Genomic DNA, 139,244 nt, shown 5'->3' on the forward strand with positions numbered 1-139,244 from the left:
AACATGCTAAGAATTCAAAACCGCAAAATATGTGCCAACTAATTATTATAAATGAAGATAACAAAGCAGTTCATTTAGCATGTTTATTTTAAACATGATAGTAATAAATAACAGCGGACACATTTTGAGGACTCCTGTGGGGAATGACAGCAAACTTGACCGCGAAGGGCCTGTTGTGGTGCCTATATGGAGCAGGGGGGGGGGGGGTCACAGGCCCTGCTCCAGGGCCCCCACATGCGCTGACACTGGACTTGAATTGGTGACCTTCAATCCATGAGTAGAGAGGCTTAACTCACACAGCCACATGCTCAGGTGTATGGAACACAAGCTGAATAAGGTGCTAATTAACACAAAAACACTGTTTACAGTTTTATAACAGTTCAGAGTTTTGGCAGCGTCCAAGTTCAGAGGGGGCAGCGTGCAGCTCGGTGGGTTAAACCTCTGTTCTTCTAACCCAAAAACTGCCAGTTCAAGCCTAGTCCAGCACATCAGGCACTGCACTGGGCAAGGCCTTAGTACGCTAAACCCAAACTTTAAAGTCTTTCCACATATGAAAGATAAATATTAAGAAAACACAATAGGTTAGGATGACTTCTGTTGTTAGGAGTTTTTTTAGATATGAAACATAAATTATCTGAACGAAAAATAATTACTCAGCATAACAATAGGTGGTTTTCTGAGTTGCCCTCAAAACTCAAAAATCTAGTGCAGTTGTCTTAACTTTTTCTTTTTTACAGTGTACTGCTTTGGATGGTGTTACTAAACTGCATCTGACACAACCTAAGCAGCTCAGTTCTGAACTTTATTTTGAAGGACCCAAAACCCACAACAGCGGAATTCAAACGAAATCCATAAAAGCAGGAAAGATATATGTTTTTGAATAAAGTGTTTTAGAAGGTGACATCAGTTTTTGAGTTATGTATCCGTTAAACTGGTAGGTCATCGGGAAAGTGGAAAAGTTTTAAGTTATGTGTAGGCTAATAGGAATGCGTTCACTTATTATAGGCCCTATGTCCACCTATGAACGGAGACAAAGTGAGACGGTGGGAGCGCGTGTGCGAGCACGGGGATGCACGCGCGTGTGAGCGGACTCCTACTTGCGGCATCCACGTGCTTTGAGTAGTTTGTTATGGTCGACGCAGTTTGATGAGTAAAAAACGTTGTAATATCCAACCCTATTTTGGGATGCTGCTTACTTACTATAGTTTTATCCCCTCAAAGGAGGGACGAAGGGGGCGGACGCAAGGCCGAAATTGTAATATATATCGTCATTATAATATATATTAGGGGTGGCACACGCCCCCTCCCCAAAACAAAAAATTAAAAAAAATTCAGGTTTGTTCACAATGTCCCTAATTACAGTCTTGGTCCCCCCCCCAATGCTGACTCCATGGCTACGTTCGTGTGCCGACGTCTCCCCCCTCCCGGCATCTGCTATGCTGACAGTGGCGATACTGTTTTCGGACGATTTTAACTCTAGCGTCCATGTTGTGGTAAACGAGTCCCTCTGTGTCTCAGACCTACAGCCTGCATTAAATGGGGTAAAACCTCAACAGGCCCGTATGAAACGAAGTCGATATTGATAATACTGATAACCCGCGTTACCTATAACATTTCTTTTAATGACTCCGTCACACAGACGGAAACACTAGAGAATATCATAGAGCTGACCTATATTACAATCAGCAAATCCGCCCACTGAGTTATCTATTAATGGCAGAGACGATATTTGTTATCATGCAATAATGCTTGCATGCCACTTATCAGTGGAAAAACGCAAAAACGCCCTCGAAACATCCACAATAAGTTTCTCAAACAAACCAATTAAAGAAATTCAAAATCATTAAATCCTTAAAGATAATTTCTTGTAGAAAGGAGGATTCGAAAAATAAATAATTAAATGAAAAGCAGATACGGTATAGATTTTGTAAAGGATTGGTTATCTAATTTTAAATATAGTTAAATTTTATCTTCAAATTTTGGTCTCACCTTTAATAGCGACCAACGTTTTTTTATTTCGTCTTTTTCACGTATTTGCCGCAACATAAAACGTCAATCTCAAACAATTCATTTTTCTAGACGTGGTAAAAAAATAATAATACCAGAACCATACATTTAATTGTAGGCCCATATTTGCGTCAGGCAGATGCTACAATATAGGTCTACAGCTGATTTGCTCTGGTGCTCACGGTGTGCTGAAGCATTTTAGATCACTTCTTAATATATTAATTAGAATTTAATCACTCTTCTGTTAATTAGTCAAATTACCACATTGATGGCAGTCAAAAGTGAGATTCCGGAAAAAAATACCCGTTTTCGTTATTTCGCTTTTTTTAAATACATAGTCGAATACATATTCACTATTGACTCAATATAGCAGCTGTGTCACAAGTGACCCATATATGAATAAAACAAACTCCCGATTATTCAGCGACCCTGCCCGGGATCATAATTTTAAACTGACGAATATGACGAAAATGTTGTTTTTAAGATCCCACCAAATAATCGAAGTGCATTCATGACCATCTATTTAAGACAACTACATAAAATCGGTATCATTTTCACTAAGAACTTCTTGGTATGTGTCTCGTAAAAAAAGTATTCTTTGTCTAATCACAAAAAAAGACTTTCAAATCTTGGGAGAATTTCTTGTGATTTGTATAGTAAAAAGAAATACTTAATGTTTATGTGATCTTTGCTTTAAATATGTGATGCATGAATCCGTCTAAAATCAAGACATCGATTTTTCAAAATAGGACAGAAAGAACTGGTAACAGATGGGCGCCTAATTCCTGTCGCGCTACTGGAAGAAATATTGCCTGTAATTCCCCTTTGGCGTTTTTATATGTATTTATTTATTTAAAGGGCTAGTTTTCAGAATACCATGATAATGTATCTTAGAATTTGGAAAGGGTCCACCTCCCGAGTGGGAGGAGCCACACATCATTTTGTACATAAAAGCATGCCGGACTATCCCAGATCATTGGCATTTACCTCGTAATCCAAACAACAAGCAACATGAGTCTCACAGCTAAGGATAAGGCTACCGTCCAGGCCTTCTGGAGTAAGGTATCTGGCAAGGCAGATGATGTCGGCAATGAGGCTCTTTCCAGGTAATTTGAGTTCTCCGTTCGACTTCATTGATTCGTGATTATTTTGTGAATATTCATGATTATATGTTATGAGTGTCGAAAGTGAGTTAACAAATATAATATGTTCTCTTTCTCAGAATGCTGGTGGTGTACCCTCAGACTAAGACTTACTTCTCCCACTGGAAAGACCTGAGCCCCGGCTCTGCTCCGGTGAAGAAGCACGGGAAAACCATCTTAGCAGGTGTCAGCGAAGCTGTTGGCAAAATCGATGACCTGACCAACGGCCTTATCAACCTGAGTGAGCTGCATGCTTTCCAGCTGCGTGTTGATCCTGCTAATTTCAAGGCAAGTTTTTAACAAGTTTAAACATCTCCCTGGTCTTTCAAATATCGCTTGCATTAAACTTTATTTAAAAAATGGTATATATATGGGACCTTGTGCTAGCGTAAATTTTTGCTGGTCTTGCATCTAATTGTGTTTTATTATTATTATTATTATTATTATTATTATTATTGTAAAAGGGATTTTTCCTATTTAAACAGCTGCGTATTTTAGTTCAGCCATTCAGATGAGTATTATAACGGCTCTGAGAAGTTCAAAGAGTAACCTTAAAGTTTCAAACGCACAATCTGCATAAGGGAGTGCCGTTTGAAACACTACGCGTTATACGAATATAGAGGAAACCGTCTGCATACAAAAGACCTGCTGAATGTTGACATCTCTGCGTTCGTTCGTTTCAACAGATTCTGTCCCACAACCTGCTGGTGGTGATGGCCATGCTCTTCCCCAATGACTTCACCCCCGAGGTCCACGTGGCCATGGACAAGTTCCTCACGAGGCTGGCTCTGGCTCTGTCTGAGAAATACCGATAAGCGCTGGGCCGATACCGGCGTTTTTACTCTCGTGTGAAACAATGTAACACGTCAGAAATAATAAAATATACAATCAAACGCAAGTTTTGTGTCTTTATCTTGTATCCATATGTTTTAGAATAATATTTTAATTTCGAAGTATTCGAATATAAGCCAAATGGGTGAGATGACTTATCTCCTATTGAGGGGAAAGTTGTTTATAATATTATTACTGGCTTTTATTTTGTAAGTTTATCATCACAAATGGGTGCCCATCTTCACACATCAGAAAAGCTGTCCACTGATCCATTCAGGTGAAAAATGATGATGCATGACTTTCTGTATGCTGTAATGTAATCATGAAAACATGGGAATATTAAGCAGGGTAAAAGGGAATACATTATTAGGCGAGTTGTGAAGGCATTCCTCTCTATTCCAGGAAAGACTCTTTGAGTTTTCATTATGGAAGAACCATTTTTGGTACCGAGATTCTTTTCAAAGCTTCCAATGCATTTCTGGTTCTCTCTTCGTCATACCTACGAACGGTTGTCTTCAGTGAAAGGAATGGGTCCTGTAGTTGGTTCTCTGGGGGTGGCTGCATCTATTTGCTGTAAATTCCAGATCTGTGTTAGGGGGGTGTCGGAGGAGCATATATACTGTGGCAGATTCAAGGGGCCCAGCTTTATAGGGGCTATGCCCCTGTACCTTATATGGTGGTGTGCATGGGCGCTGCAGCTCTTCACCATCTCTCTGTGAGTTTCTGTCTGTCTGTATCTCTGTGTCTGTCTCACTCTCTCTCTCTCTTCCCCCCTCACCTCTTCTCTGGATGTGCAATACTCCTCTCTGTGTAATAATTAATAATTATAACCAAGTGCAATATTTGCTCTCTGGGCACTATTGCACATTATTATTCACAGTGTAATACTTGCATCGTCAGTAATACTTCTCTGCCTAGCAATACTGCATTTGTGGCTTGGCAATTCCGCACTGTTACCTTATTAACTGTATTACCATATCTTACTAAACTTTTTCTCGTTCCTAGGTTCATGGTCCTGATTTGTTGGAGATACACAGCTGGTTCACTGGGCTGCTGGTGTCTTGTGCATGAATTTTTGTCCGATTGAACAGTTGAATCTGGATAAAATTGTCATTCTGCATCCTTACTATTCTGTTTTTAAGATAAGATAAGATAATCTTTATTGTCATTGTCACTTGACAACGAAATTGCGAAAGTGCAGGCGACTCAATGTGAAGCATGAGTAATAAAAGAATATATTACAAAATATATAAATTGCACTAGATATATGAATTGCACTTGTGAATATGAAAAATTAACAGTTCTGTTTAGAGTTTAAGTTTAAGGCCATGATTGCTTTTGGATGAAAACTGTTCTTTAGGCGGTTTGTCCTGGTTTTCATGGCTCTGTATCTCCTTCCTGATGGCAAAAGCTGACAGAGACAGTGACCGGGATGTGATGAGTCAAGTGAAATGTCCATGGCTTTTTTGGCCAAAGTCCAAAATAGGACAAATTCCAAAGCAATGTCCACAAAGCTCAAATGGTAGATTTAAAAAATATTAAAGACTCTAAGGTAACTATGAAGTCTGCAGAGGTCTATACAGTAGATAAAAAGGGATTAGCTGATGACGTTAAGTTACCGCAATTCCCTCTGGCAACCTGTCTGCCATGGTCTCCAAGGAAAGCCAAGTTCTGCTTGTACACAATTTCAAATGCATGGATGGAGCTGGACAGAGAAAGCATATGGTGTTACTATTTACTTGTTTATAGCCAAAGACAGTGACCCTGTTGCTGATGTTAGCAGATCACTCAAACACTCATCAGGACTCTGCAATGGTCATTTCTTTGGTGTCCATCACCTTGAGCATGACTTCATGGCCAGAGATGCAGCATATTTGTAAGCAAAAAAAAAACTGCTCAGAAACTGAATTAAACTGCTAAGAAACAGCACATCCAAATGACAGGCACAGCTCAGATTTTGATCAGTGCAGTGTCTGTAGTTAATCAATAGTAATAATAATAATCTCTCATGGCTGTCAAAAGTGGTGTGTCCACAAAAGCATAACTTATCGATAACGGGGCGGGGGCTGGCTGGCGCCCGCAGTTTGCATGACACCCCCTCAGAAAATGCCCTTCTCCGCAATTGGTCATATAATCTTTGCCTGAAGCCACTACTGGGATTTAGCGGACATTATATATACTGTTTTTGAGGTGGGTACGGCATAACGTCATCAAATCCCGCCCATCTGAACTTGGACGGAAGTCGTCTCTCTGGCAGCTGCGTGCTTGTGATGTCGGACCCTGTATGTCGTTTTGGACAAAATCGTATGATAAATAAATGTTTGTAAACGTAAAATGACATGTTGAATTATGTGTCCTCATCTGTCATAATATTTTACATTATCTGATTGTATTGTTTTGTTAAACTGTAAGGTATAATGTACCAAAATGACATGCCCCTATATATTTGATTTTACGACCACGATCTTCGTGTGTGAGTTTATTACCTACAGTGCTTTTTCTTCTTTAAGTAACGTTTTCGTTTGAGTAAGCGAAAGAGTGAGTCTTGTATATATGCATAAAAAATATATATGCAAAAAAAATCAACCATGTTGTCGGTGCTGTGAGTAAAAGCAAGACGAGGAAGCAGAGAATAAAAATCATCTTTTCTGAAGTAATCCTCTGCGTAATATTTCCATAATATGGAGAACAGAGCTGAGATTTCAATTTGAAGGTTCACGTAGCAAAGAAATAATACATTCTTCCCGTCGTGATGCCTGAACGAAATCATAAGGCTTAAATGTGGCTGTAATTGAACTTACATAATTCATTTTTGTATCATTTCTGAGACTTGATGGAGCGAGTGTAATGTAAACGTAAACGTGAGCTCTTCAAACATAGAGTCAGATCCGAAGCCCAGGAAGGACGCGGGTCGTTCCTGAATTAATAGCGCCACCTGGCGGTAGTAATGTTATTTTGATGTTTTTCTGTTTGGCGGTGGTTTTGATGATGCGCCAATCAAAGCGTTGCTTGGATTTTATTGTCTGCATATAAGGAAAAGATACAAGGATGAACACCTGTTCATTTCATTTCAAAGCATTAACATTCTCATTCGTCGTTTTTCTTCACATATATTGACTGAAGTGACTGGGACCTTTGCAAATGAACTTTTTTTTCCCTAATCCTGCTCGTTGCGACTGTGCGATCTGTCATGGTTTTTTACCATGTTGGCAGAGATCTTACTATAATTGTGATTGTATTAGATATTACTACACGGACGTTCCCCTGTCTCGTGCCTTTGCTGCCAGGGATAGGCTCTAGCCCCAGCCCCTCCCGCCCTGACCAAGACGTGATCTGTGTCATGGGGAGGGGGCGGGGGGTTATTCTCGAGCCAATTGTCACTACGTTTAAGTCCCTAATGAAAACTGTTTTAATCCCTACCGATTTCACATAATTGATGTTACTGGCGCATTGTCAGTTTCGATATATGTTCTTAAATGTTTAACTTATATCTAGTTTTACTTCATGCACTTTTTCATATCTCCTTTCTCTAAAGCATGTAGAATGACTTGTCTATGTAGATGACGGGTGCTGGGAAGTATTTTCGCTGTCATTTCACTAAATGTACAGTCGTGAAAAAATTAGGACACCCATTAAATATTTAGTACTTTACTAAGAAATATCAACATATCAACTCATATACATCTACAAGCTTCTTTCTGAAGGCCTCAGAGAGCTCTTTGGACCTCACCGTGGTGATACCACTCACTTCAACAATCAAGAGCAAATCAAACTAAATGTCTGTGGTTTAGATAAGACAGACTCCACCAAAAAGCTCTGTAATGATGTTCTAATCATTTTCACCTGATGTGGTGACCAGGATCTAATTCTAGGCGTTTTAAATAGTAATGGATATGAGGGTGTCCAATATGCTGATATTTCTCAATAAAGAACTAAATATGGAATGAGGTGTCCAATTTTTTCACATGACTGTATATTGCAAATTCTTATTATTTATGTTTCTGATTTTCTGTCCCTAAATTTGATACTTGGGGTGAAAAAATGCATGTGCATCTAAGGGTGTAAATTATGGGGAGATGGAGGTTGTAACCGCCCCCCGCCCTATAATCAAAGCCAACCAATACAACCCCCTGGATCCCCTTAAATGCGTGAAGACTTCAACCCCCTCCCCCCCCCACCTTGGGAGGGGGCGTTGTGCTTTATCAGGCGCTGTCGTTCAATCCTTCGATAAGGAAGACTGCAACAAAATGATTTTGTTCTTATTTGCACGTTTAACTTAAACTCGGTCATGAGGAACTCAGCTTAAATGTATATTTTAAAATGTTGCATATTTTGTTACAGTAATGTACATTGTTACGATTACAGCTTAAAGTGTACTGTACTGTTACCTTATTACATGGCGGTGTCATGCACATAAATACCGCTGCACGCTAAAGCCCCTAGTGGTACATGACAGTCATTGCAACGTGGTTTACTCTACGTGACAGTGGCTATTCCAATGGCAGATGACGATGTTACAGAACTCTTCTCCGTTGGCGGTACATGACAGTCATTACAACCTGGTTACCCATACGTAACAATGGATAAACCACGGATATTGTGCTGCTCCGTTACCGCTAAAGGCCATGTATAAATTTAGTCATTGAATTTCTCTCATTGGAGAAAATATGTGAGAAACCATATTTGTGACACTTTATTTATCGCTATGAATTAATTAATAATTAATTAATTAGAATTAATTAATAAGTGCCACGACAGATCTGCCTTGTCGTGGTTCGCGATTTTCTGTTCTATATTTTTCTTAAAGTATTCTATTTCATTATGTAGTGAACAGTGATATGTGTGTTGACCGCTACGTTTTTATTAATTAGGCCAATTATTACGTTTTGTAATAGGGTGAATTACGATGTCCTGGGACACTTTCCGCTCTTTTGACTTCAGAAATTTATGGCAACATCGAACCAACACACTCTCAGAAAAACGGGGTAAAAAGTTGTACCTTTGCTTGTCACTGGGGCTGTACGCCTGCATGTAATTGGACCTTTTGAGAATGGGCCATTAAATCTGAGGCCATTAAATCTGAGGGGGACGTGTCACATTTCATAATTATTTGTTTGGACCCCCCCCCCCCCCCCCCCACACACACACACACACAATTAACATAAAATATTAGTTTTATGCCAGTGTGTCCCCCCCACATTCAAAATGCTTCTGACGCCCCTGCTTTTGAGATACAGAAATGGACTCTGAGGAACATCCCAAAGATACAGACAGCACTAATGTACCATTGGTGGTACAGAAATGTCCCTCAAATATCCAGTTATCACTTCCCGAGATATCATGCCACCACTTATAGTGACTGCTGTATTTAGCACTGAATCAGCCCTTTTAAAAGTTTTTAATGACATATTCTTAGCTACTGACTCTGGCGACTGTGTTGTTCTTACATTTGCGTTTGATACAGTGGATCATGCCATTTTACTGTCTCGTTTGGAGCAGTGGGTGGGCCTCAGAGGCACAGCACTGGACTGGTTCAGTCCTGTTTGGCAGAGCAAACCTTTTGTGTCAGTCTCGGTGACCATGTGTCCCACTCCGCTCCTCTACTGTTTGGGGTCCCACAGGGCTCAGTTCTAGGCCCCATCCGTTTCTCATTGTATCTACTCCCTCTTGGTTCTATACTGAGAAAACAAGGCATTGCATTTCATTTTTATGCTGATGACTGTCAGATCTATGTCCCTCTAAAGAAAAAAGGCACATACTCTGTGCAGCCATTACTTCAGTGTCTCGATGACATTAAAGCCTGGATGGCTCTTAACTTCTTAAAATTTAATGATAAGAAGACTGAGGTGATGGTTTTTGGTAACCTTACTGGGACCCCCAAGTCCCCAACCTGGGGGTTAACGTGCGCTGAGCTCAAGTTTGACAGTCAGATTAAGGCAGTCGTAAAATCAAGCTTCTTCCAGCTGAGGCAGCTGGCTAAAATAAAGCCAGTTCTTTCTCTCTGGATTACTGTAATGCACTTTATATAGGGGTCAGTGCTTCATCCATCGTTCACCTCCTGATGGTGCAAAATGCTGCTGCTCGTCTTTTAACTGGCACTCGGAAGTTTGAGCACATCTCCCCTATTTTAGCTTCACTGCACTGGCTGCCCATTTCTTTTAGGATTGATTTTAAAATTCTTTTGTTTGCTTTTAAAGCCCTCCATGGCCTTGTCCCATCCTACCTCTAAGAGATACTGCCTTATACACCCACCCGCTCTCTCAGGTCAGCCGATCAGCTGCTCCTGAATGTACCCAGGACTAAGCGTAAACTTACAGGAGACTGTGCTTTTGCTGGAGCAGCTCCCAGACTGTGGAACGATCTGCCTTTAGAGATCAGACAGGCCTCTTCTCTGTCTGTTTTTAAATCACTTCTGAAAGCCCATCTCTGTACCCTGACCTTTGAGGCCTTATGAGGCGTTTGCTTTAGCTCTTTTATTTTTGATTGTTATAGTTAGTTATATGTTCTTTTATATTGTTTTAATATATATCTGTTATTTATTATGTGTTTTATTTTGTTCTTATTTTTTATGTTGCTGTTTTGTTTTATCTATTTTTCTTAATTTATTTGCTGTACAGCACTTTGGTCCTGTACAGGTTGTTTAAAGTGCTTTATAAATAAAGCTGGATTGGATTGGATTGGATTTAGAGATTTTGCACAAGCTACAGGGTGTATTTGAAAGAATTTAATGAATAAAAATATATTGGAATAAAATTGGTCTGAAATATAGTCCAATACAGGACAGTAATTCGTGAACGTGAACCAGACAACAGCTAAATGTTGACATTCTAGTTGACATTAAACTGAAAAAAGAAACTAACTAAGACCTCATTAACCTGTTGATGCTCTTTCCCCGAAGTTCACCTCTTTTATTGATATCGCAGCTATTAAGTCATGTGACCTCATTCATATTACACCACAGATATTATGTATCAGTGTTAGAATAGTCTTACATTGACTTAATCAGGAAATATATATGTAAAAGGCCATGTGTCCCAGATTACCCTAATTCACTACTGCGTGGTAACATTGAAAAATATTGTACAAAGCTAATTTGATTCATATAGCGTTTCTAAACGCTGTCTAGTGCAATTGCTGCCTTTTTTTACAAGCAGTGTTCAGTTTTTTGTAGTTTGTTGTGGTTTTAAAATATTTTATTAATATTTATATGACTGTTAAACTGCAATCTGTACTGTCATGTAACTGGAAGTACGATAAAATATATAATAGCATGTGGAATTACACAGACACAAAGACAATACTGCCATTGATTCTCAGAGAGTTTTATTGATTCTTATTCATGCGCTTTGCGGTGCTGGACTGACATCCAGTGAAATTTAGCGGTATCTCTCAGAAAGACCCAGAGCCACATTGGCCAAGAACTTGTCAACTGACACGTGGACCTCAGGAGTGAAGTCAGCCGGGAAGTACAAGGCGAAGCATACGATGAGGTTGTGGGACAGGATCTGGAAGAAAGTACACACAGCAAAATGTATGAGACTGCCCATGTTTGCGGACGGTCACGTTCTCATCCCCAAAACATAATTTGTCTTTCCCTTACCCTGAAGTTGGCCGGATCAATTCGCAGTTTGAAAGCGTGCAGCTCGCTGAGGCTGCTCAGGGCACCTTGCAGGTCGTCTATTTTACCGACGGCATCGGTGACGGCTCCCATGATGGTCTTTCCATGGTTCTTCACCTGAGCGGATCCGGGGCTCAGATCAGACCAGTGGGCGAAGTAAGTCTTCGTCTGGGGGTACACGGTAAGCATTCTGGTTGGGGGGAAGACAAAACAAGAAATGCGAGTTATTTTTAGTAACAGCAGACCCTTCTCCTATTGCGATTGCCCCCGTTTGCTTTGCAGTGGCTGTTTTAAAAAAATAATCATTCTTAATTTAGATTATTTCCTGCATGCCTCAGCGGAACATATTATAATATGTTAATATTAGGTGTATATATTAGTGAACACGTGACCTAGCCGTCGACTAAGACGGTTACCAAAAATAATACCAAATAATAAAACGTTGTTAAGCCTGCATGAGAATCTTTGTAAAATGCAGACGCAATTAAGCTCACCTGCCCAGTGCCTCGGCACCGATTTCATCGGCCTTTCCGCCGGCTTTGCTCCAGAAAGCCTTAACTGTGGCCTTGTCCTTGGCTGAGAGACTCATTGTCCTGTCTTCTTTTCCAAATGCGCTCGGATAGAATTAGAAGAATTAAAAATTTTGGTGGTCTGACAGACCGAGCCCCTTCCTTTATACTGACCGAAAACAGGCACACCCAGATGCTGGGTCCAAATCACGCCCCTAATTTGCATATCAGTAGAACGAGGCGGTACTTCATCTATTCGTTAATTTGCTTATCTTAAATCTAATGAAATTTTTCAACTTTCAGAAATAATTTATTGAAGTACTACTGCCTTAAATGTTAATAGTTTCGGTAGAACAATGTTTTGAAAGCCTGCCAAAAAAAAGGGTCTAATCGTTTTAAAATGTTATATCATTTATAATGTAATAGTATTTAGTATTTATTATAATGTAATAGTATTTATAATATAATAGTACAAATAAAGATAAAACAATATCAATATTTCTCTGTATTCCATGGACTGCAAAATCAAACGTGACAAAGATAACAAAAAGTATTGTAAAAATGTGTAACAATGTAGGGTATAGGACCTGGTATATGTGTACCCCGCAACATTTAATTTCAATTCATTCATCCCCGTCATAAATATACCTTTGTATTTAAATTATTATTTTATGTGCCCCCCCCCCCCCCCTCACACACACACACGACAATATTAAATCTCCTGCGCCGTTGCTAGCAATAATAACTGCCAAATTTAATTATGTATAGCCTAGATATGTATTGTAATGTATGCTTAAAGTTTTGAATTAGTAAGAATTACCATCCTTGTTGTTGTACTTAAACTGTGTTGTTTGGAGTTCATATGTTTGTAACAATTTGCTTTTAAAAACATGTTATTAAACTTTTGTATCATGTTGCTTCACCACGTGTGTCCACGCCTGAAACAAAGCATAGAAATATCGAAATTCGGCAACTTTCAGAATTACGCAAGTCCAGTTCAGTGGAATGGGTAAAACATGAAATAATTACGAAAATCAAATGCATAAACTCTAAACATGAAATACTCACGAAAAAAAGTCGCAGATAAAAACAAGACTCAAAATTCAAGCAATTCCTTGTCATATGTGAAATTATTAATTTCATCGTGAGATGCTGCAAAAAAGAAAAACAATTTAACAGCAGGCAAGCATATGAGGAATACATAAAGATATAAGATAGTGATGTTACAGTGCAGAAAGCATAGATTTGTGTACCGATGAAAAAATGTATGCATACATAAATAAACATTAAAATATATAAATGCACATTATAAGTGTCAAAACTCAGTGTGCGGAGTGAGTGTGAATTAAATTAGAGAATATTTATTTTTGCTACAATGTAATGTTCGGTGCTTAGATTGTCCAAAAAACAAGAAACAAGAAAAAAAATAACATCTGCATCTTTTGTGACCAGAAGACATTTGTTAATTTAAAACAAAAGTAAAATCAAAATTGTTAAGCAGCCCCTACAAGGACTGCTTATATAAAGCGGTTAAAATTATTTTTGAAAATATTCACGAATATTTTATTTTTTACTGTATTAATAAAATAGGCGAATTAAATGTGATTAGAGCTGCAAAAATATACGAGAGAATGTATATAAATAAAAATGCATGGCGTAGAAATTAAAGGGAGTTGCAAAGGGAAATTAAAAATGCTTATCAATTTCTGACAACATTAACAAACAGTGGCCAACTGACATTACTGTTAATCATTAAAAAGCCAGAAATTGTAGAACATACAGAGGGTGGAACCTGTCTGAATTTATAGATAAAGCGTTTTCATTAAGCATAATAATTTTAATTGGCTTGTACCCAAACAAATTTTTTTGAAAGAGTTATGTTTTTCTTAGTAACCAGCGTACTATAAGCCTATTTGTAAATGTTCCTATTTTATTGTCGTAACCTCAACTGCACTTAAATTATGAACTTTATGAAATGCTGTTTTTATATTTGTTAATAAATGTATGATTTTATTTACTTTAAAATAACATATTTTCAAATTCATATATTTAGGTGTTTCACAAATGGTCTATCAATTGGCACGGCGCCGATCTCGTGACAGGTGATCAAACGTGCTGCCTCATGTAATTCATCCAATCGTTTCGTTGGATTTTCCGTAGGGCGGAGTAACCAGAATAAATATAAAGTGCATCTCCGAGCCCAGTTAATAAGACATCCTTTGGAGAGCTTTTTTATAACAATTTCAAGAAATCTAAAAAATTCAAGATGGTCCACTGGACTGAAGCTGAGCGTGCTGCCATCAGCAGCCTGTGGGGAAAATTGAGCGTCGACGAAATCGGACCCCAGGCCTTATCCAGGTACTGTATTCAGTAAACAACGCGATTGATCTTAAATATACGTTCTCAAATAGTTGTGGCTCCAATTACTCCATGTGACTGACTTCCGTAATTGTACATGCGTGCTTACTGCGATTCACTGTCATTCAGGCTCCTGATCGTGTATCCCTGGACTCAGCGGTACTTCAGTACCTTCGGTAACCTGTCCAGTCCCGCTGCCATCTTGGGCAATGCCAAAGTAGCCGGGCACGGAAAGGTCGTAATGGGTGCATTGGACAAGGCTATTAAGAACATGGATAACATCAAGGCTGTCTACAGTGATCTGAGTGTGATGCACTCCGAAAAACTTCATGTCGACCCCGATAACTTCAGGGTAAGTGCGACGCAAGCTTGTGTATGCTTGACCAGTTTATCTTGCTATTAATAACAACGCGCAAGCATTTAAAACAGCCACTGCATTTTTTTTTACTACATTTTAAAACGTGTATCTTTTTCTTCCCTCAGCTTCTGGCCGATTGCATCACTGTGTGTGTGGCTGCCAAGTTCGGACCCTCCGTGTTCAACGCTGATGCACAGGAGGCGTTCCAGAAGTTCCTCGCGGTGGTCGTCTCCGCCCTCGGCAGGCAGTACCACTAAAAGCGCAACTGCTCACCTCACCGAAACTGCAGAATAAAGCCGGCCACATGTTCTGATGGATCACTGTGTGACTGGATTTGAAAAATAAAAATTACATCAAAAGCAACTTTCGTCACGATTTAATACTTGGTGTATATGTACAGTGGTGATGGTGTAGATAGGCTACATGTCTTTATGTGATTATACATGAACACTGTCTAACGCCCGGATATAGTAGGCCTAATATAGTTCTTGTACCCGGAATTAAAATAACCGGCACAATTCTAAAATATAATTACGAAAATTAAAAATTTATAAGTCATTAAGAGCGCTATTTTATTGCAAATGTACACTAAACTAACTAAAAATAACAAAGCATCGCATTTGCAAATATATTTAAATATAGGCTACCAATATCCATCGAATTGAATTTGGGACTGTGGTTTTAGGTCAAAGTGAACGGATCTCAATAGTTATAGGGGAGAGGCAAGACATTAAGTACAGTACTGTAATATATATACAGCAAATAATAATGAAACTATAAATTCACTATACTTTATACGGAAAAGAGATGGCACTTAAATTTCACGAAAAAAAAAGCATGACAAACTGCGAAATTAAAAGATGCGCGCGGTAGCAAACGGGAGCTGAGAATTAAGAGGGCGCCTGAAGCTGCGGCGAAATATTTATTTGTTCATACTGCATTACAAGTTAAATATATCTGGATAGTGGGTCTTTATACTCCTGGGAGTAGGCCTATACTACCCATTCTCCGGCACCTCTGTGAGTGTGCATGTATTCAGTTCCTGAGCGCGCCTAGGAAGAGGCGTACTTTAGTCTTTCCGCTTGATCCGTTATTGTTTACGTCGCGATCCCGTGCATGACGGATATTCGACTTAAAATAAGAGTACAATGTATGTGTATGTGACAGAGATAGTAGGCTATAAAATAATTAAAGTGAGCGTAAGAAATGTGTTATAATTCTGTGTTTTTCTAGAGCAACATTCAGCTACTCCGAAAATTCTATATATAGGCTGATCTGCCAGTGCCTCGATCCCGACCTGCCGTACACAGAAAAAAGTGTGTTGGAAATACATGAGAAAAAATATGTACATCCGTTGGACATATTATAATCATGTTTACTTAAAAATATTTCATTACGTTAAATACACCAAATTCTTTTTTCGTTAAACAAACATGACTTTTAACCATAATGTAAAGATTGTCTTTAATGTAGATTTAAGTAGGCCTACCCCATGTTAAACCAACATGACTTTTTATATTAATGTGAAGCTTATTACATGCTCAGTATATTCGATTAGTACTTAAAGCAACATGATTATTTTATTTAAACTACATTTGGCGTTGTTCTATTAAATCTATAGTCAAAAAAATAATTTGTCAGATTTAATTAATTTTATTGACACCTATTTCCATCTAATTTAATTAAGGAGTTCTAACATAAAAAAATGTCTACGTTTTACATACATTTATTACGTAAGTTTAATACATATTTATTAATTAAACTGAACAATAAATATTTTAATTAGGTTAGCTTAATATATATGTTTAAATTTAGTTTATAATGCTTAAATTCTACAAGAGCAAAAGATATGGCTAATGACCCCAACTTCTACTTAAAAATGAAATACATTTACAACACGACATTTTTACTGTTCGTTTATTTATTTGAGCCATCAATTACTTTGTGAATAAGAAATACCTGTTATTGCAGGTTGAACAAGTTTTTTCCATGTCAGTGACAAAACAGCAGTGTCAAGTACAAACGGAACCATGCATGCTAATGTCTGAGCTACAAGTAAATGACAAATACTAACAGTCTCAACATTTACACAACCCAAAAACTTACCCAACTGTACATTTTATAAAACAGTAAAATTCAGTTATAGAAAATCACAGTTCCAAAAACAAAAAATAAAAACTTTGCAGAAGTGAATTTGAAATGAAACGGAGCCTGCAAATGTGCACCATGTATAATCAACACAAAGTTGAACATGAACGATCCTCAAAAACATGAACTTACAAAAAGAAGTGCAAGTTACAATTATTACTGTTTAGTAAGGAATGGCAAAACTGCAAATTCCAAGATAACTTAGTCAAACACTAAGGCTGAAGCCACAAAAAAATCTACATACAATTGTATTCAGGATATGAATTATTGAAAAGGTGCACAAGTGCACAATCTATTCCTGAACTAATTTGTTTTTCAGGGCCAACACTTTAGGAGACAGCCTTTGTCCACTCAGATTCATGACAGCCTTCTGTATGAATTCAAAGGTGCATTTTAGTTTGTCTGGAAAGCTGAGGTTAAGGGCCTAAGTCCAAAGAACATGGCACAGCATAGAGCCACATTTTCCACCCCTTCAATTACAATGCCTACATGTGCAGGTTCATCAGTAGCTTCGGCCCCCTCCCTCCTGACTGTGTACACTGCCATCAATGTCTGCCCCATGTTCTTCTCAGCCTCTTCCAAGTCCTGGCAAAAAGTACACAAACAAATTAATTTAAGATTTAAAAACAGACCCTAAATGTTATTAAAATGCTGCAGTTGTTGACAGTGAACAGGCCTACATTCTGAATACTAAAATCAAGTAAATGAAGAATTTGCAAAAGAAGAAAAGGCATCTAAAATGTTATGGATTAATTCATAATTCCATTACACTCACTTCATTTGTTTTTGATACACAGCAAAAAGTACTTTAAGACAATATTCTACATTGTGTCCAATTTATTTTATCTAAATATCTAACACCTCAAAGCATACGTGAACATTTATGCACAATATAATGTATACACAAATTAGTCACACATAGAAATTCGGTAAAATTATTAAACTTACGATGTATTCTTTTACAAGCTCTTGGTGGTCTTCGCTGAAGTACACGCACAAGGCCTTGAGGATACATTCCCTTTGAACATCTATTGAGTTGTTCTGTAAATCAAGACAATATTGCTTTTTATATACTGTATATTAAAACATGTGAACTACTACTCTCTTGAGTCAACCAAAAAGAAAAAAATAATACAACTAGGAATTTGTGTAAACCACTTTCTATGATCCTATAAAAATAATTTCAGTTGAAGAATCAACAAGGTGTAATCGCTACTAACCTGAGATAAGCCCTCCATTACCCTTTTAATTTTTCTTCCACAAACTCCTCCCTTGCTCCCAAAAATTGTCATCAATTTGTCTGTTGCTTTGTCAAGACCTGCAAAGAAACTTGACTGCAGTGGGACAGTCGTAATCCAGAGGAACTCTGCATTTATCTGTAGAATAAACACAATAAGGTAAAAGAAAATCAGACATTACTGCCTTAAAGGTAGAGATGCACCAATACCAGTTTTTTTGAGATCAAGTACAACTACAGAGGACTGCAAGTACGCACTGATAACAAGTAACAATAGTAAATAAATCTGTGGTTCTGAGTCCCTACAATCATCCTAACTCCAGCCTTCCAATTGTAATTGTATCCCTGTCTCCACATGCCAAATTAACACAACTACATCATAGCTACCACTGTAGCAGTTTATTTATTGTTAGTTACTGTAGGGTTGCGCTGCTTTATTTGGTTGATCGTCCAGTCTGTGAAGAAGGCATTCAAGTAAGAATTGCATTGTAGTTTGACTAATTTCCTGGCGCGTACAATTTATATTACGTCAGAGTTCAGGGTTCGACTTCTGATATTCAGATCGAGTTCTAGGTCAAACTGGTTTGTTCGACTTTCAAGAAATTCGAGTTCTAGTGAGTTCGAGAACCGAGGTACCACTGTATATGGATTTTGAGAGGGCGCTGCGGGATACATGGGGTTTCTTCTACAGTACTTTCTTCCTTTCCTCTGTTCAAGAATAATACCTAACAGCTTTCAAACATGCGGTACCATGTATATTGTGAAAATCAATTTCTTAATACTGGAGAGCATCAACTACTGGACTTGCGCTGTATAATTTTTCACACTATAATATGCACACATATAACTGGTATTCACGTGCATTAACCTATCCCTGCCGTAGAATGCATGCCTGTCTCTAAATGACCGATTGGTCGCTGATCTGAAACGAGTTGAGCTACTTTGTCGAGTAAGGCTACCGTAGTGCTAATCAATAGCCCCAAAAAACTCGTAAAACTCTAACCTTAACCCCCAAAAAACCTCTAAAACCCTAACCCACAAACCCCCCCCCCCTAAAACCCTAACCCTAACCCCCAAAACACCCCTAAAACCCTAACCCCTAAAAAACCCCTGACCTCCAAAAAACCCTTAAAAGCTCAACTCGTCAGAACACAGGCATGCATTCTAAGGCAGGGATGCGTTTTTCGGCAGGGATGCCTTTTTCGGCATAACACCTGCTTTGTGAAAACAATGCGTCTAAAGTGACTATCTCTAATTTCGACCAGCATTTGGTGAGATTTAATTACTTTTGTTCGGCATAGGGCCCCCCAGATCCACATTAATTCGTCCAGCTAGAGCCCGTCGAATTTTCTTGTCCAACACAAATGAAACAGCGTGGACCGTTAATCTGCTGCCGACGTGCCAGTGGGCGGAATTTCCAGACTAAACATAACTATTTTCTTTATACTTAACATGACTGAGACTTACATCCCTCAAGATTAACAAAGTTCTACGTGATTGATATATGTTCTGAGGAGTATAAATAAATGCGTGTCATATGCTAATATGAAAATTCTCCCCTCTTTTAAGTGTACACTGTCAGAAAAAAACAGTACAGCCCTGGTACAGTTTTATTCCCCTGGGTACAAACAACATTAATGTACTCATAATGGTACAACAGTGTTCCTTAGAGGACATTTCTGTAAGGAAGCCATGGCAATGGGAATATATGACTAGTAAAAATGAATTATAGAGCGCTATAATATGGATTCTTACTTGTAAAAAGTTATTACTATTAAAGATTATTCATTTTACTAGTAAGAACTGCATTGTAGATATATTGAATTCATATTCTTACCAGTAAAGATTACATTTAGGATTACGTACTAAGACAATTTTGCCAGCCATAGACTTAGATGTAAATGAATCTGCAGCTTCGACTCTTATCAACCTCATGAACTAAAGTTTTGATATACTGTGGTACCTTTAGAGAGGTGTGTGCAAGAGCGTAAGAAATATGAGGGAAGGCATCCACCCCAATATCGGCAGAACCCCCCATTTTTCCATATTAATAACTAAATACACTCATCTTACTCATCTTTAACACGTATTGTCATTTCTTAGTGAAATTGATTTTAAAAAGATTAAATATTGTATGAATAATATATACCGAAATATCATTGTTTATTTTCACACTTGAGTATACCATAACGAAAATGAAACGCTTTAAATTAAAACAAGGACAAAACATGTTTGAATAATTTCATTTATTGAAAGAAGCTTGCGGCATGTCAGCACTGGGAAGGCCTGGATGCAGAATTTATCTGTATTTAGCCGAGAGGGCTGCAGCCACTGCGCCCAGGAACTTGTCCATCGTGACGTGAACTTCCGGCGTGAAGTCAGCCGGGAAAAACACAGCGAGGGATACAAGAAGATTGTGGGCCAGGATCTGCAAAAGGAACGGTGTTGACTGGGTTACATATAAGAAAAGTGTCAGCATAAACGACCCGATGGCATGAGTTACGTAGTACGTAATGCAGACGGTTTGAATATACGGAGCTCCTAAGCATACATCTATTGTTAGTTCATCTATTGCATACCTCATGCTATTGGGGAAACATGCGTCATCAGTTTAATTATTCTGACTTACCCTGAAGTTACCAGGATCGACTCGCATTTTGAAAGCATGCAAGTCACTAAGTGCGCTTAGTCCACCGACAAGGTCGTCTATTTTGCTGACAGCGTCACCTACAGCTTTCATGATAGTCTTCCCGTGGTTTTTAACAGGGGCGGATCCGGGGCTCATGTCGGGCCAGTGAGCAAAGTATGTCCTGGTCTGGGGGTAGACGTAAAGCATTCTGGCAGGGGGAAAAAAAACATTAGAAAAAAATTATGTTAGGTCACTCATTATTTCTACACACCTGAAACATAAAAAACAACACGAGTAACGTTCACAACGCAAGTTTTAACAGTGATCACATTGCCTAGGTTTTGAAAATTTACTATTAGCCCATTAATCTGAGAAATCCCACCTGCCCAAGGCATCAGCACCGATTTCATCAGCTTTGGGGGCGATCTTGGCCCATACTTTCTTCACAAGGGCCTTGTCCGAGTCGGTCAGAGACATTGTTTTTCTTTGTTCGTCTTTTCAGCCGATAGATAACCTTAATTATGACTGAGCTGGAAAACCAGAAATAACGGTGTCGTCTTATATTGAGAAAGGAGAGCAGACACACCCAGATCGCAGAAAACCCCACCTACATTTTTACCCACCTTGGACGTAATCCAATTTCGGAATCAATTACCCGTTCTTATGTCTTTAAATAGACAAATTGTATATTGATATTATACATTTTACGAATTGCAGAATTCGTAAATCGGTTACCTTCATTCTGGATCTAACTTGCCTTTTATCACTGGATTTTTTTTCTAATTTCCTGAATTAAAAAGTTATTTCAGTTAAATATTGAATGATATTTAATTGAAAATTATATTTAAATTTGCTAAGCTTTTCCAGTTCGCAGCTGTAAAATGCACTTTAAAAGGGATTACGCATTAGAAGCTCAAATATTACGACTGATTACCCATTATATTATATACAACTATTGGGATTGTTAAACCTTGAATGAAGCAAGCATACAGTGAGAATTGTACATAAATAGTTATTTAAAACGGCCGTGATTCATGACCAAATGGTTATAATATCTATACAATTCGCTTATACCAAATAAAACGCTGATCGTGTGTGGAATGTCACTTTTCGTGTTGGTAATGTTTCACACCCGCCGATCCTGACCACTACAAGACGACTGAGTGGGTGGATGGAAGAATGGATGGATTTATTTGTAGCCAAAGCTTATGTGTAATGTATACTTTAAACCTATCTGGACGGAGGCATATTCTCTTGTTGACCGAGTACAAAATTTGATACGTCTTTTGGAAAGAAAAACAGGTCGGACTTGGTTATCAAATAAAATTACTGCGAATTAGGGACATTAAATGGGGTGGAACGTATCTGAACATACCGATAAAAAAATAGAGTGTTTTTGGACATAGATAACGCGCATTAAATGTTGGCATGTTGCGAAGTATTCACTGGTTAAAATTTTAGCAGTTAATAACAACAAACACTTTACTCTCAGAAACGTATTTTCAAGACACGTTCTACTAACCGACCATATTACACAAAACCCTTAATTTGCGCACTTCTACGTAATACAATGATGTGTAAGAAACGCACGTCGTCCTTTGAAGTAAATAACGAGTTAAGAAGCTAATAATATGTAGGTTATTGTTCGATAATTCTAAAAAATACCGCCCTTCCAGTTGCAGTTACAATATTTCCATTGGTCATAAGGTTGAAACTTATAATTTACTAAAAATGAAATTATACCAATTTCCTGTGATCTTAAACACTGCGAAGTTTCAAGTCGTGCTACAAATCCTTAAACTTACATTTGAAACTAAACTTAGGCTTAAATTATATAAATTGCTAAACTATATCTTGCATATATACTGCAGTAACAAGTAGTACAATCAGGAACATAACTAGGTTAATTTTCATATGCAATTAATTTTATTCTCTTTTGTTTTTAATCGTACGATTATTGCATACAGAATTTAGCTGTAATATTGTGTTATACTTTTCAGTTGTAATCATCTTTGTCAACTGTGCATTAAATAATAGCCAATCACAGGGGACGCGCTCGACTGGGTGGAGAAGCAAGCACGAATAAAAGGCGCTAACGACGTTTAGGCGTAACCCGGAGAATCACTGGTTTGGGGAAAGTTTTTCTTGTTTTGCAAAGACCAAAGGAAACACAACACAGCCATCATGGTTAAATGGACAGATGCTGAGCGTGCTACAATGAAGAAGGTCTGGGAAAAAGTCAATATAAATGAAGTCGGACCCCAGGCCTTGGCAAGGTATACATACACACACACACACACACACAGAAAGAGAGAGAGAGAGAGTTTACATTTACCCTATAATTTTGATAAGAAATTTCTGAAATGGAAAAAACATCTGTGTTGTAATATCTGTGATACAGACTGCTGATCGTCTATCCGTGGACTCAGCGGTATTTCGGGTCCTTCGGAGACCTGTCCAGCCCGGCTGCCATTGTAGGAAATCCCAAAGTGGCCGCCCACGGCAAGATTGTGCTGAAGTCCCTGGATAAAGCCGTGAAAAACTTGGATGGCATCAAGAACCATTATGTTGAACTGAGCGAGATTCACAGCGAGAAATTGCATGTGGATCCTGACAACTTCAGGGTAGGTCTCACTGCAGTTATAATACTGCAGCATGTGTGGAAGCTATTGCTCTAAAAAAACAGCAATACAGGATTTCTTACAAAAAGGAAAAAGGCCTAATATCACCCCTTCACATTCGCTAAGATTAAGGGCGGATGATCCTCGCAAATTTGGAAATTCTTGAATAAAAGTAATATTTTAAATATTGCATGCTGTTACACTAAAATATTAAGTAGCCTAACACTAATATTTATATATTATATGATTTCATGTGATCTAAATAATTTTCAGCATTGTTTATATATTTTGGCTTATATATTTTGGTCTTTGAGTTTCTACAATCTTTCAGCGAGCACCAAAATATTCCCGATCGCTGTCCACAGCCAATTCGCGAATAACCAAAACCGCGAATGTCAAACTCATTCTGGATGGGCGACTGCAGTAGGCGCCCTGTCTGCATAAATAAATTAATACATCGTTAACTGCATATAAGTCAATTATAGTATGGCCTGGAAAAAAAATATTGTAAGATTTCGATGCTCATATTCTGTCTTTTGTCCCGTTTAGCTCCTGGGTGACTGCGTCTCCATTGTCCTCGCGCTCAAGTTTGGCTCCGCTTTCAACTGTGAGGTCCAGAACACCTTCCAGAAGTTTCTTGCGGTGGTTATCTATGCCTTGTCAAGACAATACTATTGAATTCGATAATGTGTTTTATTTCTGAGACAAATTAATTAAAAATTCACAGGTAAAGCACTTGTAGCCGTTTGGTGTCTGTTTTTAAACTCCGTAGTGAATTTAGAGATCAGTGATGACACACCACAGCACTCAACAACTGCCTTTAACCCAAATGTGACATCGCGACATAGCAGGGGGCAGCTAATTCAGCACCGGGGAAGCAGTGCTTGGGGTGGTACCTTGCCGGTTGGGGAGTCAAACGAGCAACTATTCAATTACAAGTGTGCTTCCCTAACCATTAGACCACCACTGTGTGGAAGCTAACTTTGTGAAAGCCTGCTGCCCATGCAGCTGGTAAGTGGGGCGTGTTTTGTCTGAGTATAGAGGCTGCAGGTAGCGCATTTGGGGCAGACATTGAGGTAATGCACGAGACACTGAAACGTCTCAAATGCAGAAGTCACGTCCAGAGACTCATTAACATGTTCTGAGGTCCCTGGGCTATTTGAGCTGTCAATTTCTATAATGATGTAGCTGTTGGCCTGGGGGGAATGTGGGGGGGGGGGGGGGATGGGGTTTGCAACAAGACTTAAAAAAAATGTTTTTAAAATAATACTGGGGGCATCCGATCATATTGTTTTGGGCCTGTAACAAAAACACTGATCAAAAAGAGACGCAGCATTTTATTTTTTTCAATAGGGGAGGGGCAGCAACTCTAGGGTTGAAATTTAAATTGACAAGGTTAATCGAGGACCCTTTTTAGCAGAGGCCCTTGGGCTTCAGTCTGGGTAAACCTGTGCATCAAAAACCCCTGAAATGAGTGAATTGAAGGAATTAGACCTATTCAGCTTATGTGGAATTAACAGCGGAAGTATAGATCAGTTCTTGTGGGTGTTTTGAAAGTACATGAATAATCCTGAAAATTCATTTTCAGAAAATATCCGTCTTATAATGTGTCTTTCTGACTATTGCAAACCTAGGTTATATGAGAAGCTAAGTGTTTAATAAGCTTATCTAAAATATAACATTTGAGGACCTAAAAACAGTCATTTGTATCAATGTATGTCCCACTGATATAATTTATTTATTGAGGAGGTTAGTGTCAGTATATTCTACCGAGGCTCTAAATGTTAATTTATATTTGTGTATATTAGATTTGCACATGGACCATACGTGCCTCTACCAGTATTGCGCGGAGTACCGTGGGGGGGTGGGGGATTCGGGGCTACTTTGGTTCCTACTAAAGTTGAAATGACACCTATATATCCTTGATATTAATATATTAATTAAATGATGGCACTATTGCGTTAGCATTGTTGGAAAGGGGTGCATTTATCGATAACGAACGATAGAGCAACGAACAAGATAAACTACGTACGCAAAGAACGAGGACTTTGTCGGCTGATTCTCGACCTACGCGTGAGAAAAGCGCAGTGTCGATAACAGGAAGATCGATCCCACGAACTGCAACGGTGAAATATACGTTATGTTATTGTCATATAGTATAGATGTGCAAGAAAAAAAAACACGCACACACACCCACACACAAATTAAGAACTTTAAAATATAAGCGCCTCAAAAATTAAGCAGAAAAAATTAAGACTAAAATAAATTAACATATTTATCGAAAATATATAAATGGATTCAAAATGTGATGTTGCTTCCTTGTAGAAAGAACAATGGCAATTAGCTCTAGTAAAATGACTTCCTTAAGCAACTCTTCTCAAAAGAAGTCTTTAAACAAGTTATTGAGATGGCCAAAAATAGAGTTTAATAAAATAATTACTGCAATGCTGCACAGCAAACTGCACATAATAAGAGCAGCACAGCAGCATTCAGGGGGAAACCTCAGAGCTCCCAAGGACGTGTCTAGGCACCAGAATCACATCCTCCACATGCCCAAAGCCCCCAGTACAGCAGTGGGTGTCTTTGGTGTGTGATGTCATACGTCTCCTCAGCCACCCTTTGGGGATTCAACACTGGAATCAGTAGGTATTTGCTAAGAAGATACCTGTTGTCTCCCAAACACCAGCCACCAGCAAAAGCAACATCCTTTGCCATCTGACACTCCAAAGCTGGACCAGATATAAGCATCATGTGTCCTCCCAGGACACTTGGCAACAATGTCTGTAAAATGACCTTAATGGTTGCATATTAAGTACTGGCTTGCGTGGCTTACTGGGCTAAGTGACTGTGCTTGTGATCAGAAGATCATGGGTTCAAGCCCAGGTGTGGACAGCCTGTAGGTTTATAGGAAAAGGTGTGGTTAAGGGTTGTGTATTATTATTTGGGGGCAGCTGCTGGCTCAGTGGGCTAAGCCGTGTGCCTGTAATCACAAGGTCACCGGTTCAAGCCCAGCCTCAGCACGTCTGCAGGTCCTTGAGCAAGACCCTCAATCCCCAGCTCCTTGGGCGCCACTACGGGTAGCTGCCCTTCGCAGACAGCTTGCTCTACAAAGAGCAAGGTGAGGGAAGCATAAAAAGTGTGGACAATTTGTGTCAATAAAGTATCAATTATTATTATTATTTCATATCACCCGGACATTTAGGCCTAGTGCCATGAACAGGGTTGAGGGTCCATCCACTGCACCTACAGTGCCAGATAAGCCTGCAATGGCATTCAAACAAATTTTAATGTCATTTAAGACATCCAATCCTGCTGGACATTGTATGCAGTCGTGTGCATAGTGCAATAAAAATATAACCAATGCATGCAGAGATTCGGATACAGCAGCCTTGCTGAGGTCATGTGCATCACTGACAGACTGCAGGAATCCACTGGTGGCATAGAAGCAGAGCTGCCAGACACTGCGCTGTGTGACCAAAGGCAAAATCATGGCTTGTTCCTCTTTTCAATTCATCCTGCACCAGACCAAGGTCGCTTATTATTTCACCCAGGCCAGACTGTTTTTCTCTATTAAATGTATATTACAGAGATGACCCAAAGGCTTCATGTCCACCCACAAAACAACATCTAAACAGGCAACTTCCTGGATGGCACTGTTAGGTACCAGAGTTGTTCACAATTTATTGATAGTGCCCCATTACATGCATTAATTGTAATTTGAATTGAATGACAAATTCATTCAGCTCGCCCCCCCCGCCCCGAAATGGGCACGAGCTCCTCTTGTGGTTGTTTTTGTTTCCTCTGATTAGGCTATAAAACGTCTTGCGTGATTCTTTTGTTGTTGTTATTGCTCCTATATGAAATGTTGCTGAGGGTATTAGCAATAGCAGAATGTTTTTCGCAGTAACCATGTTACTGACCACGTAACTGCGCACTTATATGTATGCGCGTGTATGTGACTTGGGAAGTCGTGGTGCACAGAGGAAAATGGGGCTCTCCCGAAAGCCACTGTGTAATTAGAACACTGACTGTGTCTCTGCGACAAGGTCAAAAACTGGCTATGCCATAAATTTGGTATTATTCCAATGTATAAATACTTAGCTATATCGTTAAAACCTGCTTAATAATTTAACTTTTTTGTTGAAAACACACGCATACAACACCCGCACACCTCGCCTACACAGATGAACATGCATGAACACACGCTTACACGCACCCCTCCAAGCACACACAACAATTTTGTATGTTTGTATAGCTGTTTTATTTTCTTTATTCTTTATTTTTGTTTGTGTTTATGTATTTATCCATTTTTGCGTCTCTTTCAGATGCTGTTGATCTTTTGCCTTATTTTTCTCAGATGCAGCAATTGGCGGCCTGTTATGTGCTACCTACTTTACTCCTATCTTCGCGTATCTCTCTCACTTTCTCTTCCTTTTCTTTTTTCTCTTTTTTCCTCCATCTGTCCATCCTCTTCGGTCAGCTCAGCCACTGCAATATTTTACCTGTGCTAATAAATAAATAAATACATATAATAAAAAGAAATTGATCAACATGAGGGGGCTATGCAGAGTTTATAGAGCTTCTCATGAGATAGCAAACATGTTTGGCACAGCAGTGCATTCAGACCATGATTCTGCTTGCTAAAGCTGTCGGACAGGACAAAAAATTATGTGTTTTAATTAAAACGTATGCATTATGTAATTCACTATAAAGCAACGGTTTCTACTATTTCAATATAAATAAGACCGAGTTTCAGAGTATAGAATAATAGCTAATTATCGGAGTATATTTTTCCTATATAAAATTAAAATACAGCGAGACCGTGTTGAGTGTAAAAATGTTTCTATTGAAATTATAGTAGCCTATATACATTGGATTGACATTAATGTACTAGGCCTACATCAATTAATGCAGAAACTTCTATCAGCGGGTTACTCAATAAATCAAAGAAGTACAGTAAAGGTATAGGCCCATTCTAACCATTAAGGTTATCCACTAAGGACCGACAGTCACCAAAGGGCCGTTTCTTCTATAAGAGGAACCTTTCTGCTGCTACCGCGGAATCTACGGACATTAAAAGCGAAACGCACATAAATTCGTACCGCCGTGGAGTCCGGTAACTAGTAAACAGACCAAAGTAAACTTTTACAGAAGTAATAAAGCGCGATCACGCTAAAGAGGGGTCATTTGCGCCTGGACACATAACGGGGCGAGTGGCGCCGAGCGGACGCGGACCCTGTTAGCCGGACAAAATACTTTAATTTCAGAAGAAATGCGGGCGCTGGAGATAAACACGGGATAGGCTGCAGCATGTCCAAGGATCCCGAGGCCGCTCCCCACAAAAGCGACGGAAGAACGAGCCCCATCAGCGTTATACTGGTGAGCTCGGGAAGCCGGGGCAATAAGCTGCTGTTCCGGTACCCGTTTCAGAGGGTCCCCGAGGACGCGGCATCGCTGGCCGGTAAGTGGTGCTCCTCCCAGCGCTCATCTTGTGTAACTAGGACAACTCATAAATAAAATTACTTCCAGGCAATATGACTCTTTATGACTGACGCTTTATTATGGGTTTTCACCCAAAGCGAAGCAGCGGAGCCCGTATGCGCTGAACCCCAGCGGGGACGCGTCCGAGGACCCAGATGGAGATTCGCGGTAAGGAGACGCTCCGCTTTTTAATATTAGAGCATCATCCCAAAAGTGAGTCGTGTTTCAGTGTAATGTAATCGGAATCCTTTAAACACCCAACGATTTTATGTGGGGAGTGTTCGGGTGTGAACTTGATCTAATTATAGATGGATAGATAGATGCTTTATTAATGTAGAAGGAAACTGCGGGTTTACAGTAGCATAAAATACACATTTAAGCAGTTAAAAGACATTTAGATATTAAGGCCCTGTTTGCACTTGGCTTTGGGCTAGGGATGCACCGATACCACGTTCAAGTGATCATACTCGTACTCGTCAAAATCGTCCGATACCAAGAACTGACCACTTAATTGTAGCATTACAGTAAAACTCAAAGCCGCGGCATTTTTCCTGCCTGATTAGGTTTTGGCATCTAGCAAGAGGTTTATCAACCGGAAGCTGGTATTTTGGACATATTTTAAGATAAGGATAAAATACGACGACATAAGTAAAGCAGACTGCAAGCTCTGTGTTGTGGAAGAGGAAGAAGGGACATCACGTCAAGTCATTTAATATAAGATGTAACTAAGGCCAATACATGTACACCTGGGTGTGCGCTCTCCGCTCCTACTAAAAACAAAACAAACGCTACCAAGCTTATCAATCACAGTTTTTGCGGTCTGCGTCACCTCAACGTTACGTTTCTGGGGAGGTGCACGTCAGGCTATGGCGTAGGTCCACGGCTACGTCGTACTTACGGCGTCGATTCCACGCAGAATTATAAACCAGCCTTTACAGCCACACATGATATCACATGCATGTATACAAGGTTTCCGTTAAGCCTGATGTTGCTTTACATGTAAAAGAATGATCAGTCTCTTCCACGCAGTGAGGCAATAGGCAGCATCTTATTAAACACTGGTATCTAGGGTGACCAGATAATCCATGTCAGGGAGGACACTCTGAGCTAGGACAGGAATTGTAAATTACCATTTCAATTAATAGGACCTGGATTTCACTTTAGCACTGATGTTCTTGCTGTGTGCTGATTGGTCAGTCTCCTATAATTGTGCATGTGTCACTAATGCTAATGTGAAACAGCTTGAGTCTTTAAGTCAAGGAAACAAACCAGTCAAAGCACAAGAAGAGCTGAACTCTTTAGCCGAGCACAGGAGCCTTTTAATTTGAAAGTAGTTTGTAAAACCCGAAGTAGCTCAAAGTGTCCTCCCTGACATGGATTATCTGGTCACCCTACTGGTATCGGATAGGTACTCGGTATCGGCCGATACCCAAAGCGCAGGTATCAGTATTGGTATCGGGACAGAAATAGTGGGATCGGTGCATCCCTAGTTTTTGGCAATCGGATCACAAGTAGACAGCAGAGACACATCTCTGTTTACACCTGAGTCTTTCATGCATCTTCAGGGTGTCCAGCTGACCACTTGTGTTCAGATTATTGCCCCGATGCAGTTATTGTAACGTCCTTTGCGTAGATGCATTAGTGTTCACACCTCAAAATATGAGGTCAGATGCATCCCAAACCACCTCGGCAAGTGGTTTGAGCGCTTGGGTCACAGTGTGTTTTGCTTGTCGTTTACACTGTTTAATGCTGTCCCCTTGCGATCCAGTCGCCCAAGATGCATTTTAAAACCGAGTGTTAGCAGGGCCTAATAGACAGTATCAATAAATAATAAATGACAATAAACAGTAATAGTGAAAGGAATATCAGAGAAAGTATTGCTCAGAATACCATAGTAATGACTGTGGTAAATAGTATTGCACAGTGAGTTGAACAAATGAATGTTCTGTGAATTTGCCCAAAGAGCCACCAGTTTACCCAGTCACCCACCACAGACTCCCATGAGTCAGGACTGGCTCCTAGACGATGGTGCAAAAATCGCGTATATTGTGATGCTTTATACGCACTGTCAGAATAATAGCCTTTACTGGGGTGAGTAAAGGTGGATGAACAGTGGTGCCCTCCACTGGTACAAACTGTCCCTGTACCAGAAGGTCCCTTGGTATCTTATTATGAACGGGATGAAGGGTCCTTTGTTTAAAATTTCTGCGTTATTGAACCTGCATTATTGAACCTATTTGAATTTGGGTACCGGCTCGTATTGCTAATTATTTAGCCGCGTTTTCGAGTCGTTCCATATTCAGTCAGTGCTGTTAGTTTCCGAGAGAAGCTAATGTATGATGGGGGATGGGGTGCTGTGGGGGGTACTGTGACTGCTGTGGGGGGTACTGTGACTGCTGTGGGGGGTACTGTGACTGCTGTGGGGGCATCCTCGGGGCTCACGTACTCTGGGGTTTATTTGTGCTTTTTAACGAGACTTGGCTTTGCTTAGGGATTGGCAGTGCGAACCTGTAATGTTACTATTATTCATCATACCACTTTTACAGATCTTTATTTTTTATTTTTTTTGGGGGGGGGGTGGCCTTTTCCCTTTTGTTTGTGGATTGGATAAGCGATCCTTCTTGTCACTCCACCTTAACACGTAATGCCCCTCCAGCTCCTTACCAGTGTGGACCTTCTGTGGGTCCTTCAGGACCGGCTTGGGAAACATCCTAACGCACCCAAACACGTGTACCTTAATTCCTTATAGGGTGACCACAGTGTGCAGAAGAGGATTATATGGCATGCGACTGAAGCCTGTCACAGGCATGCATGGTCACCCCGAATTTTGTATGTATGTATGAATGCAAATGTCTAAAATCGTCCTACTGGACATTAAACGGACTTCAACCCGCTGCCTCCGTAGTACAAAGTCCGGGTCATTTCTGATTCACCCCCATGTGTGAATGGAGCAGGAGATTTTCCGGAGAATTCACCGTGGGCATGCAGGCGTATTCATGACACTTCTGTCATATGACCAGAAGAATACAAATAGGCAGAAAATTCTGCCAGTAAGGGCCAACACTGAAATCATCCGACAGATTCAAGGAATGGCAAGAGACTCAGCTGTGTATGATCAGATTACACACCGGCTACATAACTGCAGGAGACTCTCAACTAAGTCACACATGAACAGCAGCCTCCTTTGATGTGCCGTTAACAAAACACTGCGATTTCTGCAGTGTACTTTATCTATCATGTCCTGCCTCCTGCATGCCACCCCTCTTTTAAACCAACCAGAGTATTTGTAGTAGGTGTGAACACGTCTGACACGATCAGCCTCCGGATATTTGCCACATGTGTGAAAGGGCAACTCTGGAAAACGTCTGGGCCTGATCCTCTGGACAGTGTGCGGAGTTCAGGTGTGAAAACGGCTTGAGATTCGACTTGTTTGCACATGGACGTAAAACGGTTTCATTCCCACATTTTGCAGTGCGGCTCTTTCTCATGTGAAACGCATCTTCCTACCGGTCGCCTGTTTTAAGCTTTTGTCCTTCTCCAGTGTTTTGATGATGTAATTGAGTTGCACGATGTGTAACTCGGATCCAAGCTGGTCATGCTGGACACGTCTCTTTGGTACAGTGTGATACTGCGTGAAGCCAAAAGGGTACGACTGTACGACTTCATCATCATCATCATCATCATCATCATCATCCTCACCCCTTAAGCTTATCAGTCTGATCTGGGCCGTTTCACAACAGTACATGACATCATCATGGAAACAGGTCTGCGCAGGTCCACTGCTTGTACAGCTTCAGACTGAGGTTCCGATCAAGTCGTAACGGACCCGTCCCACTCAGAGAGCCCTCCAGGATCTCAGGGTCTGATTGTTCACCTTTGCAGGTGCTGCTACACTTAGAGCTGGTGCTTGTTCAGGTGGCTGGAGTCAGGCTCGGGGGTTACGGTCAGGCTTGGGGGTTACGGTCAGGCTTGGGGGTTACGGTCAGGTTTAGCGCTTACTGTCAGGCTCGGGGTCTGAGTGGACCCCCCCTCCCCTTAATGTCTGTGCTCAGGTCACTGTTGCAGTTGTGATGCAGTTCATACTTTTCTGTTACGTTCCTCTGTTTCTGTGGCTCAATTTGCATTTCAGGAAACAAACCCCCCAAAGTGAGGAGTACTTGGTAGCAGGGTAAGACCAGCCCGCGCTGCCGCTTCCTGCAGACGTGCCTCGCTACATGTCAGTGTGTATGCATGCGACTCTGCGTGACGCTCTGTGAGTGTGTCTGTCTGTGTTTCCTCACAAGCCCCGGTTGATCAGCACCTTGTGGGATTCTTGGATTTCAGTCACAGATTTTAAGATCCATGTTGGTGTCTCTGATGGACTGCACTTGAATTCAGATCCACTCACTGATATCTTTTTAATTAAAGAGCTTGGTAATTATGGATCACATGCACAAGCTGACTAGTCCGTCCTTCTGCACATCGTCCTTCTCTCCCTCCCCCCCCCCCTCCTCCTCTTCTCCCATCCTTTCTCTCATCCATTCTTTTTTTTTTTCTTCTCCCAAAAACCAAAGTTTCTCTGACATCATCCTGGCCACCATCCTGGCCACTAAGTCTGACATGTGTGGCAAGAAGTTCGAGCTGAAGATTGACAATGTGCGCTTTGTGGGACACCCGACCCTGCTGCAGCCCCCCCACACTATCCAGGTGAGAGAGAGAGAGAGAGAGAGAGTCCATGCAGGTGGGGGATGGGAGAGACACACACCTTACAGATGAGGCTCACCGGCTTTGACATACGAGCAGTGTTTATATCTCTGTGACCCCTGCAGCTTCAGGCACTGGCTCATGACCCTGCAGTGTCACGGCAAACAGCCTCTACTGCCAGAGGATTGGCCTCTTGTGCCATCTAGTGGTCAAACGTGCATCACATCATCAATACAGCTGGTGCATTATCTGTTGCCTGGTCACCTGACCACTAGGAGAAGTCACACTGAGCACAATGCCCCCCTCCCCCCGTGTTTCTGCAGGTCTCCAAGACGGACCCCTCCCCCAAGAGAGAGATGCCCACGATGATCCTGTTCAGCGTGGTGTTTGCACTCAGGGTAGGTGGAGGGGGGGTATGGGCGCTCGGTGTGCGGCGGCCATGGCCAATGGCAGCGTCACGTCTGCAGCGTCCTGGGTTCATTCCCATGATGCTTTGCGAGATCCTCGTCCCATCACCGGCTTGTCACGTTAGGGATCAACATTCACACCACATCCCAAGTTTGCCATGGGCAGATATGAAAAATGTGGAGTTTGCCAAACACATTAAAGCTTTATTCTTGGGGCCGAGTCGGATGTCGAGCGTAAACGTGCTTCTGAGGTGACTTGGCAGCTGGTTGGGGCAGCTGGTTCTCAGAAAGGGAGGAGGCTCGGGGGAGGGGACGATAAAGTCCCTGAAGTCGCTATCTACCCCCCTCCCCCGCGGCGTGACTCAGCCACCGAGATGTGCTGACTCAATTCCCCCAACCGTGACTCGGCACGGCCGAGTGGGAGGCAGAATGCAGAGTCATGCTGAGGGTGGGGTGCCAGACACACCCGGGGGCCGTTTTTATCTCTTTGGACACTTGTGTTTATTTGGAAATCGAATGCAAAATATTTCTATGATTCTGTTAAATTATCTGGTTACAGAACCTTTACTTTGTAATGAGTGCTTGTACATGTGGTCAGTGTCCTTTTTAAAACATCACATCATTTTTAAATACATCTTTTGAAAATAAAATATTATTATTCACATAGCTTACATAGATTTTAATATCAAACTAAACAGCTTCTCCACCCAGAATTCATTAAGCAATGGGGGTCGGCAGCTTGCTAGAATGAAACTACAGTTAATTATTAGAACGTCATTATCATTCCCCATTTTCAGTTGACTTTAAAGGAAATGCACCCGTTTGTCACGTTTGCAGTTTAGTTAGTTTGCTTAAGATGTTTCATATTTTTTCAAAAGATGCTACATTTCCTGACCTGGATGTTTTAATGCTGAATGTTTGTAATGGCAGCAGTTTTTCTGCGTTGTAATTTGCTGTCAGAAGTTGGGCAATTTCCACAGCGACATTTCAGTGGACAGGAGCTCATCGGAAAGTACCTATCTGACTGTTACTATGCTTTGTACATTAGCATTAAGCGTGAGACGCTGCCTTCAGTCTTTTCCTGCTCAAATAGTTCCCTTAAGTCCTTTTAAACTGATCAGTTGCAAATGTTGCACCAATGCAGGCATCAATAGCGGTATATTAACTGTGTATGTAATGCACATTCATAGTTGCATGTTTACCTCCCATTGAAAGTTTCATTTTATTCATGCTTGTGAGTTATAAAACCATGTTTGCATATAACACTATTATCATTATATGTCATTGCAGAGTTTGTCACCCTCTGTGGCAATGGGGAGGAGAATGGGGTGGGGGGGGGGGGCATGACTGAAAGGGGAGGATTGTGGCTCAGCGGGCTGTCTGTGGCGCCCCCTGCAGGCCAACACGGACCCGTCGGTCATCGGCTGCATGCACACGCTGTCACGGCGCATCGCGGTGGCCCTACAGCACGAGGAGCGCCGGTGCCAATACCTGACGAGGGAAGCCAAGCTGATGCTGGCCATGCAGGACGAGGTCACCACCCTGACTGAGAGTGAGTGGGGGGGGGGGTCACTAGCCTGAGTAAGCTGGGGGGGGGGGGTCACCACCCTGACTGAGAGTGAGTGGGGGGGAATATACCACAGCTTTAATGCATTTGAGTGTGGACCCTGAGGTTTGGGGTCCCCCTGTTGGCCCCAAGCAGTCACTACACAAAATGTCAAACAAACATGCTCCTTATTTATGTTCTGCTGACCTGCAAGCTGCAATCTTAAGATGCTACTCACTTCCTATTTATTTTGAGATAAACATTTAGACTTTTTGAGTGGGCCTCCAAAAACAACAAAGACAGGGAGGTGCTGCCGCGTGGGGCTCCGCGCGCAGGGAGGTGCTGCCGCGTGGGGCTCCGCGCGCAGGGAGGTGCTGCCGCGTGGGGCTCCGCGCGCAGGGAGGTGCTGCCGCGTGGGGCTCCGCGCGCAGGGAGGTGCTGCCGCGTGGGGCTCACACTGCACTTCACATCACGCCTCCCCCCGTCTTTCAGCGGCTGACGGCGGCCCCCAGTCGCCTTTCCGGCAGATTCTCCCCAAGTGCAAGCTGGCTCAGGACCTGAAGGAGGCGTACGACAGGTGGGTGGCACAGAGCAGCCTGACCCACAGCGTGCTCCGGTCCTCGGTCCGGTGCCCCCTTGTGTTCAGCATGCAGCTTATGATTTCTCTCTCAGCCTCTGCACGACCGGCGTGGTGCGACTCCACATTAACAACTGGCTGGAGGTCAGCTTCTGCCTCCCCCACAAGATCCACCGGGTGGGGGGCAGCCACATTCCCCCCGAGGCCCTGGAGCGCAGCCTGAAGGCCATCCGGTGAGTTCTCTGACCCAGCAGGCACCTGCCTGTGATTCATGTCCTTACAAGCATAACTGCCATTTGAAATATATTGCATATCTTAGAGAGAACCTGCACTGTAATATTTCCAGACTATATGATTTATATACCACTCACTAAGAAAAATTATTGTGACTTTATTGTGAAATCCATTTGATTTTAGTTAACAGGATTGACACAATTAAAATGAATGTTGTTTCTAGACTTGCATCTGTTCGTCGCCGCCAACAGAAGTGCCATTAAAACAATTTGCAGAATGGAGGTGAAAGAGACCTAGAATAAGATTCTCAGCTTTACAGACCCCTAAGGAGGGGTGGTGAGGTCCAGCTGCCTCTTAAACGTTATTCTAACGCTGCTCAGCTGAGTCTCCTGGTCTGCTGATCATGGGGTTGGAATCAAGATGGAAGGAGCCAGAGTTGTAATTGATGAAGATCTGCAGTCAGTTTTGGGGAGCCAACGGTCCACAGAGGAGGTGTTTAATATACAAAATCCAAGGATTAATTTTATCCTTAGAACTTGGTTTTAGGGTATAAGACACTACCAGTTCGATAAAGAGATTTGAGTTTAAGATGGTCATCATATGATCCACAGTTTGCACCAGCAATATTAGACTTTAGATACAGAGATTGGATTTCAAAAGGAATAAGTGCTGTGTGTACAGCTTTAAACGGAGGAGAAATTGAAAGTTTTCAGGACCTGATAAGTATAATTTGGACAAATTGGATTTTTTTTGGAATTTTGCCATTATTTTCCACAAGAAATTCAGCGGAGTAGTTCTATGGAACGTGCACCTCTTATCCAGGCATTTATTGAAGCGTACAAATCAGAAGGCAATAAAAATTATTACAAAGTTGGCATCAAGGTATTTTATTATTGAAGAAACGTTCAACATTAAAAGAGATGGGACATTGAATTGGGGATACAAATATCTGAGGAAGTATGGGAGAATGGATGGAAAAACCGAATTAGCTCTACCAGTTCAGGGGTTGGGGGAGAATTTTGCTGGAAGAGTTGTGTGTATTTCTGTGTTACACCTAAACAATAGGAGAGAATGGGCAAAACTTTGTGTCCTTGCTGGAGGCAGTGTGGGTCAGTAATTGCAGACCATGCGCATATTATTTGGTCCAGTTAATCAGTCATGGAATGAAGTTTGTAACTTGCTTTGTAACATAATGGGCTGTAAGATTGTACCTCTGTGACCAACCTAAAGAATTATATAAATACTTGTTAAAGGTTCTGCAAGCTGCAAGTAAGAAAGCAATCGCGAGGAGATGACTTACTGAACAAGCACACGTAGTGTTCGAGTGGGTCAGTATTGTTAAAGAGATATTTAATATGAAAAGCAAAACTTTTGTAGACTACAACAAGAAAAAGTACAGAAACTTTAGTGGAAATAGACCAATTATTTGGCCCAGGAAAACATGGAGCTTGTTTCTGAAAAAGTTATATGACACATGATTCCTGTTCAAAATAAAAAGTTTTTTTTATTTAAAAAAACAATAAAAAGAATGTCTGTACAAACCCAGGGATTAAGGCAGTGGGTGTGTGGGCACCCCCTGCAGGCCATACCATGCGCTGCTCCTGTTGGACAGTGAGAAGTCCCTGCTGGCCCAGCTGCCCCTGGACTGCTCTCCTGCGCTAGTGCGGCTCATCAAGACCTGCTCAGCCGTGAAGAACCTGCAGCAGCTGGCGCAGGATGCAGACCTGGCCCTCCTGCAGGCGAGTATCGTATCTGTAGCATTGGGTTAGTTGGTGAAACTGGGGCCTTATCTCACCATGCAGATAGCTGCTCTGACTGTTTTGTGGTCCATGCTGCCCTCTAGTGGCTGTATCACCACATAGCATCACTTCGTTTTTGATTGGTTGCCTCTTTTGTGAGAATGATCACTTATAATTGTGGATGCAAAACTTTCTCTGCTTTTTTCACAGATCTTTCAGATTTCTGCACATTTGGTTTACTGGGGTAAGGCCATCATCATCTACCCTCTGTGTGAGAACAACGTCTACATGCTGTCTCCACACGCCAACATCTGCCTGTGAGTGTGTCTGTGTGGGGGGGGGTGAGTGGGGCTGTAGGGCCCCCGCCTGTGAAATGGACACAGCAGCTTTAGCTGTCGGGTGGGCCAAGGCTTTGGTGGGGGGTCCCACTGGCCAGCGAGGGTGCTGGTTCTGGGCTGGTTCTGCTTCCTTCAGCTGGAGAAACCAGCCTCTATAGACCCATCTGGTGAAGCATCGTCAGCCTCAGGAAGCCGCTGAGATCCAAGGCTGGCTTCTGCAGATGGGGTTTCACCAATGGGGCATGTCTGTGTGGACTTAAGTCGGTGTGCTTTTGTGGGCTCGGGGTCCGATTCATGCCGTGAACGAAGTGACCCATTTAGAGTTCTCGGGCTCAGATAAGTATATCTTATCTGATATGGGTATAAACCCAAGGAGTAAGGCAGTAGTTGGTGTGTGAGCACCCCCTGCAGGCCATACCAAGCATTGCTCCTGCCAAGCTCTTTCCTGCACCTGCTTCCGCCCCCAGGTACTCCCCCCTGGCTGAGCAGTTCTCCCAGCAGTTCCCGGGCCACGACCTCCCCTCCACGCTGGCCAAGTTCTCCTTGCCTGTCTCGCTGTCAGAGTTTCGGAACCCCCTGGACGCCCCCATGCAGGAGGTCGGTACTTTGCTCCCATTGGCTGCAGAGGGTTACAGTTAGCAGCAGATGGCCTAACGCTAACCCCTGACCCTGCCGCAGGCCCAGCTGATCCAGACGGTGGTCTGGCTCCTGCAGAGGCGCCTCCTCATCCAGCTGCACACCTACGTCTGTCTGCTGGTGCCGCCGAGCGAGGAGGACCCCGGGTCCTGGGATGAGGAGCCGCTGCTGGCGACTCGCGTCGGGGGGCGGAGCCTCAGCACGCCCAGCGCCTTGAGCTTCGGCTCCCCCAGTAAGTGCTGGAGGGCCGGGGGCTGACGGCGCTAATGTTGAGAGACATAATGAGGAGATGGAAGGTGAAAGATCAGGGTGCCTCCCTCCCCCCCCCGCAGCTAGCAGCGACGACATGACCCTGACCAGCCCCAGCATGGACAACTCAAGTGCCGAGCTGCTTCCCGGCAGCGACTCGCCGCTGAACCGGCGCGTGACGGAGACGCTGCTCGCCAGCCTGACGGAGCATGAGCGCCAGGCCATCCTCAGCGTGCCGGCCGCCCAGAACCCAGAGGACCTGCGCATGTTCGCCAGGTATGCCACCGGGACCACGGACACCCGCCACCCCCCATCTCCATGGTGTTCAGCTACTCTTCTGTAGAAGCTTCTCAAGGCCAGATCTGTGGTTTCTGCAGCCTCTCAGTTCTTGGTATGAGCTAAAATTTGACTTGCGGTGTATGACATAGGGCCTCGTTATAAATGAATGTAGCTCAGCCAGCTAAATCCAAACTTGAGTTTGAGGGCAGGGCTAGTCGTGTGGACCACTGGCTGTTGGACGTAGCTTTTGACTGTTTCATCAGCCAACTAGCTCTAGATGATTAGCTTGGCTTGCGTCTCTGTCTCCGCACCACTGGACCTCATCAGTAAGTCTGTCATTCTGATGTTGGCCAGCTCTTTGTTAGGAGATTTACAGCAGCTGTTGCATTCGATGATAAATCATGGCAAAGGGAGGGAAAGAATTGGATGAAGTGATTGATTGGCGCGCAGCCGCGAGACATGTTTCTCCGCACTGTGAGCCGCGGGGCGTGAGGGCAGAGGGTGTGGACAGCAGACGCCTGGTCCACGATCACATCCTCCCTCCTTTTTCGCCTCAGCTGCTGTGTTGTGTCCGTCTCTCTCAGGCTGCTCCACTACTTCCGGGGCCACCACCACTTGGAGGAGATCATGTACAACGAGAACATGCGCCGCTCCCAGCTCAAAACACTCTTCGACAAGTTCCGAAGCGTCCTGGTGGTCACCAACCACGAGGACCCGGTTGTCTCCCTCTTTCAGTCACCCCTTGACTAGGAGCCGCTGGCTGGTCCGGACTCTCCAACTCTGCAGACTGCACCCGCGGGTCTGATTGGACACCCGAGGGGTTTCCTCTGACGCTGGGAGAACGAGGCGCCTTTGCAGTGGGTTCGGCTGGTTCGTTCTCGCTATGGGAGCCCAGAAGCCTCAAAATGAAGGCAGTACCGCCAAAAACTCATGCTGCTAAACTGATCTAATCTACAGACGTTTGGGAAGAAAATTCACACGTTGAACTGACGGGTTTCGCTTGAGATGGTTTCAGATCTGACTACAGACAACCCAAACTCGAGGCCCTGAGAAGTTGCGTTTGTGCATTTACCGCGGTCACTCTAATTTCAGTGTGAGGACGTCTGTGTTCTGTATGACCTTCTACACTTAGATCCCGTCAGAGCCCATCCCACAGAGACAGCAATAATTTCAGTTTTGAAGAACCAACATCAGAAACATCATGGTTTTATTTATGCTACCAATACCACAGGGGGGGGGGGGATCTCACCAGAGAAATTCAGCTTAAGATCCATTGATGGGGGCTTAACAAAAGGGGTTTCTCTTGAGCTTTGCTGGTCCTTCACCATTTGACCCATTATGTCAGGTGATCATCTGGCTGATACTGACCACTGCACATCTCCAAGGTTATACCAAATATTTTGGCGTGCAAGAGCCAGACCCAGATTCAGGCTGATTATCGTCACACCCCCAAGGTGAAGGAGGGTCTGGCTGACCTTCAGCAGCTGGATCTTCTTTCACCTCAGAGTGTTCCTCAGCCTCTGGGCTGTGAGGAGAACACGGTGGCCAGCACTTAAATAAAGTGAAAGCTTGTTCCTTATGGATAGACACCCAACCCTGACAGGTCGTTAAGTAAAGCGATAATAAGTAAATGTCAAATAAATTACATCATGGCTGATTCTAGTCTCTTTTTTTTCCCATGTTTGAGGCATCACATGACATATTTATGGTATCTAAACACTATGACTCAGACGTGGCAGGCGTGTACCACTGTTCCCCAGTGTGATGGATCACTGCTGATAGAAATACATGCCTCAGAAATTGACAATGGACCCTTTCAGTCTGTGCCCAGACCCCCCTCTAGGCTGGGAAGACAGATGAGGACACTGCGGAATTCCACATCCCAAATGTCTGCGAGGGGAAACCAAGCCGAGAGAACCTCAAGCTGGTGACACTTATTTCAGGGCAGGAGCAGCATCGAGGGGGTCAGATCAGGCCCGGTGCTCAGGGTGCCGGTGGCTGGAGATGTTCTTCCTACAAGCACGGCTGGTCTGTGATCGTGACCATCTGAGTGTCTGTGTAGAATGTTGTGGGAGACACCGGTGCTAATGATGGTTAGCACCCCCTCATAGTGCTGTCACGATGTGATTTAACAGGAGAAGATCCTCCCCCAGCCAGTTACTGCCCCCCCCCTCTATCCCCAAAGAATGTGTATGGAATTTCCCCTCATCAGGGAAGTATGCAGATGGGGGGGAATGTTCCTCCCTGCCACTCCTAGGCCTCCAGCCCAGGCTGGTCCGCCTGCCTCTCCGCCTCACGGTCCACCACGCTCACACATGGGTGCCCCCGCAGGTAGAAGCGCAGTGGTTTGCGAGCCCACTCCCCGTAGGACTCCACGCCTATACGAGCAGCCACTACCAGCTGACCCGGCCATGCGGGCCTCTCCTGTGGGTCCCTCTCCAGCCAGACGTGGGTGTCGGTGGCCAGGTCATGCCGGTCGAAGCTGCGCGGCACATCCAGCGCCTGGCACAGCTTGGAGGGCCCATTGCAGAGCTCCTTGTCCCGCAGGGGCCGAGCGGCCGCCCGCCGCCGGACCGACCGCAGCTCCCGCATGGCCTCCTGGCCCTCTAGGGGCTCCAGGGAACGGAGCAGCACTGCAGCGCCCTCTCCTGGATAGAAAGGGAATGGCGTGAGGTCAGACAGATACCACCTGACATTGCAGGCCCAATTTGAAGTGAGCAAAAAGAGCCTAACCTGTAGGTCAAGCAAGGTGCGAATATTATCCCTCAGGAAAACGCTTGTGGGCAGTGTGCTAATCTGCTAAGGCTGGGGGAGGAGGGAGTTCTCACCCTGGCTAGACACGTTCATGCACAAGTAGATCCCATAGATCTGGTACACGTAGATGGTCCCCGGCTTCATGAACATGGCCGTGTTCCTCTCTGTTCGTCTGCCGCCAGCCGAGTGCGACGCCTTGTCCTCGCCGCCCAGGTAGGCCTCAGTCTCCACTACCCTCCCCCGCAGCTCTGTCCCATCGGCACGGCGACGCACCAAAACCTGACAGACACAGTACAAGCTGGCTGTAGTTTGGTAGGTGTCCAGCAGAGGGAACTAGTGGGTATTAAGGATTACATTTGGGTTTTAATTGAGTAAAAGGATTGTGCTAACAGAACAGTGTCTGTACATATTAAATACAGATTAAAAGCTACTAGGAAATTCTTGTAGGCTGTGACAAACGCAGCTACAAAGGTCACTCATATTAGGCTGAATGCCAGTCAGCAGTATGTGTATCAGCTATAAAACAGGTCTGACATTCAGCACTTTCATATGTGAGATTTTTTTTCAATCGACATGAGGCGACGGAGTCGGTGTCTGTGAATGGCAGGTGTGTTGGTCACAGGAACTGCAAGATTGTTTAATGTGTCGAGGGGAGCCGTCTCGATGATCACAGCGGCATCTGGGACAAACTGCATGAGGACGGGGACACTTAGCGGGACAGCTGCTGAAATCCGGCAAAATACAGCCTCAAAAATGAGCATAGACCTGAATCAGCTGCTCTCTGACCCAGCCTCAGCAAAACGCTGTATGTCATGGGCTTCACATGACTGGAATTTATCGTAGGCAGTTTTGGGAAACCAAGATGAAAGCACAAAAATGCATTTTACGTTTTGGTGAAAGACAAAGGATGCCTTCGAGCCACAATGTTGGGGATCCGTAATGCCCTCGCAGGGGAGACACTGGGCCCAGTGACTGTTCTGCATGGTTGTATAAGGACCAAGGATCCTGAGATCCTGTTTTACAGGTCTACGGGGCCAATGCTGTTCCCTCACAATACTCCCATATTCCAAGATAATAATCTCCTCATTCACATTGATAAAGAAATTCAAGAGTGCTTTCATGGACACCAGGATGAAATCAAACATCATCCAACCTTTATGGGAAGTTCTGGAGACCAGAGTGTGAAGAAAAGTTCTACCTCCATCTCTGAAAGAACTGAAGGCTTCTTGAAGAATTGTCCACTCTAAAAGCAGGTCAGGACTTGTATAACAGCCCTAATCCTTATGATGCCCCATCGTATCAATATATATTTAGGTTTTCCATTTTGGCCACACCCTGCATGTGGTTATACAGATCAGTGGTTAAAAATGAAGGGGGATGAATTTTTTACATCTAGGGACTGTACAGGGGGTAGGACACTGACAGCCAAGGTGATGTGTCTGTCCAGAGAAATAATAATTTCAGCCGGCATCATACTGCACTGATCTTCAAAGTCTTAAAACCGTATATATCTAGCTCTCTAACACAACTGCATGTCTGCTAATCTGTCATCGAGGCAGTTTCTGAATGCTGCTAATCAAAGTAATATTTTCTCGGAAAATGATGTTTCATGTAGAAGCGTGAAATGACGTATGTGTCCTCACCTTACCGAGGAAGGCTTTGGCCAAGGCGACGCACGGCTGGTTGAAAAAATCCTCTCCCAGCCTTAGGTCAAGCTTGGGCGCATCTGAGAAGTAGGGGCTCAGTACTGTCTGTAAGGGGGCGCTGTCAGCCGGAGCCGGAGCCAGGGGCGCAGGCAGCATCGGCACGGGCGCTGCACCGCCGCCAGAATGCTTCCTCTTCCGTGCAGACATCTATGTGCATATGAAAGACACGACAGGAGGCAGAATGCAAGGGAATTACACCACATCTGCCGGCTTCGTAATTAACATCTATCAGGACAATTACGCCATCAAATAAAGTAAAACGTTATCATATATTAAGGTTTTATGGCGACTGCAGTGACAAATGACAGCATTAAGTATCGCTGCAGTAGGAAAAATCAATAATTGATGTAAATAATAAACCGCAGAAGGAAAGTCCACTAATTATGCTATTTATCGGCATTAAAAGCGCATATGCTTCGCTTCCGGGTTTCATCCCGCAAAGGATTCTGGGATCTCGTGACTGTGCGCGCTTAAAGGGACAGCTTAACAACAGAGAAACCAGTGGCCTGTATGACGAAGCGGGGTTACTGGCTTATCGGGGTAATTTGTTGACTTTAAGGTACCACTGTTTAAATGGACTTCATATTCATTCACTTACATTTTGCCCAGACTACCTTAAATCGACAAGTTACCCCCATAAGCCAGTAACCCCACTTCGTAGTATACAGTACAGGCCACAGGCTTTTCTGTTCATAACAATAATAATAATGAACAGCGAGTAAATACAAGTAGGAAGAGTTTAAGTACGTCACAGTGACATACCATAGGCATTTTTTCACTTTTGAATGAGAAAACTAAGCGAACAGATTATTACTTCCACGCTAACCATTATTTCCTCTTATCCTGCGCACTAACGATGTTAAAAGTCTCACCCCTTTCCTTTGCGGGTTTGACCTTACGTAGTGCAGATAGATTTTGAGGAAATAATGTTTTGCTGAAGTTTACCAGAGTTCTGTTTTTCATAATAAGACCCTTCAAATCTGCAAACAATGACCCAAACGTCGTTCCAAGTTCATATCTTGCTTAACACACAAAAACCACTCCCTGATCTAAAATGTGCTCTCTGGGGTCACAGACAAGGGATCCATTGCCACTGGCCTGGTGAGGGCCAGCATTCTGAGTCAGTGAGAGGCGTTACCGCAGCCGTTAATGAGAAACATGCCGATGGGATATGAATTAGAGGATGGGGTGGAGGAGGGGGTCTGCCAAGAGCCTTCAGTACTTAACAGCGACCACCTTTCTGTAACCTTTAGGGAGGCTCCTATCGCCACGGCGCCCCACCTCGCATGCCAGCGTTGCCCACCATGCCAACACAGCCCTTGGTATCTGTGGGTGATGCCAATCCATGATCCCAGGTCCGGAGTGCGGTGAGGTCCTTCTGCCACACCAAACAGGGGGTCACCCACCAGCCATCCTTTCGAATCAGCGTCACGTGGCGTTCATGTCGGCCTCCCCTAGAAGCTGAACCTAGAAGCTATGATTTTACATGTTTAAACACTGCTGTGGATGAGCAGTGAGGGTTTATCTAAACTGAAAACACCAAAACCAGGAAGGTGAGGGTGGCTATCATTCTGTTCACCTCATTAAGCAGCTATGTAAGTGGTTGGATGTCATTTTGCGTCAATGTATGACTCACCAATCGCCTGTCTTTCAATACCCATTAATTAGGCGTGTTTTTGTACTTTCACTGCCCTTTGTTCTTCGAGAATCTCACTAAGCCCATTGACTCTGACACAAAATCCCTGGAGCTCGGCACAGACTTTTATTAGTCCATGTCAGTTGAAACTGAGAGGATTATCTATAACCAAATGCTGACAAAACAGAGACTGATTTAAAAAGGGCAGCGATACTGGGAAACCCAGGAATGACGAAGGCTCTCACTTCTCATGAACTGCCCCCCCCAACGCCACCCACTGAGGACACCATCTTTTATTTTATTTCAATAAAGGCGTTTGTTTTTAATAAAGGCGTTCATCCTAAAATAAATAAACGTATCTGCCAATGGCATGGCCTGGAATCATCAGCTTATCCAATGCTTTGCCACCCCCCATAAACAAGTTTTACCCTCGCCTTGTGCTGGGCCCTATATTGAATTTTTATAGGTCAGGCTGGGGAGCACCCATCGCACCCGGTTGGCGACCCCCCAGGCTGACACTCGGTCCAGTCCCACCCTCTAGAAATGCCCACTTATCATCCGCAGCCAGGTGTTAGGTGGGGGGTGGGCGTCCCCTTAGCCAGATCACCCACGAGGAATCATGCCACATGACAGTAGTGCCATAACTGATGCCCCCTCACAATGCAGGTAAGGTGCATCAATCGGGAACAGAGATAGGGACTCGAGTTTGCGACTCGGACTAGAGTCGCACAGTCGCTCTGAAATTGACTTCCGACTCGACTTGACTCCGACTCGTCGGTACCGACTCATGAACAATAAGAGCCTTTAAGGCTCTGTTGAAATTTCTACACATGCGAAGCATTGAGTGTACAACACTCCCTAAACCGTAAACAAATTATGATGTGCGGCTGTGCGGAGCAAAGGAACTGGAGGCGGAGAAGCGTGACGCCAGGCGGTATCAACAAGCGAAACGTTTTTTTGTTTTGCCACTGGTTCAAATTGTAGACCTGATATAACAAACCGTGGGATATTCCGATTGTTATTCCGAGAGTTATGTTACATTAGATTGTTCTGCTTAGAAATAGACCTTGTTTAACCTGTGTCGTAAATTATATATAGTGTGTTATTACACTGAAACAGATCGGCATAGATTGCCAGAAATCTGATAATTTAGCAGGCACGTCCCTAAAACGTAATTTAGTAGGTATATAGTATTAGGTGACTGCTCTCCCGTGCCAGGAGCAGCCAGACTGCGCGCATTACTTAATCTTATTAACATGGAGTTCGCGGTGTTACTTAATTGCCTAATCATTTATTTACTTGCACACACACGAGCTGAGAGACAAATCAATTTTATCCATTAATTGGAGTTTTTGCTTTAGAATGATGTGTAAAAACCAAAATTGCGTTTTTGTGTGTGGTCCAGGTATATATTACGTTATGGGGAACAAATGTCCCCACAATGTGATAAAAACCTGTCATTTTGATGTTGTGGGGTCCATTTTTTTCGGTCCCCACAAGGGCAAAATACAATCATAAAAATCTGTGACTGCGATCAAATTTTTTTTTAATGTCAAATGTTTTTTTTTTGTTTATTTTTGGTTAAGGTTAAGGCTGGGATTAGGGTTATGCCCATAGAAATGAATGGACAGTCCCCACAAAGATATGAATACAGGTCTGTGTGTGTGTGTGTGTGTGTTAAAATGAGAGTCTTTACAGTCATTAAACACACTTTCAGGCTTCTGTTTTTAGAGGAATTTGCCAAATAATTTTTAGAATCAGATTTTAGTTTTTTGTTCACCTCCTATTTTAAGAGCAATGTTATAAACTGATTTAAAAAATGCTGTTAGCTGCATATAATGTTTTTTTTCTTCTTTTTTTGGGGGGGGGGGTCCTTTTTTCTCTTCTATGTCTGACTCATTAATGCTAAAAATGTTTACTTGTTGATTTTGATGTCATTAAAAATTCAATAAAAAATGCTGTTGGTTTTACACACACACACACACACACACACACACACACACACACACACGTACATATGTACATATACATGTGTATATATATATATATATATATATATATACATATATAAACATACACACACACACACACACTTGTTGCAGGGACACTACACACACATATATATATATATATATATATATATATATATATATATATATATATATATATGTGTATGTCTGTATGTGTGTGTTTGTAAATATATATATATACATATATATATGTGTAGTGTCCCTGCAACAGGCCTTCCAAATGTAGGGTATCATTATTCTGCCTAAAAATATCAATATGTGGCTTTTGGTCCATATCGCCTAGCCCTACGTATCACCCACCCCGCCGCTCTGGTGCAGACACTGTTGCCGCGGTGACCGTGCGGCGATCGATCGTGTGTTCTGATGTTGTGGAGAGAGGCTATCAGCTCGTATTTCCTCCTGCTTTCATGATCTATGTTATCGAGTCTCTATATAGCAGGAGGAGGGACACACCCCTGTCAAACTCCCCATTTCGTGGGGGAGGGGGTCCTTTGCATTTACACTGCAGCTGCGTAAGATGAATATCACGAGTTGGAACTTTGTTATTATTCTTATGAAATGAACTTTAATGGGCTAGACATAATTAAATGGTTTGCTGATAATCTGATCTTGTGCTATCAGGTACATTTCTGTGGTTGACGGAAACTTGATTATTATCCCCGAAATAATGGCCTGGTCCCACTGTGGTGCCGGCTATCAACAGGCAGACCTTGCTGGACTGATGCTGCTCATCCTAGGCATCATGTTTATATCAGTGCACCCTGAACGCAGGATGAAAAGTAACGTGGCAGTAGCTACAGTCTGTACTATGCCAGCGTGTCTTTACGCTCAGCAGAAAACAAATGTCCATTCCAGTAAGAAGAGAGGCCAGGCCTTCCTGGAACCACGAGCTATGAAAGCGTGTCAGTGCTCTTTGTCACTGTGACCGGTGTGTTTGTTCACAAATTCCTGCCCCCGCGAGCAGCTGCTCTCCTCCCCGACAAGAAGGCGGCTGCTTTCTCTTCAGAGAGAGTGCTGGCTCCTTGCTTGAAGGTCCGGCTATGAGCACAAAATTCACAATGATTTGCTATTGAGAAATACATGAAGAGTCTTTTACCAGGGGAGCTGAGTGGGCTGACAGCATATCAGAGAGCACAGCTGTCCTTGTATTCTTGTACCTTGACATTTCGTGTGTGTGACACATGACAGCGCTTACGATGGCCCATACGCATGGCTTGTATCCCGGTTTCTAACTGAACCTGCCCAGCCTGCTTATTACTGTACTCTGTGTTTATCTGAGATTGTGTTCTGTGGCCTGTACTACGAAGCAGGATTACTGGCTTATTGAGGTAACTTGTCGGATTTAAGGTACCACAGTTTAAATGGACTTCATATTTGTTCGCTTTTTGCCCAGACTACCTTAAATCTGACAAGTTACCCAGATAAGCCAGTAACCCCGCTTTGTAGTACAGGCCCCTCGCGATGTTGTTGTTTTCAGTCCCAGATATGTTTTTTGAAAGATCCTCCCTTCCTGTCTAATCACCATGGAAATATCGGCTTTTCAAAGTGTGTTTTGGGAAATGGTGGGCAGATTTGTGGGCGTTTCCATTTTTCACCAAAATCTTTCCCCAGGACCGTTGCTGTGTTCACACCAAGGAGAGGTGTGATCCAGCACACTCTCCATGCAGAGTGTTTGTGAAAGTGGGGCTAAATACTCCCTACACTTAACTCACTGCTTCCTGATTGCTCTAAGAATTAGTTTAACATAAATTATTCTTTACTCTTTAGTCTTATTACCTCAAATATTACCTTATTACCTTGGATTCTATCTTATAAATACCATTAATTGTCTACCAAGCAGCCTGTTCATGATTTTTGTAGCAATAATTCACAAAATAGAAAATAAGCAGCTAAGCAAACGTTAGTAATGACCGCACGCTATATCGGTGTGAAGCAGATTTCCTGAAATGTAAAATACCAACATCATTTGAGCACAGGCCTGTAAACTGATTCATTTCTAAACTGCCTCCAACAAATGGAAGGAACATTTTGTAACTTTCAGAAGAGACGCCACTGACTTTAGTTTAAGGAATTCGAGTTTTCCTAATATACGTTTCAAGGTTGTATGTTTGGTTTTGACATTGGTAGGGACCAAATCAGCCCCCAAACACATGGTACGCCTACAACATTGGTAGGGACATGTCCCTACTGTCGATACCCAAATCTATGCTCAATTCTGTACACATTGAAAACTATTTTTACATTTAGTATCCATTATTGTCCACAAGGTGGCAGCAACCTGAGACGGTACCAATGTGAACAAACATCCTGTTTGTTGCTTATGAAATTAGGTTAATAGTTTAAAATAAATTTGGTGTAAATGTTTTGACAGTTGCGCTTAAACTATGGGCACTGTGAAAATAAGGCCTTTATGCTGTAAAAACTCATACACCATGATATTAAAAAACATGATTTAGTTGACAAGCAGCCTTGTAAGATAATTATCTATCTGTCCATTCATCTTCAAATAGCTTATTCTGGTCAGGGTTCCCGGGCAGCACAGGGCACAAGCCTGTGGAACACCCTGGGCCTGATGCCAGTCCATGGCTGAGGGAGGTAATTATCTAGTATTTTCAAATTATGTAGTTAGTCATGGTTTTCCCAGAATGCTCTGAATGCTAGTAGATGTGAGAACACTATTCAGAGTGAATAAATTAGAAAAACGTATTATATTTAAAGTAGTGTCTCATTTATATGGGTAGTATTATCATACAGTCACAGGAGTGCATTAAATTACTTTTTTTGTTTAATTACAGACATTCATCACTTAATGATGAGTTCCACTCCTACAACTAAGTCGCTAATTGGCTATTGTCGATAAGCAAGGAGCCGAAATTTCAAGCATACTGTACTGGAAGTGGGTTTATGTCAGCCATCTTTAGATATTGTTTTAATGTCACCTTTGCACCATTTATAACATCTTAATATGTTTATAAATTAGTGTATCGTATACTGCAATAAACAGAATAGAAGAAATCAGCTGTAATATTACTTAGGTTTGCGCACTGCACAGTGTACAATACCCGACTGATCTGAGAGGTGGTTGTAAGTCCGGAAGCATGTTAAACAGGTAAGTCGTTAAGTGAGAGGCGTCTGTAATTAATTTTCTAAAGTTTTTTTTCGGTACGGTGGGAGCTACAGTATCCTATGTATCAATATTACATTTTCTTTTTTATTTTACATAATTCATTGTGCAACTCACACTAAGTTCTGTGGTAGGAGCTCTCAACCCCAAGTACGATAGTCTGCAGAACACCGGGAGTTTTAAACCATATTTTTATTTTTTTTTTTTACAGCCCTCCATGTTCTGTTTGCATCTGAAAAAAGATGGAAACGGTAAAACTCAACAAATCACCAATCTATCTGCCGCCACCCCCCACCGATTTGTTTTGCCAATCAGTGAAAGTGTTGTACATCGTAAACCAGTCTGCCAGCATGAAAAGGTTGGGATCCACCTGTCTTTGGAATGTAACTGTGACCACGTACTGAACAAGCAACGCCATGGATGGCTTGTAGGTGCATAGTCTTTTTCAGCAGAACTTAGTAATCAAATCACAATGTCACATTCATTACATTTTATTTTGTCTAACGTGGGTGATGTGTAGACTGACTTAACCGTGAACACAAGTCGTCATCGTCAAAACTTAAAAATCTCAGATATGAGCCGAGACAATTTGACCCACGCCACATTCCCTGAAGTCCAACGTCTGAAGACGAGACCAGAAGGTCAGGATCCGAATATTTCCAGGTGTAATTCCATGCCTGAGGCTGTTGTTTTTCTCTTCTTCCCGTTATCGACCTCGTCAGTTACTGGCAGCGTTCCGGGGAACGTTGCTGGAAAAGCTTAGTGTTGGGCAGGTGGGGGGGCTGCGGTAGACACAGATGTGTCGAGGGATTCGATAGTGAAAACATCAGTGTCCCGATCCTCTCTTTTATTTATAATGATACTTAAAACAACTGCTTCATTAGAGCATATTTCACAACCCGACTTGCTCTCGCTCCTTCAGATTACCCAAACTGCCCTTGGTTATGCATAACTATCTCCGCTGGGGAGCCACTCAGCGCTCATGATTGTAAAATCTGTAACGCGGGAAGATTTTAACAATGATCCTACAGGGCATAGAATGACATAATTTTGAAAAATGATCGCTGTGATTCTTTTTGACGTTAGCAGATGCATTTTTGAGGCACTTGTGGGATTGTTTTATTACTCAGATTGCTTAATGTTATAATTAAGTGCATAAAACAAACAGCTTCCACATGTTCTGTCGGCGTTGCCGATAACTCCCCCGCTTGGCCGCTGGCCCACGTGACAGATGTCTTCGCCTCTTACATCCCTGCACTGCAGACTGGGAGATTCAGGGAAATTCTTAGCCTCAGAAGATCGTTCTGCTGTGAAGTATGGAAGCTGGACCTTTTTCTAGGCTCAGTTAAGTGTTAACGGCTCTCAGCCAGCGTTTAACCTGCTCTGTGTCTCTGCTGACAGCATATCACTCTCATCACACTGATCATCTGTGTTTTCAGCTACGCGTCTCAGACTCTGAGGCACCACGCTTCATGGTGACATCTGGCTGGTGGCAGACTATGCGCGGTTAACAATGAGGATCAGGTGAGGTGGAGAAATCAGTCAGCCGGGATGTTGCCTCCATTCACCTTGCTGTCACACTCTCTGCTTGCTCGGGGCTTTGGTGAGGAGAGTCACTACAGTACCCAAACATCCCCTGACCTGCTACGTGAAGCTCCATGAGAAGGTTTTGAGGGACATCTGTGGAGGAGATGGTCGACACTCTGCTTTGCTGGGCCCTGAGGTGTAATATGAGGCTGACACAGAGCTCTTCTGGCATACGGACTCCATTACTGCAAAGACGCAGGACACAGGAGGTCCATCAAGGCAATTATTAAAACAAACATGGGATGGTCACTTACTGGGTGTTTACGCTGGCATTTGGAAGGACATTCTGCTTTAACTGGTCACTGGTAATCACATGTACTTACTTCCTCCTTGTTTCAGCATAGTTATTGTGAATTTCCTGCGTTAAACTGTATAGGTGTGTTGATTTGAATGGGGGTGGGCCAGGACAATGCTGGGCTGTAAGAAACGTGGAGGTCTGTCGTACTTTCACTCTCTCTCAGGCCAGTCCATCCTCGGCCTGCTTAGCACGTTAAGATGTGGTGGGTGGTTCAGCTAGTGGGTGTTTACCTCCCTCTGTGTGAGTTTATTGCACTTTTTCACACTACTGGCTGTGTTCCTCGGTCCAGCTTTTTCTTTGTTTTTCTGTCTGTGTGATTTTAACTTTCACAAAAACAAAGAAACTCATTGTTACCAGGTTACAGGAACAAGATCACCTTCTCCCTGGAAGGCATAGATAAAGACCGTCCTGCTCTCTGCTCCCCTGCCAGGCTTTCCTAGAATGCACTGGGCCTGCGATGGCGAGGGCCCTGGAGGCCTGCCACAGAAGACAGCGGGAATGCTCCTCTCATGTGTAACGATGACATTAATAGGTGCGCACAGGGGCCCATTGCTGGGGAAACTGACACCTTGCAGTATTATGGGATGGCCAGCTCTCTCTTGCCTCTGGTGTTTGCGGGGCTGGTGTTTGTGATGTCATGCTGGTTGTCCTGCACCTTTTGTTAGCTGCCTGTGACATCACGCCATTCAACATGGTAACGATTCTCAGGGCAGCTACCAATGGGCGTTGTCCTCTGAGCTGTGGAGGATTTGCTAACTAAGGGGTGCAGCAGTGCTAGTCAACATGGGGCCGCTGACTTAGCAAGCCAATTTCACTTAATCTCGGATGGGGGGGTTTGGGGGGGGAGTGCCAGCGGAGAATCTTGCCAAGGGCGCTACAAGGGCTTCAAACATTACTGGGTATTAGGCATTGGTATACAGTCCCTGGTCCTTTATCCATGTTTCTGGTTCCTTGGCCCTTGGTGCTGGTTTCTGGTCCTTGGTTATTGGTTCCTTTGATTCCTTCTACAGATTTCTATTTAGATTTTATTTAGACTTATTTAATTTTATATTCTTCTTGTGTCTCTGTGTCTTTGTGTGTTGTGGCAGTCATCACATAGGCAATTTCCTCCGGTATCAATAAAGTATTCTGATGGTTCTGGTTCCTTGGCCTGTGGTGCTGGTTCCTGTTCCTTGGTTCCTTTGTTTCATGGTTATTTCCTTGGTACTTGGTCCTGTAAGTTGTTCCTGAGTGGAAGCGCCTTGTTCAGGTATCAGGCTATAGCCAGGAAAGGCAGCGATCAAATGAATGGGCAGAACAGCCTGGACATTGAGCCTGAGTCTCCACAGGGTCCACGTGACATCCTGCCCGCTGGGGCCCCCTAGCTGCTAGGAGGTGTGACGCACTTACGGCTCATGGTGACACGGAAGAGGCCCGTATGAGGAACTGCAGCCATGCTCCTGTGTCACATGTGACCTGCAGACAGAACATCATGAGGCACAAACGTCATGCATCCCGAAGGTCTGCGCCGGCGTTCGGCACACTGCCTGCCATCTGGTCGACCTCCCACACGTAACCGCAGGCCGGCTAGGACTGGGACAAATACACGAGACCGGCTGTATTTGGGTGGGGGTGAGGATCACATTTTGCAGCGGTAAAATTCCTGCTAAGCGGTTAAACAGAATGCGAATATATTTGGGATATTGGACGTACAGGTTTGTAGTTTAGGGTGGAAATGTGTGTGGCTGTGAAAAGGGATCTTAGAAGGTATTTATCGGAATGTCCCTCTTCTGTTATGGGCTGCCATTCACCCCCCACCCCCACGCTCACACAGAAGCTTGGCTGTCACTTGTAAGGCTGCTTTGAAGTGTGATCCTGGTCCTGTGGGTGGCCGGCTGGAATGCCAGTCTCAGGGCTGTCCCGGCATGGCCTGGGACGTGGGCCGTCCGGTGAGAGGGTAACCATGGCGACGCTGGCGCCGCACGCACAGACGGGAGGTGGGAGGGGCCCCCGGGGCTTTCCTGTGACGGCCGCGAAGCAGAGGTGCGAACAGCATGACAAGGAATGAAAGATGGAGAAAGAGTAAATAGACGTGCAGAAAGGAACAGCCTGCCCCCCCCCCAGCTGCGTCAGGCTAATTTGAACCTGATACGGCTGTCAGCTGACTTTCATGTTCCTAATCGTAGGGGACATGGCTACTGTCTGCTTTGGTTCCACCCACCAGCATGTACCACAGCCGCCCCCTCCCAGCGATCCGGGACAGCTGCTCGTCTCCAAGGGGGCCCGGCTGATAGCCTCGAAGGGAGTGTGTAGGTGATTATCGTGTAGCTGCTGCACGCGGCGCCCCCACAGCGGTCATGCGTCTGGCCTGGAGTTTCACCCGAATTCTCCAAAATGATTTCCTTGCCCCGGATCCCATGAATGAACGTGACAGCAGGAATGTATCAGAGCAGAAACCCGATTCTGAAATGCGGCTCGACCAGTTAATCCGATTCACTTCGGTGAATCGGAGGTGGAATGTTTTGGATGTCCCTTGATCTATATCGATACCAGGTGCGGTGAAGGTGACTGGGTGTGTGTTTGTGTGTGTGGTGGGCAGACGACAGACAACACAGGGCCGTGATCGTAGCATCATCTCGTGAGTAATCACCAGGAAAAAAAACAAAACATTTCCTGGCCTGAGAGAGATGAGCGTCATTTATTAATGAGGTCAGAGAGGATGAAAGGGGACTCAGACAGCGTACACAGCTGTCACCGGCCTGGTGACAGTCCCTGTATCTGGTCTTTGGGGGGGAGCTTTAATAATTAATACTTCTTTATGGAATATTAATGAAAAGCCCCTGCGAATCTGCCCCACATATCATGCTGATGTGTGAAATATTAGACCTGTAAATGGTGAATCATTCCAACCACAGCACGTCTTGGAATTATAGACTACACACAAGATCAAATGGGGGAGAGGAAGCGGGTGGTGGTGGGGGGGTGTCCAGCCACACATGGCCAGGCAGGATGGCCCCCCTCAACAAGTCACTTTAACCCCCCCCCCCCCAGTGTAGTGACTGTTTGTGGCCAACAGGGGGCTCCCAAACTTTGGCGAGCCAACACAAATTTGGTGTCTGGACGGTAGCAAACATCGCCGCTGCTCCTGCACACGGCCGGCCAGATCTATTTATAATAAAGCAAATGTGCCAGAAAACCTAGAAGCAGAGGTCAACCCAAAACACCGCTTATGAGATGCTCCTGTTCGCCTGATCGCTGCCTTGGGCCCCACAGCCTCTGGGAGAGACTTATGCTTTCAGCCATTATCGCTGGCCATTAATCTGCTGGTGCCAGACACTCTGTGTGCGCCGCTCAGTAAACAGGGAGAGAATTCAGGGCCCACTGTCTCCAACCGGGGCACCAACCGTCTGGATCTCTCCACCTTCTGGCTGGGCTGCAGGTGTCATCGTTTCTGTGTTCTGACAAGCGGCATGACTAAGACCCCTCGGCCATTCGTCACGGCCTCTTTCATATCTCACGACCAAAAAAGTCCCATGAAACCCCCTCAAAAGCCGGTCTTGTCAGGGGCGTGTGAGTGATGTCAGCTCAGGAATAACCGAAACCTGGCCCGCCGTCTCCGCTGAAACTCTTTGATGCTGCAGGACACACCAAATGATCGGCTGGGGGCCCCTGGGTCGGGACTGAACTGTGATTACCGCATTCCTCAGAAACAAATCACCCAATGGTTTCATACCCCTGGAGAAACAACTTTTTTTTTTCTTTCTTTCCTTTCTGTTATTGTTTGAAAAGGAAGCCTGTACAGTATCAGCAGTGTGAAATTACTGCGTGTCAGCACTGAAGTCGTGCAAGCCCATGTTAGCGTGGTCAGGAAGCATCGCCCAAGGCCACGGTAATTAGGGACATTTAAAGCTGTTATTGAGGGAAGAGGAAGTGTGTACATATGCTGTGCGTAGCATTCACGGGTTTGTGTGCCTCTGCATATATATTTGTGTTGCTGGTTCAGCCATTAGGTTTTGTGCCGTTAATTCAGGACGTCAACTTTAATGACTTCTGTAAAGCGTCCAGATGTACAAATTTACGAGGTTACTTAAACCGCAAACTCTGTTAAGCTACTGTTAATGAACTACACAGGAGGTTTGAGGCATATCCGCAATATGGGTGATTGCTAAAAATAACAACGGAAAATCAGCAAATAAATTAGGACACAAGGGAGATTTTGGGTTTGACCTCCAGTGGGTTTGAACTACTGTGGCTTAACCGCGTGGTTTGAGAAATACATAAAATAGTAGGCTACGAGGTTTAAGAAATCTGGCACAAAATGTAGCCTATGATACGCATAATGTGCGCCGAATAAAGGCCATTAATCTCGATCTTAACTGTTCGTCAGTGGAAGCTCCTTTTTCAGGGATCAGGCTGAAATGACAAAGGGCGCCAATGCCAGGAAAGCCAGCGAGCAAATGAATGGGCAGAATAGTTGTTCCGCAGGTTTCCCCGTCGGTCATGGATATCTCAGATCAAGAGTCCGTCTTTATCATAATTAGTCATATTGTAAAGAGGGTAGACTTTTTCAGTAATAAAGAGCCGCGAGTTGCTTTCATGATCTGCAGGAAACAGCCATTAGGCAAAGCATGGTGTGATAATACAAACGCCAGCAAGATCACACGGGTAAAACGATCGACTTTTCAGCGGAAGTCTGAATCCTGCTGGACATTAACTCTGGTCAGCTGTGAGCCGGAGGGACCAGGCCGACCGCCTCAATGACTGTCCCTCGTCAGGCTGAACGTGTCACAGCGGCAGAGCCGCCTGAAGGGAAGCGGGTTACTGCCCTTGGTAGAGCCCCTGTGTTTGTGAAACTCCTCTGTTATTTTAGCATCGCATCGCCATGTTCACTTATTTATTATAAATACACCCTCTTATCGTCATATTGTGCTGTTCAACAACCGTGCCACATAAAATTGCAAGTTTAAGGGCATTCCATAACGAAAAACGATGTTTTATTTCAAAATACTTAAAAATAAAGTTACATATGTAGTATATACGTGGGAATATAAAAAAATATCCCAAGTTTTATAGAGAATTAACCAAATTTAAGGCTACTGTTGGCCTACCGTGATTTTATCTTAAAGTGAGCGTTTAAGTGTAATCTAAGGAACAATTCAGCAATAAACCCTGCGTTTGTTTGTGACTGATATTTCTGCGTAGTCTTAAGTAGTTTTTGTAGGCTTTGGTCTCTAATTTACTGCCTCGTCAAATGGAGTTCAGGTACGGAGAATTATAGTCCTACCTGACACGGGGTGCCATGAGTATATATGTGTAGTAAACGTAACTCTTCCCATGCACAGCATCCGAAAGCGACGCATTTTATTATTAGTGCTTGGTTAAAAAGTATGCTTATCGCATGCCATGTCTCACTGATAGTAAGTAGGCCAAATTCACTCTCTTTCGCTGCCTCAGTTTTCTTATAGCGACTGGATTAATCATTTTTAAACCGCGTGCCACATCCATGACTCAGGACCTCGAGTGCAACCACTCGGTTTTGCCCCGCCCCCCGCCCTCTTCAAAATTTGCCCCCCCCTGCGGTGGGCGGGGCCCCGCTCCGCGCTCCCGAGCAGGCTGAGCGAGCGCTCGCCTGGCACCGGCCGGACTCGTGTGCGGGAATGTGCCGGACGCGCTGCGAAAAGCGGGACTCGACCAGCGCTCGCCTGGACAGCAATACCCCGGCGGCTCCAAACTAGGGCTCTGGCTCGGAGAGTGCGGGACGTGGATAATACACACACCCTGTCTTATTATTATTTTTTGTTTTTGCGCTTTCTAAGGAAGTGATACAAACAGCAAGATCTCAGGATATTACACACGGCGTGTGTTTACAGCCGACAGTGTAATAGCGAAAAATTTGTAACTGCGGTAAGTTTGTATGGCGTTTTATTTCGATTGATATGATCGGTGTTTTTTAAAAAAATAATAATAATATGAAGTATAAAGGATGAGCGCTGTGAACTTTGCACACTGTGCGGTGTTTTTATGATTCATCGGCTGTTCACACGGGGATTCCGCTTTTCATCTCAATATGATCTTAATTAAGCGGCGGATCGACAATTCATCTAGCTAATAATGGAAGCGTAGATTTCATGTATATATGGTTATGTGGCGTGATAAAGTGGTCATTATCAACCCTTTTTGTTAGATTTGTACACTGAAAAAAGAAGGGGGTGGCTTGGTGTCTTGTGTTTAATTCTAAAATCTTTCTTTTGGCTTGTCTGCAATGCTGACATATTGATTTGGCAGAGGAATCAGTGTCCAACGTTCACACGGAGCTTGTGTGAAATGCCCACTCCTGGGAACTGTGCTGGGTTACGCTTCTAGGTAGCGGTAGTTGGTGAAGCCGTTATGAGCAACATCGTGTCGGGAATGGCTGACCATGTGTATTGCCGGTGCTGCTTCTTCCCATTTATGTTTTTATGGTTTGTTAGGGACCACTCGTAGATGACGTATTGCTTCTTGGTGATGTCATTTGGGGAAGGATCCCGACTGTACATGTGCGCCGTACAGTGCGGTTAAGTTTCTGTGATGAAAAACGAAATCTGTGATGCGACGTCGGGCTGCACTTGCGCAGCGGTACATGTACATTAAATCTATATTAAGACCTTCGTCGTGCTCAGGACTGAAACCACATATTGCAGTATGTTGACTTTCTATCTCAGGACAAAATTTTACTGCCCCTTTAACTCTACGATCATCTGTCAGGTTGCTTCCCAGTTACTTGTGTTTAGCTCTGTGGTTAAGGAAACTTGGAGAAACGACAGGTAGTGAAGTCCGTTACAGACTATTTAATGCTCTTGCGCAGCTGTGCAAAGTCAAAAAAAAGCCGGACGATCGGTGGCGGAGCAGACGGTCTGCGAGCCTAAAGCGATATCTGCCCGTACAGGCTTCACTTTTCACTGCCGGGAGCCACCGCAGGGACGCGAGCAGCCGCGGTTCGCCAGTAACAGCGATCTTTGTGCAGTTTGGTGCAGACTGCTCCTCTCCATTGTTTAGCTGGTTTGTGCGCGTGGGCAGGAAGATCTTTCTTCAAGATGAATGAATGGAAGTTCGGATGGGGCTGTTATTGCAATCTCATGAAATGCAATACACTTTTTAACGCCGTGGGCAAGACAAGACCAACAGACCACTCCGTACAGGTGACACAAGCAATTAAAATGACGTACATAAATAAAGCTGAGCAGGTTGTGTGGCCTTTTTCAGGCTGTTATTTTGATCTGGCTGTTAAAGTGCCTGGTAGCCCAATTTAGACCCCATGAGTTGGCTACTGCAGCAGGTACAGTGTGCACGTGGTGGCTTGTTGGCAGGCTCTAGTTCTTGAAAACCACCCCTGGCTCATGGTGATGTAACGGCTTGCTTAAAGCGAGCCCTGGCCGTGTGACCTCAGCTGCCCATTTCAGCCGATGCCGTCAGCGCTGGCATGGGCCCGGGGACTCGGCAGTCTGGCGGAGTGGGTCTGTCTTAGGGCCCTGTGCTCTGTGAAAGGGAAGGCGTGAATGCTTTGTAAGTAGGGGCGGTGCACAGGACACAGTCCAGGAAAACTTGTAGCACGGGGGGGACGGGGGGGATGTGGCCTAATAGCATGAGAAACACCCCCACAGAGATACCCTATAGGTTAGACACACGCCCCCAGAGTTATACACCTTATTGGCAAGTGACACGCCTCTACAGGTACCACATCCTATTGGTAAGAAATACGCCCCCCGCCCCCCCCACAGGGACACACCCTATTAGTAAGAGATATGCCCCCCGCCCCCCCACAGGGACACACCCTATTGGTAAGAGATACGCCCCCCGCCCCCCCACAGGGACACACCCTATTGGTAAGAGATACGCCCCCCGCCCCCCCACAGGGACACACCCTATTGGTAAGAGATACGCCCCCCGCCCCCCCACAGGCACCACACCCTATTGGTAACAGACATGCCCCCACAGGGACACACCCTATTGGTAAGAGATACACCCCTAGCCCCCCCCACAGGCACCACACCCTATTGGTAAGAGACACGCCCCCACAGGCACCACACCCTATTGGTAAGAGACACGCCCCCACAGGGACACACCGGATCGCCGCAGAGTGATCCTAACCTTGCTTCATTTTATGGAAAAACGAAAATACTCCGTGGGCTATTTCCTGGAACAGTCTGATGCCTTCTGTGGATCTGGTTTTCCATTTGTCCCTGACGGGATTTTTTTTCCAATTCAGTCCTGGAAGGATGGGGGTGGGGCAGACACTGGGCCTGCCTGCTATCACACGGATTCCCTGCAGTGGCTGGACTCACAGCATAAACACACGTTTTTTTCTTAGCTGAGTTACACTCCGTTAAGCTGGCTGTACTTAACGGCTGTTAACAAAGGCTTTTCTTTTCCTGCCGCCTGGCCAGTGAGAAGCTAAATGCTAAGCAGATGCGCTCAGGTTATTTCCTAGCTGTGGTGAGCTGGCCTGCGGCGCCCTTTGCAGACGAGCCTGCAGGTATTTCCACGAAGTCCAAACCTGTCTGACAGCATTGCTGATAATGTCGCTTCTGTCTCTGCTGTGGCGCTCAGACACTTTTGGTAGGAGCAGATCAGGTATTCTGACATGTGATTGGTTGTTATTGGTGGGCTGGTGTGGTGGGGGCGGAGCTGTCTTGCCTGAAGCTGTGATCCGTTCCGGTCCCTGTTTCCCGTCTGCGTGCTGGACGCCCCGTCGCTCATGCCACGTCACGGGTCCGAGAGGAAGGCGGCCCGTCTTGCAGCAAGGATGTAGGGTGTTTTTCTCTGTTTCCCAGTATTGTCTCCACAAAGGGAATGATTAAATGCCTTCCTGGGGAAAGTCCTCCTGGGGTGGGGGTGGGGGTGGGGGGGGGGGATGCTTAAAGCAGCCATCTCAGTATACAGGGCCATGTGCTACTGTCAGGGGATCATTTTTCTGAGGCCCCATTTAAAAGTAACTTTTGCCCCCCCTCTCCAAGTGTATAAAAATTGAAATGTATAGTTGCCAAGTAGAGTGAGGAGATTGTAGCCGGCTGGTTAGCAGAACAGGCTGCCTCAGCGTCTCCTAAATAAAGAACCTGTGTATTTAGTGTTTATTGTAGCGACAGTTTGTGGCCAACAGGGGGACCCCAAACCTCAGGGGCCCAACACAAATGAATGACTTGAATGGTGGTAAACACCACTGCTGGGTACAGCCTCAGCATTCACATCCTCACCTCCTTCGCCCCCCCCCACCCCGGTCTCTGGGGCCTGCTGTCTGATTGCAGTTACCCCCCCCCCCCCCCCCATCCCTTCCATGTGCTGACCCCCCCCCCATGAGGGCAGGCCTAGACATGCCTTCATAAGTGTATCAGACATGACATAATCCAGCTAGTCTATTTTGGGTCGCACACATGCACACCTCCTATCGTTCTTCCCGTGTGTCCCTATTGTGTGTCTGCATGGACTTCTGGGAAAGCCTGCAGAGTGACGGGACATCCAGTAGGCTGAATAAGTGGCTCTGTACAGTGGGGAAGGGGACAGCTGCTGATCTGTGCCTGAAGATGGGAATTTCTTGGCAGTTCGGGGCGTCCTGCTATTCCTTGTGATCGTTCGGGGTGAAGGCTGAGCTCTCGGGTGTCTGGAAGTCCTCACATTAGCAGGAAGGCCATTGTCACTGTCTCAGGACATGTGGCTTCCCGTGGAGGTCAGCCACATGCAGTTGGGTCTATGGCTACTTACCTAGCATCCACGCCTTGGACTGTGCGCAACTGAGCACGTAACAGGCTACTGGGGGCTACTGTTGCGTTGTTGTTGCATAGTCCAGTTTAAACACTCGGCATTCTGGGAGTGGCATTCCAGCCCCAGTTGCTTGCTTCCTCTTTGTGGTTCCAGACAATGTAGCATTAGCTTTAGCATTAGCGTTAGCCTTCCTCAGCCAGGCTGCTCCAGCACCCCCGGGCTCCCAGAGGACACGCGCTCTCACGGGCCGAGCCGCGGGACAGGGTGGGTGATATAATACCCAGGGCTGGCCGAGGGGATCGGGTCACCACCTTAAATAGGGCAGCCAGCCATTCTCATGCTATCTTTGGCCCAGCAGCCGCCCTGGGGACTCGTGGGTCACGGGGGGGGGCCTGTTACAGTGTGTCGTGCCTTGCAGACGTGCTCGTGGTCAGACTTCGGCCGGGGCTCGAATCCCCAGACACTTACGACCCTTTCATCCAGGACAATGTTTTGATGCTGCAAGACTCCTCCAGGGAATGTTCATGGTTTGTGATTTTAACCACTGTGACCCCTGCTGTCCAGAATTAGCTGTGTGTTTATTTGTGGATATTTTCCACCTGGACAGAGCCCTTCAGTCTTTCGTCTGTGGGGTAACCCAGAATCTGTGTTTAAATTTGCGTGTTTATTTACACCTTGTACAGTGTTTGCAGAGTCTCAGCTCGCGGGGTTTGTGTGCTTCAGCGGCTTCCAGCTCCAGCAGCACGGGGAAATATGAACTTAATACAACAGGCAAACCGTAAATAAATTAGATGGCACATCAGAACCTTCTCTCTCATTCTCTGCAGACTTATTCTGGCCTTAGCACAGCGTGTGTGTTAAGGCGACGACCAGAAGGGGGTGCTTTTGAGCTCATAAGCATTTTGGCTCCTTTTTGGTGTGACACCCCAGGGGTTGAGGTCGGCCTTCTCCTGGCCACAGATTCCACTTTCTCTTGTCGGAGGGTCAGGCTGGGAGTTCGGTGCAAGTCCTGCTAACAGGTGTTGTCGACTGTTTTTGGTCACCATGCAGTTTGCTGGCTTCTGAAGATGAATAACAGGATGCAGTCAGATTATCTCCAAACCCTTTTTAAAGACTAAAAATTTCACGTTCTCATAACTGACAATCATAAGTGATTTTATTTTCGTAGGGATCCTTCAATTTAATTATTAATGGATTTTGTGTTATAGGCGGTGAAGAAATGGTGTATAATTAAAAAAGCATTGTGGATGAACGAGGCAAACTGACAACTTTTGGTGGAATTAGCACGTTAACTCTCCTAAAATAGCTGTTAGTATGACATTTCTAGGCAAGATACGACCAGAGGTATGTGATCATCTGGCAAGATTCACCAGAATACCCAAATATTGACAGGTTTCGTGAACTGTAAGCCCAGAGACTAGCACGGGCAGACTGAGGTCTAAGCAGAAACATTTACATTTGGAACAGCCGGCAGGGTGCTTTTTTCCCAGCATGCTGTTGGGCGGGGCTGCTTCTCAAACTGAATGTGTGTATTGTGAGTTTATTAATAGAGCTGCAGATGGGGGGGGTCCTGTGGACTCAGACATTGAGGCATGTGGTTTGGAGATCTGGTGGCTCAGTCGGCAGCATTGTGGTTTCAGTGGGGGTGCCATTAAAGGAACCGGGTTAGGATTTCGGCAGGGGCAGCCGGTCAAAGGAACTAAGTTTGGGTTTCACTGGGGGGTGTCGGTCAAAGGAACCGGGTTTGGATTTCAGTGGGGGGTGTCGGTCAAAGGAACCGGGTTTGGATTTCAGTGGGGGGTGTCGGTCAATGGAACCGGGTTTGGGTGTCAGCAGGGGGTGTTGGTCAAAAGAACCGGGTTTGGGTTTCTGTGGGGGGTGTCGGTCAAAGGAACTGGGTTTGGGTTTCTGTGGGGGGTGTCGGTCAAAGGAACCGGGTTTGGGTTTCAGTGGGGGGTGTCGGTCAAAGGAACCGGGTTTGGGTTTCAGTGGAGGTTGTTGGTCAAAGGAACCAGGTTTGGATTTCAGTGGAGGTTGTTGGTCAAAGGAACCGGGTTTGGGTTTCTGTGGGGGGTGTCGGTCAAAGGAACTGGGTTTGGGTTTCAGTGGGGGGTGTCGGTCAATGGAACCGAGTTTGGGTGTCAGCAGGGGGTGTTGGTCAAAAGAACCGGGTTTGGGTTTCTGTGGGGGGTGTCGGTCAAAGGAACTGGGTTTGGGTTTCTGTGGGGGATGTCGGTCAAAGGAACCGGGTTTGGGTTTCTGTGGGGGGTGTCGGTCAAAAGAACCAGGTTTGGGTTTTTGTAGGGGATGTCGGTCAAAAGAACCAGGTTTGGGTTTCTGTGGGGGGTGTCGGTCAAAAGAACCGGGTTTGGGTTTCTGTGGGGGGTGTTGGTCAAAACAACCGGGTTTGGATTTCAGCGGAGGTTGTCAGTCAAAGGAACCGGGTTTGGGTTTCAGCGGAGGTTGTCAGTCAAAGGAACCGGGTTTGGGTTTTCAGCGGGGGTTACTAAGGCCCTATAATTTTCAGGATGCAGAAAACGTGGATAGAATTAGGGAATCGAGGCATGAAAACAGTATTTACTCATAAACACAGAATTGTGTGGAATTTGCAGATATTGCATTTACATTTTAAACCTATGAATTTCTCCACATTTTGCAATTGTCCCTGTAAAATACCCTCGCAGTAGGCATAGCCAGAGACTTTTTAACAGCAAGGACTCCGCTGTAGCCAGATCTGGCCAAATGAGTGCAGGGATGTTGCCTAGTAACCATAAGACTCTATTGCAGGAACTCAGGGCACTTCCCAGGTAGCTCAGACGTTGACAGGAACGGCCCCCTAATCAGCCTTTTTGCCTTTTGTGTCTCCATTGTGGTGCAGGAACCAGCGATGCACAGTTTCATTCACGGGAAACCAGAACTCACCCGATGCTTTTATTCAACCCGACTGCGACTTGAATCGTTAATATTAGTAAAGACAAAATAATGCCCACATTATGTTTAAATTATATTATATGCTTCATATGCCTCATCGCTCTCCATCGACTTTGTATTTGCATCTCCGTATCACTTTCGTCTGCTAACAAAAAGACTGAAACAGTCCTAATACTCCCAATAAGGGAGAGAACCCAGAACTGATTTTATGTGCTGCCAAACTGAAAAAAAAATAGCCTTTAAGTTCGGGCTACACAATTCATCGTAAAAATACCTCGATCTTGATTCACACCTCTATGCGATCTAATTTCTAAATTTCAATGGTTCTTCTGCATTGTATTATATCAGCTGGATCAAAACAAGCACTCCTGCTTTTCCTCAGAGAGTCTCAAACATCCCATAATTCTGCATTCTCTGTAAAGGGCGCTTTTCCACCACAGAAGGTAGCTCACTTTTGGTCCTTCAAGGTGTTGTTTTTCCACTTGCGTAAAAACTGGGACTGGCACTGAATGACATCACAAAACGAAGCAGGGTATTTTGTACTGAATCCGAAAAATGGGTAAGGTGGCCGAGAAAGCCCAGTGCAATTCAAAATATAAATGAGAAAGCCCAATGTAATTCAAAATAAATGCACGTCTAATAGAAAAACGCACTGCAAAGCAACAAAGGATATTATTTAAGTTCATAACACATGTGCAAACACACTGAAAATTAAGACGCTTCACAAATTCAGAAATCACTTTCATCAAAATGACACATGCTAACTACATTTTACAAATGCGCTGCACATTCACAGACGCGCTGCAAATACAGAAAACAACAGCAATCCGGAAGACACTTTTTTTCAGGCGTACTTTTCAATGGAGCCAATGGCGAAAATTTACAAGTGAAAAGTAAAGTTACCGTATAAACGGCTGATGATGGATCATGATTATAGTGATTAACTGCTTATATGGACCAAAAAGCTTGGGACAGAATCATTCCTGTACAAATACTGTTAAAATAATTCACTTATAGTAATCAAGATGTCAGCGTACAGTGTTCATCAAAGCTTATGATAAACTACAATAAGCTATATTTTATGTACAGTACTGTACTGTATTATAGCGTATTTGAATTATACTCAGTTTACTGTTTTAATTTGTACAGTACTGTAATTTGAAAAGCGTTTGAAACAGTTGTACTGTATTTTTAAATCAAAATTAAGTAAATAGTGACGCTGTCCATTTTATTACCTTATATTCATGTGGGCCTAATAAAAATACAAATGTCATTTAGATGGTAATCTCCCTGAGACATAAAGAAGAAAAAAATCGGCAATAATGATCATCCGCTTCTAGGGATCAATTTCACCAAGACAGACGTGATCACTATACGCGGTTTCCACTGTATCTTCTATTTGAACAGATTGCTAGAAGAATCAAATAATCAAGAAGCTGTGTGTTAAATGGTAGATTAGATGTGACTGGTAGCTTCTGCACTATAGGTTATAATTGCTCAGGGAGCTACACAGGTTAATCATAAACACAGCTGCCACCGATTAACTGTAACTTAAAACCATGCAGTTTGCCAGATTAATAGCAAAGTTTAAACATTTACGTTAAAAACATTATTACAAGCATGTGACCGCCTCATAAGTGTCCTCCGGAAACACTTCCGTTGTGTTATGGCTATTTAAAGTGCGTTTCCGAAGTTTCAGTCGTTTTCTGCATTTGCGGCGCGTCTGTGAATATGGAGCGCATTTATAAAATGCGATTCGCATGCGTTGTCTATTTGATGAAAATGTTTTCTGAATTCGTGTAGCATCTATGAATTTGCAGTGTGTTTGCAGGTTCGTTATGAACTTGAATAATATGCTTTGTCGCTTTGCAGCCCTTTTTTCTAGTAGACGTGCATTTCTTTATTTGCATTAGCGTTCCCCAGTTGGCTTTCCCGGCCGCTGTACTGTAGTAGCCTACAGTCGTGGCCACAAGTTTTGACAATGAAACAAGTATTGGTGCAAGCATTTCATCTATGTCAAAGGCTTTTATTGACAATTACATTAAGTTTATACAAAGAGACAATTCCCCTTCTTTTTCAAGACCTCTGCAATTCGCCATGACATTCTGTCAATCAACTTCTGGGCCAAATCCTGACTGATGGCAGCCCATTCTTGCATAATCAATGCTTGGAGTTTGTCAGAATTTGTGGGTTTTTGTTTGTCCACCCGCCTCTTGAGGATTGACCACAAGTTCTCAATGGGATTAAGATCTGGGGAGTTTCCTGGCCATGGACCCGAAATGTTCCCTGTGCTCCATCATGCTGGAAAAGGCATGTTCATCACCAAACTGTGCTTGGATGTTTGGGAGAAGTTGCTCTCGGAGGATGTTTTGGTACCATTCTTTATTCATGGCTGTGTTCTTAGGCATAATTGTGCGTGAGCCCACTCCCTTGGCTGAGAAGCAGCCCCACACATGAATGGTCTCAGGATGCTTTACTGGTGGCATGACACAGGACTGATGGTAGCGCTCACCTTTTCTTCTCCGGATAATCTTTTTTCCGGATGCCCCAATCAATCGGAAAGGGGATTCATTAGAGAAAACGACTTTACTCCAGTACTCAGCAGTCCAGTCCCTGCACCTTTTGCAGAATATCAGTCTGTCCCTGATGTTTTTCTTGGGGAGAAGTGGCTTCTTTGTTGCCCTTCTTAACACCAGGCCATCCTCCAAAAGTCTTCTCCTCACTCTGCACGCAGATGCACTCACACCTGCCTGCTGCCATTCCTGACCAAGCTCTGCACTGGTGGTGCCCCGATCCCACAGCTGAATCAACTTTAGGAGACAGTCTTGGCGCTTGCTGGACTTCCCTGGGCGCCCTGAAGCCTTCTTCACAATTGATCCTCTCTCCTTGAAGTTCTTGATGATCCGATAAATGGTTGATTTAGGTGGAAATGGGTTTTTGGGATTAAGTTAATTTTCATGGCAAAGAGGGACTTTACCTTAATTGCAATTAATCTGATCACACTTCATAACACCCTGGATTTTATGCAAATCCCCATTACAAAAACTGAGGCAGCAGACTTCTGGCCACGGCTGTATATTATATGGCTGGATGATGTGCGATATTAATGCAAACACCAATTCATACATCGTTAGTCAGCTAAATTAAGATCAGGCTTTTTCTTACCTTCAATTCGGTACGGACATTATAGAGCAGGGAGTTTAGGTTTCTTTAAACCGTCATAAAAAATGATCGAGTTTTGCAATTTTAATTATTATTAATTTTTAAGATTTTCTAATATATGCTTTAAATCAGCTTGTTAATCTCCGCTGCTTTTGCATGAGCGCTGCATGTGTTCTCCGAGACAGTCATACTCATTTTCATCTTTGCAGATCACTCCTAGACGGGTTTTTGAGAAATTTATGTCCTTTTTTTGTTTTATAAATACCCCAATATCTATTACAACAAAAACACACTGCGATACTTACAAAATTTCCAATGCTGTGCTCTCCTAGTATATTATACAAAATACTGTACTTCATTCCTTTATATGCTATCTTGATTACTTGTTCTTTCGACCAGAACGCAGTTAAAGCTTCGGTCACTTCATTTCTCCAAGCATCCCTTGTTGTTATTATTATTACTACCTCGCTTATCGTTGTTTTCTGAGTGCGCAAGTGTTTTCAAGACGGCAGTTGTATTGCGTTCCAGAAGCAGGCAATTTGTATAACCAATGGACAAAGAAAGCGTACCGCAATGGCACGTTCGGTACCGGAACTTTCGGTATGGCTAATTGAGTGTTCCTTTTCTGTTGTCAGAAGTTGATATACCGGTTCTATATCAGTCATGTTTTGTTGCGTTTCTTTTTGCAGTTTAATGACTGTAATAAACGTTTAAATTTCAGGAAAAATTATCGTTACAGAGAATCGCGATCTAAATTCTAACAAAAAAAATCGTGATTAACATTTTTTTTCAGAATCCTGCAGCTCTACTTTAAGCAGATTTAATTAACATTTAATTAAATGACTTTTGTCTCCTTAAAAGCTTATTTTTTCAGTTCGGCAGCTTATAAAAACTTAAAATCTGAAGCAGATCCAAAATAAATCTGAAAAAACAGAATTTGGAAAAAATAAAACGGAATTTGAGAAAAGAGAAAAATGCAAAGGAATTGGGTTAGGATAAAGATTTCTGTTCTACTCCTAAATAACCATTAGTTCTTAAATACAGTGGTACCTCGGTTCTCGAACTCACTAGAACTCGAATTTCTTGAAAGTCGAACAAACCAGTTTGACCTAGAACTCGATCTGAATGTCAGAAGTCGAACCGTGAACGCTGACCTAATATAAATTGTACGCGCCAGGAAATGAGTCATACTACAATGCAATTCTTACTTGAATGCCTTCACAGACTCGAGGATTAACCAAATAAAGCAGCGCAACATTACATTAACTAACAATAAATAAACCACTAATTTACGTGTACTATTGGAGCATTTCTGTAATGACCCAATGACCGGACTGGGGAAACAAACTGAAACGCGGACTTAATACAGAGGACTAATGACAACAACCAGAAACAGCTGATCACATGGGGATCCCACAGGAGGTTAACGAGGGGGCGTAGCACACGGAAGGAGCGGACGATCGGGGCAGGACAGGGGTAATGTTGGGATAAGATCTGTATCGTTTTGGAAGCCATTAAGAAAAAAAAATGCTCTTCTTGTTTTATCCTGTTCATTTTGTGTTTAAATGCTAAAAAAAAAAAATCATATTTAGGTGTAATTTTGGGGGGCCGGGAACCGATTAATTGGTTTTCCATTATTTCTTATGGTAAAAATTCGATCAGAACATGAACTTTTTAGGATTCGATCCGGAGTCCGGAACGGATTAAGTTCGAGAACCGAGGTACCACTGTACTTAGTGGAAGCATCTTGTCTGATTGCTCTGCAAATGCTTGTGGTCAGACCACCAGCATGTGATGTGGCTGTCCTGTGGCTTGCGTTTCCATGGCAGCCATGCTGTTCCTTACCACTCCTATGCCACTGTGTCCGTGACCCTTTCAGAGGCGTGACTGCTGCTTCTGCTGTGGCGTAAGGCCCGGTGTTCGCTCCACACCACGTATCTGCTGTATGTTTTATCAATGCATTTTGAGCCACTCAAACATAGCAAGTTGACAGAATACACTGTTAACGGCCTCTGGGCTCATTGATGAAGTTACCTACTCAGGGATTTAAGGCATCAACTTCTGCATCCACGCTGCGAGAGTAGCAAGCTGTGTCTGGGCATGCAAAGCCAACTGGCACCCGGAGCGGCTCTGGTCCGGTCGTGTCCCAGCCGCTGGTCGCTGGGTTCTGGCTGCAAAGTTAGCCCCTTGAACCCAAGGCTGGCTTTGAGAGCCATTGCAGAGTCATAATCCATATTTAACCTCCAGTGATAATCTCAGCTCTTTGGGGAGTTAAGAGTCTTTTTATGGTTCTGTTTCAGCAGCTGAGCTAGGACTGGTCCCGAGGAGTGACGTCCTTCCCCCAATGACCCTACTTCCTATCTTATTGGACTCCTCCGCTCCTGTCTCATGCCTTTCCCCAACAGTGGCTGCTGCCAGCGACCCAAGCGAGGCCACGTGGTCAGGGCCGCTCATGTTTTGAAGCCCAGTACAGTTGTTCCTCAACCTCCCCTTTACTTAGGGGAGATTTTGTGTGTGTGTCACTGTTCCATGAAGGGCTACTGCTGTGCTGAGAGCCACTTCCTGTGATATGGCCGCCCTGGTGGCTGTTTCCTGGCCAGGCTGGATTTTCCCTCCTTCTGAGCCTCATCATCCTGAAAACGGACCAGTGTCTGACCCCTGGTGTCATTGTGAGCTTGGTGAGAAGCAGGACGGTGGGCGGGGGCCATTCTGAGGCGGTGCTGGGGAGCGTGAGGGGGTTTCCAGGCCTCCTAGGATGAGTTAAGAGCATCTGGCCCTGCAGCTGAGGGCTAGGCCTGGGTGGGTTTCCATCCTCGGGGGCGTCTTCTGTGTGGGGGGGGTTCTAAAGCTGCTAGGTTCCACTCTGAGATCTTTTGAGTCGGTGATGCCCCTTGTCATGCCCCTCCCGCACTGAAGCATTTTGTTTTTTCATCGCTGATGTTTCCTTCAGGCTCTGGCGGGGTGGCTAGTCCCTTGGCCTGGGTTCTCCATTCCCCAGATGGATAGAAGGCAGATCTGGCCTCAGCACCGGACCTAGAGTCCCACCTGGAGCGTGTTGGGCACATGCACTATGAGGTTTTCTGAGAGCCAGATGCAAGCTGATATCATCCTGGGATATTTAAATGTGGATCGTGTGCAACAGCGTTGCAGCTCAGTGGGAGAGACTCAGCTTCCTGTTGACTTCCTGCTGACTTCCTGATGCGTCTGTTGGAAGTGGGAAGGTATGTCTGAATGGCCCTCTGGTGGATTCCTCCGTGCCTCCTCCACCTTTGAAGGACTTGCTTGCCTGTCTGAAACCCCCCCGCTGAAGTCTCCAGCAGCAGTATGGTTCTCGCGGTGTGCTGGTGCTCGCTCCGGTCCCTGTGCCAGCCTTTCGGGGCACCATTGCCAAGGCCCACTGTGGGATCCTGCTGTCAAACCTGGTCTCCTGCCGTTGGTCCTTGCTGTGGGACCTGTCACACCTGAAGCATGCTGCCAGTGCTGCATTTCTCCCCATCGCCCTCCATGCTTTAGTGGATGCTCCAGACCTTTAAGTTGTCATTGTTTTGTAAAGTGAATAAAATTCTGAGAGAGCGGGGAAGGCAAACAGACAGGCTGGGTCTCTGTTTCCCCACCACAACAGGGCCAGTAGGCCCAGTGCTCCTGTAGAGGGTCGCAACCTTTGCTGGACCCGCTGCTGGCTGACAGTCACTGGGAGCCTGGTGATTGAACCCGTGTCCACACATGGATGTGGGGTTGCCCAACCCCCTCCCTCTCTATTAGGGTTGCCACCATTATCCCGCATAATTCAGGACACAGCATGTTCCAATACGGGATCGTCCCATATTATAAGGGATGGGGGCCAACCCTACTGGCGGTGCGGTTGCTCTCTCCCCTCCCTCTCTATGGATGTGGAGTCACTACCCCCCCCCCCCCCCCCCGGCCCATGGATGTTGGGTCAGTCTCCCCCTGCCCTCTCAGTGATGCAGCATACAGCCTGTGTTACGAGTGTCACATACAGGATTCCTGGTATGGGACCTGTAACAAGCTGGTTTTCAGACTCTGTCTCATGCTGCCGCCCCCCTGCTATTCGTGTCTGAAACCGCTCATCTCTGAATGTGCCTTTAGCTGCTCCTTCCATTTTGTAGCATGAGCGGAACATCAAGACGGCAAAAGAAATATGACTTTACTCTGTGGGTCTGTATGTCTGTTAGTGTTCAACCACCCCCCTCATCCGGCCCCTCCACCCACCCAGAGCCCTGCATGGGAACACTCTGGGAGTATGTGTGGCATTTCCGTTGCTGGGAAAGCCCCCCCCCCCACCCCAAATCTGGCCTGCACCCCATTGCCCTGTCTCTGCTCCATTTCTGAGCCAGCCATGTGACTGTCGTGCTCCCACATTTTTTACACTTGTGGTGAGAGGGTGCGGGGTGCAGTGATGCATTCTGGGATGCCTCATGCTGCATGACCTGGCACTGTGCCCGCCTCTCCTGCTTTCCTCCCCTCGTGGACGTTTCTTTTTCCCCAGTTTGCTCGGATCTATCCACCTCCTGCATCATCTCCGGTGCCTAGCTGTGCCCTGATGACTGCACAGCTGGGCAGGCTGTGGGAGTGGCATGCACGTGGGCATGCACGTGGGCAAAGATGTCGCTAGGACGCAGGTGGCCGCATGGCCTTCCACAATCTCCTGGGTCAACTGGGGTTAGCTCAGTTGGAAATGGGGCCGCGTGATCCCGATGGCGGCCAGAAGAAGAGGGTGGGGGTCCACTGGGCCCCCGGTGACTCCGCTTGCTGCCTGGCTGCTGCTAGTTTCCATTTTACAGCCCTTGATTTCCATGGAATGCTGTCCTGTGCTGCTGGGGAACGTTGCTGGAAGACAGACAAGCTTTTTATGGTGTGAATTAAAAACAGCAGCCAGTCTCTGGAGCCGCCCGTATTGGCTTAAACCTCGAGAGAGAGAGAGGCCCCCGCATCGGGAAATCAGGATCACTTGGGCCCCAAAGCTACAACCTGGAGGAGACACTGGCTGGCTGGGCGCGGACGCGGGCGTTAAAGGCCTTCCCGTCTGCCGCGGCATCTCCTCGTGCATTCCCGCCGGAGTTCACAGGGCATGCCGACCTGCGGAGCAGCAGGAGAATGGCTTGCAGCTGTGTGTGGTGCTCAGAAGGCCTCCTTTGTGAATGTTTCCCGTGTGAAGTGTGGGATGGTCACCCATCTCCTCTGTTGGCAGCACGTGGACGGCAGGACATCGCCCCCTGCTGGGGATCTTTATACAGGCGGTGTATGGGGCAGTAGGCAGCAGAGGGATCCCACCTGCAGTAGGGGCCTGCTGTTGTACCTTTGAGAAAATCTCCAGCGCAGTGTATATTCCTGGACACCCCCAGGACACTGTCCATGCCAGGCAGTCACCTCTGTCTTCTGAGCACTCTCTGCTCTCTGTAAGTCACATCAACAAAAAAGCCTCGTGCAAAGTGAAACTCTCCCTCCCTGCTGGGGGGTCAGGCCCTGAATTCCGGGCTCTGTGGTGTGCTGGCTCTGTGCCCCAGGACCTGATACGTTTGCACCCGAAATCGTGAGGGGTATTTCGGGGTCTTCACCTTAGTAATACGGTCCTGTATGGCCCCGGCCATTCGTGTGTGTGGGGGGGGGGGGTGGGTGCTGTGTTTGCTGGTGTCACCCATGAGGAAGTGACATGTCAAACTCGTGACGGATGTCAAACTCGTGGTCTGGCTGCCCCCCCCATTAGCTGAGGTCACACCATGCTGCATGGTGGTGATGGTCGCTGTGGTGATGGTCGCGGGGTCTCCTGAGGGGCAGCTTAAAGCTGTCAGCCCCTAGACAGTGAAGATCCTTCTGAAAGCCCAAAGAGACCTTCTGCCTTTCCGGACCCGGGGGGGGGGGGCAGCGGGGAGGGTCACGCCGCGCGGTTTCGGGCTGAATCATCTGTGAAACTGAAATCGCTGGTGGTGTCTTTGCAGAGGAGGAAGTGGGTGAGGGCGGGGGGGGGGAGGTGTGACTGGGCTGCATATCAAGTCCAGAGGGGGGGAGGGTCAAAGGTAAAGGCTAAGAGTTTGGACAGAATGAAAGTGCCCTGTGTTCCCCTTTGATACGCTGCTCCTGTAGGACCTGGGGAGGAGCTCAGAATTAATGTGGCTTTGACGCCCCCCCCCCCCCACCTCAGACACAAAATGGAGTCGCAGTGACGCTCTGTGTCACCAGACAGGAATGTAAACAGAAGCCCCCCACATCTGTGGGCACCCTAACTTTACCTTGTCCTTCGTTACTGTTTGGAGCCACCAGGTGGCATCTTAGGAAAACAGGCCCCGGAAATCTCTGCCTGTCTGGATGTAATCGCTCTTCGGCCCCCTGCATAGCTGCTGTTAGTGTCTTTTTTGTTCCTTTTATCACTTCGGGGAGGGGGCTGCATTCAGTGCTCCCTCATATTTATTACTGCTCAGCTTAAATATGTAATTACCTGGTATTAAACATCAACACTTCATTCGGGGAAAAAGAAAATATTGAAATAATCCGTTGAAGGATAGGACCTGATGCCAGTCTGGTTTGGACATTCTGAATGTGGTGGGTGGCCTTTTCTTTCAGGGGGGTGAACGCGGGTGAGATTTCTGCTTCCTGGAAGCAGGGCGGTTGGGGGTGGGGGGGCAGCTTTTGAGGTTGACTGCTGTGTGGGAAGGAGAGACGTGTCTGGGCCCCATGACTGGGGAGTTTGGGAGCCCAAGTCTCAGCCAGTGTGGGATAGCCTGCTCAGTGATGGGAGGGGGAGGGACCAGGAGCTGACCAATGAAAGAACAGCATCTGGAAGCACCCCCCCCCCCCATCCTCTGGGGCTCTGCTGTCTGTCTGCTCTCTCATTCTGACTGGAGCTCTTTTATAGAACGTCTTCACAGAGGCTGGTAACCCCCATACTCAGCAGCACCCCCTGCTGGTCAAAGGGGAGCCATGGCTACTGGGGTGGTTATGGCCTAACTGGGAGGGTCGACATTCAGCTGAAGCTGTGAAACTGTCACAGGAAGTTCCGCAGCTTCTTACCAACCCTGCATGTCTTGGCATTTCTTGTGGCATTGAATCGCTTTGTGGGGGTAGTTTGGTTAGATGTGCTGGGAATGAATGATCCAGGCCTGCCTTTGATGTCAGGGCTCCTTTGGGATAGTGCTTCCCGTCCGGGATCTCGCCCGTTCCCAAGACAGACCCTCAGAACATCTTACAGAACATTTTAAAGGAAGTTCAGCTTCCGGAAATATGTGCTCTATTTCATGGAAGCCTGTGTAGATGAAAAACGTCTTAAAACACTTTTGGCATTTTAGCGGCACACTGTGGTAGAGAGGAACATTACAGAGGTTAACTTTCAAGTTTTGTGTGATATTCTATGTAATTCCTGGTTATTGTTCGAGTTCGGTTCTGTGACTGAGCACAGGAAGTGAGGCGCATGCTGTGCCGTTTGCCCATCCTAGCTGCCCATTGGTCCTTTTTGGTCAGAGCTGCTTCCTGATTGGCCGGTGTTGTGTATGTTCTGTGGATAGGTGGGCGGCGGGGGGCAGGGCTGCAAACATGGCGGAATCGCATCGCCAGGGCAGCCTGCAGAGGAAGAAGCCGCCGTGGCTCAAGCTGGACATCCCGCTGACTCAGGTGTCGCTGGACGAGCCCCCCACCCTTGCCCAGGTGACTCCCCATCCCCAGCCGCCGTCCTGTGTGCATGGCATGTCTAATGGCGCTGTGTTACTGTCTGCATTACACTCAGGTTGGTTTCCTACTTCCTGACTACATCTCCCATGTGTCTTTGTGTGTCTGTCATTGTTCACTTACTGATCCTGTGTCTCCACCTGTGTCTATGTGCTCTTCCTCTTTTCCTCCTCTTTCCCTCTTCCTCTTCTGTTTGTCTTTCTTGGTGTTCTTCCTCTGTCCTTGCTTTATATTCCTCCTTCCTGTACTTCCTCCCTGTTCCTTCTTCCTATTTCTCCCTGGTCCTTTCTGTGTCCCTGCTCTGTGTTTCCTGTGTCCCTGCTCTATGTTTCCTGTGTCCCTGCTCTATGTTTCCTGTATCCCTGCTCTATGTTTCCTGTGTCCCTGCTCTATGTTTCCTGTATCCCTGCTCTATGTTTCCTGTGTCCCTGCTCTATGTTTCCTGTATCCCTGCTCTGTTTTTCCTGTGTCCCTGCTCTATGTTTCCTGTATCCCTGCTCTATGTTTCCTGTATCCCTGCTCTATGTTTCCTGTGTCCCTGCTGTATGTTTCCTGTATCCCTGCTCTATGTTTCCTGTGTCCCTGCTCTATGTTTCCTGTATCCCTGCTGTATGTTTCCTGTATCCCTGCTCTATGTTTCCTGTGTCCCTGCTCTATGTTTCTTTTCCCTCTTCCTCCCCCTTCTTTCTCTCTTCTTCCTGTCTTCCTGCCCTCTCTCTCCTCTGTTCCTCCCTTCTCTTCCACTGTTCCACCCCTTCTTTCTCTTCCATCTTCCTCCTCTGCTCTCTTTCTCTGTTCCTCCTCGGTTCCTCTTCTGTCCCTCCTCCCTCTTCATCCTCTGTTCTTGCCTCTTTTCCTCATCCCGGTCACGCAGCCGGTGAGGCGTCATGGTTACCTCCGCAGCTTCAGCATGCCGGTGGAGACCACGCATCTCCGCTCTTCGGTGGCTGACCCCCTGTCCCAGAGACGCCCTGCCTTCCAGCGGCAGACCTCCATCACACAGACCATCCGGAGGTGAGTCCTGGTCTCTCTGGCTCCCCCTAGAGGATGCTGACCCGTACGCCTCATCTGCTGGGCTTTGCAGGATGCTCATCTGAACCTTTTAGCTGGAGAATAAGCTGCTTGTGCACACAGGCAGGGTGGGAGTTGAACCCCCAGCCCTGGACTAAGGCAGGATTTACCCAGAGGTCCGAGCAGAGACCGTGTGATCCCTCCATTCCTGTGGCATGTTGTCGGGGAGGGTTCGGGCTCTGGCGTGCGAGCTGTGTGACCTGTGTGCCCATATCACAACATGTATGTTCTTAGTATGTTTGCACCGTCTGTGTCAGGGGCCCCCGTGTGTCCGCGTGTGTGTGGGGTCTCTCGCGTCCTCGCAATGCCACTTAACTTCACTCGCCATCTCCTCCCTGTGCCTCACTAACCCTTCCTGCACCCGCTGCTCCCCCTGCCGTCTGTCCACAGGTTGCAATCTGTTTCTCTCTTCTCCCCTCTTTCTCCTCTGCCTGCTTCCTTCCTACGTTGACCTCGACGACCCTCCCCCCCCCACACCCCCACCCCAGCAGAAGGGTGCACTTTGAGCGGATCAGCACCGTGCCTGTGAAAGGGCAGCGTGCTGCACGGCGCTCCTCCCGGACGGGGCGCTCTCTGTCCAAGATCTTCCTCAGGTACTGCAGAGGGAGCATGTGTGTGTGTGTGTGTGTGTTGGCGGAGGGGGGGTGACCTTCCACGTGGATGTGCCTGGATCAGCAGCTTCCTGTCTTATCTGTAAAAGCTGGATCTGCAGACTATGTGTTTTCACTGCTATTTCCGTTACTAGTCAATAACATTACTGTTATTCACCCAGCCCATATGGCACTTGGAAGTGACTCATAGAGTTAAATTATTAATTATTACCTAGTTTTTATAAGCTGCTATCGAGTTATTCCCACAGATTGTAGTTTTACATGGTTTAAGTCAGGTGCTCTCTGTCTCTCAGCGGTGTAACAGTCTGTCCCCACCCACCCAAACTGCCATCTGTTCTCGGGGTCTCTGGCCCAGAAGCTCGTGGTGTGTGTCACCGTGAACCTGCGTCTCCCACAGGAGCTCTTAGATGGCTATTGGTCGTGAAAGGCAGTGGGCCGCTCGACTCCGGCACTGGCAGTAGGTTTGGGAGGTTGGGTTATGGTGAGAAAGGCAGGACGGTATATATTGCAGACAGGCGACCTTTTAAAAGACGTCCAGATGGGGATGGTGCCAGCGTTACGCCATGCCAAGGCCAGGGAACTGACCGCAATGTCAGGAATGCTAACAGCCTGGTGACACAGATAAGGCTGCGCTCCGGTAATACATCAGTCCTCCCGGGCTTTCGAACATTGCTTCACAATCCGGTCCTTGGGGATGCACAGTCGGTCCATGTTTTTGCTCCCTCTGAGCTTCCTGCCAGACAGCCCACATTTTTGCTCCCTCCCAACTCCCTACCGGGATCCCAGAGGACTGGATTGGGAAACATCTAGAATTCCTCTCTGTTTTAGAATGCGGTTTGCTCTAGAATGCTCTGGAATGTTCCAGAAGAAGGGGTGGTTGCAGGCTCCCTCCTGCTGTACTGCTTGTGTGCTGTGGGGGACACACGCATCCTTCACCTCAGCTGCTTGCAGCTGGAGAGAGGTGGCTGAGATACTGGGCACAGCGAGCAGCTAGTGTGGGGTGGGGAGGGGCCAGCACATGTGACTGATGAGTGAGTGAGTGGCTGTCCTGCTAGATCATCCGAGTGTCGTGTAGCTACAAGGCTTCAGTTTTATTGTAATGAGCCAGTGACACACTGGCACTAGGAGGCTGTTCATGTAAGAAAAACAGCTGGGATTGGCTTACTGGTCCCTGCTGGTGCATGGCCTGGAGCCATAAGCCTCGTGCTCATTGGGAACTTCCAGCTATTGTGTCACACGGCTGAGGCATGTTCAGACATGTCCGCTCCAGAGCCTCCACAAGCAAAAAGTGGTATTAAGCAGGTCTTTTGGATGGAAAATTTGAGTTCGGTTGCTTTTAAACTCGTCACTTGTTATTCATCGCTTGTTATTTGTCAGTCGTCACGTGTCACTCATCACTCATCACTTTCAGTTTGCCCCCCCAAATGGACCAGGAGGGGAATGGAGATCCTCAGCGCTCTCTGTCTGTGACCGCAGGGGCACGGCGGACTGGTTTGGCATCAGTAAGGATGGGGACGCCACGCAGCGCTGGCACCGCAAGAGCATACGTCACTGCAGCATGCGCTACGGGCGACTGAAAGCGCAGGCCCTGCGCGGCATGGAGCTGTCCAGCCAAGACAGCGTTTCGCTGGCTAGTGCTGAGACGCCGCCGCCACTCTACCTGCCAGGGCCACAGCACGGCATGCAGAAGGTAGGCCCCCCCATCTACCCCAGTCTGCTCTTTACTGCCCCAATCTGCTCCTGACTGCTCCTTACTGCCCGTGACTGCTCCTTACTGCCCTCGACTGCTCCTTACAGCCCCTGACTGCTCCTTACAGCCCCCGACTGATCCTTACTGCTCCCTGACTGCTCCTTACTGCCCTCGACTGCTCCTTACTGCCCTCGACTGCTCCTTACTGCCCTCGACTGCTCCTTACTGCCCGTGACTGCTCCTTACTGCTCCCTGACTGCTTCTTACTGCCCGTGACTGCTCCTTACTGCTCCCTGACTGCTCCTTACTGCTCCCTGACTGCTCCTTACTGCCCCTGACTACTCCTTACTGCTCCCTGACTGCTCCTTACTGCCCCCAACTGCTCCTCACCCCCCTCATCTGCTCTTTACTGCCCCCATCTGCCCCTGACTGCTCCTTACTGCCCGTGACTGCTCCTTACTGCCCGTGACTGCTCCTTACTGCTCTCGACTGCTCCTTACAGCCCCCGACTGCTCCTTACTGCTCCCTGACTGCTCCTTACTGCCCTCAACTGCTCCTTACTGCCCTCGACTGCTCCTTACAGCCCCTGACTGCTCCTTACTGCTCCCTGACTGCTCCTTACTGCCCCCAACTGCTCCTCACCCCCCTCATCTGCTCTTTACTGCCCCCATCTGCCCCTGACTACCCTGCAGCCTGACCCGGTCTCCCCCCGCAGATTGTGGACCCCCTGGCACGGGGGCGTGCCTTCCGCATGGTGGAGGACGGGGAGGGATTCAGCGCCCCCCAGACACCCATGACGCCAGGCGGCACCTCCGTCTGCTCCGCCACCAGCTCCCGCTCGGGCCTTAACCGCCTGCCACGCAGACGCAAGAGGGAGTCTGTGGCCAAGATGAGCTTTCGGGCCGCGGCGGCCCTTGTCAAGGTGAGGCACCATCTGTGTTGGGGAGTGACTGACTGCGTCTGGTGGGACGTCCCAGCGAGGTCACGTGATCATGCTCTTCGGGGTCAAAAACTCAGCTGCTGACCTCAGATCCTTCAGAACCAAGTGAAACCCATTCTTTCTCTCCCTCCCCTGACTGCATCGTGGTGGCACGCGGTCCTTGCACCATAGGGCCGCTCCCTGCGGGAGGGTGCCTCCTTTCGACTACAGAGGCGAAGCTTCTCCCCTGCTGGCTTCCTGGACGATGAGAACTTGGACCTTCCAGAAGACCTGGACACCTCCTTCTTTGGCCATGTGAGGGACCTTTCAGCCCCTTCCATTATTTTCTCTTGGTTTTCAGTTTTCATGTCCTGGTCAGAAAGTTTTAGGCCATGAGACCGACACCTCTTTCCAATCTTTAACCAGTGCATATACAGTATCTTAAGTGGTGTGCCCTCTAGTGGGGTAGTGGATTATTTCATCAGAAAGACCTTTGAATTTTTAGGAGCTGCAATTTTAATGATCTTTCTCACCTGTTGATAACGGGCTAATGGAGATGTTTGTAATGTGTGTGCTGCCATTGATGTCTGTGAAGTCTGTTTCCATTTGACCTCCTGTCAAGGCTGAGGCTCTCAGTACTTTTTGAATAGCAATGAGACCTATGGTGCCCTCTGTTGGGAAACGGCCTGTTAAACGCTATAAGTATGTCTGTGTTCCTGGAGGTCAGGAGGAGGCGCTGGCCTTTATGCCTCAAGACGGCCTCCCTCAGGAGGAGCTGTCTACGTACACGGACGAGGTGTTCGAGGCGGTCACAGACCTGGAGTCAGACGGGCTGGCGGAGGGGGGGGACGCGACGGGCGGGGTCCTGGATCGAGGCGAGCTGGAGAGGAGCCGCTTGATGCTGTGAGGCCACACCCCCCTTCAACAGCTAACATCGCCTAGTCTGCCCTGCCCCATGATGTAAACCCAACTCCCCCCACCCCCCAGGCCCATGGAGCGAGGCTGGCGCAAGGTGAAGGAGGGAGTCGCCATGCAGCCCAAAGTGCGGCTCCAGCAGGAGGTGGTGAGCGTCAGCGGCCAGAGGCGGGGCCAGCGCATTGCCTCCCCTGTTAAGAAGCTGTTTGCCCGCGAGAAGCGCTCATACGGCCTAGGCATGGTGGGCAGGCTCACCAACCGCACCTACCGCAGCCACATCGACAGCTACGTCAAGCGGCAGATCGAGGACATGGACGATCACAGGTGCTCGCGAAACCCCTCCTGTGTCTGACCGACTCTCAGACGGTGTGCGCCGGTGAGGGGCTTTATGGGAAATGAGGTGACGCACTCTTGGCCTTCTCCCAGACCCTTCTTCACATACTGGATCACGTTTGTGCACCTGCTGATCACCATCCTGGCCGTGTGCATCTACGGCTTTGCACCAGTGGGCTTCGCTCAGCATGAGACCGTGGATTCCGTGAGTAGGGCTCCTCCTCGTCCCGCCGCCGGGTTCCGACCCAATCCCACGTGGATCAGTCATTCTTCGCTATGTGATTTTTGGTTTGTGGATATGTGGAGCACTATTCTGTGCTTTGCAGGTCCTTAGAAATAAAGGTGTCTATGAGAATGTCAAGTTTGTCCAGCAGGAGAACTTCTGGGTCGGGCCAAGTTCGGTAAGAACAACCTGGCATCGATTGATGGGAGGGAAGCTCCGTAGGGCGCTATGTTTTTCATGCTTTACTACTTCACTTGTAGGAGGCGCTCATCCACCTGGGAGCCAAGTTCTCCCCATGCATGCGGCAGGATCGGCAGGTGCATGACTTGATCCAGCAGAAGCGGGCTAAAGAGCGCAACTCGGCCTGCTGCGTACGCAATGACCACTCTGGCTGTGTCCAGACGTCTCGGGAGGAGTGCTCTGTAAGTGCCAGCAGAGGGCGACGTGCTTAAGGGACTGCAGGTCTACACAAGTCAAAGACAATTTTACCCTTTTACTCCTTGACACTGAATACCCATCTATAATACAGGTACTGTGCCATTATATACCTGCCTGTATTATAGGTACTATATTATTAAATACCCACCTGCATTATGAGTACTGTGAAATACCAGCCTGTAGTTCAAGTACTGTGTTATAAAATACCTGCCTGTATTACAGGTACTGTGTTATAAAATACCTGCCTGTAATACAGGAACTGTGTTACTAAATACCAGCCTATATTACAGGTACTGTGTTATAAAATACCTGCCTGTATTAAAGGCACTGTTTTATTAAGCGTCCCAACTGTATTACAGGTACTATGTTATTAAATACGCACTCTATCACTCTTTCTTCTCAGGCCACCCTGGCAGAATGGGTGAAGTGGCCTGATCGCGCCGGCTCTGTGTGCCATCAGGACCCCGGGTATGGCAGTGCACTGGGCTGGGTGTGGTGGAGAACCAGGTAACCATTATCTTCACGTATGTGCCCTGCTCCCCTGTGCAGGACCTGTCTGGAGCCGGCCTCCGTGTCCCCGCACAAGTGGCTCAATGACATCACCAAGTGGCCTGTAGGTCCCTCCCTCATTCCCACCTCTTCAGCCTCACGCTTGGCTGTCTGGTAGCATGAGTGGGTCTAAATACCTCATTTGGGGTTCCTCTGTTCCTCGTCTTCAGATCTGTACCAAGTCTGACACAGGCAACCACACCAACCTCCCCCACATCGACTGTGAGCTCACAGGGCGGCCTTGCTGCATTGGCACTAAAGGGAGGTGAGAAGAGTACACACAAGCACAGACACACATATTAACACACAGACACACACTTTTGGTCGCTCTTTTCATTATATAACTTCACAGACTGCTGCAGGTTCTGTTTCTGGCTTGTGACACAATCCTCTGTGTGAGTCGTATGATTTCCCTGTAATTTCCATGGGATTACTACGATTTCAATGATTTCCAAGTGATTATGGTGTGATTTCTATTGATTATGGTGTGATTTCTGTGTGATTATGGTGTGATTCTTGTGTGATGACACTGTCATTTCCCTGTCTTTTTCAGGTAATTATGGTGTGATTTCGGTGTGATTTCCGTGTCATTTCCGGTTGATTATGGCGTGATTTTTGTGTCATTTCCGAGTGATTACAGTATGTTTACCTGCTGCAGGTGTGAGATCACCTCACGAGAGTACTGTGACTTCATGAGGGGATACTTTCACGAAGAGGCCACCCTGTGCTCACAGGTAAGAAACTGAACGGGCTCTGAACCTGACTGACTGCGCAGCACATGGACTCAACCAGATGGTCGACTACAAGACACAAGCGATTGTGCTCTGAACCTGACCGAGTGAATGTCCTTGGTTGCTCTTGGACCTCCAGCCCCCGGTCCGGGGACACACACGTCTACTGCCACGTCCCTAAGCACTGAAGCCCCAGCCGCACTAACAGAATATCCTCACGTGTGTGAAGCTGCAGCTGGATGCTCAGCTTCACCTCGCTACCCTAACCCCCCCACTTCAGGCTAAACCCCCCCCCCACTTCAGGCTGATTCTGGCTCGGCATCCCAGCACATGACATGTCCGCAGATGGCAGTCCAATCCACGCCTCCTGCTGAAGATCCCTTTCTGCTCGCTAAGTGGGTTAATTTAACGGCTTTAATTCACCCCGAAGGCATATCCTGTTCATCTCAAAGAGGAAAGTTACCCTTGCTAACCCATGGGTGATAGGGGGTGACGGGCAGCTGGGGTGGGGGGGGGGCGACTTTGAGGCCAAGTTATTCCTGTCCTGCTCTTTATATGTCTACAGAGTTACTCAGGTTTTATTATTAATTGATTTTGGATGATTCCAAATCACCGCGTTTATGCATGTGTTGTGAGGCATTGTGGGTAAAATCGTGCCTCCCCTTTCAGGTGCACTGCATGGACGACGTCTGCGGCCTGCTCCCCTTCCTGAACCCAGAGGTGCCGGATCAGTTCTACAGGCTGTGGCTCTCGCTGTTCCTCCATGCCGGGTGAGTGGGCGGGGCTGGGGGGGGCGGGGCAGGCACCCTGCTATAAGATTCATTAAAAACAGTCAGTTTCCAGGTAGATTATACTTTCAGCCTGACCAGTGTCCATGGCGCCATGCTGGAGGTATCTGTAAGCCGGTTCTGTATGCCTGGCATGCCGGCCTATCTAACCCCTAAACGCAAGTCCTTCTGTGTGCCCTGGTTGCAGGATCCATAGGGCTTGCTGATGGCCATTGCGTGTGTACACCTCCCCTCTGCCCCCCCCCCCCCCCCCCCCCACACACACACACACACACGCCCTACACTCCTAATCACAGGGAGCCCTGCTGAGGCACTTTGCTGTTTGAATAACTCACTCTCTGCATGAGTCCCCTTCGCTGCTGAGGTCTCTTTTCTCCCCTATCACTCTGTCCCCCCCCCCCCCACCACCACCACCTCCTTGCTTGATTATCTAATGGTCCCTAGAAAATCCCTGAACCAACAGCAAAACATTTCTGAGACCTTCCTTTTGTCAGAAGCTGTCGCACCAACCAGCCGGGTCTGCTTGCAGGATCCTGCACTGCCTGGTATCCATGGGCTTCCAGATGACCATCCTGAGGGACCTGGAGAAGCTGGCAGGCTGGTTACGCATCTCCATCATCTACATCCTGAGCGGCATCACGGGAAATCTGGCCAGCGCCATCTTCCTGCCCTACCGGGCCGAGGTATCACCTGCTTCCCTGGGCCCAGGTGTCATCACAAACCCCGTCACCCCCCCCCCCCCATCACCACCCTCACCCCCCCGCCAGCATCCTCATTATTTGCCTCCACCCTGTCATGGTGTGAATCACTTGAGTCAGTGGCAGTGTGTGTGACTGACCGCGCCCGCATGATGCATGTCCGCCTCCCCCCGGCAGGTGGGCCCCGCGGGCTCGCAGTTCGGCATCCTGGCCTGCCTCTTCGTGGAGCTCTTCCAGAGCTGGCCCATCCTGGCGCAGCCGTGGCGGGCATTTGGCAAGCTGCTCTGCGTCGTCATCATCCTCTTCACCTTCGGCCTCCTGCCCTGGATCGACAACTTCGCCCACATCTGCGGCTTCATCTCCGGCTTCTTCCTCTCCTTCGCCTTCCTGCCCTACATCAGCTTTGGCCGCCTCGACATGTACCGCAAGCGCTGCCAGATCATCGCCGCCCTGCTGGTCTTTGTGGGCCTGCTGGCCTCCCTGCTGGTACTCTTCTACGTCTACCCCATCACGTGCGGCTGGTGCGAGCTGCTCACCTGCATCCCATTCACGGACAAGTTCTGCGAGAAGTACGACCTCAACGCACATCTGCACTGAGGGGGTGGGCAGCCTGTTTCCAAGAAGCTCCTTCCCTTCACCCCCCATACCCACCCGCCCGCCACAAAACTGTGAGAATCGGCTTTGAGTTTACAGACCCGGTCCAAAAGGTGCTACGCTAAAGATCCAGAACCGTCCGCAGCTTCCTCTCAGCTGGACCTCTCTCTGGATGCTGAGAGGCCTGCTCCGAACTCTCTGCTGGAGATGAGGCCTGCTCCGAACTGAGAGGCCTGCTCCGAACTCTCTGCTGGAGACGAGACTGTAGCCTCAGGCTATATCTGCTTGTTTGTTTGTTTATTTTAAATTTGTACAGTTTTTAAGCACTTCACAAGCCCCGTTCTATTTGTACTCTCTCTTCCCCCCTCCCAAAACGCTCACGGACATGCAAGACGTACAGACGAGCCCCCGACCCGCCTCTGGTGCCTTGTTTGATGTGCCGACCGCTGTGCCGGCTGTGGGGAAGCCACCGAACGGTTGCACGTCGACCTTCCATTCATTTATTGCTTCTGAAGCGGTTACAGGTGACAGGAAGGGTAGTGTTTTAACTACCGGAGAATACAGCTGGAAAAAAAAACATTTCTTGACTGCTGCCTGCTTTTTTTATGTACGTGTACAATCAAATGCACGTTTTAAATCACTCTGTCACTCGGCCAGCACCCTGTGACATCAGCCTCCAAGATCACAGTGCCTGGAACCTAAAGCCCAGCGTCAGTCCCAGTGTCCCCTCCCCAAAGGGCAGGGCTGCGACCTGGGAGGTAATGAGAGCTCACTCGTCATACTGTTTATTTTACGCAATTAATAAATACGGTACAACGTAAACAGAAGTATATATTGCACATCCAGGACACTAGCAGACACCTTCATGGGACATAAGAAATGATTATTTACACTATGTATGAGAAGCAGCTCACACTTACATACCAACTGGGAAAGCGGTCGGTTTAGAAAATCTCTGAATGGCATAAAAGACCGAACATCTCCTCATAATTCTGCTCGAAAGAATTACCCATCTGGTTCTGGTTTGGTGGCCTCCTTGTGCTCTGATCCCAAAGGTTCAGTTAAGTGACACGTTGGCCCACCACCTGTCCACTGTGTGCCCATGAATGTCATTCTGTGCCCGTCCTCTCTGGCACTACCTGGTCAGCCCAGGCACCAGGTGGCGCTGTGGCTAACGCCCGGTATTGCAGCAGGTGTCGGTGGCCCCACGTAGGAGTAGAAGGGCACCAGAAAGTGCTGGCAGAGCAGCAGGATGCACCGTGGGCCAGGCAGGTAGCAAAGGTACACCGACAGCACGTGGATGTGTACTGCAGGCATGTCCGACACATGTATGATCGGCGCCTCCTAGTGGCAGAGAGTGGGAAATGTGCCGTTAGTGGGGGCAGCAAGGCTTGAAACCAAGAACTTGGTGACTGGCTGTTCTCCCTTGAGAGACACCCCAGTTAGAATTATTGATAGGATACAAGTTCAGGGGCAGAACTATCAGATGGAAAGATACAAGGGTCAAACAAATAGGTCATGAAAGTATAGTCCCACCCATTAGATTAAATCAGCCAATGACTGGCAGAGTGTGATGATTCCCACAGCCAATGGGATTTGACCTCATCACATGACTGCTATTGACCACCCCTTGATAATAAGGCCGGCCCTATACTAGATGGCTTAAGTACAGCCCTGAACGAGCCTCCCCATCCCCTCCTCGAACCAGCCCAGCGACAGCTCCATACACTGTCCCAGAAAGTGCAGCACCTCCTGCAGGTGCAAGGGACACTCACCGGACACCAAGGCTGGGGTGGGGGGGGGAGACAGCAGGCCGCAGGGTCGAGGCCCAGTGTCGGTGTGTATCACATAGGCAGGAAAAATGAGAATGAAGATCGCAGACGTGAGCAGGCAGCATGTCAGTGTTTAGGAAGAGGATGTTTTTACTGCAGGCTAAATCCTCAGTGCCAACCACCGGCCCCTGACCTCACCCCCCCCCCCCCCCACGCACCTTCCCGCTTGATCTTGAACACTCTGGCTGCAGTGTCATGTTGCAGTATTTGATGACAGGCAGCGTGTAGCACTGACCTCGCCACCTGGGGCCCTGGTGGGGGGGGGGGCTTGGGGACAGGCTGCCCACCCACCCGTGGCATGCCTTCACGCCCCTCCCCCTCGCCCAGCATCCTTGCTCCTGCTCCTCGGGGTCTCTGCCACTCAGCGATCCCATATTACAGAAGCTGCTGCCCCCACCTCCCTCACTCTGCCCTCCCCCAGCTTAATGCTGATTCATCACCTGCTCCCCCCCACCCCCTCGGCCTCACACTGACACCGCCTCAGTCTCTCTCCCTCCCTCTCTGTCCCCTGACAGTTATTAGTGCTCGGTGTTAAACTTGTGCTTTGCTCAAATAAACATTAACCTCTGCCCCCCTAACCCCCAAGTTCATCAAAAACACTCTAAACGGTGATGTCTGATTATCACAGTATTACCCAGAATGCTCTATGCCTCCCTGATCTAGGCGGCACAGGGACAGTGAAGGCACAGACGTAGTAATACTCTGAGTGCTTGTGTTTAAGTGGCCCGGGCGGGAAGCAGATGCAGCTTCAGTGGGACTCAACCTGATACCCTAATGGGTCGCCCTGCTATTAAAACGACTATTACACGAAGCACATGGCAGTTAGTACAATGCGGTAAGTATGAATTCAAGGTCATGGCGCGATGCCGGAATCACAGACCCATTCCGCTCATATCAAGCCTTGCTGATACGACCAAATGACCCTCTCCTTTTAAAGGGGGCAATTAAAGAAATGGTATGTCGTAGTTTAATTTCTTCTCATCAAAATGATAAAATGGTAGTGAAGTTATAATTCCAGAGTACAGAGCCAGGGGGCGCTCTCTTCATTGTAATTCAGGGAAGACTAACAACATTTGATTAAAAATCAGCAATGGAAGGCATGGTGAAGGAATACTGAGTAGGATGTCTGCTTGGTGTCTGACCTTATCATCTGCTGGTCCAGAAAACTGGGGGAAGGGGGTCACTGGACATTTCATATGTCGGAGCATGAACATCTTTCATTCTCTCGTTCAGGAGTAGTGCGAGCTTCCCAGAAAGGTAGATTCCCGCCTGTAAATCTGTATCCCAAATCAGTGGGTTAGTGCTCAGGTAAGGATGGACAACACTTACCTCTATCTGTGGTGTCAGAGTGATGGTGTGACTCTGTGATTGGCTGTCACCTCTGTCTGTGGCATCAGGGTGATGGTGTGACTCTGTGATTGGCTGTCACCTCTGTCTGTGGCATCAAGGTAATGGTGTGGTTGGCTGTCACCTCTATCTGTGGTGTCAGGGTGATGGTGTGACTCTGTGATTGGCTGTCACCTCTGTCTATGGCATCAGAGTGATGATGTGACCTGACCTCTTCTGGGACTCAGAGCCGCTAACTTTCATGCAATTAATCATCAGAGCCTCACTGAATGCTACTTTGAGAACTGTTATAAGCATTTATGATGTTAGAAAGACCAAAGCAGTGAGATTATAATGATCATCTGGGTGTTGTGAGCCATCTCTCCAATGTTTAGTAGTATTTAGAACAGGACTCTTTAAATCTAGCCCTCGATTCCAAATCCAGGCCGTGTTTTCAATACTCCCAGGTTGCTTGTTTAATAATGACTGATTCTGATTGGCCAGAGGCTTCACACCTGGCTGGAAAGCAAAGCCTGGAAAATCAGCAGTGCCAAGACCTTGATGTCCTGTATCTGTCAGAAGATACAAGAGCTCACAGGAAGTCAGGATGTTTTAGTAGTTTGAAAGACCCAGGTTCATTAGTGTGCTTACTGATTGTAATTTAGCTCATTAGCAACCCCTGGTGCTGACACTGTGAGATGATTACATTTGAATATATTTATCCAAAGTGAAATTTCAAGTGAGGTAAGCTTGGGGTCACAGACGAGAGGGCATCCAGCATCCCTGGAGTAGCTGGGGTTAAGGGTCTGGCTCAAGGGCCCAGCAGTGATATAATTACTCTGCCAGGGACAAGATTTGAACCCATGACCTTGCAGGCACGGGCACGGCTCTCTGCCCCATTGTGCTCCATGGCACCCCCTATGGGGTGGATTGTGCCACAGTGGCTCCCTGTTCCTTCCTCACCAGGGCACCATATGTCATCACTGCTGTCTCCGGAAAAGGAGCTCACAGTTGGTCAGCTTCGGTCCCTGATTGCAGAGTTGCCTCGCGGGTGAAGGGGCAGCTATAACCATCACTGCTATCTGGGTTGGACTGCCCTTCACAGGCTGACACACGGAATGTGAATCCCCCCCCAAAGCCAACAAACTGCAGTTTCCTCCTATTAAACGATTCTGCATTGTTATGCGGGTGGGGGGGGGGGGGGCATGCCAACTGGTGTAACCCAGTCAGTAATACTCCTCGCAGGAAAACCACTACTCCCATTCACAATGTATCACTGACACCATTATACCAGTGATATTACAGTCCAACTCCTTAGGTAACAATCACAGAAGGTGAGGGTGTTAAACCTTCTACCCTCACCACTCGAACCCGGGTTACTGTAACACACAGAAGCCAAAATCACCCAGATCTAATTAAAAAGGCAGTATGCATCAGTAACACCGAAATCAGAACAGAAACAGGTCAGCATTTGGGGGAGTTAAACTGAGTTTTAATGAATTCACCCCCAGCGGTCAATACAGCAGAATCTTTGAACCAAAAGAGAGAGGCGTGTTTACTGCCACATACTGTTAATTCTGCTGTATTTGTTTTATAAACAAAAATCAATGTGAGATACATAAAGACTGTAGGAGAAGCATTTCAGGTGGCTACATCTGGAAGCTGGTTGAAAGAATATCAAGATTCTGCAATGCTGTCATTGAAGCCAAAGGGGGCTGTTTGAATTCTGAGATGCAGGACACTTCTCTTGGTCAGTGCATATTGTATATTTATTACGTTATTGTCTCCAGAATCCTTACTATAAGGCGAATGACATCCCTGAAATAAAAACAAATGAATTAATAGCAGGTGTGTACAGGCTTTTGCCTGCTATTATATATTAATCTACTTGTCATTGCTGCATTTAATATAGACAAACATAACGGCCTCCACACTTTATCCAGTCAATCACAAATTAATCAATGTCTGTTGCGTTTTGTGGGACCGTTTCTTGCTATGATTACGTCACGTTCTGATTCCAAATGAAAACGGTAACCTCAAGGTACAGGTGCTAGTGACCAAGGTGTATTTTGGGTCTACTAACCTAAATATGAATCATGCATTGTCTGGTCATGCACATCCTTTGTATTTCACCAGTAATACTTAATTTAGTAATACTTAATCTGACAGACCCCTGAATTAATATTGCTGTGGAATTAATAACACAGTCACTGAGCATATTCTCCTGTGCTTAGCCTCCGCTTGTTCCTTACTCCGCGGAGTTGCGGTCGCAGCCACAGGCCGACCTTCCTCTCCTCCATCTCCCCGCTCGTACGGTTACCGGAGCTCCCTGCATACAGCCGGTATCATGTGGCCGCCCATCAGCCACCTGTCAGGCTCTTCTGTGTGGGATCGCCGCTAAAGTGCGAACGGCTGTACTCAAATACACTTCATGCCTGCACTGCTGGCACAACAAATGCTGATCTAATTTAATCCCGTCGCTATTAATACGCCTAAAGTTTGTTTTTCACCCATGAACGACACACCTTTATTAATTCCTTTGAGTTTCTTTTTGTCTATATTGTCTCGTCATTGCAGTGAGAGTCGAATTGCCAGCAGCTGCTACCAGGAAAGTGATTATTAGCGCGTAGTCAGGAATGTGTGCTATTACTGGGTGTAGGCACTGCGTTTTCATTCATTTTTAAAATGTTTTTACTTTTGATCGAGGATGAAACATTCGACTAGTCTGGCGTCCTACGGTAGTACTATCGGCGGCCACTAGGGGTCAGCCTGTTCACTTGAAAGCGTTGGAAATGCGGCTGGGGAAAACCTCATTCATTTCGGACCAGCTTTCTAGATTTGTTAAGCTTCCTTTAACACGGTTCCTATTCTCAAACAAGGACTCTCCGGGTATTTTGGTACTTTTTGACTGCAGTCACAGATTTTGGTCCCCACAAAGTCAAAATAACATTTTTTAATCACATTGTGGGGACAGACAGACAGACAGACACACACACACACATACACACACATAAACAATGCTATGTACACTGTAGCAGAACAGAAGGATAGTTGGAATTGTACATTTGCTATAATTAAGCTCTTTGCCCACATGTGCAACAAAATATAATCTACAGAAATGATATGATTTCTGCATAATGTAGCATATTAAGTATCCAGATAGCAGACAGTACTTAATTTTAATCAGCTAATTTTGGGTAGGGGGTGGGGTGGCTGGAACAGACTTGAACCCCCCCCCAGGGCCCGAGCACAGCGAATTTGCCCTCAAAGGCTCTTTAACAATCACAGACGGCCGACGGGCCCCCTCAGCACCAGCAGGCAAATTGCGTCTCTGATTCGGTGCCTATTTTAAAGTGGTGATTGCACCCCGTTTCGGCACGACGCCACGCCCGTCCCACCAGACTCTGACCCTCTGAGGGACTCCTCCCCACTCAGTAATCACGCCACGAGTGCTCTCACAAGGACCACAGGATGGAAGTGAAGGTCTCGGTCACACGGTTCATGGACACCGGGGACGAGAAGGCGGGCCGGCCTGGAGGACAGGCTGCCAGTATGATTCAGTAAGGGGGAATTAAACATCAGGGAGATCCATCCATCCATCCATCCATCCATCACTTTAAGCCTGTCTCACAGTAAACATGTGGGGGTCAGGGTGCCCCCCATTTACTGCACTCTTTTATGTGGGCCATTTGCACCCCTGACCACCATGCGTGCTGCCTCATACATTCTGCTGCTCCTCCTCCATCTTCGTGCATGAGAGGGGAGGAAGAGACACCAAACAGCGTCGACAATTCAGGCTTAAAAAGTCTCCAAATTTAAGGACAGCTGCAGTTACTAGCCTTGGACAGCAGGGGGCACATTGTCAGTAAGCTCTCCACGGTCGTAAATTCAAACTGAGCAGGAATGTCGCTTTGTCAGCAGTGTTTGTCCCTTTGTCCTTCTGTGGCTCGGCTGGTGCTTAGCTCACTGCAGCTCTGACCTTTGAAGGAGGTGTGATATCACCCCCCGCCCCCCCATGTTTATCATGATATTTCTCCTATTTCCTCGTTTCACTGACATTCTCATTGTTCATTGTTGCAGTGAAACATAGAGCTGAGCTCCGTGCCTCCCTCTCCCCCCCCCCCCCCTCTCCCAGCCTGTAATGATGTCCCCTGTAAGCTCTTTGGGGTATCTAATTTCAGAACCGGGTTCTGGTTTCGGTTCGTCTTTGTCCTGCCCTGTTCACACGCATCCCAAAGGCACGCACGGCGCACACGAGACGGCGGCCCATGCACACTCCAGCCCCGCTCACGCCTGTCGTGCGAGCGATGTCGAAAAAGCGTGCAAACAGCAGCTCTGTCTGATGGGCTCGGTGACGCCTCACTGAGCGTCATTAATTACTGTCACTTAATGTGTTTAAGCAGCAGTTTGCTACCAGGTAAACGTTCCAGGCTGAAATCTGTCGGTAAAATAAAATGAAGTATGACTGAGCTTCACTCCCAGCAAAGGGAAAGCTTCACGTCAGCTTCTCTGGCACTGTGAGTATTCAGGCTGCAGACTCCATATCGCCATTTAACCCCACAAATCCCAAGACTGTAACTGCAAACAGATCACACAGAGGCTCCCTAACACTGCGCTACCCATGAGGCCTGAGGCGTGAGGCTAATGCTAAGCTAGGGTGACCAGATCATCCATGTCAGGGAGGACACTTTGAGCTACTTCGGGTTTTACAAACTTCTAATTAAAAAATTAAAATTAAAAGGCTCCTGTGCTCGGCTAAATAGTGCAGCTCTTCTTGTGCTTTGACTGGTTTGTTTCCTTGACTGAAAGACTCATCCAGCTGTTTCACATTAGCATTAGTGACACATGCTTGATTATAGGACACTGACCAATCAGCACGCAGCAAGAACTAAGCACTTAAGTGAAATCTGGGTCCTTTTAATTGAAATGGCAGTTTACAAATCCCGTTCTACCTCAAAATGTCCTCCCTGACATGGATTATCTGGTCACCGTATGCTAAGCAAATGAAGCTAATGCTAAGCTAATGCTAAGTCAGCTCAAGCTACAGCATGAATGAAAACTGGAAGCAAAGGAGCCACTCATTAGTGGCATTTAATGATGCTTCATTGCTGAGAAGCACATCCTCTACACGCGGTCACAAGTCCAATAAAAAGTGCTGCGGGAAGATGCCTCACACTCTAAGGGATGAAATGAAAGGTCAAAAAAATATTTGGACTCAGAGCTTTAAACCTTTAAATTCCATTTATAACTCCACCCCCCCCTCACCCCCCGTCAGGTGTCCTCATTCTACTAACCACGTATAACAATCTCTCCAGTGTGTGTGTGTGTGTGTGTGTGTGTGTGGGGAAGGGGGGGGGGGGGGTTTGGGGATAGCCCCGCCCTCCCATCCAGTTTGGTCCGTTTTCCAGCTGGTTCTGTCCCCCCCCTCCTGATGCTAGATAGGTTCCGATTCCTCTCATACTTGGCTGCCGTCCAGGGCTCACACAGCGCTCTCCTCACTGGGGAGGGGGGAGGGGGGGTGTGGGTAGATCCCAAGAGCTGCTTGTCTTTTTGCTGTCCTTATGTGAGACTCAGCTCCAGTATGGCCTGCGTGGCTCATTCTGGGGGGAGGAAAACACAAGTCTAACGGACTTCACAGCCCCCCCACCCCAACATCCCACATGGGGTTTCATGCCCATGGGGTGTCCATCTGCAGCCACGTCTCTGTCTGTCTGTTCTGCTGCACGGTGAGCAGGAGAAGGTGTCTATCATCACATAGTCGTGGCACAGAGGAAAAGGCAGATCCTGATCCTCTCATGCTGTGTAAAAGACAGATTACCGCAGTACCGTGCCAGTGATACACCTCAGGGGGCGGAGCAGCCTCAGAGCCTCCAGAAAGGCCCGGCTGCTAATTAAGACATGTGTTTTCAGAGGGGGCTATGAAAGCGAGATCTTTGCCATACAGGGGCTCTGTGGCATTGACTGGTCATTGAAAGAGAATAACGCCAATCCTGGGATTACTGGACCAGGATGCAGGATCGCCCCAGCAGGTGAAAACTAGCCAGTACCGGTCAGGCGTGAACGTTGATCATGTGACCCTCTGTCACATGCTGGCTATTAAGAGACGGACACACTTGTGCATCTGGGTGACGGAGCAGCTAGGACCTGATACGTAGACAGTATGAACCGTGACGGTTCTGGTGGTTTCCTATCCAGATGCAGAACCTCCTGGCTGCTGATGTGAGCTTTCTGCCCTCAAATCCAGAACAGCAGGACGCGACGAATCCCACAGCCCCTGGAGAGGCATCACAAGGGCAAACTGGCTGTGAGAGAGTCTGGGTGCTGAGCAGGGTGGGGGGTGTATTTCAGGGAGCATCGGAGCACCTCCCTGCCCCCCGGCTCCTTGTCTCCCCGACAGGCAGGTGCAGGGTGTAAAGTGGCCCCCCCGGAGCAGGTGTGACTCCCGGCAGAGCCAATCAGCTCTAATGAAGCCCTGGCGATTCCCGATCTAGCCGGGGGGGAAGCCTGCAGGTCCGACAGCCATGCGTTCACCCCCATCCCGAGCTCAGATTAGCATGAGGCCTCGCACTTCCTCCCTGTTTTTTTTCCTGCTCCACCATAAGAGCCCTTGAGGTGAGAGGGCTGGGGGGGGGGGGCTCCCCAGCCTTAAATCACTCACATTAAGAGCGACAATTCAAGCCACGCAATCGGTCTTCCGCAGGAGGCCCTGAGACAGTGTCCTCTCTGTGACCTTCTCTCTCTAAGGAAGCTCATTTTCTAATGGACCGTCTCCTTCAGACCTGGAAGCAGCATAAAGAGCAGGTGCCCCTGAAAGGCGTCACCTGGCCAGAAATCATATTAAAAAAAAGCCAATCGCCGTATCAGACTTAGAAAATACACAATACCTAGTACTGTTCAGTTCAAATATAAGCATATACCACGAGCGTTTACCGAAACGATCTTCACCAAAAAAACAAAGAACACAGAATATAATACTTACATCATCCTGGTCAATCAATCAAATCTGTTTAAAATATTACTCTGCATCAGTGCTTCTCCTCAGCGATATGATATTTTGCAGAGTATTTTTTCATGCTACATCGTCTGAAAGGCCATTGCTCAGGTTGAGTTGATGTTGTGTTTTAGCAGTAATTTACGGTGGCTGGCGTTGAAACAGAGGGAGCTGTTGAGTTTCACATCTTTTGCTGACACTCTGAGTAACTCTGAGTAACCTCATTCTCAGTGTTTGGGACGTTACTCGCAAAAGTATTCCACCATAAACCAAACAGTTCAGTACTGTGTGACTGTGGCTCTTCATACTCAACTGGTTGGTTGAAACAAAACCTTGGTCTGGATTTGTACTTTCTGGACCTGAACTTTCCACCTCTACCTGTAATGGATTACTTTTGTGAGTAACTTCCCCAGCACTGTTACTTCTCACAAACTCCACGAATATGATGCACAAACAGAGCTGGTTATGAGTACAGGCCAGGCAAGCAGACCCCAGCATGATCATCCAGGGCGGTCGGGGCCACAGATGATCCCCCGCAATGGATGGACAGACATGGGAGGGGGGTCCAGGGGAACGAAAGAAGCCTCTGAGGTCAGGCTGTGAGACTAGCAGGACTCCGTCCAACCAGAGCACACCTGTAATCGCTATGAGAACAATTAGTGAACGGACATCTTCAAAACAAAGCAGCATGACAGTCTGGGTGTGGGGGGGAGGGGGGGCGTAGGTCTGCCAGGGCAGGCGAGCAGAGCTGAAACAACTCATTCACATAGTAGCCACCCCCCCTCCCCCATCACAATAAGACGGCCGTCACTGGAGGGGCAACCTAAAGACTGAAACGTGAGCTTGTCAGCTGGACAGCTGGCTAATCAAACATGGCCTCTTAAGGCACAGAACAGGGAGGGGGGCAGAGGGGGGGGTGTAGGGTGAGCCTGCAGGCAATTTATGTGCTGCCTCTTTGAAGGAGAGGCGCGACTGAGTGCGCTCACGGTCATGCAGGACGAGAGGAGAGTGTAGCATCAGGCATTAGCGTGCGGCTACGCCAAGCTAACACCCTGTAGCTGGTAGCTGCTGATCCTTCCCTGCACTGGAGCCCCAATAAAATCTGCCATGTTTGGGTGAGGAGATTGTAAGGCTGTAAGATATACATTATCTATAAAACACATAAAGGGTCATTAATGAACATCGACAAAGAGAACTCTACTATTAATGGATCTGAAAATCGACGAAGTGTAGGGGTCTGTGTGGCCAGCGGCTTGTTGCCGTGACGATTCAGCCGCTTCGTGCTCGGTGGAGGACAGCTGAATAATTCAGGCCTTCACCCTATTCCTCCGCTGGGCCTTGCTTTTCTGATCTATAATTGATGATGGCAAGTGGAGGCCTGACCAAACTTCTGCAGGCCCCTCATCAGATCCTCCCCCTATGGACAGTTCCAGGTGACCGATCCTCTGAGGCTCCCCTACAGGGACAGAGAGCTTCAGAGCCTCGTCTGGATGGAGCCACCTGGTCAATGTCTCTGGTCACCTGAGAGGATCCGACGGCCTTTAATAGTCGACTAGCAAAGGCCCCAAAAGAAGCTGTTGTTAACGCTGTAGGGATTAAGCTAGCAGTTATGACAGCTGCTCACAGCCAGCCAGCTGGCTAAAGTGCGCAGGGACACAGGAGACACACAGTTAGAGGGAGACAAAGGGAGACACAGAGACACAAGGAGACACAAACAAACACAGTGAGACATATGGAGACATGCAGAGACATAGGGAGAAGCACACAGAGACAGACAGACAGAGACACACAGAGACAGACAGACAGAGACAGACAGACAGAGACACACAGAGACAGACAGACAGAGACAGAGACACACAGAGACAGACAGACGGAGACACACAGAGACAGACACACAGAGACAGACAGAGACAGACAGACAGAGACACACAGAGACAGACAGACATAGACACACAGAGAGACACATGGCAGCCCCTCCTGCTCAGCGCAGATGGCTGCCAGAACTTTAAAAGCCCCAGAAAAAGCAAGTCTTGCAGGGGAGAATGATGTGAGAGTTTGGCTCAAAGCCCAGGAGGATTATGGGAAAGGGGTGGTCCCGAATGGGGCTGGCTGTGTCCTGCACATTCTGTCACACTGCCTCCCCCATTGCAGGCTGACTCTCAGAGCAGTCACTGTGACCGTACGATAGCAGTGCCCCCAGTGTGGCGTGGGTGTGTTTACATCACGAGGACAGTGCAACAGAGAGTCACGCAGAGTCACTGCGTGTCAAACAGGGGCCAAACTAACCCTGGATGGAATAAGGTGGAAATCTGAAGACTCTACAGATACCTGCCTCATGGACATAAATATGGGAGGCAGAGAGACCAAGGAGAGGCAGAGGCAGCATGGGCGTGGCCAAGGAAGGGGCGTGTCCTTACTAAGGGCCCAGAGTAATGAATGATTTCAGTGCAATCAGGGAGACTGATTTACAGAAAGGAGAAATACAGACTTTCATGAACATATGAACCACACGCACACACACACACACACACACACACACACACACACACAGAAAGGGCTTACAACCCACAGAACCACATGACCATTATAATTCCACAGGAAGCTGATGGGACATTGATGGTGCCGGCATTATTTTGCTCTGTCGTGCTAATTAACACTTCCCATTGCACAGGTGAGGGATACGGCTGCTGCAATTAGACACACGAGGAAGGAATCTGAGAGTCTGTCACAATGGGAGCACTTTTCATGCCTGAGGGGGTCCAGGTGTGGTCTCCTGATGCTGGCTGGGCACACGGAGCCTGTAGCATACAAGACCTCCTCTGACTTTCCCATTCACAACAGATGACAGTGGCAGAATCTGCAGAAAATAAACGAGGAGGCTACATGGTAAATCATGGTAAATCATGGTAAATCGTGGTGAATCGTGGTAAACCAAGGCAAATTGCAGTAATGAAGGCAGTGAAGGACACTGATAGTCACACCCCAAGCAGGTAAGAAATATGTCTGGCTGTAAGCTGTTTGTGTTTCACTGAGTCCCACCATGAGCTAGCAGCCTCACACAGGGGGGGGGGGGGACACCATGCTGACAGCGTGCACATGGTAAACATGTTAATCACGCCAGTCCCCTGTGCATCTATCCACTCTGCTGGGGATTCCCAGCAGTGACATGTGACCAATCTGTACATACATGTACGGTGTAAGTGTTGTGACCTTTAATGTTAGCCCACCCTTATACATGTACATGTGTGTGATATGAATTACAGTATTGATGGTAACTCCGTGAGCATGAATCACAGCAAAGCAGACGTGGAAACCACACTTAGGTGATGAATGGATTCCTGATCACTTTTTATGCTTTAAAAAAACAAACACGTAAAGCCATCAGGGTCTCCAGTGGGGGCTGCTCTGTATTTCACAGGTTCCTCTTCCTGGCGGCTTGTAAACATCGACAAGGGCAATTTCATGCTACTGGTCTGACTCTCTAGGCTGACAGTTACATTAGCACCTCCCACCACCTGTCAGGTGCCACTTGGCTTTCACGTGTATCATGTGACTAGTCACGTGACCAGCAACCAATCAGCCAACCATCTGCCTTCTTCAGAAGTGCAACAAACAAACAGGGAGGACATCCTGACAGAAACCCACTAATTTTAATGTTATCCATGATCATATTCCTAGCAGTGCTGTAATAGTTTTGAATTTTAAATTTAGGTTTTAGTTATTTTTGTATTTTTTGAAATATGGTTTAGTTTTAGTTCGTTTTCAGCGTGGTTTTATTAGTTTTTTGTTTCAAGGATACATTACTATTGTTATGTTTTATGTATATTAATTTCAGCTCCAGGGATAGACTGAAAGTTGTACAGCGAAATGTCTAATAAATAGAGTATTCTTCATGAATACATTGTGCACAGTATGCACTAATGTCCTCAAATTGGACAAAGCATGTTGCAGATTTTATTAATGGGCACAATATTTATAGTTTTTCTTAACTGTATTTTTTTTATCCATTTAGAAAAGGTGATGTGGTGGTGCAGTGATTTGCACAGCGGTCTCACACCTCTGGGGCCAGCATTCGAGTCTCTGCCATGGCTCCCTGTGGGGGGGAGGAGTTTGCACGCTCTTCCCTGTCATTGAGGGATTTTCTCCAGTTTCCCCACACAATCTAAATACACAATTAAGTGAACTGGAGTTGCCAAGTAGCCCATAGGTGTGAATTCCCAATACTGGCTTATTCCCATCCTTGTGACTAGCTTCTAGGACAGACTCCAGACCCCCGTCACCCAACACAGGACAAGCAACTTTGTAATTCTGTAGCCCTTCCCTTGTTTGTATCTTATTTATTACAGTTTATTGAAATATTTCCCGATAGTTTTAGCATTATTATTAACCCACATGCTTCAGTATCGACCCTGATTGTCACGTGCTTCTCCCTCTGTCATTTATAAACATCCTCTTCCTCGTTGACGGCTTTGTAACGCATGCTGCTATTGGCTGGTGTGTGCTCCTAGTCTGTGTAATCGCTGGCTGCAGACGTCCCTAAACAGATACAGGGTCAGTGTGTCCTCGCTGCCACCTTTTTTTTTGGGGGGGGGGGCATTCCTGTGCCAACCGGGCCTGTGCAGATGGCGGGCTGGTGTGATAGTGTTATCATCATGGCTCAAACTGCCCCACGCCAATGCAGCAGATCTTACAGGATAATTTCTTGCCCCGCCCCGCTCCCCACCCCTCCCCGAAGGCTGATCAGAATGACTGCCCTCCTCACAGAAGACACACCCGCCCTGCAAAAACCACCTTTGGGAATCAGTAGCCACTAATATACTTTCACCCTCCTCTCACTGCCTGTCTCTGTGACCCCCACCTCACACACATTATACTGTCTGTAAATGGAAGCCTTTTTATTTTACGCGACATATCTGGCTGCCCAAGGTCAACCCAAGGTTACATTTCAATGTCTGAAATGTAGACAGCCATCTCAGTGCCCCCCCCCCCGCCCCGCCCCGTACGTGAGCCCTACCTAGCCTCTCTCTCACCCCCACGTTTAGTGACAGGTCCAGCAGTCGGTCCCCCCCCACGGAACACTCCCCGGCACCCCGAATACACAGGGTAAAGGTATGCATAGACAGGCAAGGTTATGACTGCAGAGAACCCTGCACCTAAGAATCATTTGTTTGCTTAATGTCTTAAAGGGACAGGCGCTTAATAAATGACATTCCCAGAACAAGCCATACATGACTAAGACCATGAGAAGAGCACCTACTGAAGCATGACTGACCGAAGGGGGACATTTGCATCGCATTATTTTCACTTTTACATTTGAAAGACAGGAAGCCGAGATTTTTTCAGAGAGAGTCGCAAGAATGAGTCACTGAAAGAAGGAAGGAGACAGATTTGGCTCCGGGAGAGAGAGAGGTGACAGACAGACAGGTGTGTGTCTCAAACATTTTCTTCCAGACAGGTACCTGTAGGCACTATCCATCTGTCTGTTTGTTTGTCTGTCTGCTACCCGCATGGAAGCCATCCCCCACCCCCCACCCAGCCTGCCTGGGAGGCAGCTACGGTCACACGTCAGTGATAACACCACCTCTTGCTCACAGGTCCTTCTCAGACAACTCACAGGAGACGATCACTGTCATACACTGACATATGACATACCAGCCAGCACATGGCTCCTCCAGCTACTTCTGGCTTTTTCCTCACTAATTCCAGGTACCTGCTACTTCAGAAGGTGCTGAGCAGATGGATGTGTCCTCCAGAGTCCCCGTCTGAGGTCCCTGCTGCCACTTTCAGGGGGATCCATCCTAAACACTGGCTGTCCATCACAGTAATGCAGGCACAGAGGCACGCAGCTGTTTGAACACCCATAACTGGGAGCTTCGTTTCCTCTTAAAGATAAAACGTCTCAGATTTATTTCTTCATTCGCCCATTAATATGTTATGAGGGTGCCCCTTTGGGGGTCACCCCCTCTGGTGACCCCTGTGTCTTTTATGGGTAGTAAGATGAAATGTGCCTTCATCTCCCTCACATGAACTGAAGCACAGGGAAGGAGGCTTTAAAGGTGTATTTATTACATAGCTGCCCTTTGTACAGCCTGAGGGGATGCAAAAATGTAATATAATGTGACTCAATGTAAAACAGCACCTGTAGGGATCCTGTCCTTATCAGCTGAACACCATTAAACATTCCACTGTGTTTTTTTTTTAAAGTCATTTCAGGGCTTCTCAGAGAAAAACGGGGAGAAAAAGCCCCTTTTAAAATCTAGCACCATTGGGTCTGCATATGACGAGCCATGGTTTGGGAACTCAGAGACACGTGATTTGTTTGCAATTAAAAAAGCAGACAAACATCGATGAATATTTATAATTACAGATTAAAATATAGTTTTAATAATCATACTGGTCTTCCTTGCACTACAAATGGCCAGCATATTTATTTGAATTATTCATCACTACGTGAAAACAAAATAATGTAAAATCGAGAGTCACGAAAATAACTTCAGTGTATCTGAACACATAGAAAACCAAAGAAAATGCACACGTATAAAAAAAGAATACTGATTTTTAAAAATCTTTTAAAAAATGGAAATCCACCAAAATTGTCAAAAGCAGGATCTTTAAAACTCTTAAGTACAGGTAGAACTGTGTGATATTGGTCCTGAATACAGGAGCAGGGGTGTTGGGGGGGGGGGGGGGTCCTGGAACAAAATTCAATAGATCTGGGTTGGGGCCCAAAATCTCTGGCCACACCCCTGAGAAGCTCTATACATTGCCTACTTCCAGGTGTGACATTTTTTTCCTTTAAGACTTTATTATTATTATTATTATTATTATTATTATTGTTTTTTCCTTTGCGTTTGGAGGACATTTTCCCTTATTTAGTTACCTCCATAATTGTCTTAAACCAGTGCCTAAAAATACCTAAATATTCCATATCATTTTTTCCCCCCAACAAAATATTTTCAATAATTCATTAGTTGTTTGCACTATAAATTATATGTCATGTTATTCTTTTTTGGGCAAAAAAGAGAAATAAAACTGGACATGTATAAAAGCCTCGGCGTTAATACATCAGACATATGTAAAAAGGTAAACCGAGATGTTCGTTATGTACGGAGATATAATGCTAATGTAGCAAACAGGAGTCTGTAGCTCTTCTGAGTGTCTGCAGCGGCACGGCAAGGTAGGCTGGTGTCACAGGTACGACTCCACCCTGCCCCAGGGCTGTGTGTCAGCAAAGAAGCCCTCGCATAAGCCGTGGTCCAGCGCAGGGGGCGTGGCCTCCTCCTTAAGCTCCTCCCATGGGTGTGGCAGCTCCAGAAAGAGAGTCAGCTCCTCCAGTTGGGTCTGGGGGTCGTCGGCGGCACCGCCCGGCACACCGCTTATTTCCACGTACTCGCAGGCGTGTTCAGACCCGGTGGGGCACCAGCGCCCCCCGGAGCCATGATGTTGATCCTGTAGAGAGGTGTCCAGTTCGCAGCCCATGGAGTTCAGGGCCAGGTTGAGGTCCAGGTCCTCGAAGGTACTCCCCATTCCGCCCATGACGTCATCGAAGGAGGGGGCCCAGTTGAAATCCCCCTTGAGGGCCCCCATCTCCTTCGCCTCTGACGCTGGCTGGGGGGGTCCAGAGCTCCGTCCACATTTCCCAGCCTTGCCAGGTGCTGGGTGTTTGCGTTTACTGCCGAGTACTGGAACCCCCACAGCCAGCTGGCGGCCAACAGGGGGAGCCTCCCTGCCCTGCCGCTGCGCCCCCATGTGGCTGGAGGCCGGCCTGCGGCGCTTGAAGACGCCGTTGACAAACATGTCAGCGTGCTGGGGGTCCATCTGCCAGAATCCACCCTTCCCCGGCTCTCCCTTCTGCCGGGGAACCTTCACAAAGCACTTGTTCAGGGAGAGGTTATGGCGGATGGAGTTCTGTGGGGGGGTGGGGGGGCACACCATTAGCATCAACTGAACTAACAAAGCTTCCATTTGGGTAACAGCCAGAGAGAGCCCTGAAGAGGCTGTCCTGTGCTCAGAGGAAAACGCCCCTCAAAGATCCGCCTCATGTCCAGTACTGCGTTTGTCAAACAGCAGCATAAACTCCAGCATGTTCCTTTAGGAAACTACCCTTAAAATACTGCTTTTGACAAATTACCTGGCAAGTGGCTCAGCAAACATGGATTATCCATCTATCCAGCCACCCACTCATCTACTAACCACTTACCACAGTCAGGGTCGCGGGGAACAGCAATTATACAATTACATTGGTCTAAATGTCACAGTCTTCTATCTTCATCTTATATTCGGTTTTATCGAAAATGGTGTTTGTATTATATCGACCAACTGGTGACGATCGATACCACAGACTGACCGCAAGCACTGAAGATTCATTAATCTGAGCGCATAAAACAGTCAGATCCGTAAACAGCGAGTACCCGTCCAAAAGAAAACAAGCCGATTCTCCTCCCTCCCGAAAGCTAATCACGAACACGTCCAGTCCCCGTTCTCGCCCCTCCTCTTCAATCACTTGCAAGACGACAGCGTAATTAAGACGGCGCGACAAAAGATGAAGACGTGTGTTGGGTCAAGGACGATCTCGCGTTCCTGGCTGACGGTCAGGCGATGTAACGAAACACGTCGGAAGGAGGCATTTGCACAGAGAAAACCGCAGACTCGACACGCCACTTACACGTGCTGTTCAAGCCTGACAGGTGCTTGTGGGATCTTTGTTTCACAGTCCACGGTGATTGAAATGTGGCTCATAGTCATGCTCGTCTCCTTCGCATCATCCATATAATACTACTTTTGAAAGAGCGCAGGAGCCGCAAATCAGAGGCACTGTTCCTTTAAGGACGCGCAGCACCGGCCCGCAGACACCTGCCGGGGCCGAAACCCGACGTCCACCTGTCGTACGCTCGCATGCCCCGGCCAGGATCACCTCATGCATCTTTAACCAGAATTCCTCGGGCTTAGTGCCTGCAGACAGGCAATTTGAGGGAGCGGTCGTCTCTGAAGAAGCTTGTAGGTAATCAAGGCCTATCGATCGAGCAGGACAGCTCGCGGTAATGAACTGCACGGTTTGTGACCTCGTTTCTCCCGACTGAACGATAATCCCCGGGTGGAGCCGCCTATACCTGGTGGAAGTTGAACTTCAGGGCAGGCTCATACATGTTTAATTAGGACCCCCCCCCCCCCCCCATGACATCCCTCTCCCACGAAGGCCTCACCTGCCAGCTGGGCTCAGCGTATCTGTAGTAGCAGAAGTTGTCCGTGATCCAGCTGTAGATGGCTGACAGCGTGATCTTGCTCTTCTTGCTGGCCTGCATGGCCATGCAGATGAGCGTGGCGTACGAGTAGGGGGGCTTCACTCGCGGGTCCGTCCTGTAGTCCACCTCCGCCGGCGCCTGAGGGCACTGCCAGCCGTCCGCGGAGGCGCTGGCGCTGATGGGGCTGCCAAGGGCGCGGGGCGTGCCCGTGGCCGCCGTGTCACCCGCTGCTGGACTGGCAGGGGCGTCCGTTCTGTGGCAGGGGGGCGCCTGGTGCGGGGGCAGCCTTTCCAGCGTGGCGCTCAGGATGGAAAAATCCTGCAGCCACTGGAGACTCGTCAGGCTGTCGTCCAGCGGGAGAGAGCCAGCCGAATCCGAGTCGCCCTCGGGCTGGAGAGCTGTCCAGCGCCCCTGAAACTGGGAGGCGAGCTGCGCACTGGTGAGAACGGGCATGGCAGAGCAGCTCCGAGAAGATTCCCAGAAATCCCGAAATGTGGGCACGAGATCCTCTTGTTGATCCACAGACACCTGCCATGAGAATCAGGCGAAAGGTTTCATACCAACCTCAAACGGAGACAGGGCGCTCATTAAAAACACCCCCCATCTCAGAGCTACACTTTCCGCAGAGTAAATAGGCCTATTTTCCCTAAAAGAATCCAATCCGATTTGGTGATGAACTGTCCACAGTTTGAAGTATTATTCGAAATAGATTTAGCTTCCTCCAGCAAATACCTGCCTTGTAACATCGATAGTGTCTAAGCGTTTTCCAACCTGTTGCATTTTATCTAATTTAACTTACCTGACTCAAGAGTTGCGGTGATGAGGTGCGGGCTGGTTCCTTACCGGCAGTTTAAAATGTTGTCTCTAAACAGTTGGTCCCCAAAAACAGTCAGAAAAATACGTTCAGATGACAAATAGGGCGCTTGTCAGAGATCAGTGATGCGTTTCCCTGCTTGCGCCTCCAGGGCTCAGATGTGAAGAATCCGTCCGATTGCCTCTCTTTATGGGCCCTTTAAACGGATCGCGGGCCGCTGATTGGCTGCCGATCGGCTCCGGGTTTCACCTTCCGCGTCTCCGGTTACAAGCGGCTGGGATCTGCTCTGCCGGACCGCACTGTCCCGGGAAAACCAGCGCACATCACGCCAACCTACCGTGCTGATAAAATGGACTTCCACACATCTGTAACATAAGGCTGTGTAACACAATTCTCATCTGGTCTGTATGCGGCCATAATAAAGTAACAATCAGTTAAATCAAACGTTTTTTTCTGCAGCTATTTCCTCGATGGTGTAACGCATACAGAATTTTTATTAATAAAGAGTAATACTGGAAGATAGACTTATGGGATATATAATATGCATATCGTATAATTCCATACATACAGAACTCATCATACACAGATAAAAATGTTCGTGTTCGTCTGTAGGTGCATGTAATACGCAGTTATGTTGACTTTTAACTCCACGCCACGACTAAGTCTGTATTTATCGCTAGAATAGGCTTATAGGATATTAAAACATTGAATAACCCAAAAAGTAAAAACATAAAATAACTATGAAATATTACAAACAGTTAAAACAATCTAAATAAGATATTTAGCACTGTAGTGTAAGTAGGTGTTCATCCGTCCATCAGTCCATTTTCGGTGTCGGGTTTACAAATCAAAACAAATGCATTTGTACATATTTTGTGCGTGTTTTACTGGTTAGAACATATTAGCGAATGGGTACGAGGCCTGTTTTATGGTTGCGGCTTCGGCAGTGATGTATAGGCGATGTTAATGAATGTCCCCCTGTATAAACACAGATTGAGGGCGGGAATGGGTGCACAAAGCCGCCCCCACCGGCGGAACAGCAGGCGGCAAAAAACCGCGCCACACGCCCCGCTTTCCCACCACCAAACACAGCTATTGTACAGTTTAACAGAAACACAAGTGCATGAAAGATATCACTAATCCCCCGAACTACACGGACTAGTCGCACCTTGAACGTTAGAAGTATTTTTCCTGTAACATGAAGCGCCGGGAAGACATTTTGGTAGGGTTGCTTTAAGAATCGCAATATCTATAACGGTTATTTTTAACTACTGGGAAAGAAATACATATTCGGTGTAAATACAAAAGCGAAAAATATCGCCACAGATGTGCTTCTAACGTCCCTACTACTATCCTACTTTCCCTACTACTGCAGATTAACCTGCGGGTTGAGTGGGTACGCATTGGTCTAAATATTACCTTAACAAAAGAGGATTAATTTAATCTTGCTTACTGATCGCACGATACGGAATACGTCGATTGCGTTATTTGACAGGCCAAATTGGATGTGACTTGTTCAGCGTTACATGCCGGCGCCCACCGCAAGTTGGGACCCCCATGCCATGCTCCATCTGTATCAGGCAGGTAAAGACTGCCCCCTCCCGACCACCCAAACCGGTTTGGTTTAGCAGAAGATTCCAGAAGGACCCAAACCTAACACACGATGTGACAAAACCTTAAGTCAAGAAAAGATTAACATTTTATATAGGCCACCGATAGCAAAATAACCAGTCATACCATTGCATAATACGTATATTCCTTTATTGTTAGCCTGTTTGGAAATGGACGAGGACAAGATAAATTAAGGGCTCAGGACACTGAATCCGCACATTTTCATTACGCAGACTTCACATTTTACAGTGTGGATCATTCATGTAGAGATTATTTCCATCTAATTCGCACCAAGAACATATTCAAAGACATTGCCTTTTACCTTTGAAAGCGAATAACCAACAAGATGTGATTTAAAAGTCATATCGAAATAAAAACACAGTTAATCGTCTAAAACTGGAATATTCACCGTAATCTTTACATTTACACAACGAAGTGGCCATGATCATATACGAAACGCCTGCATGTGTCAAATATTACAACTAATAGACCATTATCAATTCAGTTAGTTATTTGAGCGGTTGTAATTACGAGACAAAGTTCTACCTATTCAGCAAGACAAACTTTATACAAGTCTGTGCAGCAATTGCATTTAACTACTCTCGAAGATGCGTTTGTTACTTTACAATATACACAACTGAATGTACAAGTACTCCAGTAAAATTAGGCATTTTATGCAATAATCTCCGGAAATTTCACCTAACGCTGCATAATGACCTAGACCGTAGTTTCCTTATAGTCTACACATTCTGCAAACATTGCATCGCACATAAGTTATAACAGCAAAGTGCGTATTTAGTGTTCAGAGCAATGATGGCACAGACATGAGCATTTACTGGTCACCAGTCCAGTTTTCCATTATTTATGTAGTGCTGCAAATTAAATATTTTAATTTGCGATTGAAATTATGAGTAAAGAGCAGGGCACTCTCCTGGATACCAGGTCAGTAACTAACGCTGAAGAAACACAAGGCACAGATCAATGGAGAAGCGGAAGAGGAGGTTTTAAATTTAACAGTGGAGGCCCCTGGGGACCCAGCTGCTTAGGTTGCCCAAAAGCATCCCGACACGTCGCTTATAGCAGACACGAGCGAGTTAACCAGACTAAAGCAAAGGCAAACGCCGCCGAACCTGCGGAGGAGCGGCGGCACCCAGACTTCATATTTTTAATGCATTAAACAGCAGATACCTCAACTAGATAAGGTAATATTAATGCGTCATTAAACGGAAATGTTTTAAGTCACTTATCCAAACACCTGAACTAGATACTGTATTTCTGGCGTTATACAATGACGCACGCGTAACATCTAAAGGCAGAGGGCTCCAGTCGCTTTAATTACGTGAATTGCGCTCCGATTGCAGTAAAAACGAGAGCACCAAAAAAGGGGAGCAGGATCGTATAGCTTAAAGGTGCCTGGAACAGGAGTGAAAGGAGGAGCAGGAGCATGCAGCACAAAGGTCCCCGAAACAAGCAGAGCCCAGCTGCGCTCTTTGGATCCGGGCTTCTCTAAGGAGAACCGACTGCATCGCGTTAACGCGGCTCTGCTCCGAACACGATTACAAAGAAACGCCACTAAATCTGTGCCATATTAACAAGCAGAACAGCCTCCCGACACAGAAATCTGGAATCTAACGGGTAAGTGTGAGATCAGACGTTCATGCATGAGGTCCGTAGCGTTCGCACATTTCGCCTCTGACACCTATTACATGACATTAAGGCCACAGAGAGCGTCCTCAATCACTGCGCTCCGCCAGCGCCGTCTCCTTAAAGGAAACTTTACAAAAAATATCCACCTTCAGCCTCAAGAAACAGCGAAAAGTGGCTGTGGCTCATTTCTCAGGCAATATTAACGTTGATTCCTTCAAGCCATATATGCTCCTAGAACGAGTTAGAAATGTTGCAACTAAATAAAATTAGAAATGTGTTTAGTGTCAAACACAGATAACTGGCAAGACTATAACATCGGGAGTTCATTAGTTCCTATTCCAGTTAATTTCAATACATTTATAATTAATGAGTGTGACCCTTACTGGGAGAAAATAGGGTGGCATAATGACACTAACAATGACGACAACAACAACAACAACAACAACAATAATAATAATAATAATAATAATAATAATAATAATAATAATAATAATAGTTGTAGTAGCGGTAGTAGTAGGAACAATGTTAAAGAGGCCAGTGCTTTCAGGGTGCAGACCCGTGGTTTCTTGTGCTGACACACTGAGCTACAGGTCACCATTCAAGCCAAACTGGGAACACTGGGCCAGAGGGCCTTTCCGTACCATAGTGTGGGGCTTGGGGTGTGGGTGGGGGGGCAGGCCCTTTAACACCACAGCAGTGTGCGGGGCTGTCAGGGACGCCACATCTCACTGTAATTGAAGGCCAAGCAGCAGGGGGGGGGCGGCAGTCTGCGTGTGAGCGCGTGTGCGTGCGCATGGACACACTAAGGGCCCAGGTGCTCGTCCTCCACACGCAGGCTGCCGGGGGGGCAGAGGAGGGGCTGGCTGGAGCTGCTGGTGCTGTGGCTCTTCAGACTGTCCATGGACTCTGATGACCCTGCGGGGGGGGGGGGGGGGGGGGGCGGGCAAGGCACGAGAAGGCATGAAGGTACAACAGGAAGCACCTGCAAGGCACAGGAGCAAGCAAGCCAAGCAGCAGTAGCAGCTTGTTATGCACCGGATCGGAACCGGATCAGAACTGGGACACCTACCGGCGTTAGTCCTTAATAGGGACAGAGCAGGTGTCAGCGGACAGGGCTGCAGATAGGTGGGGGGGGGGGGGGGCAGACAGCAGGGAGGGGCGAGCAAAGTGTTAGACACTGTGGGAGGGGTTACATTAGGAATGGGGGGGGGTGCGCAGAGAGAGTGGCCCAGAAGGCTCTGACTTATGGTGATATCCCACTGGAGATCACAGACATGAAAAAGCAGGCATACAAAAGGCGGGAACGGGGGCGGGGGGGCTCACCTGGGGGGGACGGCTCCCCCTGTGGGGCGCTTTCGGGCTTAGTCAGGCTACTGCGCTCGCTGACGCAGTCCTGGAAGATCTCACCCGCAGAGCGGGGGCATTCGTCTGGGGGGGGGGGAGAAAGTGGTTATAACAGCTTGAGGGAGATTAAGAAGGCTCTGAGCGGGGTGGGGGGGGTAATGACAATGTGACCTTTGACCTGGCGATGATGATGCCCCTCACCTTCATCCAGGGTGACAGGATCCACGGGCTCCTCAGCCGCTGCCACCTGGACGCGAGAGAAACAAAGACTGTTAAAGAAGGAATGAAACACAGAGCATAGCGGTGGGGGGGGGGGCTCACCTCCGGGGGGGCCGGGCTGCCAGGGCGCACTGTGTCAGGCTGGCCTTCCACCTGCTCTGCCAGCTTCTCCTCATCCTCCTCGCAGATCGGGGATGATGGTGACCTCAGCGTGCCACTGGGGGTTGTGAAGAGGCGTGACACGCTCAGAGCTGCCCCCCCCATAAGCATTTAGGGTGCAGCCACACAGGAAGTGGACAGGGCAAACATTTTACAGGGAAAACTCATTAATATTCATCAGCGAAGCAATTTTAAGTATTTGAACGCAGTTGCAGTAGATTCCATTTTCCTTGTCATAGGCTAATAGTATTCTGACTTATGGGTTCTGATAGTTAGCGATTAGCATGGTTTCTTAGGCATCCTGTCTAAGGAATTCACTAGCCAATCAGGTAGTGCCTCTCTCATGAATATTAATGAGCTTCCCCAAACCACCCTGTAAAACAAAAATCTGTGGGAAACAGGAAGCAGACAGGGCAAACGCTAAGGCCTCCCACCTGTCGGGAGACTTGCTGGCCTTGTTCTTGGGCTGGCCGCCACTGTCGCCGATGTGCTCCGGGGAGCTAAGCGAGCGCTCCACCCCCAGCCCGCCAGAGAAGCCCAACTCATCATACAGGGGGGCCGACGGCACGGCGGGGGACACGGCTCGCAGCCCATTGAGCGCCTCCAGTAGGGAGATGGGTTCAAAGCCCGGGGGCACGCTCTCCGCGCTCTGTGGGAGAGATGGAGAGGAGATCTCACAGGGCTCTCCCCGGTCACGTGACGGCGGCAGCCTCCCTCCCGCAGCGCCCACCGAGTGGTCGTCATGCTCCATGGACTGCGCCAGCACGGGGCTGAAGGACACGGGCGAGAGGCTCCCCGGCTTCTTCTTCACGGCGCGGATCTGCAGCAGGGCCCGGAATGCTAGGGAGGCCGAGAACAGCAGCTGACTTCTGACCAGGACCCTGTCAATCACTATTAATCTATTAAATGCACAGCTCCAAGCAGCCTTTGAAACATCAAGCCACGTTAAACATTTCCCAGAATTCAGTGGGCCTCCTAGCCATTCAGGGTGCTTTTTTAAAGATGCCTCTCCACCAGCAGGGGTCCCCGTCTCCCCACTAATCCTCCTAATCATCAGCAGCTGGACGCAGGGCTCGGCGACTGCGGCGCAGCCGTGACTCACGCAGCCGGCAGATGGGGCAGTTGTTGGCCTGGTAACGCAGCGTGTCTGCGCAGGAGTTGCAGAGGCAGAGGTGTCTGCAGGGCAGGATGAGGGTGTCGCGCAGGTCCGACAGGCACACCACACACTCGTTACTGTTGTCGCTGTTCTCGTCGTCCGATGGCTGCCAGTCACGCGCAGAGAGACAGACAGACACAGAGATAGACAGAGACACAGACACATGCACAATCAGACACAAGCATAGACACGGACAGACAGACGGACACACATACACACAGAGACATACATACAGGCACACAGACAGACGGACACACATACACACAGAGACATACATACAGGCACACAGACAGATGGACACACATACAGACAGACACATGCATGCATGCACACATAGACACACACAGACAGGCAAGTACAGAGAGACACACACACACACACAGGCGCACACACACACACACACACAGGCGCACACACACACACACACACACACACACGCACACAAGCGCACACACACACACACAAGCGCACACACACACGCACACACACGGGAGGGGTATATTTCAGCAGCCTGTATCGTTTCACTGTATTATTACACTGCGCCACAGTGACTCCGCCCACCTTCGTTTCCTGGTTGTTCTTGTTCTCAATCCCGTAGATCTCCTGTAGCAGGTAGCTGACCCGGTCCACCTGAAACAGCGGCGCAGGGGGTTAAAAAGCCCTTACGACACGCTGAGAGGCTGACGCTGGGGTTTGCACTCGACGGCAGCCTCCTGTAAACACCTCTCACTCCATCTAATGTTCGTCATCCATTTTCACCAGGAGCCATAAGCCAATGCAGAGCCCTACTGATGTTTAACCAAGGCTCCGCCCACATCGTTTATGGCCCGGGGAACAAAAGGCCTAATGGAAAAATCACCCCTTCCCTGTACACATGCACACGATGATTAGAGGGAACAGGTGGGAACAGGAGGCCGCAGACAGGCGAATGGGGCGGGGAAGGAAAGGCCCCCTAGTGGCAGTATGCAGAACAGCGGACAGGGCACATGGCAGGATTACTCACAATTTGCTTCTGCTTCAAAGGCTTCACTGAGAAACTTCCGTCGACATGCTGCCAAGAGAGCGGAGGAACAGGTTCAGATCCACAGCCCGTTCCCACAGCCAATTATCCTGCTCAGAGGTGCGATTTAGAGAAATGGCGAAAAGGGCGTCGCGGCCGGCTGAACGGCGCGGGGTGTGAGCGCCCAAAGGAGGACTTACTCTCTCGAAAGCTGCCAGCAGAACATGCGAATGCCCCAGGCCATCTGTAAGGGGGGGAGAGGTTCATTAAAACGGGACACGGTTAACGAGTTTGGGGGGGGGGGGGGTGTCTCACTACAAAATTAAATGGCTCATTTAGATGGCAGAAGTAACCATGACGCCCACCCAGCGATCAGCGAGGACATTCTAGAAAACCTACCGTCTCCTTCGTCCACGACGGCGTGGATCACCATGGGAAAGACACCCCTGTCAAGGTCGAAGTTCAGCTGGAGACGAGAAGGACCTTGATGAGCGTACGGCCTCAAATTCAGCAACAACAGCAGCTCAGACCACAGTGTTGAAGGACATCAGATCTGTGCTCAGGGTCTTCTGGCCCAGATCCCTGCCCATACGCTGCCCCTCCATCAAACAAGCAGCCACTCTGAGGAATGAGGGTAACTTGAATTTGCACCCGCGGACGACATCTGCCAGGCTCTTCCTACTTCCCAAGGCTAGGAATGTGGAAGGTCTTTGGTGTCCTGCATGCAGATGGTCTGACTCATCGCTCGGATGAGAACCCTGCCTGATCCACCTGCCTGCCTATTGTCTCCTCATCACCCACTTCCTGTATGACTAACTGCAATCTCTCAGCTACCTCTGAGGAGGCTTCTCCGGTGAAATGGCACCGTTCGTAGGCCATGTTATCGGGGGAGTTAAGTATCTTCAAAAAAAAGAAAACAGAGCTTGTTTTTATGTTGAGTCTCTCTGGAAAGTAGAGCTCTTGGAAAACATCTGACAAAGAGTGATTATAAAAGTGGGCTGGGCCGTCCCTGTCACATAGTGACACTGTCCCCAGCCTGCAGGGGGACCCAAGGCCACCACACAACGCACAATGACACACTGGCATCATCAGCACGGCACCACCAAAACACACAACTGCTTTATTCTACTGTTTAGGCGTTTAGCACCTTCTCTTCCATGGGGCGGGATGGGATGGCACTGACAGCCAATGGCACTTTGAATCCATGGAGACGGGGCAGAGGATTGGCTCCTTCACATTTGACTGACAGGCCCCCGAGGACCACCCACCTCATCTTCGCTCCACTCCGAGAAGTCGATCTTGAAGGACGGCAGGGAGAACTGCTGGCTGACGCCCCGCTTGTAGTGAACCGTCTCCGAGAGCATGGTGGGACACCTCGGGGTGTAACTGGTGGGGGAAAAAACATGGAGACACCGTTGGTGCACCGGGGGACACGAGGCCGCCGCTAAGGGGGGAGGACGACACACCTGAACATGGTCACGGGCAATGGGAAGATCAATCCGCTCAACCGGATTTACGGGATTTAGGAAGAGAGCCAGAGTACTCGACACGAGCAGCTTGCCATCCTGCTGAAAACACCTTTAGCCTGAAGCTCTGCTCCAACCATCCATCCACCCATCCGTCACCTCCCTGCTGGTCTGGCAGAGCTACCACCCCGCTTAAGAGGCTAAGGAGGGTTTGAGGAGGCGTAGCCGCAGACCCCACGGCCCCGAGGCCGCTACGAACGCTGCCTAGCCTTTACACAATTAGCTAACAAGCAAAAGCTTCTCACTTTACCGCCAAAAAACAGAAACTGCTGCTACTTAGCACGTCTCCTTATCGAGAGCCCTGCATCTACCACACAATACATCCCCTACTGCCACAGTATCCATGGAGACTGTTACCAAGGCGGCAGCTACGTTTCCTGAACAGAACACGATTCTGGGATGTGGTGCCTCAAAAGATGTCGTCATGACGGAGCCCGGTGACAAATCCAGGCTAATTTTAAAACACAGCGCATATCACAGACAGTCACTCTGGAGCCTTTAGCGTCGGTAACTTGTTGTTCTCTGTCTAACAGTCTGAGGCTGAGCGGAACACGGAACATGGCGGGTTAGGACGCTGTGTCCATAATCAGAAAGTCGATGCTTCAAATCCCAGGGTCGGTTCCTGAGCATGGCCCTCAACCCCAACTGCTCCAGGGAATGGCCGATACTGCATTCGCAAAAATTCCACAGGCTCCACCCCCAACCACACCCCGCCCCCCCAGCCACACCCCCACCCCATCTCCCCGCGGGGGTCTCACATGGCCGTGCCGTTGGAGAACTCCTCGTGCGCCTGGCAGTAAATGGTGATGGCCACACGGGCATCAGCGTCGAAGGTGAACTCCACGCAGTACTGCACCCGGGGCTGAGCGCCGTCCTCAGTGGGGCCCTCTGCATCCTCTTTGTACCTATGGGGCCAGAGCCAAGCCACTGTCAGTCAATCTCTAATCTGGTGCTCTTAACTGGCACGCCACCTACAGGTTACTGCTAACAGCTGCCAAGCTGGAGGGATTTTCGTTGCTGCAACACTGAACAAGAAGTCAAACAGGAAGCAGAAATACTTCCTTCCCTCGCTCACTCTCTCCCTCCCTCTCTCAGTTCCCATTTCTGTGGTCAAGGGCATGGGCCCAGCAGCATGACTGTGAGCCACGCAGAAGCGACCCCCACCTGACCAGGCGCAGGGAGTCCTTCCGGATGTTCACCAGACTCCTCAGGGTCTTCACAGGTTCGTGGGGGGCAGGGGTCACGTATGGAAACTGAGCACACAGATGGGGGGGGGGGGGGGGCGGGGGGGGTGTCACAGAGAGCAATACACAGTGTCCCCCCTGCAAATGCACACTCGAGTTCATCTGACGCACTGCAGCTGAACAGAGCACAGCTAACCGACTCACTAGCTGATTAAGAAACACAACCTCTAACATGAGACGGGCTGCTGTCCAATCACGCGGCTGCTTGGCCACTGCATCACGTGGGAGGAGCATGCGATTTGTGGAGAACATCTAACCCGGACAAGGTGGGAGGAGCCAACCACTTAGCAGACCCAGAAGTCCAATCATCATGCTCTTTTTAGTCAAAGGATTCACACATCAACGGTGATGATCACTTGTCCAGCTTAGGGAGCAACATTACCTCAGTCATTAAATACACAAATACACGGTGACTTAAGGCAGGTGAGAGCAGCCGGATGACAGCTCACTGCATGGCAGTGAGTCCAGTGACCGCATGCAAGCGTGGGTGCTTTAAATATACCTGCACTGGCCTGTTTCCCAGGAAGTTAAGGTCCATGTTCTCCCCGAAGAGATATCCTTCTGGGTGGGGCGTGTCAAACTTCTCGCCCCCCATAAAGAAGTGACTGGCAAAATAGTTTCCTTGAGAAGAAACGAGAAATGAGCTCATGAATCCCGGTGAGCAGTCCCGTTCCACAAGCACCATCGACTGATCCAGCACTGGTACACTAAACTATCGTGGCTGTAATAGTGTCCGATTCCCCCCAAGGGTAATTCTTGAACCTGAAGCTCTTATACAGTTAAACCATTCACAGACACAATTGCTGTCCAATGTTGCATGAATCTGCAAAATGTTGCTTTATTGCAACAATTTAGTGGCCGTGTGAACTGTGGTCTCTTTGAGGAAATTCAGGAGGATGTAATTTGCAAGTTCATGCTGTGCGTGACAATGTGAAAGGCATTAACAAGGCAGACCTTTTAAAAATGCCAGACCTTTAACTAAAAACCACCAGAGTGAGCCTGTCTGTATTGTTTTGTCTAGCCATTCCATGACACATTGGTACAGTGGAAATACATCACATCAGCCCTTGACACATAAGAGTGGATGAAGAATGAGTTAACGCCCATTTGATGAGTAAAGCATAGGATGTATTCTGAGACTAACAAGTCCATTGCATTCGCTGAGACAGTATTAATCTCAGGTACCAACCTGCACTGTGTAAAGGTATATGTATGCCAATAGATCGCACATTTAAATCATCAGTTAATAAACATGAATAAAGTCTGTAGCGAAATGTTTTCGTCGGGAAAACATGTGCACAGCATTCTTGTCAATCAACAGAAGCAATATTTATATGGTACCGCAATAAAAAAGGCCAACGGTTAATTGGTTTGGTAGTTAAGATGTTACCACCGTAATGAGTGGTTTGATATACAACAGCATCCTGAGAAATCGTAATAAAAAACCATCAGCCAAATAAGAGTAGAAATGGAGGTAATCGGCCTGATACTGAATGGTCTGTGAATGGTGTTTAAGTTTCAGGTTTTTATTGTCACGTGTGTGGAAGAGTACAGTGAAATTGTTACGGCACAGATGCAAGGGAGGGGACAGGTGCATGGGGGACAATAGGACAAACTGCAGCGCAATGCAGGATAAACGGCAGTAAAATGAAAGGCAAGACAGTGCAATATAAGAACATGAGAGTAAAAAACAGCAATAAATAGGTGATGCAACGGGGGTGAGGATGTGCAAATAATCACGGAGGTTCACCCCAGGTTACCGCATATTTTAAGAGGGCGACTTGTCAGGACAGACCTGCGCATCTATTAACCCTCCAGTGCAACAGTAATTGTCGGTGCCGATAAGCTGCTTTTATTTTTCGCATATTTAACAAGATTTAAGCATAATGGCAATAATGCCTCACTTACCAGACTTAGGCGGGTATCTGTAGGCTGAATTAGCCTGGATATCTACATCTTCCACCCCAGCGATTCTGCGGCTGAGTATCGAGCCCATTTTTAAACACCGGAGACTCAGAGACACCAACACGGCATTTAAATTCCCATTTATAAGGACTGCTGATCAGGATAACGGACTGACCGTGCGGTGACGCTCAGGGGGACAGAGGGGGTAAGCCAATCTGTCACCTGCTGTCTTCTGTTTGTTAACAATGACTGCTAGTTTGCTTTTATTCCCCTTATTTCACATATCTTTGCTTCCTGAAGGATTTACCGAGCTTAGCCGTTAAGCCCAACTGGACGAAGCACAGCACCGAACACCGCGTCCCTCCTGCCAGCTGAGTCCGTCCAGCGCCTGGGGCTGCCGAACAAAACAGCAGGGCGATCATGGGACACGTGACCCCGAGGCCGTCATACCGCGCCTGCGCACTGACTGTACAGAGGGTTCCTCTCAAAGGAAACTGGATGGACTCTCTCCCGTCAATCTGAACGATGCCGATCTATGCGTAGCATATTCATATCGAGGGGCCGACCTGTGCTTGCGCAACTTCAAGACCGTAGCTGTGATTGCGTCTCTGGACGTGCCGAGGAGACAATTGGGAAATGTAGTGCTTGTACTCATGTACGGGTTTTGTTTTTGTAGCGGTTTATTGTCATTGCTTCAGAAATCATGGACAGCAAAGTAACTGTAATAATTTGCGGAGCTGGATTACGCACAAAAAGGCAGACGGGTAATATTTTAGGTATATACTGTGACGAAACTGACACCTCACGTCACTATATATACACTGTATCCAGTTACAACCAGTATCCAATACCCGGCTTATCCGCATTGAAAACACAGCACAGACTGCAGGCAAACTGTGTAATAAAGCACATATATAAAATTATTATAATATAGTAAGATGAAAAATGCCGCCATATTAATTAAAAGTTACTTAATTCTTTTCTCACCTGGCCTTGCTGCCTTTCCTCTCGTAAGGCCACTGTTGGACTTTTACTGTTTCTACTGTTTGAACCTTAATTTCCCCTCGGGGATTAAAAGTTTATCCACCTATTTGTTTCTCACTACCTAGAGACATGGCAATACAGTTATCATGCATATATTGTTGAAAATACATCACTCGCAAGAAAGGAATTAGCCTAATGAAAACACGCTGTATAGAACTGTGGTGTCCAGAGGTATATTATTCTATGCACAAAGCATAGTTAAATAATGTACAACACTGTAGCTTAAACATTCAGGACCTCGTTTCTGTTTTGTTTTTAGCTCGTAGGGTAACAACTATGCAAAAGAAAAACAATGAGAAAACATTACATTTCAATTAAAATGTTACAGTGTGTCACATACATTTTAAATAATAGATCATTTATACGGCCTTCTAATTCATTTGATATTCTTCAATTATTAGATCCCGCAGTGCAGCCTTCACGTTTAACGTGCCGCAACGTGCTACCGAGTTCTAAGTCCCCGCCTGTGTTCGGCTTTTATTGGTCCTTGAAAGTTTGGTTACCTTATTTGGTAAGACAGTAACATAGAGTGTTTGGGTATTGGCCAACCACGGCCGTCATTCACAAATTTTGCTTTGTAGCGTTTTCCAAACAAAACATGTCATGTCGGGATTTGCAGTCCCGAGGAGCGCACAAGCAACTGCTTTAAATAAATTGAAATATAGGAATACAATAACGGTGTGCAGCCATATGAATATGTACATATAGGCTATATATATTTGTTTAATGATGAATGCTTAATGTTTTGAAAGACATATGACCCTAAATCAGAACTGAAAATACTTTATGTGGGTAACTTTTACTATTTTATTGCTATGTAAACGGCACATAGCCTAATGTCTTCTAATTGTAAGATATTTCTAAACACACACATAAGAACTTAACTTAAATTTTTTAAAAACAAGCAATTCTCGTATTATGATTATGCGACCATAAACAAAACTTGCTTAAAAAAGAGAGAAAACGCGAGTTCCTGAAATTGACAAGCACCATTTGAAAGCTTTTTGCCTACATCTCCCACCGTCCCCATGTCCCTCCCTCTCGACGCTTGTTATCTGTCAGTCAAGGGACGCACAGTGGCACTGGTGCTCTTACAGTAAATATTTGTGTTTGCACACCGGCTGCTCATAATGGTGGACGACCGAGAGAGCAAATGAGAAAGAGGGGGGAGAGAGAGAGAAAATAAAGCTATTCAAAGGACGGCAATCCGGGGGCTGTGCGCTGTAATTTGCAATCGTAATAAAATGGATGAACTGAAGCACCAAGTGATGATCAACCAGTTCGTATTGACAGCTGGATGTGCGGCGGACCAGGCGAAGCAGCTCTTACAAGCGGCACACTGGCAGTTCGAGGTGGGCGCCTCTATGCGGGGTTTACAGTGTGCATCTGGATCATTAAAACAACTTGTTATACAGGTTTTCTAAAGTCCTGAATGTGTATTCTGAATGCTTTCTTAAATGAGCTGCTTTTTATAAATCTAATATATAATGAGGTGGTGAACCAAGTACACCGTCACGCCGGTTTGTATGCTATTATCTGTAGATAACGTGGACCTTTCTTCATTGTTTCTCATACCAGTAATGCTGTTATGCATGAAACGTATCGCGTTAATCTGTATTTTTACATTCAGTGCGCTTTCACGGTGGTGCACGCTGCCTCGCAAGAGATTGCGTGAAATTTTTATTGGCATTTAAAGAATAAAACCCATATAATTGTGCGGAAGGTGACATAAAATGCCACTTATTCGTGCCTTTCGACAGAGACCCGCATGTTTGGGAGCTGGCCGGGGGATGTTACAGTTATGCATGCCCGATGTTAACAGCGTGAAATAAAATAACGGCTTTAATCACCAAGTCAATTGTCATTTTCTTCTCTTTTCTAGACTGCACTCAGTGCCTTTTTTCAGGAAAGTAATATCCCGTACAGTCATCACCATCAAATGGTAAGTATCTCAAATAAAAGTTATGTAGGCTATGCTGTTATCGTGGTCCCAATTATTATTATTAGTATTATTATTATTATTATTATCATTATTATTGTTGTTTTTATTTTATTTATTAATGTATTATTATAATTGTTATTATTATTGTTTTTATTTTATTTATTAATTTATTATTATAATTGTTGTTATTATTGTTTTTATTTTATTTATTAATTTATTATTATTATTATTATTATTATTATTATTATTATTATTCACTACTACTACCTCTAGTAATAGTACTACTGTCCGCCATGTTGTGCAGTGCCGGAGCTGACAAAAAATAAACATAAGCGTGCTGGCGGTATCTTCGTCTTGCACAGTAACATCTTACAAGGAGTACGTGTGCAAGCTCACCACGCCTTTAGCGGCACACGCTCTACTTTTTTTGTGGTTTGTATGTCTTACGAGCGAGAATGAGGGTAGTTCCAGGAAAAGTGTGTACATCATTTTGAAAGTGCAGTTTGTACCCAACACCCCTTTACCCCCCCATTAAAAAAGCCGGAGCGCTGGACCACGTCCTTGTGCTAATTTGAATGTATTTCAGAAAAAAAAAATACCACTACTAAATTGTCACTGTCCATCTTCAGAATCAGAATGACTTTATTCAATCAGTACTGCGGACAGCGGAGCGCAGTTTGATCACAATTAGAGTTTGGCATAAATTCACGTTTGAGGCGCTCGTATGCAGATAAGGATTGACGATAATTACAGACCAGCCCTTTAGATTACAGGGTCAAAGTATAGCGTTGCAGGAAGAAATGAATCAGACACCAGTAATGCCTGGTAAGGGCAGGTTAACTACGCGTTTGTCATCGCGAGTACATTATAACACGAATTGCCCGTGGGGATTTGGTCGCGAGCTTGGTGTGATCCAGTTCATGACCCATTTTTGAAACATGATCGCACCGTGAATATGTCGGTGACATAATTTTATTCGCTCCTCTGTGTTTGTAGCCAAAAGTTCCAAAAAACCCCGTCCCACCAAGTGACACGATTTTAAGGGGGACCTGGCTGTGTGCTCACAGTTTCATATGGTCACGTCCCTGACGTGTGACTTCACGGTAGAGATTTCCTGCCATCAGAAAGCTTATTATTTTCTTTCTTTCTTTTCCTCTTCATCCTCATTGCCCCCGGTCAAAGACTCCCCACCCACAGCCCGATATAGCTACAAACTAACACTTGTGCTGTGAATCAGCCGCCCTGCGATTTCCTGTCTCTTTCTGTTGGCCAACAGCGGGGTTTGCCATGCTGTGTGAGTGTTTGCGCGCGTGTGTGTGCGTGTATGTGAGTGCGCGCGCCGGCTGGAGACGGATCGCTGTTGTGTTTGCAGTTTCATTAGGATACAGCTACGGGGGGTATGAATCGGATGTGTTGACAGATTTGATTTTGGGCCACTTTTAGAAACAGTATTTGGGTTTTACTGTTCACTGATACAAAGAGTTAGACTGTAGGCTCAATTTATTGGTGATGTAAGTGTTCCTGCGAGCCCCCAGTACACACTGATACCATCTCTCTGTCCATTTTACACCCAGTATCTTACTGGGAATCGGCTTCGGTGGCTGGAACAGTATGAAGTATCACTTACTGTGTCATGTGTCACCCCTTACAAAAAGTACTATGGTATTATAATCAAAGTAATAGCATAGTAGTACCACTATGGTAAAATCATTGTAATTGGGCTACCTATATACCATGGTATACTATACTACATAGTATTACAATGTATCTTCAGTTAAAATACAGTGGTAATCACTTAAGCTTTTTGTATTGTACTATGGTAATAACATGTTTTAAAATATGCGATACAATAGTAATATTAGCTTATTTTCAATAGTATTTTATTTAATGTTCACCATAGTATTGTAATGATATAGCACTGACATCATCATAATGCACTGAAGTCATGAAATGTACTATGCATGAAATGTTTCTGTTTTGGCTTAGTGAAGAAAAAACTTTAATAGTCTTGTGAAGTCAACCAATTAACCACCAATATAAGTGTTTCATTGGCAAATATTAAAGGAAACTTTTTTTTTTTTTTAAATCAAAACACGTTAAAAAAAACAGAAATAAAATATTTTAAATTGTGTCTGTATTTGAAATGGCAAAAACAAAATGCAACATCATAATTATTGATTTCTGCATTTTCACTAGGTGAAATTCTGATTTCATCACCAAATCCATTACACTGGATATCACTGAAATGATCGCAGTCCAATGTTTATAATACAGTTACTACAGTTCTGAATATCATAGTACCAATGTACATTGGAAATGAATGCTATGAGACATGACAGAATACTATGGTATCAAAACAGAGTACCATAGTATAAAATAAAATACTGTTCAAATACTAGGATCATATACCATGTGTGTATCATAATACCATAAATGTACCATGCACAAATGAGAAAAACAATTAAAGTAGAATCCAGTACAACCATACTGACACGATGATACCATGGTAACTTTTTAAAAGGGGCACCACATTCTGCTGCGGAGGTTCACTGTCTGGGCATGGCTGCCTGTGGAGGGGCAGGAGCGGTCGAGGGTGTTGAAGTAGAGGCTTGGACATTAGCTTGGGGCTAGCTATGTGTAACCAGACTGATGTGAGGTGGGCCCCCCCCCCCTCACCTAGGAAAGGCAGCTTCTCTGCTAGAATCACCATCTCTGAGCTGAGCTGATGGAGTATCGACGTCCTGGCCTTCAGCCTGCACCATTGGCTGGCTTAGGGGCCTGGACCTATCTGCCGATTGGGCCTCGCTTTGAGAACTCGCTAGCACCCCCTCCCCACTCATTTCTTCAGTCCAGTGGAAGGGCTCACCTTGAAAATACGAGCAGCACATGGCATTCCAGAGGGAAGCTCGGAATGATGCCATTTCCTTGACAGAAGAAGAGGTGTTTTCATTGCTGAAGCTAAGCTTAGGGCCCTCAGAGCCTTATTCACACTGCACTTTCCCAAATTACGCATCGATTTAAAGTTCCTTGGGATGTTTATGTGTTTTGCCATGGTCATTTCAAGATAAATCACCATGCACTTTACCCTGACCATACTGTGACTGTTTTTTATTAATGTTCCACTCGGGACAAGACTGTGCTTGTTAGCCTTTTAAATGCAATATTCAGAGCCCCCTACTGGTGGGAGGACTAATTGCAGTTGGCAAAATCTATGTAGGGGATCCCTGCCCCCTAGTTGGTAAAATCTGTGGTCTGCAAAATTGGTTGGTGTTGCCAGACTCCCCACAAAATTTATTTAGGCTATGCTGGTGATTTCAGAATCTGAGCATACACACACAAACACACACACACACACACACACACACACACACACACACACACACGCACGCACACAAACACAGATTAGTTGTCTACATCTATGTGGGGACTTAATTCATTTTACATTCCCAATTATGACAACCTTAAACCCTACCCAGCCCTAACCGTAACAATAGATAATCAAACAAAATATAAGATTTTTGACATTTTTAGTTTTTTGATTGCAGTCATAGATTTTTATATTTATAATATGTATCAAATATTTATAAAATTGAGTTTCCCCTTGTGGGGACCGAAAAAAATGGTCCCCACACCATCAAAATAACAGGGTTTTATCACATTGTGGGGTCATTTATCCACATAATGCAATATATACTGTAATATATACAGACTGAGTATGCTTTGAACACTGTGAAGGACTTTCATCCATCCATCCATCCATCCATCATACCATAACATAAATGTAACATAAACACTAGTACTAACAGCATTATAAAACAATGACACTGTAGCACACATTATAATTCTAATACTACCAGTAGGATAAAAGGTAGCATTGTGTGATACTGTACATTATACAGCACTATTTTCCCTGCTTCTTTCACATTCCTTCATTTCTGTATTTTCTCACGGACTTACTTTTCCCAGAGGGAGATCAGGAAGTGGGCTTGTTCTCACAGATCAGCGGACAGCAGTCAGTAGTAGAGAATTCTTCTGAGGCTATAAAAGAATGAAGCCCATCCCCTCCTGGTGGTGGGGGCTGGTACTGCAGCTTAGTGACAGGGCTGCGACCCTAATCAGCTGTCCTCAGTAGACTTGTAAAGTGTCGGATTTATCCCAGTCTCTGGAGATGGCAGTTGAGCTTCATCTCTGTCCTGAACGTATGAGCTGCTAGTTTAGAGATGTTGTGTCCCAAGGGCATCTTGGTGTCCCCAGAGCATTTCACTCTCCCCAGGTCGTCTCCGTGTCCCCCCCGGCTGTGTTGTGTCCCAGTGGCATCTCAGTGTCCCCAGAGCATCTCACTCTCCCCGGGGAATCTTTGTGTCCCCCAGGGCTTCTCTGTGTCCCCCCAGCTGTGTTGTGTCCCAGTGGCATCTCAGTGTCTCCAGAGCATCTCAATCTCCCCAGGGCATCTCTGTGTCCTCCAGGGTGTCTCGCTGTTGCCCAGGGTGTCTCGCTGTCCCCTAGGGCGTCACATGGGCGGGCCTTAAAGCACGTTGTTCAAGAGATGCCCCACATGCAAATGAGTTCATCTAGAAATTAACATTAATCATACACTCCACCAAACCTTGGGGGGGGGGGGGGGGGGGCACAGAGTCCTCAGCCTGGGTTTGGGGGGGGGGGGACATTCATGTGTAACATTCACTAGGCTTGACTGCACAGTAGTGGGAGGAGATGAGTTTTTGTGTGTGTGCAGTGTGTGTGTATGCAGCTATCTCTGCACATCCATAACTGTGAGGGCATCACATGTCTTGAGCATCGGGGGGGGGGGGTCCAGCAAGGGGTCCTGAAACCCCCCAGGAGAGCCTCAGCCTGGCGGCTCATCCCTGCCCTTTCTGCTTTCTAACTATGGCTCTCTATCCGATCCCCTTCCCTTGATCCATTACAAGGAGGATCCTTTAAAAACAGAAGTTACTAAAGCAACATGTACCAAGGCTATTCCCTGTTCTCAGGCTGTGTATGACTGTATATCCGCTAACCCCCCCCCCCCCCCCATCTCCCGTAGATGTGCACCCCCGCCAACACGCCGGCCACGCCACCCAACTTCCCCGACACACTCACCATGTTCTCCCGCCTGAAGGCCTCCGACGGCTTCTCCGCCAGCAGCCCCCTCGCCTCCACCGCCGCCTCTCCTCCCCCCCAGGTTGGCTGGGCGTTCGGCCCACCAGGGCCGCCGGGCCAGCAGGGACTGTGGACTCCCGGGCAGGCAAACGTGCAAATGGCACCCGCTGGCTCGCCCGCTGAACAAAAAGCCAGCGTGGCAATGGAGGCCGAAAGATGAGAGCCCAGGTGGCCCGGAGGTGACAGCGGGGACCGCTGCGTGTAATTCGACGCAAGAGCGACATGCGCACAAATCAAACGAAAAATACTAAAACGGAAAGGAGACTCGTGTTACACCACAGCTGCAGAAGACCAACGCAGCCCTAAAGCGTGAACACGCCATGTCCCCGTGCGGATGTGTGTATATGTGTGTTTTTCCTGGATCTGGTGTCTCTGTGTATCAGAGTTTATGTGATAAGAGGCCACCTCTCGCTGCCTGGGGATGCTGGGAAACTACTTACCTCAGCAGTCACCTGACTATTCCTTTCCAGCCAATCAGGGATCACCAGTTGTCAACATTGTATCACACTGGGTTATACAAGCTGTTGTTGGCTCTGTTCATGCGACACTTAGGATGCATTTCTTTGTCTGAGGTCAAAGATGATGATATATAAACTACATGTTTTTGTATTATTTTGTGGGTGGATTTTTACTTCTTATTCTTGGGGGAGGGTGGCTCTGCAGAACTGCTTCTTGAAGTAGACTACTATTTGCAAGTAAGACGTTTGATGACCTTTTCACTCTGCATGATGTGTCAGGAATTGTGACATTATTTTATGAATACCGACCACATGAATCCGCAGGGGGGGCGATGTAGCTACTGGAGGACAGCTGTGTAACAGTCATATTACTCTGGAAATGTCAATTTTTTTCTGTATTTGGTTGGATTTTCTTCTCCTCTGCAACTAGCAGGAAAAGGCAGCTTTGCTCTGGGGAGATTCAGGAATGGTGTCGTCCTCTTTAGCTTCTGGATATTAAATCTGGCAAGTGTGGGAATCAAAATGGCGGACAGATGCCTATGTTTAATGTATTCCAGAATAGAATGAGTGTTTACACAGAGCTGTAATGTGTGATATAACCTCTTTGTTATCTGATGAATAAACACCTTTTATGTCTTCCCTTTTTCTCATTCTCTCAGCAGGAAGTTCTAGGCTCTCCTGTTCCTAAATATTTCCTCTTAAATGTTTTTCCCCTTTTGTTTGACTGTGTTGATGCCGTTCCCACAATATTTGTGGACTATTTGGTAATTAACCTATCGTTTGTTGTGTTTTAAATAAATATTGTGTGCCAGATTGTTTTGTATGCTTTCCGTTCTGGCGTCACTAAAGAGCATGGGGGGGGGGTGTTGGTCAGGGAGGGAACCCCCCCCAAAGCAGCTTCCTGTGCTCACTGGTGTTTCCCAGGCTGTTCCAGGCAGATGATGGGATCCATCTTCACTCTCCTCCAGCAAAAGCTGTTAGGAGGCCGAGGAGGAAGAGATGTGGGTCGCTGGCGTAACCCACTGCCCCAGAGGACAGACAGCGGTGACCTTTACCCCCACTCAAGGTTTGGGGGCCTCTTGTTACCACAAAGTTGCTTCAATAGGGGGGCATAGGGCCCCAAAATCAACAGCAAACCAGCCCCTGAGGACAAGTGATTGAACAGTACTGGGTCCAGCACCTTATCATTTACAGGGGGGGGGGGGGGGTGGTGTTCAGTGACCTTTGACCTGTGCACCTCTTCCTCCCACCCCCTTAAGTCCTGTGTGTTAACCTGTTCCTGGCTCTCAGGCCAAGACACACAATTTCTGGCTGGATTCATCAGAACACAAAAGCACCCTGTGAGCTATTAATACCCACGGCTGTGTTCTGCTGCGGGTGCCCAGCCCAACACCAGCCTGCCTCCTAGTTAATGTTTGAGCAGCAATAACATTGGCAGGGTTGTTGAAGTATGACCAGAGCAGAACATTAACCAGCACCCCCTTCACTCAGTGCCCTACCCCTGGTGAGAGACTCAGTCCTCAATGGTAACCCTTGTGAGGCGTTCTGGAGCCAGAACAGGCCTCAGAATCACGCGCAGACACAGAAACACATGCACAGTCCATGTTTTCATACCTTTGGCGATTCTCCATTCATATATATGGGCATCACTCTAATACCAACACTGACAACCTTAACCATAAGTAACCAAACAAAATACAAGACTTTTGGCATTTTTTGCTTTTTTGATTGCATTCACAGATTTTTTTATTAAATTGTCCCCACAAGATAAAAGGTGACAGATTTTTTATCACGTTGTGAGAAAATCTGGTCCCCACAATGTTAACAATTACAAAAATGCTGTGTTTTTCCTCACATCTAACTGACTGACACCCAGCTAACCATGACTGGAAGGCCTGGCTGCCAAACCCAAACCCAGGGATACGTTTGTCCGACATGGAGACCCTCGGTTGAGTCCCAAATAGCAGAATGCGTTACATCATCTGTGCTCTTTTCAGTGGAATGAATCACCGTAGAGTTTTGTCTACTGCAGAAGTCGTTTTGTCTGTGTGTGATTAGAGCAGTGTGTTTTTATGTGTGCCTGTGTGTGTGTGTGTAATTGGTGAGTCAGTCTGGCCTCACACTGATACAGCACAGACCTATATAAACATAAACAGAGGCAGTACCCACAATGCACCAGGCTCGCTCCACAGTCCAAACAAACAGCAGCACCAGCAGCTGGTCGGTACCTGTTCTCTGCAGGCTGACCACGCCCTCCTTCCTCGCCCTGCCACCTGACAGGCTGACCCCCCCCCCCGCTCCAGGCGTGGGTGTGTGCTTCTCTGTTTTTCCGGGACATGACTTGGACACCGCGCTTCTGAGCTTGCCAAAGGCAGCGCCCCCCGTAGCAGCTGGCGGAGCATTGCCGGAACGTTCCCAAGCTGTTGCCCCCTGAAGAGGACTCCGCTTGGTACGTGAGCCTGAGGGTGGCTGGGAATTCAGTGGTAATCGGCTGAAGCCTGTTTTGCGTCCGAATCGCCCCAGAGATGAGAACGTGGGTGATGGTTTGAAGGTGCAGGATTAAACTTCTAGAGAGGGCGTGGTGAGGGAGCAGGGAGCCGGCTGGCGATGCGGCGAGACGGTGGCTCTGGTGCCGTTTCCTGTGGCAGTGGAGGGTGACTTCCTGTGCCGCTCCCGGGCATTGTGGGCCCTGCCACATCCCACCATTCATCGCTGAGGCCACGGCGTCCCCGGCTCCTGCAGGTTGACATTATGTCACTGCCTTCTGGTTGTTTTGTGTTCTGCATTCCGACACAACCCCACAAGCAGGGGGTGTCAGTGAGCAGCACTACAGTGGTAACAATGACCCTTTAACGGTCACCCTTTAACCGCCATCTGCGGTTCAGTGTCCAGTTGGTGCTTAATGCCAGTTCATGTGCTGTCCCCCAAGCAGGCTGCATTTATGTGAGATTAGTGCTATTGGGAGAAACAAAAGAGTGACCTGTCAGTGGTTCAGATGGCGGGCAGGGTGGGTGAGGAATGGGACGAATGCAACCGGGGAATGTTGGGGTCAGGCAGAGGCGGAGCCAGACAGAGAAGGTGGGGCCAGGTAGGGAGGGGAAGGCGGAGCCAAATGGACTAGGTTCTGCCAGGGAAAATAAAACAACTGTTAAGCCCAAAGAACATTGGGTCGTAGGGAGGACCCCCCCCCCCCCCCAGACACGCTCACCCTGCACGTGGCATAGGCTAAATGCTACAGTACATGCTGCTCTGTTTGATACACACAAAGACGACTGAGCAAACACACTGCAGGCAGCACAGGCACTGTTTACAAACACCCGCATTGGCAAACATTCCCCTCATCCCAGTTTCAGTGTGAGCAAGCGCCAAGAGCCCCCCCCCCCCCTCCCTTGGAGAGAAATCACAGCTTTCCAGGGAAAATGGGGTGTGAGTTTTAATCCTGCAGAACGGGGAGGTGAGTCACATTAACAGTCCACCTCCCCCTGCCGATGCATAGATGAGACTGTCGCACCATGGCCTCCCCAGGGAGGGCGAACTCTATACTGACTGCCTTTCACCATCATTTACACCACCCTGGTGCAAGTGACCATCTGAGGCCCAGGGCCCACAATACACAGCCGTGGTAACAACTAACAGGACAAGCACTAATATGAGACATCCTACCTCTCCTGCAAATTGACGGCAGCTTCCTGACACCCACGGATGATGCACAGATGTCTCAGAAAAATCGTCCCACTATTCAGCAGCAGTAAAAGAAGAAGCTTTACTGCAGCAACCCTGCCCCACCCACCCGACAAATTTTACGTTATTACGGTATTTCCAGATGAAATTTGATTGGGTAGGCTATTTTCAGAAAAGCATCCCTGCCCCGATCGTCCCTGATCCACCTCCCTCAAATCACGAACGATTTCCAGCACATTGCGCATCCTTCATGAGTGTCAGGCAGCTGCTGTGAATTTGCAGGAGACTTTTGTAACTTCCAGAACAGGTGGGATGCAGAACATGTCGGCTAATGCTAACACACAGATCTCTAAACACGGGGCATGCAGCTGTGGTGACGGCTAACACGGCTAATGCTAACAGGCAGTTCATGGAGAGGTGTAACTATACAGAGTGGCCATTTAAATGAGGTTGCTGTGATTGGGGCCACTAGGCTAAGCCTTGTAAACTTCAAGTAGCGGTTCATGTAGCAGGTTAGTGTGTGTGGGCGGGAGGTGGGGGCCCAGCCATCTTACAGAGAGCTCTCCGAGCCTCTCAGAACATCTGGGCAGCCGGCGTGATGTGGGCAGGGCTTCACACGGTGCTGTGCGCACCCCCGGCTGCTGCAGTGATGCACATGTGTTAGCGGTAGCTCGTAGCTCACAGAAAGATGAGCCCCACTCCTTTAGGGAGGCCAATGACCATAAGCCCCCACTTCACTGGCTGTCCCACCCAGTGTTACCGCCTGTGGTGCTACTCCCTCCTCCCTCTGTCCTGATCGCTGGGTCCTTGGCTCCTCCAGGACGCTAGTAGAGCCTCTGCACCAGATTCCCCACTTCCTGTTATGTTTCGAGAGCTCCCTGCAAAGTGGGACGTACCACCGAAGAAACGGGAACAAAAGGGGCCGGTCAGGAATGACAGGATCGCAGGAGACTTTTCTACCAAACACGTGCAAGACAGGGTCTGGCCCCCTCTCTGCTGAGCCACTCGCGTTTGTGCTAACGGCGCTCACGCTAATTAGCATTTAGAGTGCAAACCTTCCATGATACAGTTGATACTAGATATCGGGGTGAGAGATAATCTGGACTATTCCTAAGGGACAAGTGTCACCCCGTCTGAAGGAGTATATCGCTTAACTGAGCTGCGTCTGTACGGCGTAGCCTGTAGCTAGCGGTCCGACAACGAGTGCCAGGGAAAGTACCACGCTTGTTATGGCAACCCGACGTTGAAAGCAATGCGCCAGGAAGCTGATTTATCCCATTAGTCACCAGCTATATTCACTGGGTTGGGTAACATCTTGGCTCTCTTACCGATATGGGATTTACTGGTGTGGAAATGCTACCTTAGACCTAGGGAGCAGGCCGAGGTCGTTTAAGGACGGGCCTCTGTGAACCCGCCGACTCCCAGCAGGCCGTGGGGGCGCTGGCGCACCATTGTGCTCTTTCAACCTGTTTTTTTTTTCAGGGCGGCAGGGGGGCGTAGGCTCATGGCTGGTCATTTTCTGGGACACAGGAAAGCCACCTCTCTCCGTACACAAATATTTTTAAGGGGAATGGCTGGAAGTAATAGAGCAGCACCCCCACCCACCTCTCTAACCCACCTTGTCACACGGGGGGGGGGGGGATATGTCACAGGATATGTTTTCACATAGTGTGGTTGTGATTGTAACCTATTATGTAACAGAGTGCCACCAGGACTGCCGTTCAGAATTCCTGGGTCCAGGGCAACTTCCCCATTTGCCCCTCGTGACATCAGACCTGGCCACACCCCACCACTGAACGACAAAGAGCAAAATGTGATTTAAAAAGGTAGAAGGCATTGATATCTGGTGTGGTCTTGGTGAATGTTCAATGTTCAACTTCTCGAATTTGCTCTTTCGGGTGAATTCTTAGTTAAGTTCTTCGGCTGACCGCGATGCTGCCTCTCAGCAAAGTGGGGAGTGTCATTCTGACATCTAGTGGTAGAATTTCGAATTACACTACACAGACTTTAATTGAATAGACCAAGATCCACTTTTTTGATTTCATGAAAAAGTTACACTGAAAGACCTAGTCTGTTTTGAACAAGACAGAGACATACATCTACCATCAGAAGACAAGTCACCAAAGACAGAGTGAATTTCTGTGGTGTACCTCTGCTCCAGCAGCAGCAACGCCACCTCTGGGCCGCGCTTTCAACGTCAGGTGAGGTTTTTAAAAACGTTTTAACTAGTGCTGTTAACGTTAACACGATTAATGTGATCAATCTGGAATCCTTAACATACTATCTTGTTTTTAACAAAAATAAATCGTATGAAATCGCCGGATCGATAAAAAAAAAAAACTCTGCAAGTTAATTATTGTCATAGATAAAGCAAACCTGATCACCCATGCACCCATTTGTTAATAGTGCTATTCATATGATAACGATGCGGTAATCCCGCGATTGGTGAAGAAATTACGTGAAAACTCCCATAAACAAGAGCACTTCTGGGTTCTGTTTACACTGATTGAGGGAGGAGCTACAACCTTTCATTTTGTGATGTGAGAGTTTTCACTGAGGGAAAAATGGTAAAAATACATCTCTTCAATAATTCATGGATACCTGCAAATTCGGATAAGCAGTAACTTTGTAAATCTCAAAATGTCACTTGTTTTCTCATTTTGATCGCCGCTGTAAAAACGAAAACCTAAAAAGAAAAAAAAACTATATGCAAACTACTGGTGACTAGAATATTCTTTTAGCGTTTTTCAGTATAATTTATAGGACTTTTTTGCAAGTATAAGACTACAAAGCAATAATTTTACATATGTTTCTCATAATACATGTCGTAAAATAACTTAAAAGAGTGCGGATTGTACTGCTTGAAAATTATTTTATGCAAAATATTACCTTCTGCACTAGAAACACTTGTATAATTCACATAAATGATGCTTCTTTTGTGTTCTCTGTTTGTTCAAAAACTGAAGGAGCGAAATAGGATGAAAAATTAAAAAAATAAAACAGAGCAGGGGTACATTGCCCAAAGGCATAGTTGCTAATTACGTAAGCAGCTTAGATATTTGGGACTATGCCACTGAATGGTTTCAACTATTAAAACCAAGATTTGTATTAAAAAAAAAAAACAAAAAAAATAAAATAAATAAAAATTCATGATTAATCACAGCCTATTATTGTGATTAACTGGATTAATTTTAATTGATTGACACCACTAGTTTTAACCAAAATTAAAGTGTAACATGTTTTAATAGTATTTTTAAACATACACACACAGACACACACATGGCGCCCCCACTTACCATATGAAAACAATTTACGGATACACCTTAAAATATTACACATGAATTAAAATGATGGCTACTATTTATAATACTAACACAATGTTATAAAGTAATTTAAATAGCTCATATATTCAAAACATATTTCAGTTTACAATGTAGGGTTCAGCTAAAAATACCAGTATCTATTGAAAAGCTCAGATTATAATATGTGTAACAAACCCAGTTGCATTTTATCTCACTTCTATCATCTGCAAATCGGCAACTGCTAACTCATACATATCCATGGTAAATTCTGCCAATGGGGAGGGGCAGCACTGCCAGATGGCCAGTGCAGGCCTGGTTCACACTCTACCAGTAAACCTGTGTGAGTCACTGCAGTGGCTTTGAGTGATGCAGTGAGGTCACCATGTGGCACAGTGAGTCGATTCTCTCCAGTTCATCCTACAACATGAACCATTCAGAGATTCGTTCAGTTCTTACACTAAATGGGTCCGATATGTAAGGTTTATCAGTACATTATTGCCTATAATTGAAAAAGCAATGAGAAAGCATCTAGAACAATGACATAATAATTAAAGACTTTATGTATTAATAATTAATGGATTACTAAAAAATACCATTTCAGATTATACATGATCGTTGGCGGCAAGGGCAAGCGTAGGGAAGAGCTGGGGGGGGGAGCCGAAACAGAAACAGGGCAAATTCAAGAGACCACAGGGGGTCAAAATGGGAAGACAGGGATCAGACAAGGTTAAAGCACAAGACAAACTCTGAAGCACAAGTAGGGAGCAACGTCAATGACTGGACTGGGGAGCACATGACCGGGGGGACACTTTATAATACCACTGATGAGTGAGCAAAGGAGAGGCAGCTGGAGTGATTCACACGAGGGCTGAAATGAGAGGTACCACAAAACAAGGGGGGCGGGAGAGAACGAGAGGGGCGGGCAGGTAGGGCGAGACAGTCATAGACATTTGAAGCGTTTGTGTCACCATTTCTATTTTGTTTATCACAAAATCATTTCAGAAAAATGAAGTGAGCTGCAGGAGGTTTCCAAATAACCAAACAATACTGTAGTTTAATATTAATCAGGAGGTGGGGTATCAGTTAAGGGCGTGCAGTTTTATGACTAATGACACAAAATGCTTTGTGCACTTAAACTCAGCAACAACATTTCTTACTGGGTTAAAATGTGATCAAAAGGGCAATCCAGCGTTCATCCATCCTCTACCTGCTTACACTGGCAAGGATTGACTCCCACTTGACGGTGCACAGCATTGCATTCATTTGCTAGTAGGGCTGCACATGCGCAATAATCACCATGGCTTCAGATGACAGGCGAAGCATTTGGCCAGATGCCAGCTTTTGGGTACTATACGGATGTTTATTTACGCCCATAGTTTGTGAAGCAGATTAGTAGTATGGCTAAAATATTAATGAGATGCTTTTTTATGATGCATAATAGTATAAATATGGCATTTCCTTATGTTTAATAAATGGGTCAGACTTTAAACTGCAAAAAGTATACCAAACCATAGTATACCAAAACAGTATTATGTGGTGTGCCCCACTATAGTGCACATGGCACTGACATACACCAAACCATAGTATACCAAAACAGTATTATGTGATGTGCCCCGCTGCATTGCATATCGCACTGAAGTATACCAAACCATAGTATACCAAAACAGTATTATGTGATGTGCCCCGCAGTGCATATTGCACTGAAGTATACCAAACCTTAGTATACCAAAACAGTATTATGTGGTGTGCCCTGCTACAGTGCATATTGTACTGAAGTATACCAAACCTTAGTATTATGTGGTGTGCCCTGTCATTTCTTACTCAGTAATTCAGTGCTTGTTGGAGTTTCCCTAGTCTTGTGTTCATTAGTATAAGTTATTGCACCTTTTGCCTGTTTTCCCTGTGCAGATGTTACTGGATGTCTCATGTTTCACACCTTGGCAGTCCCGTTAGCCCAGTTGCCTTATATATTTAAGTTCCTGCCCCTGCTCAGTTCTTTAGTCAGTCATTGTGCTCAAGTTACTGTGTTTTGTTGTTGTTGCTCTGTTTGGGTTTTCTAGTTCTGCTCCTTCTGTTGCTCTTTTTCCTTCTGTTACCTTTTCATCATTTTTGTAGTTAGTTCTTGTTTCCCTCATTTGCTTTTGACAGCACATCATCTTTTTGTTTCGTAGTTTATCCAGCGTGTTCAGTTTCCCCAGTGAATCCCTTTGTCTTGAACTTTTAAGTAGATGGTCACCTTTTTCCCGCCTGAACCATGCACAGCCCTGGTACAGTTCTCTTCCCAAAGGCACATCCATGAAGCTATACCTTTTCATGGTGGAGGGGTTCGTGTGCCTCTGTGATCTTAGGAACAAAGTTGTTGGGGACAATTGCCCTTGGTAGGGTCTCCTATGGCAAATTAGTCCTAGGTGAGCAGCCAGACTAAGTGGGATTCAGAAGACCAGGTGACCCCGCCCAGATTGGGGAGACCAGGGCCTCACCCTGGAGCCAGGCCTGAGGAGACAAACTTGAAGGCACTTGTCTGGAGGCTGGACCTCCAAACGTGGGGCTCAACTGGGCATAGCCTGAAGGAGAACGTGGGTCTGCCCTCCTGTGGACCCACCACCTGCAGGGGGAGCTGTGGGGGTCGGGTGCAATGTAGATCAGGTTGCAGTCAAAAGCAGGGACCTTGACAGACCAGTTATTGGCTACCAAAACTGAATCTTGGCACATGGAATGTAAACTCTCTGGTGGAAAAGGAACATGAGCTGCTGCGGGAGGTAGAAAGATACCGACTAGATATAGTTGGGCTCACCTCAACGCAGAGCTTGGACTCTGGAGCCAAACCCCTAGAGAGGAGTTGGACTCTATTCCACTTTGGAGTTGCCCATGGCGAGATGCGCCAGGCAGGGGTGGGTCTACTTTTAGCCCCATGGTTCAGTGCCAGTTCGTTGGAGTGCACTCTGACGAACGAGATGGTCGCCTCCCTTCGACACACATTGTTTTCCTGGTGGACTTTAATGGTCATGTGGATAATGACAGTGAAAACTGGAAGGATGTGACTGGGAGGAATAGCATGCCCAATCAGAATCTGAGTGGTGATCAGTTACTGGACTTCTGTACTAACCACATTTACTGAACACCATGTTTGAACATAGGGGTGTTCATAAGTGCACCTGGCACCAGAGCACCCGAGGTGCTCAATGTTCGATTTAGTAATTGTATTTTCTGACTTGTGTCCGCATTTTTTGGTCTCTTGGGTGAAGAGAGGAGCTGAGCTGTCAATTCATCACTACCTATTGGTGAATTGGATCTGATGGCAGGTGATAATTGTAGATAGACTTGGTAGACCCAGATGTACAGTGAAGGTATGCTGGGAGCAACTGGTGGCAGCCAATGTGCGGGAGGTCTTTAATTTACACCTCTGGTAGAACTTCTCTTACATCTCAAGTTGTTCAGGGGACATTGCGCCTGAATGGCCCATGTTCTGGGACTCCATTGTTGAGGTGGCATTGCAGATCTGTGGCCGTCGGGTTGTTGGTGCCTGTCACGGTGGCAATCCCCAAACCAGGTGGTGGACACCAGAGATAAAGGGAGCTGTCAGGCTGAAGGAGGAGGCCTTCCAAGCTTAGTAAGTTGGAGGGACTCCAGAAGCAGCTGACAGGTACTGGCAGGCCAAATGGAAAGTGGCTTAAGCAGTTGCTGAAGCAAAAACTTGGGTGTAGGAGGAGTTTGGTAAGGCTATGGGAATGAACTTTCATTTGGCCTCGAAAAGCTTCTGGCAAACCATCAGGCGACTCAGCAGGGAGAAGCAAGGATTTATTCATGCTGTTTGCAGCAGGGATGGAGAACTGTTGATCTCAAATGGGGATATAGTCAGGCGGTGGAAGGAATAATTTGAGGATCTGTCATTGATACACTTTCCTTGGAGGAAGTAGAGCTGGAAGACTCAGAGGCGGACTTACCCATCTCTAGCACTGAGGTCGCTGAAGTAGTCAAAAAACTCTTCAGTGGTAAAGCTCTGGGGGTGGATGAAATTTATCCTAATTTCATGAAAGCTCTTGATTTTGTTGGGCTGTCTTGGCTGACAAACCTATTCAACATCGCGTGGTCATTGGAATGGGGGGGAGTTCCCAATCTTTAAGAATGGTGACCGGAGGATGTGTTCCAACTTTAGGTTGATTACACTCCTTAACATCCCTGGGAAAGTCTATGCCGGGGTACTGGAAAGGAGGGTTCACCCGTTGGCTGAACCTCGGGTCCAGGAGGAACAATGCGGATTCCGTCCTGGGCATGAAACACTGGAACAGCTCTTCACCCTCACTAGGTTACTGGAGTGTTCATGGGAGCTTTCTGGACTTGGAAAAGGCATATGATCGTGTCCCTTGGGGGGTCCTGGTTGGGGATGCTTCAGGAGTGTGGGGTACGTGGTTCATTGCTGCGGAACATCAGGTCCCTGTACAAATGAAGCGAGAGTTTGGTTCTCATTGCCAGCAGTAAGTCAGAGTCAATCCCGGTAGGTGCTGGACTCTGCCAGGGCTGCCCTTTTTCACCGATTCCATTCATGTCTTTTATGGACAGAGTTTATAGGCGTAGCCAAGGGGTGGAGGGGGCCCAGATCGGGGGCCTCAGGATCACAACTTTGCTTTTTGCAGATGATGTGGTCCTGTCGGTGTCGTTGGGTGGTGACCTGCAGCATGAACTGGGGTGGTTTGTAGCTGAGTCTGAAGTGGCCTGGATGAGGATCAGCACCTCCAAGTGTGAGGCCATGGTTCTTGACTAGAAAAAGGTGGATTGCCCTCTTCTGGTACTGGATTAGTTACTGCCTCAAATGGAGGAGTTTAAGTATCTTGGTGTCTTGTTCACGAGTGAGGGAAGAAGGGAGCGGGAGATGGATCTGTAGAGTGTCGGCAGAAATGTGGACACTGTACCATTCTGTTGTGGTAAAGTGGGAGCTGAGCCGGAAGGCAAAGCTTTCAACTTATTGGTCGATCTACGTTACTACACTCATCTATGGTCTTGAACTCTGGAAATTCTGGAAATTTTTCCCCTGCTAAAGAAAAAAAGTGAACGTTTTGGATTGCTCTCAGGTCAGTCAGTCAGAGAGAGATGATGGCGACGACGACAGTTGAGGGGCAGCTTCCACCAAATCCGGTGAGATCGTTATTGAATTACCCTCTTGCGAGAAGGACGATGGTGGAAAAAAATCCACGTTAAGGAGCTGGGACCCGACAAGCCCGAAATAACTGTAACTGTAAATTGTTAATTTACTATATCTGTGAAACTGTTGATTTTGAGAAGGAAATTAAATTATGATTGTGAAATTGTTGTAATTTTCTGGCTGCTCATTTGAATGCTTATACTGGACTAGGAAGGGAAATCTATTGGTACATCAGCCACACCAAGAATTTTTTTCACCAGCCGCCACTGCAAGGCACTTTCCCTGTACTGATGTAATATTATAAAAGTAAGTTTACTGGGGCTCCCTCTCTGCACCGATGTAATAATGTAAAAGCGCTGCCCTGCTGGTGACCCGGATTTCCATTGCTGTGACCCAGCATTGTATGTTAGTTTTCTATTTTCATGTTTCTTAATCTTATATGTTGTCTCTTCATAACCTTTAAGTATTTTATGTGTTTTAGCCACAATAAGACAGTAGACACCAATGGCTTGTTTGGAATTCTTTTCCCTGGCACTGCTCGTGGCGTACTGGGTTACGTCGTGCTGACTTCTCCGGATAACTCCAAGCTCCACTGAAGGCTCATCACACTCATACACAAGAAGCAACCTTTTGTTGCTCCGTTATGTGGTTGGTTCTATCGCTCCTACAAACCTGCTGGAATCAGAGCGGAGCAG

At 46.6% G+C, this 139,244-nt stretch overlaps 11 protein-coding genes and 3 long non-coding RNA genes across 23 annotated transcripts in view; 7 read left to right on the forward strand and 7 right to left on the reverse strand.

Annotated features, from left to right (window-relative positions):
- The first annotated feature begins 2,998 nt into the window (after positions 1-2,998).
- LOC111849282 (hemoglobin embryonic subunit alpha-like) lies at positions 2,999-4,042 on the forward strand. The gene is made up of 3 exons (XM_023822020.1): positions 2,999-3,113; positions 3,230-3,437; positions 3,836-4,042. Exons 1-3 carry the CDS (start codon positions 3,019-3,021, stop codon positions 3,962-3,964), a joined length of 432 nt encoding a protein of 143 aa, XP_023677788.1. The 5' UTR covers positions 2,999-3,018; the 3' UTR covers positions 3,965-4,042.
- A 7,244-nt stretch (positions 4,043-11,286) lies between these two features.
- On the reverse strand, positions 11,287-12,253 carry LOC111849276 (hemoglobin subunit alpha-like). The gene is made up of 3 exons (XM_023821997.2): positions 12,093-12,253; positions 11,581-11,788; positions 11,287-11,485 (listed from the first exon to the last, which is right to left on the reverse strand). Exons 1-3 carry the CDS (start codon positions 12,185-12,187, stop codon positions 11,357-11,359), a joined length of 432 nt encoding a protein of 143 aa, XP_023677765.1. The 5' UTR covers positions 12,188-12,253; the 3' UTR covers positions 11,287-11,356.
- A 2,052-nt stretch (positions 12,254-14,305) lies between these two features.
- LOC111849275 (hemoglobin subunit beta-like) lies at positions 14,306-15,186 on the forward strand. The gene is made up of 3 exons (XM_023821996.2): positions 14,306-14,465; positions 14,595-14,817; positions 14,949-15,186. The coding sequence occupies exons 1-3, from the start codon at positions 14,374-14,376 to the stop codon at positions 15,078-15,080; spliced, it is 447 nt and encodes a 148-aa protein (XP_023677764.1). The 5' UTR covers positions 14,306-14,373; the 3' UTR covers positions 15,081-15,186.
- A 1,538-nt stretch (positions 15,187-16,724) lies between these two features.
- LOC111849350 (uncharacterized) lies at positions 16,725-18,158 on the reverse strand. The gene is made up of 2 exons (XR_002839498.2): positions 17,920-18,158; positions 16,725-17,556 (listed from the first exon to the last, which is right to left on the reverse strand). It is a non-coding gene; the product is annotated as an uncharacterized lncRNA (long non-coding RNA).
- Positions 18,159-20,439: 2,281 nt separating this feature from the next.
- On the reverse strand, positions 20,440-21,381 carry LOC111849291 (hemoglobin subunit alpha-like). Its single transcript, XM_023822036.2, has 3 exons — positions 21,220-21,381; positions 20,838-21,045; positions 20,440-20,636 (listed from the first exon to the last, which is right to left on the reverse strand). Exons 1-3 carry the CDS (start codon positions 21,312-21,314, stop codon positions 20,508-20,510), a joined length of 432 nt encoding a protein of 143 aa, XP_023677804.1. The 5' UTR covers positions 21,315-21,381; the 3' UTR covers positions 20,440-20,507.
- A 1,551-nt stretch (positions 21,382-22,932) lies between these two features.
- LOC111849290 (hemoglobin cathodic subunit beta-like) lies at positions 22,933-24,193 on the forward strand. Its single transcript, XM_023822035.2, has 3 exons — positions 22,933-23,113; positions 23,239-23,461; positions 24,008-24,193. Exons 1-3 carry the CDS (start codon positions 23,022-23,024, stop codon positions 24,134-24,136), a joined length of 444 nt encoding a protein of 147 aa, XP_023677803.1. The 5' UTR covers positions 22,933-23,021; the 3' UTR covers positions 24,137-24,193.
- Positions 24,194-25,335: 1,142 nt separating this feature from the next.
- Positions 25,336-41,284, forward strand: nprl3 (NPR3-like, GATOR1 complex subunit). 2 transcript variants are annotated; one of them, XM_072704630.1, is made up of 14 exons: positions 25,336-28,919; positions 29,038-29,107; positions 33,069-33,107; positions 33,493-33,625; positions 33,946-34,020; positions 35,428-35,581; positions 36,068-36,152; positions 36,248-36,385; positions 37,969-38,125; positions 38,336-38,442; positions 38,931-39,060; positions 39,142-39,331; positions 39,432-39,624; positions 40,212-41,284. In XM_072704630.1, exons 1-14 carry the CDS (start codon positions 28,769-28,771, stop codon positions 40,375-40,377), a joined length of 1,788 nt encoding a protein of 595 aa, XP_072560731.1. In that variant the 5' UTR covers positions 25,336-28,768; the 3' UTR covers positions 40,378-41,284. The 2 variants fall into 2 exon arrangements, with proteins under 2 accessions (XP_072560731.1, XP_072560732.1); XM_072704631.1 differs by lacking the exon at positions 33,069-33,107.
- On the reverse strand, positions 40,818-51,706 carry mpg (N-methylpurine DNA glycosylase). 4 transcript variants are annotated; one of them, XM_023821880.2, is made up of 5 exons: positions 51,476-51,706; positions 45,369-45,465; positions 44,025-44,234; positions 42,456-42,660; positions 40,818-42,275 (listed from the first exon to the last, which is right to left on the reverse strand). In XM_023821880.2, exons 2-5 carry the CDS (start codon positions 45,432-45,434, stop codon positions 41,881-41,883), a joined length of 876 nt encoding a protein of 291 aa, XP_023677648.1. In that variant the 5' UTR covers positions 45,435-45,465; positions 51,476-51,706; the 3' UTR covers positions 40,818-41,880. The 4 variants fall into 4 exon arrangements, with proteins under 4 accessions (XP_023677648.1, XP_023677647.1, XP_023677649.1 ...); XM_023821879.2 differs by having other exon boundaries at positions 45,369-45,548; XM_023821881.2 differs by lacking the exon at positions 45,369-45,465 and having other exon boundaries at positions 51,476-51,700.
- On the forward strand, positions 51,208-53,853 carry LOC140581586 (uncharacterized). Its single transcript, XR_011984666.1, has 3 exons — positions 51,208-51,518; positions 52,141-52,221; positions 52,317-53,853. It is a non-coding gene; the product is annotated as an uncharacterized lncRNA (long non-coding RNA).
- Positions 53,854-58,366: 4,513 nt separating this feature from the next.
- On the forward strand, positions 58,367-86,385 carry rhbdf1a (rhomboid 5 homolog 1a (Drosophila)). Of its 3 annotated transcripts, none has more exons than XM_023822151.2 (19): positions 58,367-58,645; positions 76,087-76,225; positions 77,121-77,260; positions 77,806-77,910; positions 79,405-79,618; positions 80,334-80,540; positions 80,730-80,852; positions 81,265-81,440; positions 81,525-81,776; positions 81,879-81,990; positions 82,112-82,186; positions 82,269-82,430; positions 82,850-82,914; positions 82,996-83,059; positions 83,166-83,260; positions 83,654-83,729; positions 84,396-84,496; positions 85,044-85,197; positions 85,390-86,385. In XM_023822151.2, exons 2-19 carry the CDS (start codon positions 76,115-76,117, stop codon positions 85,807-85,809), a joined length of 2,652 nt encoding a protein of 883 aa, XP_023677919.2. In that variant the 5' UTR covers positions 58,367-58,645; positions 76,087-76,114; the 3' UTR covers positions 85,810-86,385. The 3 variants fall into 3 exon arrangements, with proteins under 3 accessions (XP_023677919.2, XP_023677920.2, XP_023677921.2); XM_023822152.2 differs by having other exon boundaries at positions 77,809-77,910; XM_023822153.2 differs by lacking the exon at positions 77,806-77,910.
- Positions 86,386-102,151: 15,766 nt separating this feature from the next.
- Positions 102,152-107,640, reverse strand: LOC111849287 (forkhead box protein J1-B-like). Its single transcript, XM_023822029.2, has 3 exons — positions 105,997-107,640; positions 105,159-105,725; positions 102,152-103,863 (listed from the first exon to the last, which is right to left on the reverse strand). Exons 2-3 carry the CDS (start codon positions 105,648-105,650, stop codon positions 103,144-103,146), a joined length of 1,212 nt encoding a protein of 403 aa, XP_023677797.1. The 5' UTR covers positions 105,651-105,725; positions 105,997-107,640; the 3' UTR covers positions 102,152-103,143.
- A 115-nt stretch (positions 107,641-107,755) lies between these two features.
- On the reverse strand, positions 107,756-118,324 carry mgrn1b (mahogunin, ring finger 1b). Of its 3 annotated transcripts, none has more exons than XM_072704760.1 (16): positions 117,826-118,324; positions 116,420-116,538; positions 115,838-115,926; positions 115,432-115,578; positions 114,416-114,533; positions 113,547-113,613; positions 113,348-113,391; positions 113,151-113,198; positions 112,709-112,777; positions 112,094-112,253; positions 111,426-111,831; positions 110,935-111,049; positions 110,815-110,860; positions 110,593-110,697; positions 110,339-110,384; positions 107,756-110,184 (listed from the first exon to the last, which is right to left on the reverse strand). In XM_072704760.1, exons 1-15 carry the CDS (start codon positions 117,911-117,913, stop codon positions 110,344-110,346), a joined length of 1,662 nt encoding a protein of 553 aa, XP_072560861.1. In that variant the 5' UTR covers positions 117,914-118,324; the 3' UTR covers positions 107,756-110,184; positions 110,339-110,343. The 3 variants fall into 3 exon arrangements, with proteins under 3 accessions (XP_072560861.1, XP_023677796.1, XP_023677795.1); XM_023822028.2 differs by lacking the exon at positions 110,339-110,384 and having other exon boundaries at positions 111,426-111,640; positions 111,722-111,831; positions 117,826-118,322; XM_023822027.2 differs by lacking the exon at positions 110,339-110,384.
- Positions 118,325-119,918: 1,594 nt separating this feature from the next.
- Positions 119,919-127,239, forward strand: ubald1b (UBA-like domain containing 1b). Its single transcript, XM_072705075.1, has 3 exons — positions 119,919-120,218; positions 120,749-120,808; positions 125,853-127,239. Exons 1-3 carry the CDS (start codon positions 120,111-120,113, stop codon positions 126,126-126,128), a joined length of 444 nt encoding a protein of 147 aa, XP_072561176.1. The 5' UTR covers positions 119,919-120,110; the 3' UTR covers positions 126,129-127,239.
- Positions 127,240-128,189: 950 nt separating this feature from the next.
- LOC111849297 (uncharacterized) overlaps positions 128,190-139,244 on the reverse strand; it is a 15,452-nt gene continuing 4,397 nt past the window's right edge. Inside the window, exons 1-3 of one of the 2 annotated variants that reach the window (XR_011984699.1) lie at positions 130,868-130,980; positions 129,407-129,550; positions 128,190-129,162 (exon numbers count right to left, since the gene is read on the reverse strand). This is a non-coding gene — a long non-coding RNA (uncharacterized lncRNA). Of the gene's footprint in view, positions 129,163-129,406; positions 129,551-130,867; positions 130,981-139,244 lie in introns of those variants that run through there. The other variant, XR_011984700.1, reaches the window with a different exon arrangement.

This window comes from Paramormyrops kingsleyae, chromosome 22, assembly GCF_048594095.1.
Source record: "Paramormyrops kingsleyae isolate MSU_618 chromosome 22, PKINGS_0.4, whole genome shotgun sequence".
Lineage (NCBI taxonomy): Eukaryota > Metazoa > Chordata > Actinopteri > Osteoglossiformes > Mormyridae > Paramormyrops > Paramormyrops kingsleyae.

Excerpts from the sequence above, each read along its gene's own strand:
- rhbdf1a (XM_023822151.2), top strand. The coding sequence starts at position 76,115 with ATGGCGGAATCGCATCGCCAGGGCAGCCTGCAGAGGAAGAAGCCGCCG. Across the intron at positions 83,060-83,165 it reads ATGACATCACCAAGTGGCCT|ATCTGTACCAAGTCTGACAC; the intron begins GTAGGTCCCTCC and ends CCTCGTCTTCAG. Across the intron at positions 85,198-85,389 it reads TCCTGCCCTACCGGGCCGAG|GTGGGCCCCGCGGGCTCGCA; the intron begins GTATCACCTGCT and ends TCCCCCCGGCAG.
- LOC111849287 (XM_023822029.2), bottom strand. The coding sequence starts at position 105,650 with ATGCCCGTTCTCACCAGTGCGCAGCTCGCCTCCCAGTTTCAGGGGCGC. Across the intron at positions 103,864-105,158 it reads ACGCTGAGCCCAGCTGGCAG|AACTCCATCCGCCATAACCT; the intron begins GTGAGGCCTTCG and ends ACCCCCCCACAG.
- LOC111849275 (XM_023821996.2), top strand. The coding sequence starts at position 14,374 with ATGGTCCACTGGACTGAAGCTGAGCGTGCTGCCATCAGCAGCCTGTGG. Across the intron at positions 14,466-14,594 it reads GGACCCCAGGCCTTATCCAG|GCTCCTGATCGTGTATCCCT; the intron begins GTACTGTATTCA and ends ACTGTCATTCAG. Across the intron at positions 14,818-14,948 it reads TCGACCCCGATAACTTCAGG|CTTCTGGCCGATTGCATCAC; the intron begins GTAAGTGCGACG and ends TTCTTCCCTCAG.
- LOC111849290 (XM_023822035.2), top strand. The coding sequence starts at position 23,022 with ATGGTTAAATGGACAGATGCTGAGCGTGCTACAATGAAGAAGGTCTGG. Across the intron at positions 23,114-23,238 it reads GGACCCCAGGCCTTGGCAAG|ACTGCTGATCGTCTATCCGT; the intron begins GTATACATACAC and ends TCTGTGATACAG. Across the intron at positions 23,462-24,007 it reads TGGATCCTGACAACTTCAGG|CTCCTGGGTGACTGCGTCTC; the intron begins GTAGGTCTCACT and ends TGTCCCGTTTAG.
- nprl3 (XM_072704630.1), top strand. The coding sequence starts at position 28,769 with ATGTCCAAGGATCCCGAGGCCGCTCCCCACAAAAGCGACGGAAGAACG. Across the intron at positions 34,021-35,427 it reads GCGTGGTGTTTGCACTCAGG|GCCAACACGGACCCGTCGGT; the intron begins GTAGGTGGAGGG and ends CGCCCCCTGCAG. Across the intron at positions 39,625-40,211 it reads GACCTGCGCATGTTCGCCAG|GCTGCTCCACTACTTCCGGG; the intron begins GTATGCCACCGG and ends CGTCTCTCTCAG.
- LOC111849282 (XM_023822020.1), top strand. The coding sequence starts at position 3,019 with ATGAGTCTCACAGCTAAGGATAAGGCTACCGTCCAGGCCTTCTGGAGT. Across the intron at positions 3,114-3,229 it reads GGCAATGAGGCTCTTTCCAG|AATGCTGGTGGTGTACCCTC; the intron begins GTAATTTGAGTT and ends TCTCTTTCTCAG. Across the intron at positions 3,438-3,835 it reads TTGATCCTGCTAATTTCAAG|ATTCTGTCCCACAACCTGCT; the intron begins GCAAGTTTTTAA and ends TCGTTTCAACAG.
- mpg (XM_023821880.2), bottom strand. The coding sequence starts at position 45,434 with ATGGATTGGCATCACCCACAGATACCAAGGGCTGTGTTGGCATGGTGG. Across the intron at positions 42,661-44,024 it reads CCAAAGCCTTCCTCGGTAAG|GTTTTGGTGCGTCGCCGTGC; the intron begins GTGAGGACACAT and ends TGTGTCTGTCAG. Across the intron at positions 42,276-42,455 it reads CATGAACGTGTCTAGCCAGG|GAGAGGGCGCTGCAGTGCTG; the intron begins GTGAGAACTCCC and ends CTTTCTATCCAG.
- LOC111849291 (XM_023822036.2), bottom strand. The coding sequence starts at position 21,314 with ATGTCTCTGACCGACTCGGACAAGGCCCTTGTGAAGAAAGTATGGGCC. Across the intron at positions 21,046-21,219 it reads GGTGCTGATGCCTTGGGCAG|AATGCTTTACGTCTACCCCC; the intron begins GTGGGATTTCTC and ends TCCCCCTGCCAG. Across the intron at positions 20,637-20,837 it reads TCGATCCTGGTAACTTCAGG|ATCCTGGCCCACAATCTTCT; the intron begins GTAAGTCAGAAT and ends TTCCTTTTGCAG.
- mgrn1b (XM_023822027.2), bottom strand. The coding sequence starts at position 117,913 with ATGGGCTCGATACTCAGCCGCAGAATCGCTGGGGTGGAAGATGTAGAT. Across the intron at positions 115,927-116,419 it reads TGGGAAACAGGCCAGTGCAG|TTTCCATACGTGACCCCTGC; the intron begins GTATATTTAAAG and ends CTGTGTGCTCAG. Across the intron at positions 111,832-112,093 it reads CTGCCCCATCTGCCGGCTGC|CATTCCGGGCCCTGCTGCAG; the intron begins GTGAGTCACGGC and ends CGGCCTCCCTAG.
- ubald1b (XM_072705075.1), top strand. The coding sequence starts at position 120,111 with ATGGATGAACTGAAGCACCAAGTGATGATCAACCAGTTCGTATTGACA. Across the intron at positions 120,219-120,748 it reads CGGCACACTGGCAGTTCGAG|ACTGCACTCAGTGCCTTTTT; the intron begins GTGGGCGCCTCT and ends TCTCTTTTCTAG. Across the intron at positions 120,809-125,852 it reads ACAGTCATCACCATCAAATG|ATGTGCACCCCCGCCAACAC; the intron begins GTAAGTATCTCA and ends CATCTCCCGTAG.
- LOC111849276 (XM_023821997.2), bottom strand. The coding sequence starts at position 12,187 with ATGAGTCTCTCAGCCAAGGACAAGGCCACAGTTAAGGCTTTCTGGAGC. Across the intron at positions 11,789-12,092 it reads GGTGCCGAGGCACTGGGCAG|AATGCTTACCGTGTACCCCC; the intron begins GTGAGCTTAATT and ends CCCCCCAACCAG. Across the intron at positions 11,486-11,580 it reads TTGATCCGGCCAACTTCAGG|ATCCTGTCCCACAACCTCAT; the intron begins GTAAGGGAAAGA and ends ACTTTCTTCCAG.